The following is a 115,565-nucleotide window of genomic DNA, read 5'->3' as shown; positions in this document are numbered from 1 at the left end:
TACAACGGTTTTTTGACCCTACGACAATGGATAATATCCGTTGTCGTTTGCAGTTTTTGTTGTAGTGCTCTCTTTTAAAATCATGGCTTCCACATAAGAAAATATTTTTAAAAAATAAAATTCCTTTTATTTTATTGTGGCTGGCCACCAACTTGGGCTCCAAGTTAGGGCCGACCACCTACTTGCTCCATCAAGGCTTGATCTTGGCCGGCCCCTAGCTTGGGCTCCAAGCTTGGCTTGGCCGGTTACCTTAAGATGGGTAAGAAGGTGGGTATGAGTGAGTATAACACTTTATAAATAAGAGGCTACGATAGGGACCGAGAGGAGGAATTTGTTTTGGTCTCCCGATGAACTTGAGCTTCCCATGTTCGCCCCAAACATCCAACTCAAGTTCATCAATAATATCTCATTCCACTAAAGAGTTATTATTGAATTACCGCACCAATCCCATATTACTATATGTGCTTCTTCTTATCATGAGTGTGTTAGTCTCCCTGTGTTTAAGATATAGAATGTCCACTAATTAAATGAGTTACTAACAACTCACTTAATTAATATCTAGCTCTAAGAGTAGTACCACTCAACCTTGTCGTCATGTCGGACTAAGTCCACCTGCAGGGTTTACATGACAATCCTTATGAGCTCCTCTTGGGGACATCATCAACCTAGATTCATAGGACACAGTTTCCTTCTATAACCAACAATACACCATATAAATAATATTATTTCCCAACTTATCGGGCCTCTTGATTTATCGAGCTAAATCTCACCCTTTGATAAGTCAAAGAAATAAATATTAAGTATACGTGCTTATTGCTATATTGGGATTAAGAGCACACACTTCCATAATAACAAAAGTCTTGTTCTTTTATGCAGTCAGTATAAAAAGAATTTACCTTAAATGGTCATGTTCAATACACTCAGAGTGTACTAGTGTAATTTATTAGTCAAGATAAACTAATACCTAATTACACTACAATCATTCCAATGATTTGTTCCATTCCATCTTGGTTGTGAGCAACTGTTTATAATTTATAAGGATTTGATAACATGATATTTTGTGTGTGACACCACACACCATGTTATCTACAATATAAATTAATTGAACAACTACACTTAGCATATAAATGTAGACATTTGACCAATGTAATTCTTATTTCTAAATAAATATTTATACAAAAAGCTAGGATTTTAGTATACATTCCAACACTTTCGACGCCCCTGAAGACTTTCTGGACCATCGTCTGATCCTCAAAGAGATGTCTGACGATGTCTTTTCCGAATTTAAATAATCCTTTCCGTTTTATATGTACCGTATACCCAATTTACTTATAAAAGTTACTTCTACTATCATTGCTCCTACTTCCTACCTAGGCCTTATGAACTTGAGTTGTTTAGCATTAGCGCTAGGACCTGCTCGGGTCTTTAAATTAAAAGCATACATATTTGGGCCTAATTACCCCAACCGGGCATTTTGTGTCTGGTCCAGCCATGCTATCCCGATCTCAAATCTTACAAAGGAGTAACCTACTCAAGTACAGGAAGGCTGGAGGTATTTCACACTTCATAGGCGATCCAGATTCCTACCCCAAGTGTCTTGCAGATAATATGCACCTGACATCAACTTTTTAATGACTTTATACGGTCCATCCCACTGAGGTGCTAACTTAGTTACCTCTCCCACAGGCTTCGTCCTTTTTCACACTAGGTCCCCCTCTCTAAAGAACCAGAGAATCACCCTCATATCGTAATTTTGACGCATCCGTTGCCAATATGTAGTTAGCCGGGCAGCTGTTTGTTCTCGGGTTTCACTGATAAAGTCCAATTCTGAAAGTCACCACTCGACATTTTCCGTGTCATATAGCAGCCTTCTGGCGGATGGAACCCCGACTTCTATAGATACGACTGCCTCACTACCATAGACCAAGGGAAATGGTGTGAGCCCAGTGCTCTCTCGTGGAGTCATGCAGTATGCCCAGAGAATGCTAGGCAACTCCTCCACCCAATCACCGCTTATATGATCCAGCTTGACCTTCAAACCCTGGACTATTTCTCTGTTGGTGACCTCCATCTGCCCATTACTCTGAGAATAAGTCACGAACGTGAAGGCATGAGTGATGCCAAATCCTCAGCACCATTCATGAATCTTGCGTCCTTAGAACTGTCGACCGTTATTTGAGACCAATTTATGAGGGATTCCAAATCGGCACAGGAAATTTTTCCATAGGAACTGAATGACTGCTCCTTCTATTATCCTGGCTAGGGTTTCTGCCTCCATCCATTTAGAGAAATAATCCACCGCTACAAGTAGAAAGCGCTTCTACCAGGGAGCCATAGGGAAAGGCCCCACAATGTTCATATCCCTTGGTCGAAGGGGCAAGAGACTATTGAGGTTCTCAAGGTCTCGGTTGGCCGAAGGGTCAAGTTCTGATGTTTTTGACGAGAGAGGCAGGTGGTTACTAGCTGTCGAGCATCCCTTTGCAGGGTGGGCCAAAAATACCCAGTTAGGAGTACTTTGCGAGCTAAAGTCCTTCCTCCTACGTGATTACCATAGCATCCTTGGTGAACTTCTTGCAAGACATATTCTGCTTCCTCTAGCCCTAGGCATTTGAGCAATGGTCGTGAAAATGTATGCTTGTACAGTTGATCCCCAATCAGGGTATATGCATGAACTCTTCTCTTGATTAATCTGGCTTCTTCAGGATTGGCAGGTAACATGCCCTGCTAAAGATAAATGATCATTGGAGCTCTTCAATTGATCAATTCTTCTGTATTGTTCTATAGGCCTATCCGAACTGTTAGGAAGCTTTGGGCTATCGACCTATCCAACATCCATGTGGTCAGAGAGCTAGCCATTTTAGCTAATTCATCCGCTCTCTGATTGTCCGCTCGAGGAATCTTGGTCACTGTAATTTCCTTGAAGCTCTCATTCATTTTCTCATATGCCTCTTCATATAGCTGCGTCTTCTCATTATTAACTTCAAAGTTACCGACCACTTGCTGAACTACTAGTTGAGAGTCTGAGTAAATGATTACCCGAGCTGCCCCCACATGTCGAACTGCTTGCAACCCGGCCAGTAGTGCTTCATACTCTGCTTCGTTATTGGTGGCTTTGAAGTTTAATCTAATAGTTAGTTGCATGACATCTTCCTGAGGGGATATGAGGAGTACCCTACTCTACTTTCTTGCTGAGTGGACCACCCATCCACATACACTTTCCATGTTTCCTCCGAATAAGGCTGATGGACCTCTGTCAAAAAATTTGCCAAGACTTGCGCTTTAATCACCGTTCAGGGCTGATACTGTATGTCATATTCTCCCAGTTCTATTGCCCACTTGATGAGATGGCCAGCTGTCTCTATGTTGGTAAGCGTCTTCCCCATGTGTTGTTAGTCAAGACCGTGATGGGATGCACTAGAAAATAAGGTCGAAGGCGACGAGCCATAAAAACCAATTCGTAAACTAACTTCTCCAAGGTCGTATATCGAGACTCGACTCCTTTCAATAAATGGATAAAGAAGTATACTGACCGTTGTATATCATCCTGCTCTTTCACCAGAACTGTCCCTACGACCTTAGGGGTTGCTGACAGGTATACCTAGAGTGGTTCACCATCAATATATTTAAACGGCGAGGACAAAGTCTCCAGATGTTGCTTTGGTTCCTCAAAAGCCTTACTATGCTCTTCATCCCATTGAAACTTAGCAATCCTTCTGAGCACTCTGAAGAAAGGGAGCACTCGGTTTGTAGATTGAGAAATGAACCTGGACAACGCAGTTATTCTACTTACCAGCTTCTGGGCTTCTTTCAGATTTCGGGGTGCCTGCATGTCCCGGAGTGCTTGAACTTTTTCCGGGTTGGTCTCAATTCTCCGCTTGGTAACAAGGTACCCTAAGAATTTTCCCCCTTGGGCTCCGACCAAGCACTTCAATGGATTTAATTTCAGTCCATAGTGTTGCAACATACCACATGTCTCTTCTATGTCAACAATCAAATTTATGGCCAAGGTGGATTTAATGAGGATGTCGTCTACGTAGACCTCCACGTTCTGCCAGATCTGTTCCCGAAAGATCTTATCCATCATCCTCTGATAAGTAGCTCCTGCATTGTGTAGACCGAATGACATAACTATATAACAAAAAGTACCATCGATCGTGATGAAATTGACTTTCTCCTGATCCTCTTGGGCGAGAGGGATCTGATGGTATCCTTGATAGGCATCCAACATGCATATCCTTTTGCATCCCAAGGTGGAGTCTACCATCTGGTCAATCCTCAACAGTGGGTAACAGTCCTTAGGGCTGGAACGATTGAGGTCTCAAAAGTCGATGCATACTCTCCACTAGTTATTGGATTTGGATACCAGGACCACGTCAGAGAGCCAATGCGGAAATTGTATTTCTCTAACGTACCCTGCTTTCAAGAGTTGATCTACCTCAGCTTAGATGATCTTATTTTGCTCGGCCGAGAAGTTTTGCTTCTTCTGCTTGACCGACCGAGAATGGGGCAGAAGATGGAGCATGTGTTCAACTACCTCAGGCTTGACTCCTGGTAGCTCCTCGGGAGACCAGGCAAATACATCCCTATTGTGTGTCAGGCATTTAACTAGATCTGTCTTGATCTCGATCGGTAGATCGTCTGATATGCGGGTGATGCTCTCCGGACACTCGACATAGAGCTGGACCTCTTCCCAAGGGATGAGCTCCTCTGTTAGGGGTAGAGGCTCCTCCTGGATGACATGGATTCTCCCATATTAGGTTCTCTGAGCTTTGCGAGCCTCCACTTTCACCATGTCGATGTAACACCTGCGAGAGACCAATTGCTCGCCCCTAACTTCTTCTACCTGGTCACCCACAGGAAATTTCATATTCTAATGGAAAGTGGAGACAATCGCTCGAAACTCCTGCAATGTTGGTTTTCCTAGGATGACGTTATATGAGGATGGAGAATCCACTACTATGAAAGTGCTCCACCGGGTCCTCACTAGGGGCTTGTTATCCAAAGATATGGCTAGCTTGATTTGGCACATTGGTTTTACTTCGTTGTCAGTGAATCCATATAATGAAGTGGCTACGGGCTGGAGATCACTAGCGTCAAACTGCATACCCTCGAAGGTGTTCTTGAACAGAATGTTGACAGAGCTTCCGGTATCCACGAAAATCCTGGCCACGTGACTGTTGGCAATGATGACTTTGATTATTTGGACACCATCATAGGGGAGCTCGACTCCCTCTGAATCCTGTGGCCCGATGCTGACCACGGGTCTGGCAGCTTGCTCCTGGCTGCATCCCACTGCATGTACTTCTAATCGGCGTTTGTGAGACTTCCGAGCCCTGGTGGAGTCTCTATCCGTGGGTCCTCTAGAGATCATACCGATCTCTCGGATGACAGCATTTCCCTTGTTCTCCTCCTCAGGGGATTCTGTTTGCTCCTTGCCTGGCTGCTAGCTTCCCTGACCTGCATTTTTGGGCAAGCGTCTACCTGACTGACCGGTTGCAGTAGGCTAGTTGGCTAGCAGCCTTTGAAGCTTGGGCGCGATCTCGGGTAGAGGTAGGCCAAGTTCAGCTGCGCGCCAAGAGTCACGAGCGAACTGGACGCAATCTCCAATGGAGTAAGTGTGAGACCTGTGGTATGTGCAATAGCGGGGCCCCCACTGATCGGGTTTGGGGGCTTGGACGACTTCTACTCGCTGAGCCGTCCTGGAAACCTGACCGGGCGGGAAGTTTGGTCGGGCATCCTTAGAGCAGGGAAAAGGCTAAGCAGGAGGTTGGGTCGGCCTTTTCTCCAACTTGTTGGTAGGGGCAGGCACCTTGTCTGCTTTCCGCCGAGCCGTCTGGGCTTCTTCTACATTGATGTAGCTTGCTGCCTTTCCTAGCATCTCATCAAAATTCTTCACGAACTCCCGAATGAGAGCTCGGAAGAACTCCCCCTCCACCAGGACATGGGAAAAGACGCTCATAAATATCTCTGAGGTAGCAGACAGAACGTCTTGGGCTACCTGGTTGAAGCGTTTGATATAGCTTTTCAAGGATTCCACTGACCCTTGCTTGAGGGCAAAGAGATAGTGGTTTGTCTTCTGATACTTCTGCTGCGGGTAAAATGGCGCAGGAAAATAGTCTTAAAGTCTTGGAAGCAGGTGATAGACCCGTTCGACAATCCATTGAACCATTTTTGTACTGAGCCGGACAGAGTATTGAGGAACACTCGACACTTAATGGCGTCACTGTATTAGTGCAGCAGCGCAACGGTCCAAAATTTTCAGAGATGATCCTCAGGGTCCTTGCTATCATCATACTCCCCAATAGCTCGGGGCTTATAACCCTTCGGTAGCTTTTCATCGAGTACCCTTGGAGAGAAGGGCACTTGCTCCTTCGACATCCCCCTAGGCTCCTTCCGGAGGACTATTACCTTCCTCTTTTTCGAATCTCTAGGCAGGGAACTCTCGGGGCTTGCGGTTGAAAGCTTGAGAAAAATCCTCGGGTTGTTATCTCTTAGACCCCCGATCGGAAACATGGGTCTGGTCCTTTGAGATGGTGGGCATCTTGTATGGGCATGAGATAGTGGCCTATTTTTCCAAAGATGCTCGCTTCTTGGCCTCCTTGAACATCTCGTACTCTCCTGCAGTCATGGTGACGTTGATCCTCCCGATATCCTCTATCTTCACGCTCCAGAACAAGTGAAGGATGTTTCTACAGACGGCGCCAAATTTGATCCTGTCCAGAATCTGAGTCAGACGAAGGCCGACTGAGATGACGTCGGTGTTGACGGAGAAACGATTAAGACACATCCAACGTACGTGCACTAGGAAAAGGACCCCCCCCCGGTGTGCCCAGTGTGATAGAAGGACAACGGTGACGAAGACCGATGGTCCTCTGGCTCTGCACACACTCAGACAAGCAACCGGAAAGTTAGAAGCCCAAAACCAGAGAAAAAGTTTCCGGCATAGGCCCTCTGACGCTCAAGTCAGATACTTTTTCCCTAGAAGAATAGTGTACAAAGGAAAAAAAAAATGTAGAAGACGAGTGCAAAAGTGTGTGTGTGCATACCTGCTCAAGGAAGAGAACCTCCCTTTGATATGACACTGCATACCTCTGGAGCCTGACCATTGTCAGAGAATGTTGGGTGTCAGGCCTTGTTGGGTAGCACATGGTGCCCTCTCATTGGTGGAAGGAAGGTTCCGTTTGGCGACAATGGCAGACCCTGAGAATATTGCCTGACGCACGACAGTTATTCTTTGACAGGAGATTACGATTCTCTGACCTTGTTTGTCACTTATTGCTTTATTTCTTGCCTGGGTTTAGCTATGGACAGTTTGGGATGATCGTTCATGGTGTTTCTTAACTTGAGTCTTGATAAAGGAGACAAGTTGTGGCGGGAGCCTCCCCTTTCACGCTAAGATCGCTGAAGGACTGACCGGGAGCTATTTGACTACAAGTAACAGACCTATCTATACGGACTAGGCCGAGGAACCCAACCAGTCGGGGCAAGTTAGGTGTTACCTCATGCTACATGTTGTGTTTTAAATCTGGGGACTTGATCTGGAGACACTCGATCGAGAATCATGTGGCCTATGACGTTAGGCGGTCTAACTCCTTTCCCTTCCTAACTGTTGGCTGCCACATCCCCTTGACTTATGACTGCCACACCTTCTTGACTTCTGACTGTCACGTCCGCTTGACTTTTGACTGTCTGGCCTTACCGGACCCCACCTTATGCACCATATCAAGTCCATTGAGCTTTCCATTTTAAGTCTTGATTATTATTTTTCTTTCTTTTCAAGCCACAGGCCAACTCGAGGCCGTCACGGGCTAGCTCGCTTGGACCAACCTCCCGCGCAAGTTGTTCCATTTAAGCTCGTCAAATGATAGATTAATAAAATTTTAACTTAATTAACTTAAATTATTTGACGGGTATATATAAGATATATTCATCAGAAGGTGGGAGAAAAGACAAAGCTTTGTACTGATTAAAAAAAATAGAGTTTTAAACTTATCTAATTAACCTTTTATGGCTAACCCAACAAAAAATGGGATGTTTTATGACAATATGACAAATCTAATTCAATTAACATAAGGTACATTAAAACGGTGCGTAAGTAAAAAGAATCGATTGGCGAGCCGTATGAGGTAAGAAACTCTCTAAGGATGGTAATGGGACGAGTTGAAATCCGGACCTGTAACAAACCTGTCCCTGTTGGACGGGTTTAAACCCATCTAAATGGATCTTAGGCAGGTTTGAGGCGGGTGCTGGGTCTAATCGGATCCACCCCGGACCTATCCCGTATAATATTATTTTATTAATTATTAATTAAATAAAATTAATAATTAATTTTTAATTGAATAATTGATAGATTTTAATTTGTGATAATATTTTTTGGTTACGAAATATTATTAATATAAATATTAAAAATAAATTTACTGACTGTTTAATTAATTTTTTAAATTTTTTATTTTATATTTCAAAAATTAAAAAAAATATATATATGATGGGTCTAGAGGGTCTAAGCCGGATCTGCCCGCAAGGTTCGGGGGCAGGGCAGGTTATGGGTTTGGCCAAACTCGTCCCAACCCGGACCCGTTGTCATTCCTAAAACTCTCAAGTATGATTGAAGAGAAGGAGCTACCTATTCTGACTAGGGAGAACATGTCATTCTACAAGGTGAATATGAAATTGTAGAAGCTTAGTCCAATCAAACTGCTGAGTATTGGGAACAAGATATAGCGTTTAGTCCGAGTAATTATATTGAAGCACAAAATTGGTTGAAAATCATGAGATGTTTTAAATAAAACCACTCCCTTTTTTAATTCATTAAAATTAGTTGTTGGACCCATCAATCAAATAAAATGCATTGTGTTCCTATGAAAAGATATAATCAAGAGTTTCATTATATCCTTCCTTTATAAAATTAGTGTATGATATCTCATAGGGATAAAACGGTATACAATAAAACTAATAAAGCTAGTAAAAGAAAGATATAAAATACGGTGGAATGACTAAATATGGATAAGATATAACAATGAATCTTATTAATCCTAATGAATGATCATGTGATTTTGAGTAAAGGAATAGAATATTTCATAAAAGTTGATTCATATGGGTACTTATACATTCAGACTCCCATTTCGCTTAACACTACTATGGGAATCATTTGTGCTTTCTTTTCCTCTAGCTACTAAGATGTTTCAATTCATCAAGTTGCCTTTTGTTTGCCCATGGATTCAGCAGTAGTTCGAAAGATTGACCTATTTGGGAATCTCCAGATTTATGCTTATTTTCAACTCCCTAAAGCATTTCGTCACTTGCTACGCCCTTGATCGTCTCTGGGTGCTTAGGTATCCACCATAAGTTTTTCCTTTTTTGAACCTCACCATTAATATTAAGGTGACATTTGGTTTAGGGATTTGAGAATGAGAGAATGAATTCATTCCCAAACTTTATATTTGGTTGATGAGAATGAAATTAAAATTTTGAAATGAAATCCAAAAACTTGGGTATTGATGTAACCCACCCCCTATCTTGGGTTTTGATAGAAATGAGAATGAGAATTAAGTTTTGGACGAACATATCCTTAAAATATTTGTTTAATTTCTCTTTCATATCACTTTCTCTCTCCTTGTTCTTTCTTATCATACTTTCTCTCTTCTCATTCTATCATCATACTTTCTCTCAGTATATTTTTTCTCTCCTTATTTTTCTCATTATACTTTCTCTCTTTTCATTCTCTTTCATTACAATTTCTGTCTCATCACACCTTATCTCTCTTCATTCTCTCTCATCATGCTCTCTTTCTCATCACACATTTTTTTTTCTCATTATACTTTCTCTCTCATAATATTTTTTTCTCTTATCATAATTTCTCTGCCCTCAATCTCTCCCATCACTTTCTTTGTTCTCATTTTCTAGGGATGTAAATGAACCAAACGGTTCGCGAGCTATTCGGAGCTCGATTTGGTAAAAAGCTCGTTTGAGTTTGTTCGTTTATCTTATCGAGCCGAGCTCGAGCATAAGGGCATTCCGCTCGTGAGCTCGCGAACATGTTCGTTTATAGGCTCACGAGCTCGAGCTCAAGCTGGTTTGTTTAAAGGGCTCGAGAACATGTTCATTAATAGGCTCGTGAACTTGGGCTCGAACTCGGCTCGATTAAAGGGCCCGTGAGCATGTTCAATGATGTATTAATTGAGTTTGAAAGTTTAATATAGTAGTTTGAGTGTTCAATGATGTGTTGAGTTTATATTATTTTAGTTGTTAGGTTTGTTGAATATTTATTCAAATGAGTTTTCGAACTCGCTTAACAAGCCTACAAAACGAGTTCAAAAATGAGCCTTAAAACAAGCAAAAAAATTATCTCTAAAATGTGCCCGAGCTTGTTTAACAAGTTAGGCTCGTTAACTATGATACTCGAGCTAATAATGAGCCGAGCTCGAACTATTCGTGAGCTTGGTAATTCCAAAATGAGTCAAGCTCGAGCCTTGTGATAAAAGTTTGATTCTAGTTCGAACCCGAATATAACTTAAACGAGCCAAACTCGAGCCTAATACTGTTCGGTTCGACTCGTTTACATCCCTATCATTTTCTCTCATCACACTTTTTCTCTCTTTGTTCTCTCCCATCACACTTTCTCTCTCATCATATTTTTTTCTCTCCTCGTCCTCTTTCATCATGCTCTCTCCCGTCACGTCATCTCGGGATGGTCTAGTGGCTAGCCCATGAACTATTGTCACCATGAAGTATTGCCACCATGAGGTATGAGGTTCAAATCTCGGCAAAACCGAGGTAAATGTCTCCCTTATGTGCTAGTCACTATTCCAAAAGCTAGTAGTCGTCCGTGATTTATCTCCTCTGTGTTGGCCCTAGAACGGGTTGGCAGGGGCACTGGGGGCGAGCGTATTCACCTTTTTACCACCATGCTCTCTCCCGTCATACTCTCTTTTCTCATTTTCTTTCATCAAACTTTCTCCCTCTTCATTCTTTCCCATCATATTTTCTCACTCATCACAATTTTTCTTTCATCATTCTCTCTCATCATATTTTTTTCTCACATCTAATTTTTTCTCTTATTTTCCTTTACGGGTAAAAAAGAAAAGTTTAGTTTATTCCGTTAGAAAATATTCAACTAACCAAATATTATTTTTAAGAGTAATATTCATGCTTATACCCATTCTCATTCCACAATACTATGATTTTCATTCTCATTCCGATTCCTAAGAAAAAATCAAATGCCACCTAAGACTATGTTATTTCCGACAATGACGTCAAAAACTTAATTTATTGCAAGCTGCAAGTCACAATTGTCGTTAAGTAATAAAAATTATTGAAACCACAAGGACTAAAAAATCAAGTATTGATTGAGTTAGTGAAATAAGTTATCTAGAAAATCATAGGATGTATGAGTTTAAGAGAGAGAACGAGAGTCGAGAGAGAGTCTAGAGATTATATCGCATGGAGTAAAGGTGAAATAAGAAATTGGGGGAATAATCCTAGGATTTTGGTTTTGCGATGATGATTGTTGACATCCTAAGTATTGTTATCTTTCATATCTCTATGTTTGTTCATATATAGATGGTTTATCCTAACATATTGATATAAACTTTTGAAATTATACTGACATGTATATCTAAATACGATATCTACTTTTAAGACAACATTACTAGTACTACCATTTTCTTAGGGAGACCTTTATCATGAGAGCCTTACACTTCCCTAATTGCCCACCTTTACTTTATGATGCTAACATGGGCTTAGCTATTGGGAGAAGAGGGGATGTACAGTCACCCTCTCTGACATTTTGTTAAAAAAATTATATTATATATTTGAAAGCTCTTACTAACACTTTGATCGATCGATTCATCATTGTTTATTGTTGAAAATTGAAATTAGTCATATATTTGGAAAGTCCACGACCTAAACTATTCATTGGTACTATTTTTATTAGAAAATATCATGACTTAAAATATTAGGTATTGAGTTTTAAAAATAAAATATATAATAATAAATAAATAAAATTATAGGACACAGTGAGGTTGAATCAAGTTCATATTAAACCTAATAATAATAAGAATAAATAATAAATATGTTATATATATATATATATATATATATATATATATATAAATTTATTTAGGAAAATAATAATAATATAAATAATAGTTAATAAGAAAATAAATTTATACGATTCTATTGAATTTTTTTTATATTTTAAAAAAAATTAAAATGAAGTTTTATTATATTTAATTATATTATATATTAAAATGATTATATTTTTAGAAATGAATTTTATTTATCAAAATCTAAGTTCTAAATTTTCATTACCAACTTGCGTCTTCTCTTCTCACTCACGTCGCACGAGCAGAAACCCTAAACCGGCGCGGTTGCCGCCTTCTTCTTCTACAGTGCGCCCTGTGAGCTGCCCGATCAGCCCACGCCGGAGCGCCTCCGACGTCGTCGTTGTCCGATTCTTCCGGAGGTAATCATTTCCGATCCGTTCCGGCCGTTCCGATCCGTTCTTTTACCGTTATAACGTCCGAGAAGGCGTTTCAGAGCAAGCCACGTTATCCGTGCCGGAACACCCGTTCCGGCCGTTCCACGTCCGTTCCGACGAACCATGCTTCTCCTTCTCCCGCTCTAGTGTCCGGCCAATAGCTGCAGAGGTGGAGTAATGAGAGAGGATAAGAACGTGGTCGCATCCTCACCGCCCAACGGAGTCGTCGCTGATGGTCCTCCAGTCGACACTGCAGTGCCGCTGTCGTCGCATGGCAAAGTACGTATTTTATTATTTCGTAATCTCTTCGATCGTTTGTAGCAGAATTATGCCCACCAGTGTTTGTGCATCCTGTTTCTAGTTAACTGCGGAACCAAGATCAACTCTGTTGAGGGCAAAAGAATTGAATAAAAAAACGTTTTTTTTATCATTGTCTGTAAAAAAATTGTGACACATGAGCTTGGAGATGTATATGCTTGCTGATCTAGGTTATCTGTTTTTTTTCTTCTTTGAATTCAACTTGTTTCTTGGTTTAAAACATAGACCCATTGTTCAGGTAAAGCCAGGAACAGTTAGTTGGGTTACAGCAACAATTGTTGGAGTATTTGCAGGGTTGCTATATGGTGGAAGCAAAGAGGCTTCTGCATCTGTAGTAAGCTTCCTATTCCTAAAATACTGTTGTCATTATTTATTCCTTGTTACTAAATTTTAATTGTATTGTATGCATGTTAAACTTTCTGTTTTTGACTTTTTAAGTTGGAGCATAGAGCAATCCACGAATCATATGGGCTAATCTGAAACTTTGTTGCTTTATCTCCTTTTGTTGGAGCTCAGATCAATGCATTAAACCTCATTCTTTTATTTTGGGACTTTGTTGGAGTCCTAATTCTTGATTTCTTGCCAACTTAGACATGATACAACTTCTAAGTCACTAACACTTTTGTCCTTTTTGTAAATGTGTCATGGTTTATTCTTTTGAATTATTATTAGGTGTTGAGTTCATATTACCTATTGTCCATCATGCGTCTCCACTTGGCATTAAAATCAAAGGCTCTCAGTTGTTACTATTTGTCAAGCAAGGCCAAATTAAAACAAAAAGGCAAACGACAAAGTTAGAACTTGCAGACAATGCTTGTTGTTAAGGGTGTATATATGTCGTGCTCCGCCTATCTATTGAAGGATAATGACATTCTAATATCTACAGAGCAAGGATGCAGAAGTTACATTAAAGCTAGGGAGTACACGTGACAAGCGTGAACAGTATAGAATAATGAGAGATGCAATGGAGAAAAGGTTTATTCGTGTTGCTCGTGGTTCACTTGTTGGTGGTGTCCGCCTTGGCATGTTCACTGCAGCATTTTATGGCTTGCAAGACTTACTGGCTGAAAAACGAGGTGTTCATGATGTGTATAATGTGGTCACCGCTGGTTCTGCTACCGCTGCTACGTTCGGTCTTATATGTGAGAAAAATTACTCTTTTCTTCTGAACTTTATCTTTGTTCTGCACTAACATAATGATTTTCCTTACAAAGTAGCATGTCTCTAAGAGAATAATTTCACTACAGCTTTGGGTTATGATTGCTTATGAAAATACTGCAATAATTACATATGGTACAGTACATTGAATCATGTTTTGTATTGATCTTTATGTTTTTGCTCTGTCATGGATTAATCTGTAATTGAACTAACATTAAAATGAGTCAAGTGATAAGCAGCTAGCAAAGAAAGTACCTTATTTTGTTGTTTGTTTCAGTGCCAGGGTCCCCAATGTGGCGTGCAAGGAATGTATTGCTTGGTTCTGTTTTGGGAGCTGGAATCTGTTTCCCTCTGGGTAATGAAATTGTAGTATAATTCTTTTAGATTGTCATATCAATGTAATTCTTTAAAAACTTAATCTCATCAGGTTTACATATACCAATGATCATTTCTCTTACCATGCTGCACTTCGCATCCTCCATTTTCTCATACGTGTTCTAATTGTTTGATAATTTCAATTTATCGGTTTGCTATGCCAGGATGGGTTCATCTGAAGCTGGTGGAAATGGCAAACAAAGAGCTATCAAATTCTAAGTCTGCTGACACAGAAGGGCAGAACGATACAAATAAAACTGGTGTTGGTGCAGCCATAGAGAAGCTTGAAGAACGCCTACGTCGATAGCTAATAGTTTCTGCGATCTTGGTCGTTGGATGGACAAAATGTTACAAGGTTTTGTGATGTTCCTAGCGGTATAAGAGTGCATGGTGGATCCAATGCCGCCTCTGAGAGGAATAACTGCATGAAGTTTCAGCAAAGAATTTCATAAAATATTAATGGCATAGTTCAACTTCTCTTTGCCAATATCTGGAAAGTGATGAGAACTAATTGTTTTAGGTACTCATTCATTGGAAGGTTATATAATTTTCAAAGTCTATGGATTTTTTTTAAATTTAAAACAATGGCAATAATTCTTGGAGATTTGTTATAGTTATTGGTTTTCTATCACTAATATTATTTCATGTACTATAATACTACACCATCAATTTAAGAAATATTTAAAATGTGCATTATAATTTGGATATTTATTAAAGAGTAATGTTATGTTTTCCCACCCCTCGCGTGGGACTCTGTCCGCAATTTATTCAGACTTTTGGGCGTTCAGAATTATTTTCGAGAGCTATGTAGATAACAAATCTGTTTACTAAAAAATTACACTTGGTATTATGAGCATGTTTACTAGAGTTTTTTATGCTGTTAATAAATTTTGTCAAAAAAAAAAAAAAACTGATTGATGTTTTTAAAAAACTTAAATTTTTATTTTATTTTTTCTATAGAAAATAAAAAATGTATATCATATTTCGATTATTTCAAAGTCATAATGTAACTCCTAAGAAATATAAAATATACCTAGATTATTTAGGTAAATGTTGGACAAACTGACTAGTATTTTTAAAAAATATTACTACTCAACTAAACTTAAATTTAACACGAACTTAATAAAAAATAAAAAATATATTTAAATAATAAAAAAATAAATTCAAACATAACCGTTCGATATTTAGACAGGTATTTAACCAAAAGACACATTCAAATTTTTTTTAAAAGGTATATCTTATTTTAGTTTTTACTAAAAGGCATACCTAATTTCCAAAATATACTTTTCGTCAATTCAGCTTTAAATTAATATAAATAATTAAAATTTCTTATTTAAATTAAATAAGTTGAACCGAATTAATCAGATAAGAAAAAAAACTTAATTATTTTATTAATAAAAAAAATATATGACGATCTCTTAATTTTATTTCACTTTCACTTATTTTTATTAGATATTATATAATAAAAACAAAAAAAATAGAGTTTTCCAATTTTTTATTAATATTATTTTGTATTTTTAAATTTTTAATAAAACTCTAAAATAAAAAAATACTGATACATTTAAGAATTGAATATTTTTATATATAAAATGAGCTTTTTAATATATATGAAACTTTTTAATGAAATAATTAATATTTTTTTCCGTTTGATTCAGTTTAATTAGGTTTAAATAAAATAATTTAATTTTTTATTTAATTTAAGATTGAACTAGATAAAAGAAAATATTTTAGAAATTAAATCGGAATAAAATTCAAAAAATTCAACGGGTTCAAAAGCACCCAAAGAAGGGTAAGAATCCAGAATGTTCCCTCTGCTTCTAGTTCTACGCTTATAAGCCCTAAACGAACCCTCTCTCTCCGAATCGATCCGATCCCCCAATCATTCATTGTTCATGGCTTCTTCAGCTGCCGCCACTTTGTTCTCCCTCTCTTGGCCTAATCCCGCCGCCGCTGCCTCCGCCTCGCCGCCGTTGATGCCCACTCGTCGTCTTCTTTCCACCGTCTGCCACTTCCCGGAGTCGTACTCTCTTCGCTGGTCTGAGCGGTCCCAAGCCCTCGCCTCCGCCTACAGAAGAAGAGACGATCTCAAGGGTGTGTTCTATATTTTAAGTACATCTCGATTTTAGCCTCCCATAGATTTGCCGCTTAATGTTTGTATCATTTCTTTTGCCCTTTTTGCTTGTCCTACCCAACGGCGGAGCTAAAGGGCTAAGTTTCTCGTTGGTTCCAAGTATCCTGGGCTGAAATTGGAGGATTCTGGTGTTTGAGGGTTAAGAAATTTGCAAATTTTTATGCTGAAATTTTCTTGTTTTGGAATCCTAATTCGAATGGACACATCTTGGGTTTTTAACAAGGGCAATGAAATTAATCGCATTTTTTATTTCACATTTTTTGCTTTTTTTTTCTTAATGATGCGAAGAGGAGCTTTACGCCCAGAAGAACCAATGAGCCCATCGTGTGAACGAGAATGGAGGAACCAGGCAATATAATGAAAGAAAATATACATTTGCAGCACTGTTGATAAATATAGGGAGAGTTTTTGATCCATGTCTTAGAAGGTTGACTTTTATGACAGTCTTTGTAATGGATGAAGCTTTGGTACATTATAGAACATCCAGGGAAAGTTCTAATCCATGGCTTGGTAGGTTGACTATTAAGGCAGTGTTTTTATGATCTAGCTTTAGTACATTAGACACCTGCAGAGAGTTTAGACGTAAATCTCGCACAGTATGATTTGTTGTTGATTTTTATTCCTAATTTCCTTTGGGTTGATATCATCATCTAATGCACAGATTAATGTCATGCCAACTTCTGTGCTGAAATCACTATGCTATGTCCATCACTTGAGTTTTCCAGTGTAGTCTAGCACATTTCTGGGGAAAATAAGATTTACCTTTGCCAATATTGATCTTACATGGGCAAATCCATTTTAGTACTGGCTGTATTGACAATCATTTTATGAATATAGTATTTGCATGGATTCATAATGGATGCAGCCAACATATAATGCTACCTTAAATGACATTCATATGAAGTATATGTTGGTTGCTACTCGGAAAACCTATAGGTTCCACTGTACATTTTGTACAAAGGTTTGAACCTTTTCTTAGCTACCATGTGTTCTTTTAAATTAAATTTTGGATCGTCTGCGGAACTTAACACGTTTGATCCAAAACTTAATCTATTTGTTCTTTTAGGTTTTGACTTGGATCTCCTGCGGAACTTAACACGTTCGACCCAAGTCTCCTTAAGTTATTAATTCCATTAAATATTAATTTCCATAAAAAGTTCCCAGTACTGACGTGGCGAGGCACATGGCCTTCTTGGATATGGGAGCAACCACCACCGACTAGACAAAACCTTTAATAGAAAGCTAATATTTAATTTCCTAAAATAACTTTAGGTTAACCAAAGAGAACAATCAAATCACAAGGAAAAGAAAGAAACAAAAGAACACAATTTCGAAAAAACATATTCGAAATACTAGAACGTAAGCCTCTTGTATTTGGTATTATTTCCATAAATAACTAGCATGATGCGGAAATAGAAATTACTAGTTATACCTTGTAGAAAAAACCTCTTGATCTTCTACCGTATTCCTCTTCTAACCTCGGACGTTGTGTGGGCAACGATCTTCCAAGATGAGAAACCACCAACCACCTTCTTCTCCTTCAAGCAAGGTTCGGCCACAAAAGAAAAGCTTTACCAAGGAGAAAAACCAAAATACTAACCAAGCTCCAAGAGATGCTAGCTTTCTCTCCTTCTTCTTCTTCTTCTCCAGGTAGTATCCGGCCACCACAAGAACTCCAAGGGAGAGGGAGAGGTTCGGCCACCACAAGAGGAAGAGAAGGAGATGATGGCCGGCCACACCAAGGAACAAAAGAGGGAGAGGAATAATAGATGTTGTATCTTGTGAAGGCACCCTCACCCCTTCTTTTATATTCCTTGGCCTAGGTAAATTAGGAAATTTAATTACAATAAATTTTCCTTAATTTCCTTGACATGATTTAATTGAGAAAAATAAAATAATATTTCCCCAATTAAACAATGATGGCCGGCCAAATCGAAGCAAATTGGACAAGTTTCAATCAACAATTAAAACTTTCCTTATTTGTTTCCGGAAATTTTAAAAAAATAAAATTTCTCTTTAAAATCTCTTCATGGTTAATAAAAGGAAATATCTATAATTTTAATTTTATTAACATGTGAATAATTTTAAAGAGAAAATAAAACATCTCTCCAATCTACAAATAAGGAAAGAGATCTAATCTCTTTCTTTAATCTTTTGTAAATCTTTTACAAGAGAGATATTTTAATTTTAATTCTCTTTTAAATTAAATCTTCTACATAATAATAAACATTAAAATTAAATTTTCTTTTTAATTAATTATGGCCTGCCCTACTAGCTTGGGTTCAAGCTAGGGCCGGCCACCTTAAACCCAAGCTTAGGCCGGCCCTTAGGTGGGTATAGAAGGTGGGTATATGTGGGTATAGTACTTTATAAATAAGAGGCTACGATAGGGACCGAGAGGAGGAATTGGTTTTGGTCTCCCGATAAAATTAAGCATCCCATGTTCGCCCGAACACACAACTTAATTTTATCAATGATAATTCATTCCATTATATCATTGAACTACCGCACAAATCCCAAATTACATTTTGGGCTCCTTATTATGAGTGTGTTAATCTCCCTGTGTTTAAGATGTCGAATGTTCACTAATTAAATGAGTTACTGACAACTCACTTTAATTAATATCTTAGTCCAAAAGTAGTACCACTCAACCTTATTATCGTGTCGGACTAAGTCCACCTGCTGGGTTTAACAGGACAATCCTTATGAGTTCCTCTTGGGGTCATTCTCAACCTAGATTACTAAGACACAGTTTCATTCTATAATCAACAACACACTATATAAATAATACAATTTCCCAACTTATCGGGTCTATTGATTCAACGAACTAAATCTCACCCATTGATAAATTAAAGAAATAAATATCAAATATGTGTGCTTGTTATTATATTAGGATTAAGAGCACACACTTCCATAATAACTAAGGTCTTGTTCTTTTATAAAGTCAGTATAAAAGGACGACCTCAAATGGTCCTGCTCAATATACTCAGAGTGTACTAGTGTAATTTATCAGTCAAGATAAACTAATACCTAATTACACTATGACTATTCCAATGGTTTGTTCCTTTCCATCCCAGTCGTGAGCTACTGTTTATAATTTATAAGGAATTGATAACATTATCTTCTGTGTGTGACACCACACACTATGTTATCTACAATATAAATTAATTGAACAACTACAAACAAATGTAGATAATTAGACCAAATGTGATTCTTTATTCATAATGAATGTTTACAAAGCTTAGACTTTCAGTATACACTCCAACAATCTCCCACTTATACTAATGACTAAGCTGTTCTACCATACATCCGATTCTCATTCCCTCCACATGCCGATCGAACTCGCGGGAAGGGCCTTAGTGAAAGGATCGCCAGGTTATCGATGCAATCTTTGCGATGACAACTTCTCCTCGCTTGCCGATATCTCGTATCGGTGGTACTTGCGCTCTATATGTTTACTCGCCTTATGAGCTCGTGGTTCCTTGGAGTTTGATAGCTCCATTATTATCACAATAAATTGTGATGATCTTGGCAAACCAGAATCACATCTAAGTCCATTAGAAAGTTCTGAGCCATACCGCTTCTTTAGCCGCCTGAGGTTGCTACATACTCGACTTCCATGGTTGAGTCCAAACGCATTTATGCTTAACACTCCTCCATGAAATGGCTCCACCTCTAAAGTAAACACATAGCGATGTAGACTTCATTATCCCTATCGATTGAAATCGAATCAACTGTAACCCAGGGAGCGGATCGTCGCTTGGTAAACTAGCGTATAATCTCTAGTCTTTCTCGGTACTTGATATATGCTTCTGATCCAATGTCCTTGTCGAGGTTACTCGATGTCTGCGACCATGCCCAGCGGATATCGGTCTCGTCATAGCATTGCATACATTAGGCTTCCTACAAGCGGAACCGCTTTCATGTCCTCTATCTCTTTTGATGTCTTTGGAGACATCTCTTTAGATAGAGCTACTCCGTGTCTTAAAAGGTAAGAAACCTTTCTTGGAATCCTGCATGCTAAAACGAGCAAGGATTGTATCTATATATAAGCTTGGGATAGACACAACATTCTTTTCTTACGATCCCTTATAACTTTGATCCCAAGAATGTGTGCACATTCTCCTAAGTCCTTCATATCAAATTGTTTGGACAACCATACCCTTACGTCTGATAATACCTTGACATTGTTGCCAATTAACAAAATATCATCTACGTATAGTACAAGAAATACCACCACGTTTCCGTTACACTTCTTATATACACAAGACTCATCCGGACTTTGAATAAATCCATATGATTGGATTACTTCATTAAACCGGATGTTCCAAGACCTTGAAGCTTGCTTCAGTCCATAAATGGACCGATTGAGCTTGCACACTAGATGCTCTTTGCCTTTTTCAATGAACCCTTCTGGTTGCTTCATATGGATGTTCTCTTCAAGACTTCCATTAAGGAAAGTTGTCTTGACATCCATTTGTCAAATCTCATAATCCATATGAGCAGCAATGGATAAGAGTATCCGGATAGACTTAAGCATGGCTACCGGTGAAAAGGCCTCCTCATAATCGAGGAGCTTGGTTAAAACTGCTGTAAATTATGTTTAGACCTTTAACAATAGTTTATGATTTCATACTATTTGTTACTACACACTCTATTGTTTCTTGCAGCTTATCACTCTAGTAGCATGACATTGGAACCGTGGAAATTTGTGATTTAGCCATGGCATAAAATTTCATCCAGGGTTATGTACATTTCTTGTGTTTTTCTTTTGCACATTATTGTGAATCTGTTTGCTGAACAATATATTAATTGTCTACCGCTTCCTATACATTTTGTTAATTATCTACAGAAATCATGTATTCTGTCAAACATTATCAGTGAGTTTTATTAATTTGACAATTCTGAAGCTGCATAAGAATCTAGTAGTATAGTTATTTGTTTATGTAAAGCTTGAAGTAGTTAGACTCTGATAGATTTTGCTACGAGCTAAATAGTTTCATTATATCGTTTCAGCAAGGGCACAGATGAATGAATCTCAAGGTTTGTCACCAGTAGATGCATTGGCAAATGTGAAGCATTTACTTCTTCCCATCACAGATCGAAATCCTTACCTATCAGAGGGAACAAGACTGGTTCATTCTATCTCTTTCCTTCTCTTTCCTTCTTGGTTCCTTTTAATGCTGGCATCTAAACTTGTTCTTGATTGCAGGGTAGCTATGGAATGGTTATGAAGTAAAGTAATACAACATTAATTCTCAACTCGTCATTCACCTATCCTCTAAAATGCACTCCAATTCCTCTTACACCCAGAGGAGCTACATGTTAGGTTAAGAATCTTGATTATCATTGCATGCAAATAGGTAGTAAACAATCCATACATTGAAAACCAATTTGATATCAATTTAAATAAATATTTAATATTAAGAACATTTTAAAATTTATTCAAAATGACTAGCAAACTAACTAAGTATTACTGTGCTAAAATATTTATCATTTTTTGATCTTTATCTCACAACTAGTGGTGTTCCAAAGAGTCTAGATGCATCTCTATACGCCTTCAAATTCATAGTTATCATATATCTTGGGTGGTAGGATCTGATTCTGGATGGAAATTCTATACATATTGCATATATGAGTATAGCATCCATGATAACACTATCGAACTCCATAACACTATCGAACTCTATCTCCGTAGAGACCCTCTAATAGTATAAAAAAACTAAAGTAATAAGTAGCAACATGTAGAGACTATCTAATTTACTCTTCACATATTTTTTTAATATACTTCAATTCACACTTAAAAAAGGCCATTATGTCGCTCTTAGCACCTTTTATGCCACCGTACACACATTTCATTGTCAGGCTAATAAATAATATTTGTAAAATTCTAAATTTATTCAAAACTACAAAAAGCAAACTTAATTTACCAAGTGTAAATATTACCTAGGCTAAAATCTTTATCTGATCCACGACTAAGCTAGTGGTCTTCCAAAAAATCTGGATGCATCTTTATGCACCATAAATTTCATGCTTAGCATAGTATCTTGGGTGGTGAATTTAGCCTAGGAGGACTATGCACATGCGAGTTTGTCATTTGTGCTAGCACTATTAGACTCTATCTCTATAGAGCCTATATTAGCCAAAAAAAAAGAAGAGAGAATTAAGTTAATAAGTAGCTACTTCCATCACATTATCTAATTGCACTTTCACATATTTCTTAATGGGATTCACATTTCACATTTTTTAAAAAAGACCATTATCTCTCTTAGGATCCTATGCCACTCACCGTACACAATTCTTATTCTTCTCTTTTTATTTACATAAACAATCCTTAACAATTTCACTAAAAGCAAAAACAATTATAGTCTAAAATTTACACTTGGCTAGAACCGTGTGTTCATCACTAACATTTGCTCTCTTACCTTTAATGCTTCTAGACCATTTGCATTGCACCCACTTATCCGAAGAAAATGTCATTCTTAACTTTTCCCTCACTTCCATAACAGCGAAAGCAAACAAGTTGCAAATCTTGTGATTCCAGCTTACACAGAATCCTTTTGAGTGAATTGGTGCATCATGCTTAAGTCTAATAGTGAATTGAATATGAAAACAGAGAAACCTCTTGCCTTTTCAACTGTCCTTAATCTTTTTTCTTACCAATTTTCTTAAGTATCAAACTAATCGTGTGGACCACACAAAGGGACTAGAATGTGTGGGCATTCCTCTTTCATCAACCTCCCAACATCTAAACTTGTAACATCTTTTGTCTCTATTTGTAGCATATTCTCTTTCCCAACCTCCTTAATGCATTCATCAACATATTCTTTGAGAGTTCTCTTATTGTGCTCACCCAGTCACCCCCCATCGGCCCTCGCCATTCGTGACAGAGAGGGAGGGCTGACATGGCAGTAGGGGATGGGCCCCCCACATGGTCACCTCCCTCTCTGTCGCGCAAAGTGGTGCGCATATGCGTGTGGACACACATACACACAAAAATGTTACCTTGGATACCCTTAAGTGAGCGACCAGGGGTGACATCCGATGTGGGGATGTGGGCGATCTGACGTTGCTAAAACTCTTGTTTTTTTAATCCTTCTTTCATTTGCATGCAACAATTTTCCTCTCTTTCCTCTTAAATTAAAATAAAATTCTCTCCTCTCTCCTTTGATTGCATTCTGCCAGTGCGGGTTAAAAACCATCACTACAGCTTAAAACAGCAACACGGTCGATTTGACGTGGCTAAAACTTATTTTTTTTAATCCCTTTCATCTACATGTAACAACTTTTCTCTCTTTTCTCTTAAATTAAAATAAAATTTTCTTTTTTCTCTCTTTTGATTGTATGTAACAATCACTGTGGTGCTGGTTTTTATCCAGCACCACAGCTTAAAACAACAAAACCTTGGTGACCAATACCACCTTAATGGTGCTGGTCTTGGTTGGTGCCAACACTAATGTGGTGTTGGTCTTTAAAGACTAGCACCAAGATTGGTGAGGTGCTGGTCTTAAAGACCAGCACCAAGGTGTTTCTGTTTTTATCAGTAGCATCTTGGTGCTGGTCTTTAAAAACCAACACCACATACCTCCGCAGTGGTGATTGGTGTTAGTCTTGGTTGGTGCTGCTCCTTAAAGACCAATACTAAAGTGGTGCTGGAGACCATCACAAAGGCGTTGTTGGTGTTGATCTTTAAAGGCTAACACCACTAACACCTTGGTGGTGTACCAACGTGTTATTGTTTTATCAATAGCATCTTGGTGTTGGTCTTTACCAGCACTATCCACCGCTGTGGAGATTCTGTGGTGTTAGTTTTTAAAAATTAGCATTGCTTGTTGCATGCAATCAAGAGAGAGAGAGAATAGAGAATTTTATTTTAATTTAAGAGAAAAGAGAGAAAAGTTGTTGCATGCAATTGAGAGAGGGATTAAAAAAATTGAGTTTTGGCTGCATCAGGTGCACACGTTGAATGTCACCCACGCTCGCTCACATAAGGGTGTGCAGACTATCATTTCTCATATATATATATATATAATATCCTCATTCACTTCAAGCTCTTCATACATAAGTTCTTTACCCAACCACAGGCATCACACTACATTGCTAATTAGATCAACCTACCATTTTGTAGAATCGATGCGCGGGGGGGGGGAGGTGAATAATGTTCGTGACTTTTTCACTATTTCGTTTAAAACTCGGAGTAAAATGTAGCGGAATAAATAAAGAACGGAAGTAAAAACAACACTAAGAAGTTTGCTTTTACTTGATTCGAAGTTTGTGACGACTCCTACTCCAAGGCTCACACTCGTTGAATATTTACTTTGGGCAATTCACTAATAATTCGGAGATTTACAAGTATAATAATTTAAATGTTGTAACTAAAATTATACCAACAACCAAGGATTAGAAGTTTCGGGCTTTCGGTCATCGGAGTCGCGTCGCAGAATCATAGTGTCGTCTTTGGAGTAGTGCACAAGAGGGGAGTCATCAATTGAAGTTCTGTGTAAGGAGCTACTCGAAGACTTCTTTTATAGGCTGTTGAAGATGCCGTCGACTGCATGCAAGGTGCCTCTAGCTGTAGAAATTATCCCCTGCACTTTAGTTGCGATAATCACTACATTTTGCGAAGTTTATCCCACTGAAGGCGCTTTTAAGGCACTCCAAGGTGCCTTCCATGCACTCCAAGGCGCCTTCCCGTAGCGAAAATCTTATCCCCAAGGTTTATCCGCATGAGGGTGCCTTCGCTCCATCCAGGGTGCCTTCAAGTAGGTTCAAGGAGCCTCTAGCCAGCTCCGAGGCGTCTTCAGTACTGTTCACTTGAGACCAACTTGTGTGTTTCAGCTCTTGGGAAACACGTTAGTCCAAATACAAAAGGATGCCTTGCAAAAAAGAGTTTGCACAATAAATAATATGGAAATAAATTATTTGACAGTCTCTGATTGTCCGATTTTGATTTTCGAATTTCTCGAAAATCCTAGGTCGAACTGACATCTACTGTTCCTTTTACGGGGAACGTGTCCTCACCTACTCCTCTCATGAGAGATTATCTTTTGTCAAACTGATCCTCCAGATCGTTTGGACTTCTGCTCAGCATCCGAGATTTTGGAACTTTCATCTAGTATCTTCGACTCTAGGATTTCCTGCCTGGTGTCCGCAATCTCCAGGACTTTCACCTAGTGTCCTCGACACTAGGATTTCACTCGACATTCTCGACCTGCCAAGTTTTTGTCCAATCCCACGGACTAGGATTTTGTTGCGTAACCACAGCTAGGACTTTGCTTAGTCCCACGGACCAAGACTTCATTGCCAAACCGCAGCTAGGACTTTCCACATGGCTAGTGCTCACTAGGACTTCTTTGCGTAACCTCAATTAGGATTTTCATTTTGCGTAAGATCACTTAGAACTTTCCTACATACTCAGGTAGACCTGTTAAATCACAACACGGTTTAACTTTGAACCTTTGCCAATATCAAAACACATGTTTGATTAGCTGGTGCTTCCAGCACCAACACATTTTAATCCTCGCTTGTTCTCATGCTTCATTCATTAACAATGATAAGTTATGATTCATTTCTGATGCCAATGTTGACATATACCCATACCATCAATTTTCCCTGCTGTATTGTTCTTACTAAGTAGTCGCTAACATTCTGTGAATTTTTTCTGGTACCCAACTTCAATAATACTAAATTCTGTGCTCGATTAATTCTGGAGGTACACGCGTGATGATAATATCTCAAAGATATCTTTTGGTACCCCAAAGATATGTTGGATACCCTCTTTAGTAGCGTCATTACTGCAATATCTTTATAGGATTGTGCTCCACTGTGCTACTTAAAATTCACTCAACATGTTTATAGCATAGTATATTCCAATTATGACTCCAATATATTTAGTGACAATTTGGAGTTTAACAACTAATGATGTTCTCCATCTACAATTTGCATTAAGATTTACAGTATTATAATCCGTAAAATTTGATATTTTAAAAAAGAATGAATAGGGGATTATAGAATTTGCGTTATGGCCACACCGTTTATCTTGTGTTTGATGAATTGCAATTTTTTGGCCGACAGGCTGCTTCAACTACCACGTCCCTTGCAAAAAAGTATGGTGCTGACATAACAGTAGTTGGTACGGGCACAATGTCTTGATTTCGAATGTTTTTTGTTTTTTTTTTTACATTTGAAAGTTGGTTGGGTTTATGACCTCGTTTCTATGTAGTTATTGATGACAAGCCAAAAGAATCAATCCCCGAGCATGATGCTCAATTGTCTAGCATCAGATGGCACCTTTCTGAAGGTTTATGTTCTATTGTTCTTCCTGACCTTTCACTCCGCATATTGAGATACTGCCTTTTTTTAATCATTTCAGGTGGATTTAAGGAGTTCGGCTTGATGGAACGACTGGGGGAAGGGAAGAAGCCAACTGCTATAATAGGCGAGGTTGCCGATGACTTGAATTTGGATCTCGTAGTCTTAAGTATGGAGGCCATTCATTCGAAGCATGTCGATGCAAATCTATTGGCAGAGTTCATTCCTTGCCCTGTGTTACTCTTGCCTCTCTAGATGACAAAATATCCTGGTTGCTCGGCGATGTAAATCTTTGCAATTTCGGAGAATTATTGATCTTCTTTGTCATCATCTACACTACCAAGCACATTTTCTGAAAATCGGATGCATTAGCTATAAGCTTGCATCAAGATCAAACACATATATAAGTTTAATAAAGTAGTAGCAGGATGGCCAGCATTTTCAGCAACTATTTGAACTGCAGAGAACTCCCGGTTACTTTGACCCTCCTTCACCGGCATCGCCTGAGTCGAATCAGAGTAGGCAACACTGACATTGGTCAGTTGAAAATGGTTGTGTTGATTCACGGTTAGCTTTCCTATCTTTCTCACATGATTCTTGTGAAGGAAATTAAATCAAGCATGTCCATTATCCAGGCAATTAAGAATACTTGGAAGCACAAAGTAAAAACGAACGAGATCGAGATGACTCATTCAGCAGGCAGAAATCCGTTGCTGTCGCGGACGCTGACATGCTGTTCTTGCACCACCATAGGCGGCACTGCTTGCGTGACGTTCACATTGTACGCCGAGACTGTTCTGCCCAGCTGTGCTAGTGTTGAGAGCAGGTCACTATAACAAGTAAGCTATCCTGTCCTGTGACCATGAAAACAATCTTTTAGGACCAGGACCAGCCTTGCACACTCAATAAATCCTGCAACAATAGCAAATCATCTGGCGACAACAACAATAATAGATTATCATTAGTCAAAATTATTAAGCAGCACGGTCGAGAATGTCAATCATAGATCTAGAGGCATCGCTCAAATATCCATCATTATAGCTCCGAGCCTTCTGGGGAGCAGGTAGCGTGTGGTGATTAAAGGTTGTCCGCATGGAAGATGACTTATAATCCCCTTGGGATTATCATGAGGCAGGGACGTCTAACCGAGCAAAGAGACTCCCATTCAAGAACTTGAAGAACAGCCCTTAGCTCATTAGTCACACAACGTTTAGGAGGTCGGGTCCAAGTCATTTGTCATGATCCGTCAGGGAATAATTCTTCGGCCCGGCTATTTTTTCAGGTGCGCAGCGTTACCTCAGTGTGTCCATCGAATACATCTGGAAGCGTGAGCAATAGTGTCACCAATTTTGTCTAGGAAAGTGCGCATTCCTTGCCTTTCTAAGCGTCCAATAAATTTTTTAAAATAATACAAGGATTCGACTAATCTTCAAAGTTTTATATATATATATATATATATATATATATATATATATATATATATATATATAATAATTTAATTATTGAACTTTTAAATGATTAATTTTAAAAATGGCCAATTGAGAATTCTCAATCGACTCACCGTTCTACAACCAGCATTTCAAAATTATCTTCCAAGTAGAGGAAATCAATTATGCAGTGCCTGATTAACTGCAGAAATACTTAACCGTTGCACAGATGTTTAATAGATCATATCTACCATTTCTTATTCTCAGGAACAACAGACATCTCTAATTTAATAATTCTTGATAAATTTATCTCCTAATTAAAAACATAGAGTACCCGCCAAAATTAAATGATTAACAAAACAACCAATCCCTTGGATTTGTCTAGTGAAAAAGAGTCGATCTTCAAGAACTGATTAATTGCCAATATTACTTTGATTGGAAAGAGATACAGTTACAGTGAGCTAAATATGCTGACTACTGATAAACATCGAGAGGTAATTAATTTGCTTCTCGCACTAAGTCCAGGAAAATAAGGAAATTAATTAATCTACATGGAACAGGCATCTAAGATTCAATCACATAGGAACCTTGTTGTCAGCTTAATCAAGTAGGCAATGAAATTTTAACACAATAAAAATAATGAGAGTTTTGGATCAAGAAAATGATAAATGGGAATAATTTCAACAATTAGCGAAAAACTATTCTTTTTGAGCTCCTCCATTGCTCAGTGCAGTATACAAGGTTGAGTACTCTTTTGCTTAAGAAGTGGTACTATATTTATGGAATCAGATGCATAAATCTGATCCATATTATCATCATTCACAATGGAAAATAACTGGGTGGGTGATTTCAAATAAGAACGAAGAGGGCTCATCTTCGGTCGTATAAATTGACAATAAAGAGGCTATCTGCTTGACTTAGTAAAAACAAATACCACCCATGGCGGAACTTACACGCAGGAAGCTCAGTTGGTGTTGTACAAGGGAGTAAGAGAGTTTGCTCGGACATTAATACCACCCCCTCTAACGGACAAAGAGGGCCCTCTGAGTGAGTCGGCTCTGCTAACAAGATTTGAGTCGAGGAACACAACTATTACAGTTATGTCATCATGAAAATGCCGACGAACTCCACGATCAATCTTCTTAAGATCAGAGTACCTCATCTCCCGTTTTTTTGCAGCTTCTTGTAGTGCAGCTTTGACAAGCCTTCGAGCACTTCCCTGCATGATTGGAAAGATAATTGTTTTTTTCTCTCAATAGTTTAGGAATTTAAAAAACTGCAGCTAAGATTGAAGTCCATATGGTGGGCAGATATTGGATATGACCTCTAACACCGAGCATAAGATCACATGTTCTTATGTTGAAGGCTAACCTTATCAAACTCTTAAGGCTTATTACTAGCAAATGTATCTTTAAAATCTTCAAGTATCAAACTTTATAAAGGAATCCATAAGATTGGCGGCAGAATTACTTCTAAAACTATTTGATGCTTCACATCAACTTCTTTTGACAACCTGATGCTGTACTTCAACATTACAGAACGTGTTTTATAGCCAAGGGATAACTCAAAAAATTGATGTAATTTTTTTAGAACCTATTCACTAAGTACCCAACTTAGCTGATCCCAAATAGCCGAAAGTATGCAATCTTGAGAGAACTATTTACCATCGGAAGCAAACTCCAAGATCTTGGTTTCAGTAAACTTTCTCAAGTGGACCAAGGGTGTGAACTTTTTTGGAGCGACAAGGCAAACCATTTCATTTTTTTGATAAAAAATCTCTTTTGAGACTCTAAATTCCTATGATATTTTACTGGCTAGTAAAGATGCATAATAGAAGCTCAATTTGATACTATAGATATAGGTCAATTAGCTACTTTCTTAAGATAGCTTAAAGTACAATGGGGATCTCTCCCAAAATGAATCATTGCATTTGTTTGAGGAGATTTTCCAGACAAGAATTTTCTTTATCAAAAAAGGAATATGCACTATGGTATTTAGTGACATTCAAATGCATATTATGTTGATGCTTCTTGTGTCTGCCTCTGTTAAACTGACTGAAGAATGCGTTGAACACTCGGAAATTGCCAACCAATGCAACAAATAATTTAAAAAATTTATGTTTGTTCGAGAGTAAACCTATTATTTCCACCCAGTACAAACCTCTTAAGGTTTCTAGCTGGTATAACATCAGCCAAGCCAGTGTTCAATGGTTTGGATTAGGCAATTATTATATCTCACTACCTAATTCCATCCAATGGCACTAGAAATCACAACCTACCTGATACAAACTGAAAATGCATCAAAACAATGATAAATACTCCCTTGTGCACTAATGAAATATAGAGAATTGTATTGCAACTGCAAAGCGAGAAGAATTCCATGATAAACAGAATAAAGTGGGAAAATAATGATACTATTGTGATTTGCAACATCACCTACCAGGGAAAAGAATTAAACTTACAGTGTGACGGTTGTGCTGAACGATATCAACAGCTTCTTGATTACTAAGATGCTCCCAGAGCCCATCAGATGCAAATATAAGGAACTGATCTTGTGGTTGTAGTGGTTCCACAATAATTGTTGGTTCTGCACTCAATATAGGTTTCTTAAACGAATCGCGAAGTCTGAATTTTACATGCAATGGTTCCCGATTAAATTCAGCCCTTTTTAGGTATACATCACCGATTGACCTAGAGATCTGGAATAAACTAAAGTAATTTAATTTTAAGGGAAAATAAAACTAAATAAATTATTCATTGAACATATATTAGCAATATAGAATGGAATTGGTAAGGACATTGCTGTTAGTAAATATGATCAATGTTCCACAGAAATATATAATAGCAAGTATTGGCAACTGCAAGTATGTTAGTGTTAGACTTGTATCAGGCGTAGGTCACATATGGAGGCTACTCACTCCCATAATTACCAGGATTCTAGCCTAGACCTTACAATCCTATGGCCCAACCTTGCTTTGTTAAGAGCGTAATGTCTGAGGAAGAAAAAGAGATATGGTAGATATTTATTTAAGCCAAGGTTTAAAATCCTATGCCATGAAAGAGTTTGTCTCCAACCAGAACAGTAAGGTTTAGATGACATGCCATGTTGACACACGGCAAAGGCATCTAGGAGTTTTGGTCTCCTAAAATGTGACCTCACTATCTATTACTAGACATATATGAAACAACATAGGTCTGAAACAAGCCTTCAAATTAAGTTCTTGGCATAGGAAAACAACTGAAAGGCAGATCTTGCATCTAAAAGAGAAAATTGCATACGGTTATATATACTTGATTAGGTTAGTGGCGGACTTTAAATAAGGGAAAGGGGCTAAATCAATTCTTCATAAATAACATGAAATATTTAAATGATTGACAATATAAAACAAAAGATGATAGAGTGCATATGGTCATGCTATATAGCACATATGATAGAAAAACATCAGACACATGGGTCATCATTCCAACCATTAGAACATGGTCACCTTCAAGTCAGGCATGCTTTTCTTCTTTACGATAAGAATGCATCCAAGAAGAGAAGCATCAATCTACCTGAATTAGGCCCTTCACACGCCATACATTATGCTTCAAAACAACAATTTGTTTATCATCAGGATGCATCAACTGCAACTCCCGTCTCATGGATTCTATTGCTACATTGTGTTCTGCAGACAATTGCACAGCCAAAACTTCTCCAGTTGCTTTCACACCTCTTCCTAGAACAACACGAGAGTCACCAAGATTAGCTATATACAATGTACTACCGCAGATTACTCCAACAAGACAGCATGTGCCAACAGCTGCAATCTGAGGTTTCACAGGCCATTGTTTGGTCACCAAGGAAATGAATCCCTCCTCTGTTGCTTGGTATGCCTTCCTTATTACATCAGTGGACATGGACTCCTGCTCTGTTGCAAATCCTGCCAAAATAATTTCAATGAAAATGGGCAATGAATATCACCATATTATGGAAGAATTATCCTTCTCAATACATAGTGCAGCACATTCCTTTGGATCTTGATTCAGAATCAAGTTCCAACTACAAAGTAGCAAACAGGAAACAGGCATACAAATACACAGCACAATGAAAAAGCATCAGACATCAATTATAAAAGTTGAATAGGAACAAAAAATAGATAGTAACTTCCATGTATATTATTAGTTTTTGACTCATCCATCCATCAACAAAACCTTTACTGTGTTTGAGCCATGCAAGTACAGAGCTTACTCTTCAAGTTCTGAAAGAGATGATCATTGACATAGTGAGAAGTTTCTGGACCACCATGCCCATCATAAACACCAATGAAAGTCCCATATGGCCCCAATTCAAGCGAGCTTAGAGGTCCTGACTCAAGCTGGCTCTGATCCTCAAGCAAGTTATTTGCTTGTACAACCGCCATTGAGAACTCACCATAAACATGCTGCCCAGTGTCCTTGTACCATAGAAGCCCATCCTGTCGACCAACGGCATCAGAACCTGAGCAGGCAAATATGTCCTTTGGCTGCCAGCAGGCCTTAAATAGGTTTATCAATTTTGTTAACATCCCTCATCTCAGTTAAACACACATTTGTATTTTCAGCATCATCCTGACATGATCCAACATCCCAAACTGAATGTGCGCTTCTCCTCTGAAACTGAATCAAAAGAAGCCGCATAAAGCATGTCAGTTGGAATATAAGACAAATGCAATAATAGCAGCTTTTTTTTGGAAGGCTATCAAACACCCAACTTTCCTCCTATAACCACTCTGAAGTAGTCAAAGATTTCAAGAGCAAATTTTCGTTAGCCCTCCCATAATTTCTCATCTAAATTAAGATACTCACTAGCAAACCAACTACCAACAAGCCAAATCACACGATGGATCATAAGAATCCAAATCCAAGAAATAAATTACAATACTTCGGTGGTTACCTCCTCTGCCGATCCAGAATATCCGCAAAAGAAGAATCTCACTACCCTTTAACGCACAACAACACGATCTACTCACCGTTCCTCCGCAGCATCACTATCTCTCCGCTCCATCAGGTATTCAGCCAGATGTTTCCGCGCAAACAACCCCAAAAGGCAACTCCCACACAGACACACACAAATCACCCCTTAATCCTATGCTTCGAGAGAGGAATAGATTAAAGAAAAAAGACCTTCCGGGACGAGATCGCCAAGGAGGCGCCCCAGATCTGGGGGAAGCGGTTGTTTCTTCCAGGGATCGAAGAGAGCGAACGGAGGGTTGCACCTCGTTTTCTATCGCCGGATTGGGGAGGCGATCGCCCTCTTCTCGCTTTCTCGATCTCACGGATGCTCGAAGCTGCCGCAGACAAAAAGGAACCCATTTTATAGCGACCCGAATGATTACCCAAGCGCCAGCAAAGCGCAGCAGCGCTTGACAGAGAGTTGGAAATCTTTGAATATTAATTATTTTTGCGAAATAATTTGGGGCAAAAAAAGAGGGAATTTTAAAATTAAACAAAATAAATAAAATGTGAGTTTATCTTATTAATTACAAACACGTGCGGTGCATGGAAATTAAAGAAAGATTTTAAAAGAGAAAAATATGTATTTATATTATATATTGTATAAAATATCAATTAATTATATAATTAAAAATCCAGTTTTTTTACTAGTGATGGACAGAAAATGAGCAAAAATTAAAATTGGCAACCTCACGGTCCTCACCAAACCATTAAAATATTTTATTTTTGCTGTGAAACTATTTAGTATTTATATTCTACATTATTTACTTTGTTTAAAATCTATAAATTCAAATTGGCAATAATAATACTTGGAGCAAACACTCATTTTTTTATGTTAATTTTACATAGGATATTCAAATTGTGTACAATAATATGTTTTTTTTTAAAATAATAATAAACAACACTTATGTACAAATTCATATACTTTATAAGATTTTGGTCTTGCCCTTCTTTATTAGAATAGTAAAAAGGCGTCTTTTTTATTATTTATTATAAAAATACATTTCATTAGTGTATTTTACTAAATTATCATTATTTTTAATGTTATTATATATTATAGTCATAGCTACTTCAACTATATAATTATAATAGTTATAATTTTATATAAAAAAAATAGTCCGAGAAACTTTCATATAAGATTTTAAAGAAAGATCCATTGTACATAATTTTAACCTACTTTTTATAAAATACTGTTTCCAGAATAATTATAATTTTAATAATATTGATAAGTATTTAGCATAAATTAACTATCTATGTTAGTAGCAACTAATATCTATCATTGTTGATAGTATTAACTAGAGATGAAAGGCCTATATTCCTAGAGTTATAAATTATAATTATTACAATAATATAACGTAATATTTTTCTAATGTAGATTACAACAATTTTTTTTATATTATAACAATTATGAATTAATAATTGCTATAACCACATTAAAAATAAAAATAATTTCAAAAATAATCATTTTGATAATAAATAAATCCTTTTAATAAACAAGAAAATATTTTTAATTTTTATCCAAAGGCATAGAAATATCAAGCAATTTTAGTGAAGTTCATCTAAAATTTACACCTTAATTTTTTAAAAAAGAGAAAATAGTTTTAAAATATATATGATTTAATATTTTTGATCCAAGTGTGAAGTACACATCCCAACCAAACTTACGAACCACATGATAAATTGGAATGAACATATTTCACCCAAAGCAAAAGAACAAAGCAAGCAAGCAAAAAAAAAATCAAACATCTTGTTAAGAATTAATATCGATAATAATTAATCTGTACAAACACCCTTCTTCTACTTTTACAACAGAATGCGGGGGTTCCTTAATTGTTAAAACGCCTGCATCATTGCAGCACTATCTGTAACATGAGTCATGGCCGCTTCTGCTCTCTAACCTCTACCAAATGGAAAATGAACTTATGAAGGTGTACAATCTCAGAGCCCCAATGCTAGGTTTGGGTTTTTCGATTCTAATCGAACGCCTGAAACCGGTGAACCTGGTGACTGGAAGCCTAAATTTAGATCGGGAGAAAAAGAAACTGACTTTGTCATTGATGCCACTCTCCTTGTTCCCTGAGAATCATGGGGACCCTCAGGCAGGTGGATGCCGGAGATCGGTGATGTAGTTGGACCAGTAACTGAATTAGTCGTATCAGCTTGAGTGTTAGTTCTTGACAGCATGTCTGATGATGCGCAAGGATGTGTTAGCATTGCCTGTGAATGAAAGCTGCCGGGTGATGCTGATACCTTGATAACATTACCAGCTTGAGAAGGATGGTTAAACCCCATGGGTCGACTAAAACCGTTCAGTGGCTGCATCGCACCGACTTGCGGAAGTTGATTTCCTGTCTTTTGCCAAATACCATGTGGTTTCAAAGAACTTGCTTGATGTTTAGTAGTAGCTTCTGCAGAATCTATGGATCTGCTTGGGTGAGAAAGTGAAGCAGCTGGCGAAGTCGAGCTTGCATTAACTTCCACCGCAGCATCATCAGATGCGTGTTCAGATGCCGATGCACTTGTGGTCGGCAAGTTTTCCGGTTGGGATGAATTTGGGGATCTAGATAGTAGAGGATGAGACTGTTGTGGTGCATCCTTCTCTCCGACCCACCCACGGCCAAATTTTGTCCCGGGAGGTAGAACACGCTCGATGCGTTTAGCAGCAATTTCCCAGGCAATAGGACCAAGTTTTGCAGCAAATCGAGTCAAGCTCCTTGCATAAGCATGCTCTGTGTAAAGGCCGACCTAATTTAACAGTCAGACCATGAACTTAAGAAACTAAGATATTGGCATATTAAAACATTCACTATGTAAAAATTCGTCCGATGTTATAGAGGAAATTAAAAGGACAGTGATCAGCTGCAAATCTAACGATACTTCCGACACAGAATATAACTATGAATAGGATCATTTCTGAGTAAGATATGAATATTAGACAGGATAGCCATATCGTTAGACCTTTAAACGGTGGACCTTTGAAATTTAATGCCGGAATCTAACTTGATACTTACAGGAATCAGCTGCTTTCTCTCTCCATCAAATGCTGTTAACACCGATGGCTCAGTTAGGGAGCCGGCCACCTCAGGTTGGGTATATGTATTGCGACGGTTTTCATCCATCACAAAGGATTTCTTTAGATATTTCAATGAACCACCTTTATAAATAGAACCTACAAAAAGATCCCAAAGAGAACAATTGTGATTATGCAAATGATGATAATTCTGTCTAATTCATTATAATGTCACAACACACAATTTGAGAAGTAAACCTGAATTGTCTTCATGCCTTTCAAACTTATGCTCATTGGTGAAACCATGAGGTTCGGTATTGCGAAGAGAATAAGTTCTTGTAGACAAGTTGGGCAGGCTGGTTTTATCCAACCCAGTATGTGATAAATTGTGTGAGAAGTTGGTTGATTGATGATTATCTCCAGCATTAGCAAGTGTTGCATTGGAAGAGAGATTGGAACAAGGATTATCAGCAGTAGGGCGACCTAATTTCTTAAATATATTTTTAGTCGGTGGTCTACCTCTCCTTGCTGGCTTTGGTTCTTGATCATTATCATCACTTTCTTGTCTCAGATTGTCAAAGTTCTTTTTTGCAAGCTCTTGAATTGCTCGAGCCTGTACAGACAAAATATGAATCAACAAAAAAGGAATAAAGTACACATATTGCTACCAGAAAAGTAATGGAAATAAACAAGGAAAGAGACAGCTGACACCTGTCTGTAGTAAATTGTGTCTGATCCATTGTATTGCATTGCATTTAAGCTGATTAAAAAAACATCTTGCTGCAAAACACATGAAATAAAAATGTTTTCAGATAAATGGAATGTCACTTCCAATATGATAATGAAGACAGAATAAATCAAGGCCTCCTTTATTGTAATAGATATCATCAAGTGCGGCACACGAAAAATTATTTACAATATGCTAAAACTGCAATGTAGAAACGATCCAAAGATGATTGTCTTGAAAATTTCAGGCGTAAGATCTTATACAGTGGGAAAAATATGACTCCCAAAAGCTTAAGTTAAAATAATTGTGTTTCTTGTTCTATACTTGATTCCTAACAACACATCAATTCCAATTCAAATTCAGAAAACAAGAAGAACATGGAAAAACTGCAGTGCAGCAGTAGATGAAACATGTTCCGAGAGAGATTTTACTCAAATTTTGAAGCATAAGAAAAACAAAGTCACTAAAAGCCTCTTACAATACCCACAAGCTAAACCAATAAGCATGTAACAACTCCTGGAATACCATCTTTACCCTTTTTCATTGTGACAGGTGACTACAGGGCACACATGATCAGTTCTAGATGTAAATCACATTATATGGTAAGATTGTTATCACCAACACACATGTTTCATTTGTGGCTATAATATTTCCTTTCAGAATGATCAAGTCTGAGTTCCACCCAGAGGCTGCGCCAACTAGGGTCTGCTATCTATAGGGCTTCCTAGTAGTGTTAGACAATGCAAGTACCTCATGATCATCAAGCTGTATTCGTCCCAACTATTTTGATCCAGCTACATTAATAGTATCCCTCTGCTAAGTTTTATACACGACTATATCACAAGTAACATTCAAAACCAACCTTGTAATTAAATAGACTAAAATTTTCTAAGGTCCCCCTCTCTCTATTCTCTACACCTTTGATGTAAGAAATTCAACTCAAGATATAAAATCTATTGTCCACTTTTGAAAATGTTTATACCATCTCAACATATTTTCTCTCATTTTATCAACTAAATCTATGCATCCATCTTAATATTGTCAATTTGTCATCACTGTTATATTAAATATTTGTAGGCATTGCTTCATATTTGCAAACTAGTGCATCACTCTTTTACATAAAATATGATGGATTGTGCCTTGTTATATTAACTATTTGTACACATTACTTCATATTTGCAAATTAGGACATCACTATATTACATAAAATATAATGGATTGTACCACAATTTCTAAAAAAAATTCTTTTAGTCAAAGGGGAAAGCCTCTCGTTAATATCTCTTCCTAGTTGAATAATAAATCTAAGCTATTCATAACTTTTATAAAGATTTCATTCTTATTCATCTTAACTATTTCATTGATTCTTTTTTATTACTCAAGCTACATTTCATATATTCCTTGTTTATTTTGTTCTATTGATCATAAAGCCTTCAATTTCTAAATTTTTTCTATATAATTCAAGATTTAAATATAATCCAATTACACTCATCAAATATCCCAATAATGTCTCAGATGGCATACATATGTTGAATATGATGTATTAGCTCATCAAGTACTAACACAAAATAACATAGTTTCTGGTTCACGATAAGAAAATCATTTGTCACACTCCAAGTAGCTATAATGCTAGTAAACATTATCTTATATATCTTTTATCACGTTAATGTAATTACTACATATTCCTTTCCACTTCATAATCCAATTTAATAGTTGTCTAAGTACTCACTTTCTATAAGTCCATAAAAATCATAAGTAAACGCTTCTATTTTTCTTTATATTTTTTCCATCATTCATCTTATTAAAATAAATAGCATCTATAGTTAATCATCTAAATATGAAATCCAATTAATTCTCAGAAATATTTGTAACATCTCTCATTCTTTTTTCAATAACTCTTTTCCAAAGTTTCATAATATGACTCATCAAACTTTATAATTAGAACAACAATATGTATCATTAACCAAATTATACCTTGATCACCTAAATTCTACCAAACTTCAATAGTAACATCAATGGGGCATACACATTCATCTACATTAATTCTTTTTAAAGCTTCTTTACCTTACTTAATCTAATATTATAAACAAATCTATGATTATTATCATAATTTTTTATCACCAAAATCAAATTATCTATAAAATGCTCATTAAAAGCGTGCCTGTACCATGTGAAAAAACAAAGTGGAGAACAACAAAAGCTGGAGGGAAGAATTCTCCCTAGCAGCCTCAAAGGTCACTGAAAGCCTTGCCAATAGGGATGAAATTGGAGCCATCCAACCCATCCAAAACCTTAATCCTGTATACTATTACATAAGGGATGGGCATATCAGTTAAGCCCTCTTCCTCTCCTTGACAGTTTTTTATTGCCTTCCTACTCCCTAGGAATCCATCTCTCAAGTCCATCTTCAGTGTCATATGGCTACCAGAGCAACAAAGCTAACTGAAAGATCAAACAAACATTATAACATTTGGAATGGCATAGGCAATGACCTTGTGCTAAAGAGGTGAGATTGGATCCAAAAAACTTTGAATATCAGGTCAAGCATTACTTTCCACTTCTACTATGCCTTGCTACTACAGAAAAAGATAGCAAGCTTATGAAGCATGAATAATTCAGATTGTTTGTTGAGTTCATTTTGAGTATGATAGAGATGTGATACCTATACAATACTATGTTAGTACATGTCAAATACTTTATCAATGTATATTCTTTTTCCTCCTAGACTAAAGTAAAGGGATAAGGGCTTGGAGTTGAAAAGATAATCATTAATATAAACCAGCACGCACAGAGAAGCATCAGTTACAGTCTAACTAGTTCTAATACTATACTAGTAGCAGTATTGCAATATATACTTCGATCGTATCAATCCAATATCAATAACCACCATTATTATGATGATTGGATATTTCATTCTTTATCAATAACAGTTATATAAGTTTCGCTTGCAAAACAATCTGGGATTCTACATTATCCACTATTCAATTGTATACTAGATCACTAGTAATATTCAAAACTTTTACGTCACTAGAGTTTTACTTGGTATTTCATACACCATTCCTTGAAGTCTAATTAATTCAAGTGTGTAATGTTTAAAAATAACCAAACAATCTAAACTTATTTATCTCATTTAATCATGTAATTGGGGTCACACCAATTGCTGTTTAGTAAAAGTTATTTTTTAAAAATAAAATGATCCACATAACACCACAATGTCACCTCAGCATTTTGACCTATATTACACTGATTTTTAATGAGTTGTTCCTCCCTACTAAACACTTACAGTTGGTTGTATCACACTCCACAAAAAAAAAAGGAAAAAAAAAAGGAAAAAAAAAAAAAACTAAGGAACACATGATGATGACACAAAATTTGAGAACATCCTTTCTATTTCAACTAGATACTTTCCTAATAATGATAATTTCATGGCATCTCCTTAATAAATAATATACCTAAAACTCTAAGTAACAAGAATTTGTAGTCCATCTATTACAACAATCATCTCTTTTCTTTTCTTAAGTTCCAACTAACTTCAAAATGTTTAGGCTTGGTTTACTTGGATGGGGAGATGGGCAAGGGGGAACTGCATCAAAGAAACTACAAAAGCAGCATTGATGGCTACCAGATGGCAAAGGTGGAAGAGGTATTTGGTCCATGTTGGATGAAGCATCATAAACGTAACAAACTAAACTACTAACTCATCCGGAGGAAGACACAAGTAGAAAAACTGTTTGTCACTCAGATTGTAAAATTAGACATATGATTTTAAGTAAAACTAAAACAGAGCATATGATTTTTTTAATTTTGATAATAAGAAAAGAAACAAAGGAATGGATAGCAAGGAATTATTTTAACTAAGAGCTATAGATATTTTGAATATATTATTAGAGAAAATGGAGAAAATAACTAAGAAACCACTAAAATAGTGGGTTGTCCAAATGGATAGGACTTTTTAAAGTCTTATTTGATCATCCAGTGCCTATCAGGTTAGAATAGAATTCTTATAAGGTTGCAATACAGCCAGTTGTAAATATCATGATGTTGGGAAATCAAGAAGCAATAAGTAAAAAAACTAATGTAATAGAGAAGAGAGTGATAAGATGGATGGGGTTACTATAAAAGACAAAAATAAACAAAAATTAGTACATTCTGAGAGAAATTAGGTGCAGCTCCAAACATTATGAGCGGAAATAAAAATGCTATGAGCATGTTCAAAACAATGAATCAGACAATTTGAATCGATTAGAATTGAAGAGTAAGGGGTAGAGGGAAACCATTCTATACTACATAATTAGAAATGATCCAATAATTGAATATTAGATTTGTGCAACAGATCAGAAATAGTTCGGATTAGTATGGCCTAAAGATCATGATGACCTCAGAGTTAAAGAGGAAAATGTCATCATTATAACTTTAAAGTCAGTTGGGGTAAATTGATATTTTAAAAAAATATATATGTGCCTAAATTCAAACAATAAACTTTTGGAATAAATGGAGAAAATTGAAAGAAAAAAAAAAATGTAGCAACCAAAATGAATTTAAACCTGTGTTAAGAAATTTTTGAGAAATAAAGGAACATCCCAACAATAAATTTTGGAAAGGTGCCTCTTCACTCAGCAGCAAGGGAATTTTTGTATCAACTTAGAAGTGCTTATTAGGACATAAATAGTTAAATAAAAAGTCTCTTAAGTGGAGAGTAGAGAGGAAAAAAATAGACAAATAATCTGAACCTCGAATATTAGACTTTTGTTGAAAATCTAGCAAAACATTTTCATCTACCGTGAAGCACCAAATTCTAAAGTCAAAGCATAATCGTACCTAACTGCATGATAGTTCTCAATCATTGGATAAACAAGAAAAGTATAGGCGAATGTACATTAAAAAAAGAAAAATATCTGCTAGTATTTCATGGACAACAACTTTATGCTAGCTTTCTCCAATTGCAGCAGATAAGCTACAAACCCAATTACACTTTTCATGGAATGAATTAAAAAAAACATAATTATATATGTTTATGTAAAAGCATCCTTGGCAGGAGAATTCATGACCTCTTTTGTAGGAAAAATTACAGTAATGTAACTATTAATGACATTCATAAAAACAAAAAAAGGTTAACTATTAATTGATAAGTTATAGAAACAAAAACATTATGCAACTTTTTTGTTTATTTTCAGGATAACAAGGAATGTCTTGACAGAAAAATAAATATACAACCGAAAGCTGCAGACTGACTCAGATGCTACTCAGCAAAATGAAAAAGAAAAAAGAAAAACAAAACGTAAGCTATGTCCAAGTTAACATGGAAGTCGAATAGAAAAGGAGCTAAAGGCTCTGTCGCACACTGCACAACAGACAAAAAGATAAAGAACTTCACATACATTGTCCTTTGATGTTTCTAGAATTCCTGATGATCATACTATTAATTAGTGTACAGTTTCTTTGTTAAAAAGGAATTTCCAAGTAAGAGAGTGAAAGAAAAATATATAAAACACCACAGCTTCTGAGAGCATTTTGGTAGGAAAAAATCACGTAATAAATAGTTTACAGAAAAAGTCAGCATTTGTAGTAACTGACCTCAAACTGCTCTAGGTTGGCATAAGCTCCATCTGAAAGCTTCTTCCTTATCGTAGCAAAATCCATGGGATGTTTGATAATGTCATGATAATCTGGAAGCTGCCACAACAGCCAATATAGGATGCAATCAATGGATGCCTAATGAGGAAGGCAATCATATTCAAAGACAACACACCTCCTCACGGTCAACAGGCTCAGCAAAGACGCCATAAGTATCTTTCCTGATATGGTTATAAGAAAGCAATAAATCTAATGGAAAGACACATATTGAACAGAACATACACATGGGCCAAAATCCAAGAAGGGGAAGAAGCAAACTCAGGTGAGAATCAAACAAAGAAAGCACAGAACTCACTTCTGCAACCTATCCAAGATAAAAACTAACAACTTTTTGTCCGGTAATGGTGTAGTGGGTCCAAAATCTGCAGTTAATGACACAAACATTCTTCACTGAGAAAGGCTTAAATAATGAAAGCCACAAAATTCTTTTTTCTTTGATTTACTATTACCACTAAATAAATGACTGAGTGAAATATCAAACCTTGTGGAAGATCCGTCACTTTCGATGTAGGATTCTGCCTTTCTATCTGAAATAAGGGAAATTAACGCAGGCCATATCAGTAAAAATGGAATCATAAAGCACGATCAGGAGCTCAAAGGGGATTGGTAGCGCAAAAAGATCACCAGGTGAGAGAAAAAACCGAAAAGATAGAAAAGGATATCCCTTTTTTTTCCATACGAGAAACATGTTACCTGGAGGAGGTTGACCAAGTCAAATCCACCACCACATGCTCGCTCTCCCTCTCAAACGAAAACGAAAAGAATAAAAAGGGAAACAGAACGGAAACCAAGGATCCCTCCGTCCGAAGAAATACACCACCCGAGAAGCACGCAAACACTTCCGATCCCAAGCCGTAACAGCACGGAAACCAAATCAGTATCAGATTTGCCCCAAAATCCTCCAAGTAGAAAAATCTAATTGTTTGCGCCTTTCCAGACCATCAAATTCCCAATTTTTCCTAGACAGATCTACAATAGGAGAGAGGTAGAGGGAGGAGAAGAATTGGGATCAAAGTACCTGGGCATCATTCCGGGCGGCCCCGAGCTTTCTGCTTCTGCGGTCATCCGATTCGGAGCCAGATACAGCCGAATCGGTGTTAGGGTTGTTGTGGAGGCGAAGTACGAGGCGAAGCTTCTTCTCCCGCCTCCCCTGGTCGGACTCTTCGTCATCGTCGTCGTCCGCCACCGCCGCTGCTGCGTCGCGGTGTCGGGGATCATCATCGAGGCTAGGATCGCGCTGCTGCTGCTGCTGGAGTCGCAGACTACGGCGCTGGAGGTCCAGGAGAGAGGGCCGCCCCTTCTTCTTCGTCTTCCTTGTCGCTGTGGGCGCCTTCGTGTTGCCCATTCCGGATGCCCCGCTCCTCTCTCTCTCTTTCTCTCTCTCTCTCTGTCTCTCTCTCCGGTCTCTCCGTTGTTTTCCTCTCTTGCCCGGAAGGATATGTCGCACGTGATGGGAGGCCGGGGCAATAAAGGTGGCACGTGATATCTGCGTGAGGAAGTTGCATCCGCGTGCCTGATTGAGAAGGGCTTCCCTCTCAGCTGAGCGTGGGCTTCGAATTGTTCTTCAACTTGGTCTTCGGCTTGAATTTGGCTTCACCACGAGTCAATTTTTTCTTCGTCAATTTTGTTTTATTTTATTCGAGAGAATACACTGTTGTACAAAACAAAACAAAACAAAAAAAACAGGAGATTGGAAAAAAAGAGTCTTTTTTTATTGAAATAGTCAAAAGTATCTTATTTATTTATTTATTATTAAAATAATATCATATCTTTCCTTCGATCTATTTTTTTTTTAAAATTATATAATAACGGCTATTATAACTATACAGTTGATCCTGTAATTAATATAATATAATATTAATTAATATTGATAAAAAATTATATATATTATAATATAATAATATAATACTGATTAGTATAATATTAAATAGTTTGATTAAAAACTAAACTTTCTATATTATAATAGTTCGTATTTGTTATAATATATTATTGTTGACTAAAAATAAAATGTTCATATGACAAAATTACAACGGTTACAATTTAATATTATTAATGTTGAATAGATATTAACAGAGTTAAAGTATGGTTATTATAATTTAGTAGATATGATTTCGTAATTGCTATAATAATATGAAAAAAATCATATTTAAAAAAGCATATGATATTATGATAGTAAATAAGAAACCCTCCGTTTCATGATTCTAATAAAAAGTATAAAAAAACAACTTCCAAATTACTGTGTAATAGTAAGTTCACCTTGGGATATTTTATACATCTAGGATTCAAAATCCAAGGAGCACAAAAAAAATTTACCTTTAAACTAAAATATCACTTGTGCTTTGATTTATCATGATTATCGATAAAAAATTTTAATAGAATCGGACCGATCATCTTCAAAATCAATTAAATCATAAGACCTAAATATTTAGATTATTAAAAACATAAGAAGTAAAAAACGCTCCCCTCACTTGAGCATGGTGCAACAACAAGACATTTAGCAAATTCTTCAAGCATCTACAGTTTAAATCTTAACTAAGGCGTATTACAAAATATGTTTTACTAGTGAGATGAAAAATCTAGAACGTTGGTTATCCAGTGGGTGTACCAAAGGCTCCCCTCACTTGAGCATAGTGCAACCTTTAATGGATTATCTAAGCATCTACGGTTTAAATTTTAATTGCGGTGTAACTGTGTTACAGGATATTTTTTTTTTAATGAGATGAAAAATCTAAAATGTAAAAATAATAATAATAAATAAAAGTAAAAACAAAAAAAGCAACACTTCTTTTCTTGTTCCCAAAAGAGATCTTAATGTTTCAGTCGTGCGTTTCTTGCTGATTTCTGGTGACCATTTCAAATTGATTTGCTTCGTGTAAAATATTGTCTAGAACTTGTGACAAAGTTGCCCTACGTTCACATTCATCCATATTTCTTTATGGAATTCATGTTCATTTTCATTATAAGGTTAATTGATGCCTCACTTTCACTGTATTCGAATTCAATAAAGATTTCAGTGATTGATTTTCATTTATATTTGTCTTGATTAAGATGATGATGTTATATGCAATTTGGTCATCCAAACATTTGAATGAAATCTAAAATGGCACTATGGCATTTCTAACTGTCTTGCTCTGTTAAACCAGACATTTGAATGAAATCTTCAATACAAGCTTTCTTGTTCATCAAATTACAGAATGAAAATAAAGATACTTCATTGTTTCGGCAAGAACATGGTTACTATAACATCAAACTATCACCACAAAGACCAACATACTGGAAGCATTATTTATCACAGATACTGCTAAAGTAAACAATTTATCAGACAAAATGGTCAGGAAAAATCACTTTCCCATTCCTTTCAAAAATGTTGTACAAAACAAAGTTTTTACATGTCAGAGTCAGAAAAATATAGCATAAATCTGAAAAAGCAGTTGAACACATGGAGTGTTGCCGCTGCAAATTAAGTGCCTCAATACGAAATGTATGCAGCTTCGTAAGTTTATTGACCAATTGAGTGACATGGTACACACAAAAGTAGAGGAAAAAATCTGAACATAGACAAGAAAGGAAACAATGAATAGCTAAAAAGCAAAAAGGCAATACATTTTGTGATCCTACAAAATCAGAATAGACAAGCTACATACCAGACAAAATCTTAGGTTTGGTAGTCCTACGTTTAACTGCTGAAAAAGGTTTTTTGGAACTTTTGCCACAAGAATTTGCTGACACGAGAAGTTAAAACCAGCCATGGAATTATGCCAACCTGCATTTAGAACGAAGGAAACAAAATTCCTGCAACTCAATTCCACAAGTCATTGTATTTCCAGACAATTCAAGCAATGAATCTACCATGATTTGGCCTGTGGCAGCATTTCCAGACTTCCAGGACAATACTCTGCCTGCCAACACCAGCAAAATACATCAAACTTTGAGCAGTGGTAAATTGCAAGATGAAGTCATAGTAGAATTAAACAATTTAATGGAGAAACTAGAATTTGAACAGGCATCCACAGGTTTTCCACCACGTTTTTTTTTTAATTTCTTTTATTACACTACAACTAGTGGCAAAACCCTTCACTCATCATCTCTTCAAATTAGTTCAAGTGGATCTGATGCTTGTGTCATTTCAGATTCTTCAAATTTAGTCTGATTGAATGGGAAGATCTCAGTTAGTTCTGTGAAAGCATCCAGTATTAATCAACAAGAGTATCTGAGTGTCCAACACAGTAGGTTTTAAGAAATTTAACTCATGAGTCATGACCCATAGTAGTATTGATATTGAGTGCCCACTTGGGATGTCAATGACTGAATGTTGATATCCGACATGGGCACAAAGTGATTAGCTGAAGAAACCTAGTAGAGGTATTCAGAACTCACTGCATAAAGAACAGACTTTTGCAGATATATAGTTCTCAAGCTCGCCTACCATAAATGAATACAATCTTTCAATATACAATCTCAAAAACTAATCTCTAGTGGTTCGGTCTAGAACTCCAAATGCCAGGCTGATGTAGTTTAATAGCTGCAATCAATTATCAAATATACCTGCATAGCACTTAGTTTCCTACTGCTAATGTGTCAATTTAAATTATTATTTTGAACTCGCTACATAAAGAATGGATTTTTGCAAGTAGCCAAGTACATATTTTCTAGCTTGCCTATCATGTATGATTGAATGAATACATATCTTTCAATATACAGTCTCAAAAATCTCCAAGATCTACAGAGCTATGGTCTAGAAAATAGAAATCCCGTGCCAAGCTCGTGTAGTTGAGTAGTTATAAACAATCACCAATATCCTCATTGTACTTAATTTCCTTCTACTAATATGTATCAATTTAACATTACTAGCTTGAACTGTGAAAATTGCCAAGTCAAAAATTGATTTGCTTTTGGCATACCTCTTGTACCTAGACATTGAAGGGGACATTCTACTGATTTACCAACCTGCCAAAACTGTGTTTCTTGTTTTGCAAATGCCCCGATCTAAAGTCAACAGGAGTGTCTGTAAAACAACCCATCATACTTTTGGCAGCTAGTTTCATAGTTTCTTTGCTAATTAATTTCAAAAAGATCAACAACTTAGCAAATTCATTTCTTTTACATGAGAAACCAGGTTGGTCTGCCAAATCACTAATTACTTCCAGCGGACTACTAGTAATGAAAATTTTCCTGTTCAAATAAAGTAATTTTCCCTTAAAACAATTGAATTCCTTAAAAGCAGGCAATGCTTTAAGCCTTTCTTTTAATAAAGCAAAAGTTTTACACACCAAGCTCAGTATTGCACTCAATACTGAAAATTATCCAACAACAAGAAGCTTCACCATTTTACAGGCTTCTGTTTAGAAGCCTTCCAATAGTTCTTGTATCTCACCAACAAATGTCTCAATTCTTATGAGTGCAACAACACAGAAGGCAAACAAACTAGAAATGAAATAACAACCTATAATATGATCTGCCTCAAATTTGATAAAAAATAAACATGCATAACAAATGTAAAGATGTTACACAAACACACTTCAGGCATCACTATAATGGAACACGAAATGTTTAATATTTCATAAAGAATGAAAATAACCTATAAATATCTTACCAAAAGGTTGCAATAGATGTTGGGGGACTGCTGCAACAGGAACTCCCCAAAACCGAAGTACAAGACCACCATACAACAGTACCTGTACAAAAATAAATGATTGGACCACATTCTTTCAGAAAAATGAATAAATAAAACATCACCTTCAAAGCCAGCAAGGCCCTCCCAGACAGCTCATATAACCAGGTTTTCTCCTTCTTGCGCTCTTCTTGTTCTGCACGCATTATGTGAAGGAAAGAACATGTTTAGAGGATTACTACATGATCGTGCACATTATTGAGGCTAACATGAGAAGTAACTAAGTTGAAAATTATGCAAGATCTGATACCAGAACCAACCAGGGTGCTCTGAACTTCTTGACTTTAATGATAATAAGAAAGATCATATTTCACAAAATTAAAATCCCTTGGGATTTGGGTTTATGTTTCTAACAGGAAAAGTATATATAAATACTTTGATTAAATTTCAGAAAACTTACGTTGATGTTTTGTTTTGAAAATAAATAGCAATACTATGAAGGATTCTCAGAACATAATTAAACATAAGTCGATAACATTTAATCTCAATCTTATTTGATGAGAATAAACATATATAACACTTAATAACTCATCTCCTACTGCCAATTTTAATACTACGGTTCTATTTCCAATACACATCTTCACTTTCGCAACATATCCCTATAGTTTTAACTAGCATAACACACTCCATTTTTATGATTTAACTTTTCCATTATACCAAATATGAGATTTTGTATTTCCGATTTCTTTGGCATTTTATCCCACTCATCTTGTTTTTCATTAGCATGTCCTTTTCATTCTCCTTCTGATATTTAGCAATTCTAATATTTTCTCTTAAAAGTGGATTGTTAGTCCAAGTTGCTTAACTAATTCTATCCTATGACATGGATAAATTTCTTGATCGCACAGGCCCATGGGAAAGGAAAAAAACTACAGTATTTTGCACCATGTTTAGCTCCATTAAGACCCATTCTCTTCTTGACATTGTCATAGTCAACCTCCACATTCTTTGGCATGAAAGTTTGAATCTCACATGTCTACCATTTCACCACCAATGCACCTTGCTTCTCGGCTTCTCTCATGGTACCAAACCTTTCCAGACCATAATTTTTTCTATTCTTTTCCGGTATTTCACCTGAAGATAAAGGTTATAGATCTAGATCCAAACCACTTAATCCTTGCTGAAATTGAAGAGTGCAGATTGTGATTAGCCAAATTATGAAGATCATTCCAAGTGTTCTTAATAAAGACACTAGGTATGTCAAGGAGGCAAGGAACTAAATTGCTCAAGGAATTAGGTGATTACCCATGTGAAACAAGGTGTTATTTATTCTAAAATATTAGTAGACATATAATACATCTAGAGATAAATATAATCAGAAATCACTATCATTTCATATGAAAATGGGTTACAGCAACAGCATGCTGGGTTTGCAAATTGCACAGTATGTGCTGGTGTTAATAAAGGCATACATGGTTGGATGCATGTTCACAGATCACTGTAAAGTCCATAGATCAAGCAACCAAGCAAAACATTATTAGTCAAGAACCATAAAAGGTATTCAGTTCATTACTTGTCAGGTCTTGTTCTTCTCAGAACATAATGCTCCGCACAATATGAAGCCTTTTTTTTATTGAAATTTATATTTGTGCAAGAAAAAACATAATTACCATAATCTAAATTACTACATTAAAACTGTTGCCTTTTTCTTGTAGAACAGACAGTAAAAGAATCAATTCCAATCAGTGTTCTAGAAATCGGCTTAGGCGGCCTCTTAGGCGCTGCCTAGGTGCTAGGCGTCCGCCAGCTGCACCGAAAACATGCTAGTCGGCCAGCTTAGACAGCCATGGCGCCTAAGCAGGATTGCGCAACCCTAGGTGCCGACTAATCGGTTGAATTGTTTAGGCGTCACGGAAATAGTGTAGGGTTTTTATGATTTATTTTAATTTGGGCCTTTAAATTTAAAGCCCAATTAAAAAAAAAACTGAAATGTAACCTTGAGTTTGTGTCTGATAATGATATTGAGTTTGTGTCCGATGAAGAACAAGTTTTTGAAAATTATGGAGAACAAGAAGTAGTAGAATAAATTTATAATATTTTATTAGTTGTGTAATTTTGAACTTATTTTAAATTTGATGTTATTGTGTTGGAGTTATAGAATGTGATTTATTATGTAATTTATGTTAATATCGTGGAATCTACCTAGCGGCTCCTAGTCCCTGCCTAGACGGCCTAAGCGCTGGTCTAGCGCCTAGCGAATTTTAGAACCTTGATTCCAATAGTATAAAAGAAAGACAATAGACTAAAGTTTGTGAATATTGGCCAAAACTATGTCTCACATATGATCCCAAACAAGTGCTAAGTTTGACATTAGTTTTATCAGAATGTACTATGATTTTACATCAGGTAGAGATAGGTCTTATCATTTTATAAACTTCAAAATTTAGGGATGGTTAGTAGCAAAGTGAATTATTCTATTAATAGTGAAGCACCAATATATTGTGGTTATTTAAGCTTGCAAGCAGTCAATGATTAAGTAAGAAATGGCATACTACTAGATCACATAATGCAAACCTAAAACATTATGACTAGTAAAATGAAAATCAAATTAATAGCATGTTATGTACTTCTAAGCAGCTCCTTTTCCTTGGCTGCAGCTAGTCGTTTAAGTTTAGCAGATTGAGCAAAGGTTGAAGGCCTGTAGTACAAACCAACAAAAAAGAATTCATGTTAGGTATGAAATAGAAACAAAAGTAAGCATTGTGAAGCTCTAACTTGAGTATCATAAAGGATTACAGAAAAAGGATTATAACAAAAAAAAGACAGTTTAATGAACACTACAATAACCTCTTCTACTATTGGTTAACACCTACGTTGATAGGGAGCTAGCCTCTTTGTAAAGTTCCTTGATTTCTTTGCGCAGTTGAACTTCTTCCTCACTTGTCATTCCTTTCTATAAAGAACAAAAAGTAAAACAAAAAACTCAAAATATACATGCACAAATATAAATTAAAAAATGAATGTGGTTTATACTTAATAGGAAAATCAATATCATTTATACATGAAGATCAGTATACAACACAACATCATTTAAGTTGAAGCATATGAAGCTGAGGCAGTTGCTAACGAATTTGCTTAGACACAGGTAAGATCAAGTCAAGTTTTCAGAGAAAAATTCAACCCAGTGCAATTAGATTTGAATTACACAAAAAAAAGCCCAAAACTAAAAATACAAAGGAAAAAACTGAGTAGGAAATTTCAGTTCAATTCAAATCAGATTAAGGGTTCTTTCAGATTTTTGGATCCTTTGAATTTTACAAGATATTGTATATATGAGGTATATGACATGAGTATATCAATAGATCATGTTGGTTAAGTTTTTCAAATTTTATCTAACCCGAAAAATCAACCCCAGTAGAAATTTTACAATATTTAAACCTGAACAAGAACCGAAATCTAATAAAACTCAAGTTTCTAGTTCAGTTTTAGGTCGAGTTGAGTATATCAAGTTTCTTGTTCACCTCTACTTAGTTGTCAACCCTAAAGATCAGAGTGTTTGTTGTCATGTAGGTCTACTAGGTCAAACTCATACTAACAAAGGTTTGGGGTGGTGTTGATGTAGGTTACCCGTATATACCTGCATCAGCGTTATACAAGTGTAAGACAATCAAGGGCATTGAGTTAAAAAGACATTGAAATGACTGTTGTCGTTATTGTAATACATGAGCATGGTTATTATTCCTTTTTGCTATTTCCTCTCCATATAGGGTACGATTTTCTCCATTAATTTTTTGTTTTAAAAAAAAAGTTCTCCGCAATTGTGATATGTCACATTTCATAACAAATCGGGTACAGTGAGATGGAACAGGTAAAATTGTCCCTGTATTATCACATTAGATATTGCAATTAATCATCCCTGACTATCGATTGGTGAAGATTGACAAATACCATCACCAATGCCTAATCGAAAAATACAATGGTAAAGAAAAATACCATCTAAAGTTGCACGGAAAAACAATCTTAATACTCATAGATTTCCACCCCTGCCTACCCGAAAATTAGGGTAATACCCCACTAGATCTTCACCAAAAACAACTTTTCGCAACCACCTGAATCTTCAGCAGAAAGATCAAAAAAAAAAAAAACATGATACAGAAGACTCGTAGAGGAAGGGCGATTCCGTAGGGATTTATTCGGACAATTTGGCGACAAGAAAGCTCGAACCGCTAACCTTTTTGACGATATCCAGGAAGCCATCGAGGGACTGAAGAGCGACGACGAGGAGGAAGATGCAGAGAGGGGAGAAGAAGGAATCGCCCCCGCCGGAAGGGACGCCGTCCATGTCTGACACCGGATCTGAAGCCGTCGGATGAGATGAAATGATTAGCTCCGGTCTGAACTTTGAACCTGACAGCAGGGGAATTTATAGGCGATCTGACAATACCGAACCGGTCAACCGCTTGCAACCCATTTACTAAGCAAACCGGTCGGTTCGATAAATTTAGTATATTAAAAAAAACATTTAACACGTAAGATATTTGTGAAAAAAATGCATTAATTGCTTTTATAAGAGTTCATTTAAATTTGTTCAATATAGAAAATAAATAATTTTAAATATGAGTGAGTTTGACTTGTTAATCTATATCAAGTGAAAATAAAATTGTTAATCTGCATTTGCTCAATTGAGTATTTTCCTATTTGATTTCATCTTCTACTATTTCTTCATTTTCAGCCCTCCTCCTCCCTCCTCCTTAGTGTATTATAATTATGTAAGATAGCCATGAGATAACGTTGAGTTGGCTACCATTGGACAGAATTTACTACAATCTTCCCGTAATATTTAACTAATTTATCTCTTTAAAGATAATTTTTCAAATTTATCTGATGATTATGAAATCGATCATGTACTTTTACTATATAATAATTATATAAGGTAAAGGTGAAATATATGAATATAATATAGATGCATTGAGATAATAAAATATAATGATACGATAATGAAGAGAGGGCACCATTAAAAATAAGTCAAAGTAAGGAAAATCGACTGATGTGAAAGTCAAAGTCAAGAAAGGTAAATAGATATTGTCTACAAATCAGGCGAGCTTCGACTGAGTTATGGTCGGACAGACGGTACGTCCGAACGGGTGAGCAAGGCCAAGTGGACAACATAAGGTTACGAAATAAATGGACAGGACATACCTCGGCCACCGTCCCTATCGAACGGGAGGCGTGTCCGTTCTGGGGAGGAGCCCTCCGATTACGAGAAAGCTAAGTGAAGGAAGATTGCTCTGTTCAGCACAATCGAGCAGGACGCGTCTCGACTGAGCGGCCACCAGTCAGCCTACAACGTGACCCACTTACGTATCTCCTCTTACCATTTTGGAGCTTTGTGCCACTGACAACAGAGCTTGTTCCGTATGCAAGTTATACGATAAAAGCTTCTAGCTTGTTATATCAAGAATTTATATGTTCGCTTAAGGAAAGGTGTCAGGGGCATTTTTGGACTGGATGTTTGGAAAAATGTGCATCTACTTTGAGATGCGTGCACAAACACTACAGTGACTATAAAAGGGGGTTCCTATTTACAAATGGAGGTATGCGCAACTTTATCGTTTCGCACACTCTAGCTATAGTTTTCTACTATTCTCCACTTGCTAGAAACTGACTTGAGCATCGGAGGGCCAATACGGGGAGCCCCTTCTCGGTCCGGCACTAATACCTCTTGTGTTGTAGGATCGCATGGAGTCTCCACTTCGTCAACCTTCAAGCCACATCCCTAGCTTGTCATCTTCTCTGCTTTCGCACAAGATCATATTTGGCGTTGTCTGTAGAAACTTCACCTGAATCTGAAATGTGAAGATGGAATATGTTGGATGACTTACTACTGTAACATTAACGCAAGAAGACATGGAGCTGTTGATATAAGCTTGAGCTTCAAATATGGTGGAGCAACAGCAGATAGCAGTTGATTGTCGAGCGAACAACCCAGCGGCATCGATGATAAGACAACAAGCTAATTCCAGAGCTCGAGCAGAGGACGTCGTCATTCACAAGTCAAACAATAGGTCGACTGGCGCCTTCCGGAATGCTCTGAATGCATAATCCCCTACCACCGTGCATTGTTTCGTGCGCCCTCGGAAGAACATGGTCGAGCGGAAAGGACACAAGGGTCCTCTTCAGGTCCTCTTCAGAGGGCGTGCCCGTTTGGGACGGGTGGAAAGGCAAAGCACCCCAGCTCGACAACACTCCCGAACAGATCAATAGGCAGTTCTCTCAAGAGATCTTGGACAACCAACTGCCACCGCACTATAAACTGCTGACGATTGGAGAGTACACGGGGGTGACATACCCGGAAGACTATCTCATCAAATTTGATAATATAGTCACATTCCATCAGTACACTGACAAAGTAGAGTGCCGAGTATTTCTCACTATGCACTCTGGATCGGCGCAATGGTGGTTCGGGTGCTTGCCGATCGGATCCATCGACAACTTCAAAGACTTCTGAAAGATGTCCCTATAGCATTTTGCAAGCAGTCGCCGAAATTAGAAGATGAACGTTAACCTATTCGCGGTCAAACAAGGGCCCAAGGAAGCATTTTAGGCCTACATCAAGAGGTTCAACAAGGTGACCATGTACAAACCCATCGGCCGCCCCGGAGATCTTGGTAAGTTCTTTTTCCCAGGGACTTACGAATGATGGCTTCTTTCGATCCCTCATCCGAAAGCCCTCAAAAGACTTCGACCAACTAATTGGGTGGGCCACCAAGTATATTAATGTTAAAGAGGCGCAAACAGCTCAGAAGAAAGAGGTGATTCTCGAGCCGACGATCACCACGGAGCAGATTGGCTCACACCCACCAACCATTGAAGGGGCCCAGAGCGGGCACCACTCAGTGACATCCAGAGACTCGAGCTCATACGGTTTAGCATGTGAAGGCAGAGCAGCCTAAGTTCACTAAGTCGTGATCGTGGACGCCGCTCTTCTGTTCTTATCATCGATAGGTCATGCACAACACTAGAGATTGCTATCATTTCAAACCAAAGACATGTCGATCGGCTTCTTCGAGATTCCGCCGTCGATCCCCGTCTCCTAATCAACGCCACCATTGCCGATCAGGAGGACGGCAAAAGGGGAGAAGGACAGCAAACAAACTGCACCAACAACAGGTTGAGCGAAGAGATTATGAGAGGCCTACTCGATCTTCTGCCTAGCAGGCACGCCCATCAGCTCAAGAAGAGGAGAATCGTCGCAACACCGCTCATGGCGATATATGCATGATCGTAGGAGGCCCAACCAACGACGATTCCAACTGGGCTCGAAATTCACATGTCCGATGATTGGAAATACATTCTGTCAGATGCAGCAAGGAGAGAGCAGAGGTGCCGAAGATCAGTTTTGGCCTTTGGGACTTAGAGGAAGTGGAAGTCCCTCATGACAATATCTTGATTATCTGAGCGGTAATTGCTAACTATAATATTCACCGAACCTTTGTAGATATATCTAACTCGGTGAATATTATATTCAAGAAGATGTTTGATCAACTATAAATTGATTAAAGTGAGCTAAAGCCCATGACAACGCCCTTATACAGATTCACAGACAATAAAGTGTTGTTGATCGGCCATGCTCGGTTGACCATATCACTTAAAGAGGAACCACTCAAATGGACGAGGATAATTAATTTCATCGCGGTGGACACCCCATCCGCTTACAACGTTATATTGGACCGATCGATGCTTAATGAATTCTGAGCGGTCATCTCCATGTTTTGCTAGAAGATCAAGTTCCTTGTGGAAAACTCGGTCGGGGAAGTAAAGGGCAACCAGCTAACTGCCTGCCAGTGTAACATTGAAATTGTAAAGACTAAGGCGTGTGCCGCTCGGAAAGCCCAACGGTTGGAGGTGAATGTAATTCTAGAAGAGCCTCCCACATTGGTCTATGAAGAAAAGGAAGAAGTTCAGGTGCATCCCACCCAACCGGAGGCCACAACCTTTATAGCGGTCGAACTGAGTATGCAGAAGAAAGCGAAGCTGATTGCTTGTCTAAGGCAAAACCATGATGTATTTGCATGGGCGACTCATGAGCTCCTGGATCTCCCACCATCATAGGGCAACATGAATTACATGTCTGACCAGACATAAGGCTAGTGAAATAAAAAAAAAAGATTTCAATTCAGAGCAAAATTTGATCACCCGAACAAAGGTAGAGAAGTTACTTGTGTTGATACAATTTGTACTAATGATCTAACTCATGTTTTGGTGAATGACAAGGGGTCTAAAGTTAGAGTGTTTTGTTGTCTAACCTTTCTACCAAGTGTGCAGGAGTTGACTGGTCTGAAGGACCTGCCACCAGACTGAAATCCAGCTAGGTCTGCGGGATCCGATAGATGGTGGGAAGTCCATATAGGTTCGCAGGGCCCGATATTTGGCGGGAAGTTCAGTTCGGTCCGTGGGACCTGACAACCGACCGAAGTCCAATTGGATCTGCGTACCTGACAACTGGCGGGAAGATCGGTGGGTTAAAGGGAAGGCAAGTGATTGCAAGCGGTAAGTAAAGATAAGCAACTAAAGGAGAGATTCAGTGAGGACCCGTTCCCCGTTGAGGGAGCTGTAGGCATCAATTCAACTTCGGTTTATTTGGAAAACATAAGTTGAGATCTTGACTAGATCCTGGTCTCGTAAAGACAGGATCTAATTAATACTCACGTTATATTATGTTGTGTTAACTCTGTTTTGCAGGGTAAAATATTTCAATTGTCTGGACTAATCTTTTCTTGTAGGAGGAGAGGCTGAAGACAAGGGGTTCGGGCACCTGGAATCAAAGAATTATCCCCAAGCTGACATGGAGTGCGTCGATTGACCGAGCCACGTGGTCCAAGTGCCCGGAGGGGTTCCAGGCGTCCGGAATAGACCTATTTAAAGGGCTTCGACCCGAAGCTTCAGAACAACAACTACTACAAGTTTCCTTCTTGCTTGGTGCTCTGAAAAGGCTCTTGTAACGCTGCTACGCTCCACCGACAACCGGACTTCAACTTTACTTAGTTTCTTATTGTCGGTAATATAGTTCTTGCACTTAATTTGTAACCTTTCGAACTATTAGTGGATTGTCCAATGAAAGCACTAGATGAGTACGGACCTTAGAGTAGGAGTCTTCGAAGGCTCCGGACCAAGTAAAATCAACTTGTGTTAGCGTTGCTTTCTTTTGCTTCCATTTTTCGTTGCGTAACTTAAAGTTTAAATCGAGTTTTTTGACGATCGCTATTCACCCCCCTCTAGCGAATTTACAATCCAACAAGTGGTATCAGAGCGCGTACCACTCTGAATTGGTGCAACAACCAATCAGGTAAAGGGGGTTCCTTTTTTAATATATATATATATATATATAGCGTTTTTGATTAAAAATTATTTACTCCTTTCATTTTTCCCCACCATTTTTTTTTTGAAAAATTCACTTTCATATTTTCACTATTAGTTAGAATTGGTGAAATAACTCGTTTAACAAAATTTGTCATAATATTTTTTTTATTTTATTATTATTATTTTTTATTAATTTTGAAATTGGTGAAATGCCTTATTTCTTTATCTCCCACACTACTTACCCCAAGATAAAGTCTTGAAAATTACTTCTTGTTTATATTTTTTTGCAAGTATACCAATGTCTCATCAAGAAGGATGGAGCATCCATGAACCACCACTATATGAGATGTACAAGAGGCATGAATTCAATCTGTAGAGGATGCAGATAGAATGCTTCATCCTTATGAACGACAATGATGGCGGCATGACACTGAGACGATCAACCTAAAACACAGAAGAAATAGAGAAGACTGAAATGCCTATGAGTTCTGGACTTGGTTAACCAAGCTTCACGAGAAGTTAATGGAGCTAGAGGATCAAGTCAAAAGTGAATCCAGATTCGAGTCAAATCCAACAGAGAAGTCTACTGAATTAGAGAATGCGCTTAAGGTTAGTATAATTTATCAAAATATCCCTGTCTGTAGTAGTTTAAATAATTTGTATTATAATTTAGATAAATATGAAATTATCCCAAATATGGTCTATGATAATCTATTTACATTATTTAAATTTAGAACTACAAAATAATCTAGATTCTGATAAGTCAATTAAGACATTAATCTTGACTTGGTCAAACAAAACATTGACCAAATCAATTCAAATTAATTAATTAATTTAGAAAAATAAAAATTAAATAAAAATCAAAAATAATTAATTGAAACATTAAGATAAATTTGAATTTAAAACTTAAAAATGAGGAAATATATTTCAATAAAATCAATAAAATACCTTAATAAATTATTTAATAATCTAGATAATATAATTTAGAAAATTATATCTAAATTCAAAATAATTTAATTAACTAAAATTTAAATCTTAAAGATAAGTACATAGATAAAATTAATCTAATAAATTCAGCTAATAATATAAACTTAAATAATAAAAAAAATATAAGGATAAAATCAAAATCAAATTTAACAATTTCGAAATTAAATATTAAAGATATCATCATAAACAAAGATAATCTAGTAAATTTAAAATTAATAATTAATAAAAAATTAAATACTAAAGATAAATCTTTAAGGAAATATAATTCAAACAATTTAACCCATTTATATTAAGAGAAGTAAAGTTTTTTTTCTCCCATATAGGATTGGGAGACTCATTACTTCAACTAGTCCCCTGTGTTCTTCGAATGGATCTCTTAGTTGTTGAGAGGGTTGCCCAAAAGCGGTATATAAGGCGTACCCAGTAAAGCTTACAAGTAAACCAGATATAAAGATGACGATTAGGGTTGCTATTTCCATTTTTAGACAATTTCAAGATCACAATATAATGGATCTATAATAAGATCGTTTATTTAGTGCATGCATATAGTAAATGCAACTCATTATAATAAACGTGATTACACTCAACTTAGGAGTCTCTTACAATCCATCCCAATTTATATAAAAGGAATTAAATTATGGAGTAACTTATAGCGGATCGAAAAATAAAAAAAATGGTTAGGAATTGTTCTCTAATTTTTTATGGAAGAATATTGTCTACTTATGTTTTTTATTTTTTATTTGTTAAATTTCGAATCGAACTCGATAGGGTCATGTGGCCCAAGTTTGTGCCTTGGTATCGCTAGGGATTGGATTATGTGGCAAAAAGGTAAAATCACTCTCCCCAACATCCTCACCACACCCGACCCCAAGCCATCACGAGAGAAGTAAATCACGACAGCCAAGCGAACAAGTGATGGGTAAGGTGAGATACACAGGGTCCGGGGATCTATGTCCTGACAACCCATGATTCGATCTCGTATCCTCATATAACAAACAAACTACCATTTATCAACTCAGATGATCTGTAAGGTCAAACCCTTCAATCTATTTAACACCTCTAATACATATCAACACATTTTGACTTATTTATTAAGATAATTTATTTTTTATAATAATACGTGGATCCGTCACATCTGCAACTCTTATGCCGCTCACTATCATTGAGAGAAAGATAAAATTCAAATGGCAAGTGTTTGGATACGGAGGTCTACAAAGACGTGAATCCATATGAGGATATTAGCTATTTTTTTATATATATAATAATAGCTTCTTTGTTGCATAGTTTAATTGATTATATGAAATTTAGCTAATCTTTTACCTTATACAATTATTTTTAATAGATATATAATGTTTTTTATAGATCTAAATGACATGATTTATTTATGACAACAACCCCCTCTGATCGAGCCTTATCAGGGATCTCCTACTGTTTGCGAGGAGTAAGGGAAGGAGAACCCGTGCTGTTTGAGAGGAGGTGAGGGAAGGAGAACCCGTGAAAAGATTCCTAGTTAATGCAACATTGTTGTTGCATTCTAAATTTGAAGCTGAAATGCTATATCTTGCACCATGCCTTTGGTTTGGAGTGCTTCGAAATGTCACTACAGATCAAAAGCAAGGCAATTTATAGTCATTTATGTCGTCGGATTTCACCAGACTGATATCATTGTTCCAGCCAAATAAACAAGTTGTTCTTTCTCGGTTTCTCCCAAGTAGCACTAGCATTTGCTGCATTTATATTTTGCCTGTTCCTGACAAGAGTGTTAAACTGCAGGCAAACACCTAAGAGAAGTGCGGCCAGAATAATATGAAGGGAAGTTGAAGGAAAATAAGTTTTTCCGTGAAACGGCAACAAAAAGACACAGACAAGACAGACAAATTGACGGGAGCTCACACAAGGCTCCACTTCTTATACATTGTAATTTTATGCCCTCTCTAAGTAAAGAGAAAATTGTGGATGCATGAGCTGTCCTTGCGCAGGTCAATAATAGTAGAGAATGAAGAGGAAAATGAAGTGCTCTAAAAGTGCCCAAATCCTCTTTGGACGTGCAAACTAGGCAAACCAAAATTTCACGGATGTTTATGCTCTCAGATCCTCAGGGCCGTTGATTACCTGGCTCAACGAATGAAAAGCATGATCACTATAAACCTTGGAAATTGGGCATTCAAATGAGCAAAAAGAAATCTTAGTAATTTGGTGGTTGGTTTACCTTGTTCTCAAGGACAGCGCCATCAGGGATCTGCAACTTAACCCCAGACTTTGCAGCGATAGCCACGTTGCCCTTCATCACAGGCGCGAAAGATTAGCAAAACAAAATACTATTAAACAATAAATAGCAGGTATGAGGCAACCATTAGGATGGCAAATTTAATGATGTTATATGGTATTGCTAGAAGAGAACGAGTTTTATAGTAACAGGTCAATGGGTGGGTTAATTTTAAAGCTCACCAACAAATTTCATTCGTTAGCAGTTTCCAAGGGGTGGCACAAAATGTTCCGTTCTAAGAGAATTTGGTCTATACTTTTTTGACGAATCTGAGAATTGAAACGACCAAGCAACCAGGAAATATACATATAGCAATATGGAACTTCAAACCACATACAGGTGGTGTATTGGCATGTTTGCTAATGATGTGTACACGTAACCAAATGACACAATCAGAAATGGTGCCTAATCATCTCTGCCATAACCACAGATTATCACCGGAACCTTCCTGTTTATTGTTCTCTTTTGTCAAACCAAGAATTGCATGTTTCTCTCACGCCTGTCTCCCTCTACACAGTTTCATATAGATCCTTCTTCGTTTTTTTAACTTTTTGGAACAGAGATGAGGCATGTCCCTTCACCCAAGTAGATTATCATAGTAACAGCAAAACTAGTATTTTCTATGGACTAAAAAGCCCTCGTATATTTCAGCAAGGAGGTTTATCCTCTGTGATAAGAGGAACAACTGAACTGAATGTATCTTCGGAATGTACATTATTGTCACAGAGAAACAAATGTCACAAACATCAGGTGCCAGTTCAATTTATCACTTGCATTTGAGCCTGAGGGCTTCAGCTACAGCGAGCATTGTTAGACAAACAGGAAACTCCAGTAAATCTCGCAAGATAATTTTCAAGTTAATTTATTAATGTGGTTTCTTTTGCCCAAATATGATCTAGAACACTTCAAGTTGCAATATCCTATACATCCTTCCAAATGTCCAAGCACCCTAAATACTCGAGAAACCCTCCAACCGGACCATTGGCCATAAATTTTGTTTGATACTGTTAATAGTTGTAAGTTTGCATAAAACTAAATTCTAGTCTTCCTTCAAGGATGAGAGGTTTGTGGAAACCTACCATAGCACTACTCATCACATGCAGAACCATTCACATGGTAGATCATGATCTGGGTTATAATGACTCGGGCAATTTCTAATTTTCTAACAGGAAAAAGAAGAATAGATGTCATTCCCTCGACATTAATATCACTCACATTGATATTAACTATTAAGTATTAAGTAGTAAGATTGCAGATGAAAAGTTTATTTTTGCACAAGATTAAAAAATTAACTAGTAAGATGAATATAATCTCAATTAGGTTATAAAAGAGTGATCATGCTGGTGCTAAGGTATCTGTACCATTACCCAAGTGAACAGCCATGCTTACTTGATCCTAAAGGAAACAATCAACTATCAGTGCACTCTGTAAATAATTCTTGTGTTTTTGTGAAGATGTGACAAAAAAGAAAGAGAAATGAAAGGAAATAAATACACCCATTTAATAGGAAGAAAGCATGGGAAATTTTCATGACAAAAGGAACTCTGAAACCCCAGTAAGAAGAAAGTTGATGTGATCTAACACAAGTAAAAAAAGAGAATAGATAAAGGACTATAGGAAAAAAAAATACCTTTAGTGTTATTCCTGCACCAAACCAAACATCGCCAGAAACCTTAAGGCTATCTAGGTCAACAATGCTAGGTACAGACTTGAAACGGGAAAGGGAGTCAGCAACCTACAAGTGGAGGAACAATTTTAATCAAAGGAATCAAATTACTAACTAAAAACACTCCATTTGTGATCTTACCTTCTTAAATTCAGGTCCAAGTTCAATTGAGGGGTTTGCAGGAATTTTTCGTGCTGTATTGCGAACAACAAAGCCATCAACCAATTTGTACAGATCAGACTGCAAGTGACAAAAGCAAAATAAATAAATAAACATAATAGAAAGTAAGACAAAATTATGAAGATCCATTGTTCCTCATAGCAGAGATGGTCTGGTAATATACCTGTACTAGAAGCAAATCTGATGTTGCCTTCACTGGAAGAAACCGAGATCGTGGAACGTTAATTCCAATAGCATTGTTAAAGAACTGTTAAAGCATAATTTACTCTGTTTAGGACGTAAGTTTTTGAATTATGAGATAAAAAACTAATCAGTATCTTGTCAGCCTGATGATTACTCGAATTGCTGCTCCAGCTGCAGTTTCCAGTTGAAGAACCTTCACACCATCCACTTCCTACATAAATTCACGAAGCTCAATATTCTGTTTATTTGAGATGGATCAAAAAGTACGAGCAGAAGTAGAAATAAATAATTATCAGAACACCTTAGGATTTGGAATAATTTCCATTTTAAGTGCATCTGCTTCTACAAGCCGCTTAATGGCCTTCAAGTTCACCCAGCTGTCATTGCAAACTTTAGAAAAATGCAGCAGAATTCCCACTATAATGCTGTGAAGCCAGAACATATAATGCTTACAGATTGTTAGTGTTGAAGATCTTGAACTTTTCAATTGATTTAAATTCATTCACCTGCATAATAAAAGAAGTGGCATAACAAGTAAGTTATGTTACAATAATGGCCAATGAAAAGAAGCAGTTCATCTTTTTTTCCCTTGATATGGAATGACAAAAACAGACAGCGTCTTGTGATGCAACTTACATGAGCATCAGGTACTTGTGCAATCTCAAGAAGCTGCAAGATATGTACCATAGATGTTTAGATGCAGTAATTAAATCAGCTACTGCTTTAATGAAGCTTTAATGTCATGATAACAAGTAAAATGGCATAATTAATAGCTCTTCTCAAAATAAGAATATCATAAGCTGATTTTACTAAGCATGCAAACATATTACTTTCAGTCAAAGTGATTTCATGTGTGGTAGGTATATTAAGATATCAATTCACGTTAAAAACACAAAATTCAACAGATTAGATTAGGAGCTACTTCTATCAAAGTTCAGCTGGTACATTCATGATATAGGATAAACTCAAAGCACTATCATGATTTTCATGTTATGTTCCTATTATGATACTCATGATATTACCAGTGGCAATTGACAGGTTAATGCTATGAGGGCACTATTGAATGTGTATCGGGCCGGATCATTTCGGGACAAGCGGAGCATTTATCATGAAGAGGATGAGCTTCAAAAGCACGAGGAGGAGTTCTTGCAGAGGGAAACCATGCAGTACTGGACATCAGATAGATTTTCCAAAAAATAAGGCTTTTTTCGAATAAGCCAATTCATTTGGAACCCTGCAGATCCATTCTTTTTCCTATTCAAAGATCAGTCCTTTATCTCTGTTTTCATGTCGAGAATTCTTTGCATATGAAGATAGGCAAGAAAAGTACTGTGAATTGTTGATTCATTGCCAGAAATGACTTACAATTTCTTATTTTTTTATCTTCTTGTAAATTTACAGAATAATTTTTTGGTTTCTCGAACCAAAAGGAATGATGATGGTAAGTTGTACCAAGTCTGAAACCAAGTGGATTTATTTTTTGTCCCATATTTTTCTATTATATTTTTTTCCACCCATATATTATATTTGAATCTAAATCTTAGATTTATCTAATAAAAATTAAGATTTTTCTTTTAATAGAATTGTTATATGACAAGTTGGACTTTTTATACCATAACTACGTCCTTGAGTTCGAGGTCTTAATTTTTTTTATAAAACTACTCTTATTAACTTTAGCTTCACTAATAAATAAATCAATTTCCTTCAAATTCATATTATGACTAGCATTTGCTGTTGCCAAATAAACCAGTTCTAAAATTGGATAACATGCTCGATAAGGCATGAGTTCCAATATCATAAGTGTTTCTTCATATGAACGCCTGCAAATTTGATCAATTACTCTTCGCCCTTTGAAAAACTGTACAAGACTAGTTAATTAGGATTTAGGAGTTTCATAAAATCAGTAACCTTACATGTAGAACTGTATCATGATTTCTTCATCCTATAACGATAATTGTAAGAACAAATAAACAAAAATATTTTTTTTTAAAAAAAAATTAACAAGCCAAAATCATGGTAGATACATAAAGAAACCATGTTTAAATACCAAACTCTTAGATTCTTAAACTAATTTGTTAGCTACATATAATGCCACATAGAAAATGTATATGCATGCATGTGCATGTGTGTATGTGAAATCTTGAAAAATGTTTCTCAACCATTATGAACAATCAGATCAATATATCGGTTTTTAGTATGAGATCAGTATATACTTCTTGTTTTTGTGTTATGATCATTTTGAATATAAATATTTATTTCTCAGGGTCACAGATGTATACCAGCCAGAAACTTGCTTGGAGGTGATATATACACAATAAAAACAGCAGCATATATGATCATAGCAAATACATTGTTCTTATTAAACTACTGATATTATCATTAAAAAAAATGTGCAACACCAATTGTTTTGAGCCACAGAACATGCCAAAAGTCTGAACAAATAGTGTAGCATCAAAGACACCAAATCCAAATTTCTTACCTGAACCCTTCCTTCGTATGAAATCAATGTGCCACCTTTAACATCAGCTAGTGTTTTGGGTGTCACCTGAGGAGGCAGTATACATGTCAATGCCTTAAACTCAGCATACTTTGGAATTGAATGAATAGGAAGATACCTCCATACAATACTCATTCTGGTTGTTGACCAAATGGTTAAGGATTTCTATACAGTAGGGGGAACATTCTTAGGTGACATAGTGAAAGAAATTTTAGATTAAATAATAAAAAAATAACTAAGAGATAGAAAGTATACTTATGTCAACAATGGCACCCAAGTTGTCTGAATTCGCAACAAATACATACTCCTTCCCCTGAGGAAAGTAATGCATAGGATCATTAAACAAATAGAAAAGGTAATAAAATAAAATGGACGAATTGAGTGTCATCAATAAGAAATTATAAAAAAATGCGCAGAATGGATGCCACACAACTAAAAATTTGCTATTTAGTTGATTGCTTCAAACCTGTGATAATAAGGCATCAAGTTTGCCACTATTCTTCAAGGCTGGGAAAACATCACCATGACCAGGAGGATACCTTCAAAAATAAGAACATGCACAATAAATAAACTTCCATGACAGAAATAATTGTCTAAATTAAGCACATATCTACAAGGCATCCAAATTATGAACTTACAAAATGATGTCATGCATGAAATAATTGTCATGCATGAAAGTGAATGAAAACTCAATGAAATACAGACTTATCAGTCAACAAAAACAGACATTCATTTTAGCTCCACAAGTTCCATAATTGGAAAAGGTTGCCTTTTCCACTGATTCAATCATTCAAATTTTCTCAAAATTGATGCTGACTACTGTTACTTGGACTCTTTGCTTACAAGGTAAGTTACAAGTGCTAAGAAACATATGGCATATCTTATGATGTACGGTTTGCAACAATGTTTAAGCAGAACGTACCAGCCATCCTTGCCTGTTTGGCCTTTGCTTGGCAGTGGCAAAAAATCTTCAACAACCAAGCGAGGATACTGGCTCTGCAAATTAAATAATTATAGGTTACTAGATGACCTTTTCAAGATTAAAGTAGAAAAAGAAGATTGATTTGTTGCTACATCTTACAAATATCCAAACTGATAAAAACTAAAAAAGATATTCAAAGTTCAAACCTGATTAAATGTATGAATCTCAATATTTGAGTTGGCATATTTTTCCACAATCTTCACATTCATCAAATTCATAAGCAGTGTCAGCATACCATTTCCAAGGAAAAGTGTAGCACACTTATGATATCAAATACAGCACGCTATTCTCACCTTGAGTGTATCATCATGAGTGTTGAAAGAATTCATCAAAAGAAGAGGAACATTGCATCCATACTTCTTATTTAGAGACTACAAAGTGTTATCCGATGGTTCAATATCTTCTAGTTTATGACAATAGATTGAAAATAAACCCTTTAAATTAACTTACCTCAATTTGGATAACAATCAGATCGAGGAATGTAAAACCATTACGAACTTCAATTACAGACCTGTGGTTAATGGAAATGTAGCTCAGTTTATGTTGAATAGAGTACAAAAGCATATATGCTACACAGCAACCACTGATTTCCACAGGCTTAGAAAAAATTACACAGAGTGATATACGAGAAGAGAATATTTGCACAAGCAGTTTGCACAAGAAAAAAAGGTCATAGTTCAGGTGGATAGGATTCACTATCTAATTATTCAAATTACAGAGGATTGAAATAATGACTTTCAAACTAAGTTAAAATACTTATTGCTTGCATTTAATAGGGCAGGAACAATCAAAAACTAGTTTCATGAGGCTCATCCAATACCAATCTGGTAGTCTTGATTCATGAACTGTATAATTCTTAATGTAGCCAGCCAAATCAGACGGGTTCACAACTATTCTTACTAGCTTTATCAGCACTGGATGAACTTCTGATTTCCACAGGCTTCGTAAAACTATGCAGAGTGATCTACAAGAAGAGAATACTTGCACAAGCAGTTTGCACAAGAATATTTTGAGTGCTCAGATTACTGATAATGCACAATACCAGGCACAAAAAAAAGTCATAGTTCCGGTGGCTAGGATTTGCTATCTAATTATTCAAATTAGAGAGGATTGAAATAATGATTTTCAAACAAAGTTAAAATACTTGTGCTTGCATTTAAAAGGGTGGGACCAATCAAAAACTAGTTTCACAAAGCTCATCCAAAAAAAACCAATCCGGTAGCCTTAATTCATGAATTATATAATTCTTTATGTAGCCAGCTAAATCAGACAGGTTTGCAACTATTCCTACTAGCTTTAGAAGCACTGGATGACTCAAAGAAGAAACAAGATAATTCTTTCCCTCAACATTCTTTGTTAAAATATTGTTCAATGTTCTCCGACTAAATATCCGAGCGCAAAGGCTATTTCAAATGAAACTACTAACTCATATCAACTCATCAACACAATCATCGCTTTAGCAAAAAATTTACAAGCTTTGCATTCGACAGAAAGTTTAAAGATAAACAACCCTTGACGATTTACTTACTTGGGACCCGTGCATCCCATGGTGGTTCCCAGTCCTCCATTGAGCTTTAGCACCGCAAGCTTGTTGAGGAGCTTCTTCGTTGCCTCAAGGTCTGCGACACGATGGTTACAATTAATCCGAAAACCAGCAATGGCATGACACAGATCCGACCAAATAAGGAAAACTGACCTTCCAGAGGTGGCGCCAAGCTGTCGTAAGGTACAACCACCTTATCAGTCGGAGTCTGAATTTTGCTCCATTCAATCTGGTCGGCTTCCCCACTGAGACCCAATTAAAACAACAAAAAGATGGCATTCCAATCACCAGAACCAAAAGAGCTCGCAACGAAGTAAATCCAAAAGCAAACACACCGATCTACGGAATCCTACCTCAGATAACGAGAAACGAGGCTTACGAATCCAGATTTCTCATTTTCACTGTAGAAAAAACAAACAAATAAAAAAACGGCCGTCAGATCTAATCTCTTTCCCCTGACTCCATGGATTACAAAAGATCCCAAGAGATGCGCTTCAGTCTCACCTGATCTGATCAAGAGCAGCAACTGCCGGCTGGAGCTTCTCGATCTTCGCGGCGGCCATTGAGGGATCGAGGTGACCGAATGGAAAGGAAATCGCGAGGCGTCGAAAGATGTCACAGTGAGAGGCGAACAAAGAAGGTGAAAGGGCGATGAGAGACGATCGGAAGCGGACTGGTATTTATAGGCGACGATGAATGCTCTCCGTCCGTCAACCGTAACGGAATATTCGCAGCATACGACGGTCCCGTCACCACGAGTGTCAACACTTGAAACGGCGTTGCAATCAAAATCAACAAAAATCAAAAGGTTCCTTATTTTTTTATCATAATTTAAAATCCAATTTAAAGTAATTTGTTTTTTTCCTTTTAATTGTTGCTTAATTAATTGAATTAATGGATAGTTAGGTTCATTTCGTTGCACCGAAATGCTCCGCGCGTAAAGTGAAATGATATGAGGAATTGGGTGTTGGAATTAGATTCATTGATAGGAAAGGTAAAGGACAAAAGTTCATGGTGATGATGCTTGAGCTTCTTTTGATCTAGAAATGGTGTGATTAGGCTTTGATTCTTTGCAAGGAGAAGAAATATTGGAACGCCAATCTAAAAAACACACCTTCGAAAAGGACTTCGACCTGAAAGCCCAATCCTAATGCCTAAGATTTTGTTTTCTTCGTCACTTTCGTTTCATGTATTTGTGAAATCAACTTTTGTAGATAAACTGAAAATTCTCCCAAAACGAGACGACCAATGCTTGGAAGAATTCTTATTCAACCAAAAACTAGTTTTGTGCTTTTATCTAGTGAAATATCATAAAAACAATATCCTTTTTTCTCCATAAGAAAAGAGGTAGAAATTTCGATATAGGAGAACTGATGGCTGCTTCATTTCAATTCATTACGTAAAGGTAATCTTTCATGGGTGACTCGCCCTCTTGCTAATTCTGCCTGAAAAATAAGATCATGATAAGACATTAGCATCCTCTAGCTTACGATACGAAATACGATATAGTGCATCGTTCAAAGAGTTTCAGATAGAACAATGAAGAACTTACCTGGTGTTCCCAATTTGTGAAGCTTGTTATCAACGCAAGGAGCGTTGATTGAACTGTGGAGCCGCACACAATGCCGACCCAAAGGCCTTTCCCTCTCAAATGCAATGCAAAACCAAGTAAAATAGCGACCGGAATCCCGACCAAATAGAATGCTCCAAGGTTCACATAAGCACCCAAATGCTGCCATCCAGTGCCTCTAGCAATCCCTGATATGGTTTGGGTGTTTATTTACCATACGATATATCTCGAGAAAAGTATAAACATATTAGACGGATTCATAGTACTAGAACATATAGAGAACCTGAGAGAATCCCTTGTATGTTGTCTGTGACTACTGTGAGGCACACCATGGGAACCATCTCGTAGACATAGTTTACGACCTCTTTCTCGTTGCTGTATGCATAACCCAACACACTGCGCAAGGCTAAGAGAGTTGCAACCACAAGAACAGCCTCCAAAACAGCAAGTGACATGGATACAAACACAGCTAGCTTAGCACCTTTGGGATTTGATGCTCCTAATTCATTCGAGACTCGAGTACTAGTTCAAAATGAACATGTTAAGGTGTATCTATGAACAAGCAAATAAGCATTATGGTTTCAGATATACCTTGCTGCACAGCCAAGCCCATACGGTATGCAATATAGCAGTGAAACACTGCTGAGGCTGTTCAAGAATGCCAAGCTGAAGAAGTCAGTGATCAAGTACGGGGAGTAATCATTGTTTACTTTCAACATTTACTTACCAAATTGAGAGGACAGAAGTTTCGAGCTTTGGATTAGGCAGGAGACCAGAGAGCAAGATAAGCAGCTCATAAGACCACCATTCAAGGCTGTGGTAAGGTTGAAACCACATGTAAGAACTGATGAAAAATAGTAGTGCTAAGACATGTCAATTACCATATCATCAATGCTGATGGCACCGCTACACGTAAGAACTCATTAATGCCTTTAAATGCCTCCTTTGTGATCGGGGAACGAGTTAATCTGCAGGAATCTGAGTACCTTATGTACAGAATCAATATCAGTACATTCAACCAATACGATATGCTTAGTGAAACAGCAGCTCCAACATTAGACAAGCTTGACTTGTACACCAAAAGCCAACAAAGAAGAACATGAAGGCACAGTGTTGAAACTGAGCTCAGGAGCATAGGCAAAATTAGGCTTTGAGATTGTAGGAACTTCATTAGGGGTTGAGTGATCGCGTAGGCGAAGAGGCCAGGTATCAGCCATATTGCATATCGCTCGGCTTCTTGAGATATTGCGGGGTCTTGACCTACTAATTGGAGAAGCTTCCCCATTGAGGCCCACACAAGGGAGATAGGGAGGCATGCCATCAGAAGAGAAAATATGGCTCTGTATGTATAGACACCTAATGAATGATACTGTTTTGCTCCATAGGCTTGTCCACAAAGAGTTTCCAGGCCACTCGCCATTCCAATCTGTTGATCAATGGAAAAATTGAAGCACTGCAGAAGTAGCAACCACAACATCCTAGTACTCGAAAGATCGACATAACAAGTTTTCAAACAAGGATATGAAATACTATAAGCAAAGTAGAGCAAGTTTTGTTTCTATCTCTGGAGATGAAATCCAACTGCAGATAAAAAATTTCATCCATGTTCTGAAAGTCACAAGTAGAGTAAGAGAAGTGGCCATCGATTAAAAAACGGTGCACTTTTTTTATGATTCACTCATCAGCCTCATCATCATCACCAACTACAACACCGTGTGTTACAAGAGATATTGTCCACAAAGCTTGATTCGAGCTATTCAATACTAGCCAGTAACTTACAAGTGTTTCTTTGTCTCTTAGTGACTTTAAAATATTGGTTATGTGTAGAAGGAGAAGCCAAATTGAATGCTTCTTCCTCTTACAACATGTTCTATTACTGTACTGAGTGAGTGGGAACTTATTGGCACTGCCGGTGAGACCAACCAAGAGAGGAAGGTCAGCACCGAGGAGCGTGGATTGGGTGGAGTGTTTCCGCTGCTCACATCATCGGAGGGGTGAACTTAAAGGAAGAGGACTTACCATGAGGCTGAAGCCGGAGACGTTGGCGAGGGAGAAGGCGATGGCGGCGGCGGCGAGGTCAAGCTCGCCGAGGTGGCCGACCACCATGGAGGAAGACACCTGGACCAGGAACTGCGACATCATCACCCCCACCATCGGCGCCGCCACGTACCCTAACCGTCGGGCTTCCTGGGCCGCTTCGCCGCCGCACCACCGCCCCCTGCTCGGTCCATCCTTCTCTATCAGCGGCTCCTCCATCTCCCTCTAAGCCGCCGCCACTGCTGACTACTCTTGCTAGGGCGAAATCTGAAGGCGGGACACAATTTATCAACAAAACAAGAATTTATAGAAACCAATTCTAAAATATTTAATTTTTAATACACACATTTATGCTGCAGATCATTTTCGGCCACTGGATGATTCAGGATAGGCGACGACAGAAAAGCATGCACGGCCAGAGTCGGCGAGTCCTATCAAAGCTTTTGTCACTTGCACATGAAAGCTTGAACCGTTAGACAGCAAGAGCAAAAGGCCATGAACTTGGATCACAATCTCGTCGACCAAGTTTGACTAAGTTTGGCTGGAAGGAGGAGGTGTTCTAAAAAAATACCGCTGTTTGGTTTCGGAAACACGTGGTTGACTTTTGGTTTTACGTGAACAAATACAGCACTTGCAAAAAGAAACAAAAGACAAGATCTAAGCACTGACAAGTGAATATGCTGATTTTTTTTTTAAAAAATAGATCTTTAACTAATTTAAAAATAATAATATTATATTTAACTCTGTAAAGATTTTAATATTATAAATGGACGTAGATAATTGATTGTTAAAAGATGTCTACATCAAGTATAATAATAGATGTGCCAAGTGAGTTGAATTGAACAGATCAACTAAACTAAGTTGATTAGTCAGCTAATTTCAAATTATTCAAAAAAAATTCATCATAAAACTATTAAAATTTTATAGTATCATTAAGTATGAATTAAAAAAAAAGTCAATTATTATCACTTTTCATGAAATAACAAGGTTTATATATATATATATATATATACACGATTTTGATATACTGCATGACACGTACAGTGCGTCACTGTGTGCGTCGCGCAGTATATCATGATTTTTTTTATTTTTTTGTTTAATTTTGATTAAAAAAATAACTAAAATATATTAATTTTGATTAAAAAAATAAATAAAATATATTTTTTAAGATTTTATTAGTAGGGTTCAGGCATCCTAATTGGGATATAATTTTTCAGTTATTTTTTTTTAAAGATTTTATCTATAGGGTTTAGATTTTTCAATTGAATTATAATATTTAGTTAAAAAAATTAAAAATGAAATAAATTTAAATATTTATGGAGTATTGTAATATGTTAAGAGGATATCTTAACGTAACTACTCATATAAAGAAATATTATTTTTTTAATTCAAAATGTCTGTGTTTTGTTATTTTTTTATAATTAATTTTTGAATTAAAAAAAATAATTAAAATATTTTTTAAAAATTTTATTTCTAGGGTTCAGGTTTTGAGTTATAGTATCAAAACTATTTTTTTTAAGATTTTACCTCTAGGGTTCAGACTTTGGGTTATATTTGTTGGTGTAACCTTAGGTCAAGGTTGACCTGCGTGACCCGACTCGAGTTGACCTGACTCGAGGTATATTTTGATGTTTGATAAGAATAGTGAAGTTATATTTTGATGTTTGACAAGAATAGGAACTTGGGGGATTGTGGGTGCAACCTTTGGTCAAGGTTGACCTGGTTGACCCGACTTGAGTTGACCTGATTCGGGAAAAGTCCAAGTATGGAGACTTGGCACGGAAAGGTCCAAGCAGATAGCTTGGCACGGGAAAAGTCCAAGTATGAAGACTTGGCACGGAAAAGTCCAAGCAGGGAGCTTGGCACGGGAAAAGTCCAAGTATGGAGACTTGACACGGAAAAGTCCAAGCAGGGAGCTTGGCACGGGAAAAGTCCAAGCAGGGAGCTGGGCACGGGGAAAAGTCCAAGTATAGAAGCTTGGCATGGGAGGTCGGAGAGGGCTCGGTAGCTCGTTCTCTGGACCGGACGTAGAAGTCGGAGAGGGCTCGGTAGCTCGTTCTCTGGACTAGGTCAGAGAGGGCTCAGTAGCTCGTTCTCTGGACCGGACGTGGAAGTCGGAGAGGGCTCGATAGCTCGTTCTCCGGACTAGGTCAGAGAGGGCTCGGTAACTCGTTCTCTAGATCAGGAAGGCTTTAGGTTTAAGGCTGGGAAATTGGATCGGTCTGCTGACCGATCCAGTGATACTATGGGTATCTGGATCGGTCAGCTGACCGATCCAGTGATACACTGGGTCATCTGATCGATCTGGTGACCGATCAGTAATCAAACAGATTGGGAGAAGGAATGGCATGATCGGTCCACAGACCGATCAGGGCTCGCAACCAGCTTTCTGATCGGTCTGGGGACCGATCAGGGCCCTAAACCAACTCTATGTGAGAGTTGGGATCGGTCTGGGGACCGATCAACATAGGGCCTGATCGGTCCCCTGACCGATCAGATCCGTCCTGGATCGATCAGGGTTGAGCCTGATCGGTCCAGGCCTAGCCGTTGAGTCACAATGGCTAGATTTCTGTGTCTTCTTTGTCTTCTTCGCAGGTTCATATAAATCAAGAGATGGAGGGCCTCTACAGGGTGCTGAAAAAAGAGTGGACTTCTTCTTGCTCCTGCGATCTGAGCTTTGCTGAGCTCTCCACTGCTGAAGCTTCGTGTGAGCTTTCCTCGACTGGACTTCAACTGATCAGTTGCTGCTGTTGTTGGCATCCGTGAAGTGATTGCTTCATCACCAGTCGACGAGAATGCAAGAAAACTAGTATTTTTACATTCATATTGTTCTTGGCTTCTTGCTTTATCTTTGTACTCCGATCTTGCTGTTGCAAGAGAGATTGTAGCGAGGTTTCTCCACCCAGAAGGAGTTTTTATTAGCCGGTTTTCCGGGGTCTCATCCACCGACGGATTGATAGGATTCATCCACCTTACGGACACGCCGAGGAGTAGGAGTATCATCTCCGAACCTCGTTATATCGTCGCGTTTGAGGTTTGATATTCTCCTGTTTCGTTTCTATCTTTTATTTCCGCTGCGCTAACTAAAATTGTAGGAAGAAACGTGAATTTGGGGTCGGCTATTCACACCCCCCCTCTCTTGCCGCGTCAGAAGGTCCTAACAAGTGGTATCAGAGCGAGGTCGCTCTTCGTCGGATTAACACCCGGGGGAGCACGAGCTAGAGAATGGATCAACTTGGAGAAGACGTCACGATTCCACCCTTCTACAATCGCAACGACTTCGCGTATTGGAAGGTAAGAATGAAGTATTTTCTTATGACTAACCTAGTAAATTGGAATTGTGTACAAGTAGGTTTTATTCCTCCGGTGGATAAAGAAGGAGAACCTCTCGAGAAGAAGAAGTGGACGAAGGAACAAATCCACCAATCCATAATCAACGACGAGGTAACGAAAATCTTTGAATTTTCATTACCTAATGATATCTTGTGTAAGATAGGTGGATACAACAATGCCAAGGAGTTGTGGAACAACTTGGCTAAGTTCCATGAGGAGAGCTCCAATTCAAGTCATGAAGAGGAGTCAAGTGAGCCAAGTAGCTCACATCATGGAGGTATGGAATTAGAAGTTGAGGGCTACTCAACATCTAAGGAAGAAGAGGAGGAGAGTTCTTCTTCAAGACTGGAGCAAGAAGAAGAAGCCTCTACCTCCGGAAGGGATGAAGGAGAGAGCTTATATCCGTCCTTAACTCTAGGTAACTCAAGCAACTTAATTTCAAGTAAATTACATATAATGTGCTTTGAGTGTAGGGAATATGGGCATTACAAAAGTAAATGTCCAAAGAGGATTAGGAAGACTCCACCGGCACCAAAAGTCAAGGAAGCCGGAGTCTCGATACGCAAGGGCAAGGAGCACGTGGTGTGCTTCCAATGCAAGCAAAGGGGACATTATAGGAGTCAATGTCCAAGGGGGAGGCAACCTCACAAGGACAAGAGACCAAGCACATCTATGGGGGGAGCTAAGGCAAACCCTAAGGTATCCTTTAAGGCACATTATTGCAATTCTAATAAGACACATGCTAGTAGTTTTATTGCAATTGTCAATAATGATAAGCATGATAACCATAGAAACCGATACATGTGCTTAGGTGCCAAACATGTTAGCCTAGATAAGGACAATGCTAGAAATGCCAACCCTAGAGTTAACTCATCTAAGGTTAAGGAAAACCTAGATAGGAATCCCAAAACAACTAGACATATGCCTAGGAATACCTCAAAGAAAAATGGAAAATTAAAGCTTGAGGTATTAAAGAAGGAAAATCAAGTCTTGAGGTCAAGACTTGACACTTTAGAAAAGGCTCTTAAGAATTTGGAGAAGTCGACTCTAGGGTCTAAGGGTCAAAAATCAAAGCCCAAGGACATGAGAGGTTTGGGTCACAAACCTAAGTCTCAAGTGGTCAAGCCCGCTTATCATAATGTTCCATTCGATTATGGAACAAGACCTAGGGCTAGGAAGACCATCACCAAGGTCACAAGGGGAGTCACCCCTAGAGTTGATCTTGATGAGTCCCAAATGACCAAGGCTTTAAAGCCTAGGAGGGTCATTAGGAGAGTTGCTAGGGAAGTCATCCCTAGTGAATATTTAGTGAACCCAATGAGCTTAAATAGGTATTGGGTTCCTAGGAGCGTGATTCCTTCACGCTAGATGGTTTAGGGTATGCCAACCTTAATTGGATAGGTAGTTAACATACTCATGGCAAAAGGTGGCATTTTAGGAATTTTCAAGGTGTAATCAAGCCTTGAAAATGAAATTAAAAATTATTCCTGAGGTGATTAGGATGTGCCAACCACATTTGAGGAGTTTTCTAGGGTCAATCTAATTGGCACATAGTGATCTAAAAATCTTTAGTATATGATTTTAGGTCTATTACACTTAGGAATATAGAATTTATGGTAAAATGATCAAAATTATCAAAAATGGCAACTAAGGCTAGAATTAGGTATTTTCTATACCTTTATATGTTATTTGCCATACATTGTTTGTCATATGTCATGTCATGACATCATATTTATTTAATTATCATTTGAAATGTCATGATAATGCTTAGGTTAGTTATATGTCATGCCTTATTTAAGTTTCATACTTGATGACATGACATCATGACATTGGCACATGTTTCCACTTATGATATTATTTTATGCCATGCCATCATCTCTTGCATTTATGATCAATTAATTTGATTTAAGGATAGAAACACAATTTGATATGGAGATCAAATTGTTGTTTAGAAAATGCATGAGAACTTAGCTTAAGATGACCTAAACTCATATCTCACATCAAAATTGACTTGGATGTGTTTGATACACCTTAGATGTGTGTGAGATATTAGGATCAAGGTGCATAGTTCTTGTACCTAGATGAGCCTAATTCGAATTTGAGGATCATAGGGAAAACTTGTGTACAAGTCATGTACATTTAGCCCTAAGATTATGGTCCTAAATTGAATGGTTTAAGATCATTTCAAAATTGATTTGAAAAACCTTGATGAAGCTTTTCTAATGATAGCATTCATCATTGAGCAAGATGATACAAAGATGGATTAACCTTGAGCTATTTCAAAGTCTTTCGAACTTTGTATCAAGATTAAAAAAATGAGAGTTATTTTCATAGAAAACTATTTTTTCATGATAATATATGTTATGAGGAATGCATCCTCAAAATTTTACAATTTTTGGAATTTTCTGTAATTTTTTAGGGGTTTCTGAATTTCGGGAGAAAAATCGTCCAGGGAAGTCTGGATCGGTCACTGGACCGATCCAGGGCAGTGTGGATCGGTCTGGTAACCGATCCAGTGGAGTCCTGATCGGTCAGACCGATCAGAGCGTGCCAAAATGCTGATTTTCGACTGTTGTCTGAAATTTCAGCTGTGGAAGTTGGTGTTTTAGATTTCTAAAGGGTTGAAACTCTCCAAGACATTGTTGGTGCAATGGTCAAGGAGGAGTTGACCTTTAGGGGGAGTTTTACCTATTAGTCAAGGGGGAGTTGACTTTTAAGGGGAGTTTTTACTCGTCAAGATTTCTGAGGATGAGTGATATGGGATTATCACTAAGTTGATTGTTGACTTTAGTATCAAGGGGGAAATTAAGGGTTTCAATGAAAGGTATGAGACTTTTATTAGGAAGAAACTCTTGACCTTGATTCACTCTTTTTGATGTGTGTCAAAAAGGGGGAGAATGTCCAGAGAATGTTCAAGGAAGAACATTGGAGTTTGGGGAGAATGTTCAGAGAATGTTCAGAGAATGTTCAAGGAAGAACATTGGAGAACTATTGGAAAACCTAAGTTAGGTTATCGGGTTAACCTAACTTGATAGTTAGGTTATCGGGTTAACCTAACTTGATTATAGTTTTTGTCAAACATCAAAAAGGGGGAGATTGTTGGTGTAACCTTAGGTCAAGGTTGACCTGGGTGACCCGACTCGAGTTGACCTGACTCGAGGTATATTTTGATGTTTGATAAGAATAGTGAAGTTATATTTTGATGTTTGACAAGAATAGGAACTTGGGGGATTGTGGGTGCAACCTTTGGTCAAGGTTGACCTGGTTGACCCGACTTGAGTTGACCTGATTTGGGAAAAGTCCAAGTATGGAGATTTGGCACGGAAAGGTCCAAGCAGGGAGCTTGGCACGGGAAAAGTCCAAGTATGGAGACTTGGCACGGGAAAAGTCCAAGTATGGAGACTTGGCACGGAAAAGTCCAAGCAGGGAGCTTGGCACGGGAAAAGTCCAAGCAGGGAGCTGGGCACGGGGAAAAGTCCAAGTATGGAAGCTTGGCATGGGAGGTTGGAGAGGGCTCGGTAGCTCGTTCTCTGGACCGGACGTGGAAGTCGGAGAGGGCTCGGTAGCTCGTTCTCTGGACTAGGTCAGAGAGGGCTCGGTAGCTCATTCTCTGGACCGGACGTGGAAGTCGGAGAGGGCTCGGTAGCTTGTTCTCCGGACTAGGTCAGAGATGGCTCGGTAACTCGTTCTCTAGATCAGGAAGGCTTTAGGTTTAAAGATGGAAAATTGGATCGGTCTGCTGACCGATCCAGTGATACTATGGGTATCTGGATCGGTCTGCTGACCGATCCAGTGATACACTGGGTCATCTGATCGATCTGGTGACCGATCAGTAACCAAACAGATTGGGAGAAGGAATGGCCTGATCGGTCCACAGACCGATCAGGGCTCACAACCAACTCTCTGATCGGTCTGGGGACCAATCAACCTTGGGCCTGATCGGTCCATAGACCGATCAGGGCCCTAAACCAACTCTCTGTGAGAGTTGGGATCGGTCTGGGGACCGATCAGCATAGGGCCTGATCGGTCCCCTGACCGATCAGATCCGTCCTGGATCGATCAGGGTGGAGCCTGATCGGTCCAGGCCTAGCCGTTGAGTCACAACGGCTAGATTTCTGTGTCTTCTTTGTCTTCTTCGCAGGTTCATATAAATCAAGAGGTGGAGGGCCTCCACAGGGTGTTGAAGAAAGAGTGGACTTCTTCTTGCTCCTGCGATCTGAGCTTTGCTGAGCTCTCCACTGCTGAAGCTTCATGTGAGCTTTCCTCGACTGGACTCCAACTGATCAGTTGCTGCTGTTGTTGGCATCCGTGAAGTGATTGCTTCATCACCAGTCGACGAGAAGGCAAGCAAACTAGTGTTTTTACATTCATATTGTTCTTGGCTTCTTGCTTTATCTTTGTACTCCGATCTTGCTGTTGCAAGAGAGATTGTGGCGAGGTTTCTCCACCCAGAAGGAGTTTTTATTAGCCGGTTTTCCGGGGTCTCATCTACCGACGGATTGATAGGATTCGTCCATCTTACGGACACGCCGAGGAGTAGGAGTATCATCTCCGAACCTCGTTATATCGTCGCGTTTGAGGTTTGATATTCTCCTGTTTCGTTTCTATCTTTTATTTCCGCTGCGCTAACTAAAATTGTAGGAAGAAACGTGAATTTGGGGTCGGCTATTCACACCCCTCCTCTCTAGCCGCGTCCGAAGGTCCTAACAATAGTATCGAAGATATTTAGGCTTCAAGCTTTGGGTTATAGTATCAAAGCTATTTTTTTTTAGACTTTACCTCTAGGGTTCAGGCTTTAGGTTATAGTATTAAAGTTATTTTTTTTTTAGATTTTTACCTCTAGGGTACAGGCTTTGGGTTATAGTATCAAAGCTATTTTTTTTTAGATTTTACCTCTGGGGTTTATGTTTCTTAATTAGATTATAGTGTTTAGTTTAAAAAAGAAATTAAAATAAAATAAATTTAAGTATTTATTGAGTATTATAATAGGTTGAGGGGATATATTAATGTATTAGAGATTTATATAAGAAAATCTTTATTTTTTAATTGATTTTTTTAATTTAAAATATTAAAAAAGTCAAAAAAATAAAAAAAAAATCCGATTGATATCGTGCGCGCGCGCACAGTTGCGCACTGTGCGGGCACGCACGATATCAATCCTCTATATATATATCCTGTACATCCATTTATAGGTAAGCCGTGAGTTAATTTTTTTTTAACACTAGATGCTTATAGTTTGCTGGTATGCAGAATACAAATTCTTATATATATAATTGAGTTAATTCCTAATTTAGTTCCTATTTTTTTTTTACACAGTCTTAATTTTGTCCTTTATTTTTCAATTGATCCAGTTTAGTATTAATTTTTGAACGTTTTTCCAAATCGATCCGTTTGATTCAGCTTTCTTTGGTCTAGATTGATGCATTTTGTTTTGCTTTAATTAACTTCTCGAGTAGATTGTGTTAAGGTGAATATGTCTTGTTCTTCATATGGGTTCTTGTTTGCTCTTCACGATAGGTACGGTATGGTATATCTCAATTTTTATATCACTCTAATTGTTTGTATTGCGTGAAATAAACTATGACAAATTTCATCTTGAAATCCTGTAACATAGAAAATGGAAAGTTTTCGACAATGACATTTCCAAACTTCATTTCTTGAGGTTATGTAAAATCTGAACTTCACTAATTCAATACAGAGTTATTTGACATAAAAATGGATTATCATTTTGTATTTGAATGAAATTGAATTTGTAAATGATTCTAGTCATCGTCATTAATATGAAGGATAATTTAGTTTCGTTATTTTCTTTTCCAAACAGAGTGATAAAGAGCTAGTGAAGAACTCAAGCCTTTATACATTGTAGAGCATTTTATTCTATGTGAAGTAGATTTATTGATATCACGCTCGCTCTCCCCTTATTTAATGGCTCAATGTAGTATCTCTTGCTTGGATCACATTCCAAATTATGGTAAGATATACATATGAAGTGTTTACTATTTTGCTCATTTACTATGTCAAAATTTTCATTAATTTATTGAGCTATTAATTATTAATTGTGCATATTTTCTAGGACTTCTTGGTTGACCATATCGTCTTACAATTAAGCTATATTGTAATAGGGAGATGGAATCTAGTCTTCATGACAAAGAATATATCGGTGGTCAATTTAATTATTTTGACTATGTTGATAGGGACATTTTAGGGATGATTGAATTGTGGGGCTATGCGGAGGATGTAGGCTATAAATATTAGTGCAGGAAGTACCAAACGATCAAACCTGTGTTTTGATAATGGCAAAAGATTCAAAAGTTAAGATATCTTGTTGTCTAATAAGGTTGATTGAGCTTGCAAGAAAGTCCTAAGTTGTCTTAGATAAAAGTCTTAGTGGATTCTAGGTAGGTGGAAAACCCTAGGGGTGGTAACCCTAGATGATGAAAAGTCATAGCTACGGTTGACAGGTGGAAAACCCTAGGGGTGGTAACCCTAGGTCCTAGGGGGTGGTAACCGTAGGTGGAAAGTCTTAGCGAATCGAGGGTTTCAGGCAAAATCCTAGAGTCGGGGACTCTAGGTTGAAATCCTGGTTGTCGCGGACTGGGTGGAAGTCTAGGTGGGTCCTAGAGCGGACGTCCAGTATGAAGACCGGAAGTCTCGGGCGCTGAGCAAAAGTTCAGTTAGTCTGGAGGACTGGTCTGACAACAGATAACTTCTCTTGAGAAGAGTAGGTGAGGACGCGTTCCCCTGTCAGGGAACAATGGACGTCGGTTCGACCTAGGATTTCCGAAGAAAATCCGAAGTCAGAACCGGACAGTCCGAAGGCTGTCAAAAGTTGTCTTACTTAATTAATTTGGATCGATTTAGCAGATTGTGATATTATTAATAGATTTGGTTGGATATGTAGACAGCTTTCTCACTATCATAGTGGATCCTCAAAAAAATAGAGTTTGTATCGAATGAAGTATATACTTCGACTTTCATGTGCCAGAACTTTGGACCGTAAACGTAAAAGTGTCAGAACTTTGGCCTGTAAACATAAAAGTTCAGCACGTAGTTTGTTGCAAAAATTAGGTTCGGGATATTAGAAGAATTCTTTATGGAAGAAGAGCAAGTTATTTTTTTCATCTTTCCAAAAATAATTTTTTTATTTATATGGATCATATAGAGAACATATTTGGTATATGGATATTATCTGTATCAATGACCTGGTAAATTGTTTATTAGTCATGACATAATACAATACAATATAAATATAAGATCCATAGAAGATGTACAAATGATCTATATTTATACTATAGATCAAGCGAAAAAATATTCAGAGAATTATCATTCTGAAATGTTCATGTAGTAGTATTGTACTGCTTGAATCAACTGAGTAGTCAAAATTCTTATTTATACTTTACTTTCTTCTCGGGATGTTTTTTATTTATATGTATACATAGGGAAAGTCGTGTGCAATGAAAAATGCAAGCACGTTTTGGGAAGGGATTTGTTATCTATTTTACCAAAAGGAAAAATATATACTCTATCCAACTAGTTCCGGGTTCGAGTCCCTGGCAACCCATAGAAAAAATAAAAATAAATAATTTTTTTATTCAATTCATTTACAAATTGTTTAGTCATAGATATTTTTTGTATTTAGTCATAGATATATAAGATGGATATACGTTTGTTTGGTTGATATTGGTTGACCTGGACATATAAACCATGTTATACTGTTAAATAACAAGCCTTCTATTATCTAGCTCATAACTGTGAATAGTTAATACATATGCTTGGGAGTCCTTAATAAATTAAATAAACCAAGATCTTACCATGACTGCAATTTTAGAGAGACGCGAAAGTACAAGCTTATAGGGTCGCTTCTGCAACTAGATAACCAACATTGAAAAGCGTCTTTACATTGTATGGTTCAGTGTTTTGATGATCCCTACCTTACTGACCGCAACTTTCGTATTTATTATCGCCTTCATTGTTGCCCCTCCAGTAGATATTGATGGTATTCGTGAACTAGTTTCTAGTTTTCTACTTTATGGAAATAATATCATTTTTAGTGCCATTATTCCCACTTCCGCAGCTGTAGTTTGCATTTTTGTCCAATTTGGAAAGCAGCATCCGTTGATGAGTGGTTATATAATGGCGGTCTTTACGAGATAATTGTTCTATATTTTTTACTTGGTGTAGCTTGCTACATGGGTTGCAAGTGGGAACTAAGTTTTTGTTTGGATATGCGTCCTTGGATTGCGGTTGCATATTCGGCTCCTGTTACAACAACTGTTGTTGTTTTCTTGATCTATCCTATTAGTCAAGGAATTTTTTTCTGATGGTATGCCTTTAGGAATATATGATATTTTCAACTTTATGATTGTATTCTAGGCAGAACACAACACTCTTATGCACTCATTTCACATGTTAGATGTAGATGGTGTATTCAGCTGTCCTATTTTTAGTCCTCTGTTCTATTTTTACATAAAAATATATTTGCTCAAGAAGGACTCTAGAAGATATTAATTATAAAAAAGAGGATTGTTTACAAGGAAACACTACTAGAAATTTGTGTATATATATATATATATATATATATATATATATTATATAAGAACCAAAATAATCTTTTATTTTCTTTTGAAAAATACATAAATAGATTTTTTTTTTTTTTTGGAATAATGAGACTATTCCAATTATAATATTCATGGAGAAGGAACTTCAATAAATTTAAAGAGAGAACATCTTGAATCCATGATTGAAGCATTTGGATCAAGATTTCCATATAAACAGGATAGAATATTAGTATACGGATAAATAATTTAAATGTAATATTTTATCCTTTAAAAAAGGAAATATTGAATGACTAGATTGTAAATTGTGAGATTTTGGTATTTCTTGATTGCAAAACCTTTAGATAGAATCTGAGAAAAAAATTATTATGCCCGACAAATATATTTTGGTAAATATCATTAATTGAATAAATCAAATAATTTTTTTGATACATTCGAATAATTGAACGTTTCACAAGTACTGAACTAAATTTATTGTCATAACCAAGGAGTTTTGGGGTTCATTGAACTATTTAACCCCTGATCATAAGCAAATACGTAAATATATTCTTGAAAGAGAATTGGATATAGAAATTGTAGTTGCCGAGATCTATCTTCTTTTAAATATCCTTGTAATTATTCCATTTACATTTCCACGTGAAGTAGAAGTAGAAAGAATTTCTTGAGTTATAAAATAAATGATACATAGTGCAATATGGTCAAAACAGAGCATGTATATTATGTAAAATAAAGAAGACTATGTATATACAATAATAATAATAAACATGTAAATAAAAGAGGAAATCCAAATTTTTTACTCCTCTTTTTCTAGCAAAAATGGTTTATCTTCATTATAATTACAAGACCCTTTATTTTTGCAACCTGATTCTCTTTTGATTTTGGAATTAATTATCTTTATCAATATACTATTTCTTTTACATATTCATCTCTAACCCATAATAATAAATATTTAGGATTCATAAAAATAAAGAATCAATGGTCTCCTCAGGGGAGACCCATCTTTTCCCGTACCAGGCACTTATCCATTTTTAGCATCTAATTAGATTGGGTAATCATTTAATTCAAATTAAGAAAATAAGCTCCTTGCTTTTTGGTTTATCAGAATTGGAATTGGAGCTATGAAGTTGTATCTATTTATTCACTAGATCAAACTATAAATTTGAATTTATTTTGTCCACTTGCCTACCAAAAAAAATTGTAAGAATTGAGTAAGGAGAAATTCTTAATTTCACTTTCATTTTAATTTGAATTTTTTTCAATGAAAATAAAATAATTAATATATAATTTTATTTTCATTATATTAGGTATTACGACATGCTGCTTTTTCCATTCATTACCTTTGAGGATCAATCGTGGTCTTATAAACTCTACCAAAAGTCTGGATGAATTTATTACTTCATCAAAATGTGTAAAAGATCATAGTCGCACTTAAACGCCAAGTACTCTACCATTGAGTTAGCAACCCAACCCTTCAAAATAAAAGTTCGATATGTAGAGCAGAGGATTGAAAATCCTTATGTCACCAATTTAAATCTGTTTTCTAACATGTAAATAATGTATCAGATAGATATTCATACAAATTCATCATAATCAAGATATATCAGGATACATTTTCGTTAATAGTATAGAGCATACAGGTACTAATCTAGATGTATAGATATATATTTCCTAATTCAGTAGGTTTTTCAATACAATCAAATAGATTGTTCCAAGGGCACTATATTCTAGGAGCCCAAACTATGTGATCGAATAAATCCTCCTCCATTTGTTACGGGTCAAAGTCCTCTTCCTCTTCTTCAAACTCTGATCCGTATTTTTTATAGTTTTGAATCATATCTAACTAATTCCTTGGTTCGGACCGAAGAAGTAATGCCACTCGATTATTATCAAACTAAGTGCAATCTTTTTCTTTCTGTGAGGATCCCAACAGAGCGCCTTCTAGTTCTAATAGGCCATGAACTAGATCAGAATCATTCTCAGCACCTCAGTTGGTAGAGCAGAGGATTGAAAATCCTTGTGTCACCAGTTCAAATTAGGTTCCTTACATGTAAATAATGTTTCGGATAGATATTCATACAAATTCATCGTAATCAAGATGGATCGGGATACATTTTCGTTAATAGTATAGAGCATATAATTATTAATCTAGATGTATAGATATATATTTCCTCTCAGTGGGATTAGTAATATATATATATATATATATATATATATATATATATATATATATATATATATATATATATATATATGGTTGTGGTAAAGAACAAAATGAGATTATAGTTCCGTTTCCTTTTTCTTTCTTGTTTCATCATATTGTATTTTTTTTTCATTTCTTAATTTCATATTTTTTTTACATTTATTTCATTTCTTTACTCTTGCTTACATTACTTTGACTTTCCAAGTCCATCTAAATAATTTATGTGCGTGGTACAAAGTTCATGATACAAAACTCTCTTGAGTCAGTCTATTGTTTCTACTCATATGAAATGAATATAACATTTTTCTAATTTTTGTATATAAATAAAGTTTTATTTAGGTTATTCATAATATGAATTAAAGTCTGATTACTTTCTTTCATCTAGAACAGGGCATAAAAGTCTTCCTTTGCTTGAATGAAATGTGGCATTATGTCATAGTCGTATAATTAAATAATAGTTTCTTATTCTTATCATTTAATGAGCAACTTGTATTTAATAGAAATTGGGGATAATATAGTCCTTATGCAAGGGCCAACCTATCCAACTTTCAAGCAACAAAATACGTTTAAGGCGGCGTGGATGATTATAATAAAGGATTCCCAACATATTATAAGATTCACGTTATTAAAAATCAATACTTCTCAAAATCTAGAAAATAGACGGGATTATAGGATTATTTCTTGGGGCAAATACTTTTATGCATACTTCTTCAGGTTTATCTATATCATACTCTATTCATGTAAGATGTGGTGTAATTTAATTTGGTGATATTTCAAACTTTGACTATTACCTGCACAAATATAATAAGAAAATAAAAAAAAATCAAATTTGAATTGAATCGATTAATATAAGTAGTATATAATAAACTACACTTAATAAGTATAATAACTCAAGTAAATGCACTTAAAAAGTATTAAAAATCTATGAATCATTTTTTTATTAGTGCATAAATTTCGTTTGTGATGGTAGTAATTTACTTGCACCGAAAAAATAAAAAATGGGGAAAAAATTTCATACAATTGCTAATAATCTATTTTTCGAATAATATTTGAGTTTATTTCATCCCTAATTTATTATTTATACAGAATAATAAACAACATTTTGAGAAAGAAGAAAAGATCAAAAAAAAATATTTCTAGGCGAGGAAGGTGAAGGATGTCCTCTGAGAGAGATAGAATCACCGACGAGATAACGAGAGAGAAAAAAATACAGAAGATGAGACTTGAGAGAACGAGTGATAATATGAGATGATCGGCTAATCATAAAATGTGATAAAAAAAAATAAAATTCGGTAGATTTAGATAGAATTGGAGGAGAATATAATAATTAGAATTAATTGGAGTTGCCGTTGGAATGAATGAATGAGGAGTGCTGCTTTGTTTTGCTGGAGCAGAAATTGCCATGCATAAAAATCGAAGCGTCAACAGTTATTCTGTCAAAAGATAAATTTTAGGTATTAAATATATTATTTTTTAATAATAATGTACCCCAAATTTTAGTGGGGCTCTAAGCATAGACTTTAATGATCTATACCTTAAGCCGGGTTTAATTGAAACGTTTGAAGCCATTAGAAATTTGTTGATGTGCCAGATTTAATTAAATTGTGAGAAGATTGAAAAATGGAATATAAGAAACTGCCCACGAATAAGAGTATTTTAGCTAAAATTTCTTTCAAGACTGCCAAACTAATTCCTATGAAATAAGATATGCAATTCCAAATTAAGGCAACAAGCAGTCAGGAACAGCACATGGTGGACCTTTCTACAAATTCTTGCAGTTGTAGACAATGGGATTTGACAAGTTTTCCATACAAGTATGTATTATGTGCACTTTGGTGTAAATACGAAGACTCTGAGGCTTTTGTTAGTCACTATATTACATGAATGAAGCTCACGAGAAATGTTATTCAAGATCAATAATGCCGTTGAATGGGCTTGATTTGTGGTTTCATTGTGCATTTCTACCATAACTTCCTCTTGTTTATAATAAGAATAAAGCTAGAAGACCGGTCAAATTGAGAAAAAGAGAACCTGATGAACTTCCAGCAAAAAGTTATATCAAATTGAAAACTCCACATAGACAAAACAAAAACAAAAGATGTGGTCATTTAGGTCATAATCAAAGGACTTGTATGGATGACAGAAATACACAACAAGAGGCAAATTCACAACAAAGTAATATCCAACCAACAAATATTGATTCGGTAATCAACACAAGGGAGAAATTACAAGTTAATTCAAAACATTCTATGAAAATAATTTCTTAAAGTCTTATTAATATTCATAAAATTGAATACAGGTGAAGGACTAAGTACACTTGGGATACAGATTGGAGGGAGTTTGAACACCTTATCTAATGTGAATGTAAATTTACTTAATTACATTTTATGTTTTTTTTTTCTACGTATTAAACTATTAAACATATTGTTGAAATTAATTTAGGTGGATCAATCTACCATCATTCAAACACCCATATTTGTCAAAGGTGGTAGAAACACCACAATCTCGGGACTTCAATCGATCTCAAGTGATTCGAGAAGACAAGTTCAATCAGTACCTCAACCAGTGTCAAAGCCTAGGTCTAGGCCAAATATCTCGAATGAGAGAATAACTTCATCACATTCTTTTGTCAACCATAAATGATCATTGCTTATTTTATGAATTTTGGATTTTTACTTTTGATACTGGTGGTTATTGTGTATTGGTACTAGTGGATGTTTTGGTCCTGATAGTTGTTATGTTTTGGTTAGGTTCAATGTTTTAGTATTGGAGTTTATGTTTTGGAATGATTGACATATGTTTTGGTGAGTACTTTGCACTGCCTTTTGCATGGGGAACTTGCTCATTAGTAGCTTTCTTCCAACCTTATTTTTTGTTGCAGACTATGCTCCTTGATTCAAGCAATAAAATGCTAGCACATTAACTTTATACAAATCCATTTTATTTAAATGCATCAAGAAGCATAATCTCACTTTGCACATGCTATGACAGAGAGAACCTATGGCATAGGCTTCTTGTTCATTTGTTTAAAACACACACAAAAAAAAAAAATCAATTTCTATAGTAATTAAAAGTTTTAAAAAAAATCATATCACTTGCTTATTTTCTAAGATAAAAGGGATCATTAAATATTAAAACCATAACTAATAGATCATTCAGTTTGGTAATGAGTGATACAACACAAATATTAATATCTGAGAACATTAACCAATAACACTATTGAGTAGTAGCAATAACAAGTTCAATCATCATCACAAGTGCAAGGATTCAAATATTTATTCATCTTTTCATATATCTTCGCAACTCTTGCTACGTGATTGTGATTCTCACATTCGAACTCCAATTGAGTATCCCGTAGCTTAGAAATTTTTTCAGATTCATTAGGTGTTGTACTTGAACTGGAATTTGAAGTTTAAGTCAAAGAATTGTTGTCACCGAAAGCAAATGAAGTAACTACGGGCTATTTCGATTGTTTCTTCAAAAATGCATCATAATCTTTCTCTACCTCTTCTCTGTTCCAATTTGATTTGTGTGAAGCGCCAATAAATTTATTTACTTTATTATGTATTTTTCCTCTACTATCATAAATACCAGGTTTACGTCCATTAAACACAATATATGTTATGCCCTACATTAGAAATAAATTTAAAAGAATATTATTTCCAATGAGCAAAAGTATAAATTACGTTAAAAGATTAAACTTTTCAAAAGACTCACAATTTTAACACAGGTCACCTTAACAAGTCCAACTATTTCTGAATAATATAGTTAATATTCCACGGTTAGAATTTTTAAATGTAAACACAAAAGTAAAATACTACAACAAGATAATAGCTAAAATTACTTAAGACCATGCTTAATGAGGTAATAAAACTACCAAGGAGGGAGTATATGGGGTCGTGATCAAATTTCCAACTCCACAAACTTCTAAACCTTCCCTTTTGCACTTTGAAAACACAATAACATAAAAAATCGACATCTTTCTTTTTTTCATTTGCAAAGTGGGACAGAGGAATTGAATCGTGTAGCCTCATGGGAATGTTGGAAAGAGTAAATTGTTTTGAGAAAAGGAGAGAAAGTGAAACTTGATGAGATTAAATACTACCAAGTGCCTATATAGCAATCAATCATTGATAAAACCATTATCAATCCTAAAAATTAATCAAATTCAAATCAAACATTAACCAGAACACAATCTCAGCATATTGCATACTTTTCCAAGTCCATAACACATACATACATACAATAAAAAAAGTTTAACTAACAAAACGAAATGGACCTAACCTTGCAAATCTACCTCGCTCGCTCATCATCAATTACTAACAAAAGATGCTAAAAAACCAGCTTTATTGATATCAAGAAATTGGAACCAATGAAATATCCCAACAGAACACTGCAGCATATACCAAATTCTTAGAAGGTTCGGAGATTTAAATTCGTTTGATTTGTAGGAGTGGAATTTTTTACCAGTGATTCTGAGTGTGAAACTTGATTTACATATGCAAAATCACCAAGAACAAAGTAAAAAATATCATTAAAAAAAAACAAATAAAGAAAAAGAAAACTTACATATTTTGGGAAAAGAGTGGAAAAAATCGATTAAAAGCTTAGGGTTTGTTAATGATTGAGAAAGAGCTTCAAAAAGTCAGCATAGAGATTAAATTTACATAAAATAGAAGATATGATCTAAAAAAAAATTGAGAAGGTGATTATGAGAAGAAGCTAGTCCAGCTAAGTGATCTCTGATTCCTTCCCTTTCCATGCAACCACTTGAAATTTGAGGAGAAAATGTTAGAAATGAAATACAATGAGAAAATTCAGTGAGTTTACTCGAAACTCTAAAGAGATGGAAAATTTGAGCGTGATTGATGGACAATTTAAGCGTGAGACTTCCAAAAGAAGACACTATTTCCTTAGATTGATGAACAATTAGGGAAGAAATGATGACCGCGAATTCAATTGGATCAATTGAAAAATAAGTGACAAAATCGGGGCCGAGTCAAAAAAAAAAAAAAAAAAAAAAGGGACTAAATTGAGAATTAATCCATATATGATAACTCAAATTCCTACATGAAAAAATAAAGTGTAAAGGGTATGTATGAAGCTTCCGCCATGCGGGGTCTCAGGGAAAAATTCATTATACGCAGTCTTACCCTGCTTTTTGTAAGAGGCTGTTTCCAGGATTCGAACCCGTAACTTTTTGATCACATAACAACAATTTTACCGTTGCACCATGGCTCCCCTTCATGAAAAAATAAAGTGTAATTAAGATAATAGTATTTTTACAATTTCTCTATCTAGATAAGCAAATCTAGAAAAGAAAAGAGATTTATTGTGATAATCAACCTTACAAATTAACAAATAAGAAGAAATAATTAATATTTTTAATAAGTGTTTTCTCCATTTAATCAACCAACCATGAATATATTAATACAAGATTTTGTTTTCTTTTTTACTTTTGTTTTAGTAGTTGTGAAGCAACTTTATTTTGGTCTTGATAGAAATAAAATTAAATACAAGATTTTGTTTTCTTTTTACTTTTTGTTTTAGTAGTTGTGAAGCAACTTTATTTTGGTCTTGATAGAAAGAAAATTAACTCTTTTAGATAAACTAAAAACCTAAAATCACAGAATAGCAAGTAACTAATACCAGAAAAAATATATATTCAACCAAACACTAGTTTTATGCATTTATCTTATGATATATCAAAAAAACAATTTCATTTTTCCCAAAAAAAAAAAGAGAGGAAGAAATTTCGATATAGAGAAACTGATGGCTCCTTCATTTCAGTTCATTATGTGAAGGTAATCTTTCATGGAATACTCGCTCCCTTGCTAATTTTGCCTGAAAAATAAGATCATGATAAGACAATAGCATACTCTAGATATATGTGATACAATGTTTCATTCTAAGAGTTTCAGATAGAACAATGAAGAACTTACCTGGTGTTCCCAATTTATGAAGCTTGTTATCAACACAAGGAGTATTGTCTGTGTTGTGGAGCCACACACAATGCCCATCCAAAGGCCTTTCCCTCTCAAATGCAATGCAAAACCAAGTAAAATAGCGACCGGAATCCCGACCAAATAGAATGCTCCAAGGTTCACATAAGCACCCAAATGCTGCCATCCACTGCCTCTAGCAACCCCTGATATGGTCTGGTGTGTTTATTTACGATACAATATCTCGAGTAAAGTATAAACATATGGGATGACTCATAGTACTAGAACAATTAGAGAACCTGAGAGAATCCCTTGTATGCTGTCTGTGACTATTGAGAAGCACACCATGGGAACCATCTCGTAGACATAGTTTACGACCTCTTCCTCGTTGTTGTATGCATAACCCAACACATGACGCAGGGCTAAGAGAGTAGCAACCACAAGAGAAGCCTCCAGAACAGCAATTAACATGGATACACGCACAGCTAGCTTAGCACCTTTAGGATTGGATGCTCCTAATTCATTCGAGACTCGAGTACTAGTTCAAAATGAACAATGTTAAGGTGTATCTATGTGCGAGCAAATAAGCATTATGGTTTCAGAAATACCTTGCTGCACAACCAAGCCCACACGGTATGCAATATAGTAGTACAACACTGTTGAGGCTGTTCAAGAATACCAAACTGAATAAGTTACTGATCAGTTATGCACATCAATCATTGTTTACTTATGGGTTTTACTTACCAAATTGAGAGGACAGAAGTTTCAAGCTTTGGATTAGGCAGGAGACCAGAGAGCAAGATAAGTAGTTCATAAGACCACCATTCAAGGCTGTCGTAAGATTGAAACCACATGTAAGAACTAACAAAAAATAGTAGAACTGAAACATGTCAATTAGTACCATAACATCAGTGCTGATGGCACCGCTACTCGTATGAACTCGTTAATGCCTTTAAATGCCTCCTTTGTGATCGGGGAACGAGTTGATCTGAAGGAATCTGAGTACCTTATGTACAGAATCAATATAAGTACATTCAACCAATACGATATACTTAGTGAAACAGCAGCTCCAACATTATGCAAGCTTGACTTGTACACCAAAAGCCAACAAAGAAGAACATGAAGGCACAGTGTTGAAACTGAGCTCAGGAGCATAGGCAAAATTAGGCTTTGAGATTGAAGGAACTTCATTAGGGGTTGAGTGATCGCGTAGGCGAAGAGGCCAGGTATCAGCCATATAGCATATCGCTCAGCTTCTTGAGATATCGCGGGGTCTTGACCTACTAATTGAAGAAGCTTCCCCATTGAGGCCCACAAAAGGGAGATAGGGAGGCATGCCATTAGAAGAGAAAATATGGCTCTGTATGTATAGACACCTAATGAATGATACTGTTTTGCTCCATAGGCTTGTCCACAAAGAGTTTCCAGGCCATTCGCCATCCCAACCTGTTGGTCAATCGACAAATTAAAACACTGAAGAATTAGCAACCGCTACAATCTACTACTCAAAAGATCAACATACCATGTTTTCAAACAAGGATATGAAATACTACAAGTACAAGCAAAGTAAAGCAAGCTTTGTTTCTATCTCTGGAGATGAAATCAAACTGCAGACAAAAAATCATCATCAAGTCGTTTGCTCCACCTATTATGATTTGATACATGAATCTTATTCCTCCCTGATTCAATCAGTTGAATCATTTTCAACAACATCTATTAAAAGTTTTCTTAGTTCTCCCTCTATGCTTCCATCTATATAAACCTTCCACTATAATCATGCTGGAATTTGATCATGTAATCCTGTAACCAAAACAAACGAAACGAATATACACCAACTACAACACAGTGTATCTCTATATATAGTGGCCATCGATAGGCATGGAATTACAAGGGATACTGTCCACAAAATTTGATTGGAGTTATTCAATACTAGACAGTAACATAAAGTGCTTCTTTGTCTCTTAATGACTTGAGTTTATTGTTTGTGTGAAGAAGGAAAAGCCAAATCGAATGCTTCTTCCTTCTTAAAAACATGTTCTCTTACTGAGTGAGTGAGTGATAACTTATTGACACAGACGGTGAGACCAACCAAGAGCGGAAGGTGAGCACCGAGAAGCGCGGAGGTGAACCTACCCTGCGCAACCAGAACCGGAAGGAAGAGGACTTACGAGGACGCTGAAGCCGGAGACGTTGGCGAGGGAGAAGGCGATGGACGCTGCGGCGAGGTCGAGCTCGCCGAGGTGGCCGACCACCATGGTGGAGGACACCTGGACCAAGAACTGCGACATCAACACGGCTACCATCGGCGCCGCCACGTACCCTATCCGCCAGGCTTCCGCCGCCGCTTCGCCGCCGCACCACCGCCGCTTGCTCGGCCCATCCCTCTGTATCAGCTGCTCTTCCATCTCCCTCTCCGCCGCCGCCGACCGCCGCCGACTTATCTTGCTAGGGCGAAATCTGAAGGCGGAACACAATTTATCAACAAGACAAGATTTTTATAGAAAACACTTCTCCAAAATTCAATTTTTAACACACACAGATTTATGCTGCAGATCATTTATCGGCCACGGGAAAGATTCAGGCCAGGCGACGACGGAAGAACATGCATATAGCGTAGCACATAAAAGCTTGTCCCTTGCACATAAAAACTTGTACAGTCGTAAAGAGCCCAGGGCTTGGACGCATAGTATTCTATTAGCGGGGGTCGATCCAGGGTTTCACCATTTTGTACCGTCGTATAGAAAGTGCAAATCACCATGACTCTTGATGGATTTCTCGTCTTTTGCAAAACGACGACAAAAAAGAAACAAAGTAGAGACAAGATCTATGGATTGATAAGTGAATATGCTAATGAGGCAAGATAATGTCAAATTACTCCCAAAAATCATCACAAAGTTTTAAAGTATCATTAAGAAATTCTTGCAAATACTATAGTATCATCTCTTTCCTTGCTATAATATAATGAAGTTTATACATATCCAATTTAATATACACACAAATTCAGATGATAATATTTTTGCAATGTCTCTATCTAGGGAACGAGACAATTATGCAAATGAATATGAACCATTTTAAACAAGAAAATCTAGAAAATAAAAGAGATTTACGTATTGTGATAATCATTAATCAACCTCACAAATGAACAAAAGGAGAAGAAACAATTGATATTTATGAAAAAGTGTTTTTTACATACTGAATGGAGTCGGTGGAATTCACTCTCGAAGGCTTTGAGGATTGCAGACCTTCAGTCGCAAAAGGGCAATGTGTTCTAATTCTGTGCGGGTGGTTTGATGAAGAAATAAGTTGCGGAAACTGCTAAAATATGGGGTAGTTTTGGCTGGCGCTGCAAACCGCTTGCTATAACGATGATGACATCATTGTAGGAAAATACTCGAATTAAGCCGTCAATTTACCCCGTCAAATAATTTAAGTTTATCCATCCAAATCTAGGTTGGTTCACGAATTTAAAATAAGTTTTATATCAATTTATTATTTTTATTATAATTTTAAAATAAAAATAATAATTTTTTATTTTATATCTATTTATCTTTAAAATATCAATTTCAAAATATTTAGATGAAATTTATCTAAAATAAAATATTGAACATATAAATTTTTTTTATTATTTTTTAAATTTTTAATGAGTTCTTAGATTGATCTATCTAATCTATAATCTATTTTGAATTGAGTTAGATTGAAAATTTTCCAACCCATTAAAATGATGATCAATCCACCCGCTTCACGACTGACTTGTCATTGAACGGACGCGTCCCACCGCGAGCTGATCTCTCTCGCCATAGATGGATTCGTCTGACAGCTTAGATACCGGAAGGAATAGCAATATTTACACTGCGTGATGGAATTAATATAATTTTTAATTTAATTTCTGAGAGAGATTATCTCTCTTTTAAAGATGATTATTTTTGCTTTATTAATTTCGTTTCTGAGTGGTTTACTAGTTAAATTTTAATGTTACATTTATTTTATTTTTAAATGATTAAATTATTTATTATTGTATGACTATACTATAATTAATAAATTAATCCTTTGAACCGGCCTGATTAGACCGGTTCAGCGGAGTCCGAATTAATGGAGGGTATTGTAGTCTAGGGAAAACTACTCTATAAATTAGCACGGCCGCATCTTTTCTCTCAATCGAAGGAGAAGCTTCTTGTTCGCCGGACGCCGTCAGAGTCCTTCCTCGCCCAGCTCAGATCTCTTCTTCAAAGCTTCACCTTTTTTTTTTTCTCTCTTTCTTTTAATCGAAGGAGGGGCTTCCTCTTCTTCAGCCTTCGTTCTAGTCCTCCCTCGCCAGGGTCAGGTTTGTCTTCAAGGCGCTCCCTAGTGTCTGCAATCTTGCGTTTTCCGGCATTAGCGCCTTTGGTTTTTTGTTTTCCTTGGGTGCTCGCTTCGTTCCGAGCAATTCGAGCAAAATCTGATTATATTTTGATTTTGCCGGATATACACTTCCACGTTCGGTGAATTTAGGTTTTCTGTTCGCTTTCGCCCCTGATGAATAAATTCTGACTAAATCGTCCAAATAAGATGTGTATAGCAGTATCCCTCCTAAAATCCCTAACTCCCTTTTCACCACCTACTCGCGCTGCGTAAATTGTGGCTGATTTTCTTTACCCTTGGTTTGTAGTTGTTTGCTATGGAGCACGGTTCTCTGTCAGATTTGAGCGCCTCAACATTCTCCTTGATGGATGAGGACCATACGCTAGCAAACTCCGTCAGATTCACTCTAAATCAAGAGTGAGTTGTTCATAAAGTAAACAACTTTGTTTATATATTGTAAATGGCTGGTTAATTGATTAATAGTGTTTGATCTTAATCATGTATGACTCTGTTTATTTGTTTCAGCTACCTGCTTATCGTGATGTGCCCCTTTTCCAGTCACTTTATCCATGCGTTTAAGTGAAGAATTTCAATATGAACTTGCTGTTTTTTTTTTCGTTAATTATTTTTTCAAATATATTATAGAACATGGATAGTTGAGTAGTTGATTGCATGGGTTGTGTATTGAGACAACTTTTATGCTTATGATATGTTGACAGTGAGGTGAGCTACATGCTATGCCTATCCTATGTTTATTGTCTTATAGAACCATCATATGGCATGACATCCATATCTTTTAGAACCAATTGTTACTGCCTTTATATTGTAATTGTAGTCATGATTATATTTCCAATCAACTAGAGTCTTAGTCTTTCAGGCTAAAGTGCAATCTTCAGTAGTTTTATGATGATAGAGACAACTTTAGTCGTCATTTTAAGCTAATTCTTGCTTTTAATTGTGGTCACAAGACAAATTTTCCACTCACATATTGTCTCTGCAGTCCAAGGGTGGTATTTTGTGGGTACAGTATTCCACATCCTTCTGACAACAAGGTCAATATAAGAGTTCAAACCACAGGTACTATTAGTTCATCCTTAAATTGCCTTTATGCTTGAAAGCCTTATTCTTTTCACTTAATTTCTAGATTGTTGACAGAATACGCAATCTCTCAGTTGTAAATTGACTGCAAGTTTTTGAATGATTACCTTTTTTGCATTAGTAGTTTTTAATTTTTCCATTGGTTAGTAATTTATCTGCTATATAAAGGAAATATTCCTTTCTTCTTGCCTATTTCCAATGTCAATATGCACATGAACAGATGTCCAACCAGGCTCCATCAATTAGAGCCTATTACTCAATATGTTATATGGTCCAACAAGGGAATATTAATGAAGATATAGAAACAATGGCTTTAAATGGAGAGGAGCTTTTAGAGGTTTTTCTGATTGTGTTGTACCTTTTAAGCTAAAAAAATTTGTAAGAGTGTGGTACAATAGATACTGGATGCCTCGATGGATAAGAGGTTTGTGCTACTTGAGACTATCATGCAAAAGCTAGTGTGGTAGAGATGAAAAAAAATGCTATAATGGATGAATGAGATTATTAGATAAGATTTTTAAAAAAGATGAACTAATGAAACAAAGATTCAGTAAACTATCCGTTTAAAATTGAACATTTCATTGTTCGTGTTTTGTGTTCAGTACACGTGATATTAAGTTGTGATACTCCATCTTTCTTCCAATTGATCGGACTGCAGAATAGAATCATTCATCATTGATTCTTCATCTATACTGTGAATGACTTTTACTCTCCTTCTATTCTTATTTTCTATATGAATCTTTGTTGTAACATACAATTGCCGATACTAATTTGTCTGGGGAATAGGTAATCCAGCAAAAGACGTGCTAAAGGATGCATTGGAGAATTTGACGCAGATGTGCCAACACGTTCGCTCCACATTCGGGAAGACAGTAGATGATTTTAAAGTAAAAAATCAGTGATCATGAAGATTGATGATAAATACATTTCTCTTTCTTTCCTCTTTTTCCTAGTTGTAGTGTTAAATTAATGATTTAAAACATGGAATGCATATTAGAATTCAGATCAATTTTATTTTTGCCTTTGCATCAATTGTTAGTCAATATAAGTCTATGGCAATTATAATATAAAAGGAAATATTTATTTTTCCAAAAATTTCTAATTTGAAATTTCAGATTTGTATATTCCCCAATTGATGCTAACATTTTCCTTTAGTACCTTCACTATATTAATGATAGTTAAGGATTAAAGGGACTGAATTGGAATGTAGTGGTGGAGTTAATTCCACCATGAGACCTTGAGGCTGTGGGTTCAACGACGTAGATTCTATGTTCTGGGCCATCTATCAAACGGTTTTCCAAAAAATGAATGTCCATTGAAATCAGTAATTAAAACTCGGGAAAACATATGGATTGTAATGGAGTTTGATGAACGGCTCCTTATACAAGAGGGTTCAAATGTATATTACATCTTGGAAGTTTAAAAAATTTACGAGGTTGGTCCATTAGGATTTATTTACACTTATCAATTTATTTTGTTGATGGTAGGAATTTTTATTAGATCTATATTACAAAAAAGATAAAATAAAATAATAGAGTCTAATGACATCCTTCTCTCCACTTTAGTCTCTCCTCTCTCTCTTTTTTTTTATTGTAGCTCTGCCTTCCGATCGAGTATGTGATTCTGTGTGTCGACACACGTCAGTGGGTGTCGGTGTGACTCCTCTTATAGTGAAGTTAGCATTAGAATGAGAGTTGGAACTCGTGAGTACACGAGGAAAAAATAAGTGATTTGAGAGAATTCAAGAAAGAAGAAAAACCTATACACATAAAAAGAAAATCATATTTTCACTTATCCTCATTCATCCATATAAGTTGGAGGGGAAGAGGGCTTATGTGGGCTGCCACGTAAACTAGGAGCTGACTAGGTTGACGGAGAAGGGTTGACTACTAAAGGAGACAATGACAAATTCATATACTTGACATGATCTGGTTATTGGCTAGGTGTCATATTTGATGCAAATTGTCTCGTTAGGTGTCATATAATTTGCAACTTAAGATTTTATAACTTTTTTTTCATTGTTATGCTACATGTTTGCTAATATTAATTATTGCCCTTGAAAATTCTACTTCATCTTACAACTTACTTTTAATATTATTATTTTGAATTTGATGACTAAAGGATTACTTTATCCATTATTTTCTAATCTCTCATTTTACCTTCTATCTAATTTTGACCATAAAAACTTTCAATTTTTAATTTTCCCTTGATTTTTAAAATTTGAAGTTTGCCATAATAATTTTTCTTTATTTTCATAATTTTTAACTACATTTTTTTTCTTTATACATTTTCTAATTCTACTTTGCTCATTGTTGTTTTTTATTTCAATTCCAAACATAATTGCATAGAAACAAACTTATAACGAGCAAGTTATTGAAAAGCCCCTATAAGTTCATTTTTTTTTTATTTTAATTTTTTCGATACGGTGACGTTATTAGGAAGAAAGTTTTATTTTACCCTTATAGTTTTTTCAATTGATCATTTCAACTTATAAAATTTGGTAAATTATATATATATTTTTTACTCTAGCTCTATTAATTTAGTCACTTTCCTTTTAAGATTTTCATAAGTTTTTAATTTTTTAAAATATATTTAAAATTTATTTTAGTTGTAATTATCGAATGGATAATCTATTTTAATTTTAAAATTTATCAATTTAAAGTTTGTTAAATTGAAATAATAATTAATAAATCTATCAACTACTATAAAAGATTGAAACAATGCGCAAGTAAACTATCATAATCTTAATCACACTTACTACAAATGATTCGACGCTTGCATGAATAATTTTCAATCTCATTTTCATTTACTATTAGGAATTCACATTACCGTATTGCACAGACGTTCATAAAATAAAATAGTGCATTCTTTATCTCATATATTACACTAAAATACAATCATAATATTATTTTAGTTGTAAAAAATCACAAGCATACAATTCCTAAAAGTACCATGCTTACAATTCACAATTCTAATATGAAAACAACTTATCGATACATTAATCACAAACTTTATGTTTTCTACACAAAACTATCCCATCACTATTCTATTCAATCTTATTTTGATTGTCACATAAACTTTATCATAAATTTTATCGACTTTCTTAAAGTAAGAGTACCTCCATTTTTTCTTGAATAGTAGAAGGATAAATACACTCCACAATCCAATAAAATATCCAAGTGTGCTACTGAGATAGATTGATAACATTGGCGATAACATTGCATGCTTCTCGCTTATCGCATTAGTGTTGTTCCCATGAAAGCAACTCTTGTTTACCAAGTCTCCACAAAGATAAGGATTACCAATATAAATTGATGCATAATCTAATGTTTGAAGTTGATTCCCGGAGGGAATGCTTCCAGATAGGTTGTTATAAGACAAGTTCAAATGGTTCAAAGCATTTAGTTGTGACAAGCTTTGAGGAATAGCCCCTGATAAATTATTAAAGGATAAATCTAGAGTTTCCAATGAACTCATTCTACCAATGCTATCTGGGATCTTGCCTTTGAAATAGTTTCGTGATATATTCAATGTGTGAAGTCCAGCAAGATATCCTAATTCTTCAGGAATCTCATCTGTCAATTCATTGTTTGAAAGGTCTATACTCTTCACAAGATAAAGAATAAATGAAAAAGTAAGTTGCTGTCCTTTTGTGACTAAAGTAATGCTTTCACTTCTGCTATAACTTATGAATTCTTCTAGTATTACCATTTCTATTATCTCAAAGGAAGGAAGTTGTTCATCTGATGTTGAAATCATTGTGCTGAAATTTCCAAAAGAATGTGGTATTGATCCTGATAATTTATTATTTGCAAAGTCAACAATTTGTAGATCCCTCAAATATCCAAGTTGTGGATCAATGTTGCCAATGAACATATTTGAGGATAATCGAAGAATGCGTAGCTGCCTCCAACTTTGCTCAATCCACGAAGGAATATTTCCAGAAAACTTGTTGTCGCCAAGATCAACAACCAATAGACAAGTGCAATTTTGCAGTGATAATGGAAGATTCCCTTTTAGAGTATTATTATTCAAGTGCAAGAACTCCAATGCCATCAGGTTGCCAACAGAGCTTGGAATTTCTCCAAAGAGCCTATTGTTTCCCAAATTAATATATCCAAGAACTGAACCCTCCTTCCAACCGGGGAATTTCTCCAAATATTTGGTTGTTTGATAAGTCGAGGTGCCCAAGTGTACAATTACAAATGTCAGATGGAATGCTTCCATTAATATGATTATGTGAGAGAATCAAATAATTTAATTGTGGTGTGAATAATGTTGGTGGTAGGGGGCCTGAAAATGCATTATCAGATAGATCTAGCAAATTTAGGTTGGGTGGCAAATGAAGAATTGGACCTTCTAGTAAATTCGAACCAAAATTTAAATAATTTAATTGGGTCAAACTCTCTAGGGATACCGGCAAAATACCATTAATTTGATTATGGGAGAGATCTAAATTTTGAATGATGGAAAGAGAGTTCCAAAACCATTCAGGCAAGTTGTCCTCTATACTTGTATTGTGCAAATCAATAACCGTGATGAATTTTTGTGAACGAAGCCATGTAGGAAATCTGGGGCCTAACTTACAGGAACCAAGGCTAATTAAGTCTAATTGAAAAGGAGGGGTCCAATTGTGGTCTATTGCTATGGTGAGAAAGTGGTTTTCAGACAAGGACAAGTCGTATAGTTTGGTCAGGTTGGAAAGATGAAACTCAGTAATATCACCCTCAAAGGAATTAATAGAGAGGTCAAGATACTCTAAGTTGACTAGTTTCCCAATCTCATGTGGTATTAATCCAGAAAGTAAATTGGATTCAAGAGATAATTCGTTTAAAGTAGTTAAATTCCCTAATTCACTGGGTATTGGACCAATTAGTGAACAATTAGTAAGGCATAATATTGATAAGCTTGATAGATTCATCATCCCCATTGGTAAAGAATTTCCAAGTAAATTATAGCTCAGGTCGAGGTATGTTAGATGCTTCAATTTCCATAACGTATCAGGTAGGGGACCAGAGATCAAATTCCAAGGAAGAACAAGATGTGTGAGGCTAATTAAGTCGCCAATTTCAACAGGCAACATTCCTCGAATATTTGAGTAATAAAGTTGAAGATACGAGAGGCTTGTGAGATTCCACAACCAGTTAGGAAAAGAAGAGTTGAAGTTATTCCAACTAAGATCGAGAGTTGTGAGAAGTGTGAGGTTGAGAGGGAAGCTGAGAGAAAGAGGGATATTACTAATTTCACAATCATATAAATATAATTGTTGTAGGGAAGGTAACATGTTGACTGCTGAAAACCAATTATGGGAGACAGCGCTGAGATTCAAACCGGACATGTCCAGATAAATCAAAGAAGAAAGGCCGGAGAGCCAGTCTAGGCTGTGACCGTCTTTAGGAAAATAAAGATTAAAACTTCCACTGAGATCAAGATAACGAAGATTAGTTAAGTTTCCCAGATGAGGGGGAATGGCTCCACCAAACTTGGACCCAGAAAGATCAAGATGACGAAGATTGGTTAAGTTTCCCAGATGAGGGGGAATGGTTCCACCAAGGTAGGACCAAGAAAGATCAAGATGACGAAGATTGGTTAAGTTTCCCAGATGAGGGGGAATGGTTCCACCAAGGTTGGACGAAGAAAGATCAAGATAACTCAGTTTGTGAAGAGAACCAACGAGAGGTGGAATTTGGGTTCTTTCAAAGTCATTGAACCTGAGATTCAAGTTTCGCAAATGAGTTAAAGACAACAATGATGGATGCAGCAGATCACCCCTCAAAGCGTACCCCGTATGGAATTCATTTGGATTTTGAAGGTTGAGCTCGGCCACTCGTACGCTGCCCGTTCTGTTGTAGCAGACTACGCCAGTCCATGCGCAGCAGTCGTCTCCTTGGACCTCCTGCCACGAAGACAAGCGGTCGGAAGGATCTTCGATGGCGGCTTTGTAAAGCAAGAGAGCATCTTTCTCCCTCGGCAAGCATCCCTCGCTGCTCACTCTCCCTTCTACTACTCCAGCTACCTCCACAAGAAAGAAGGCCATCATGATGAGCCAACAAAGCAGGACAAGATCAGCTGGAAGCTGATAGTAGCAGCGGTAGTACTGCAGTGGCCATGCCTCACGGAAACGGAGTCTGCTTCTCCAGGCCGTTGCCATACTCTTTAATTTAATTGGTGGATTCTTATTAATTTTGCAGGAAACCAATGGCAATGGCAATGGCTATTTATATTATATTGAAGAATGAAATGAAGAGTCTATTTCCCTCCGCCATTAATCATTATTGCAAGAATCAGTCATCGTGCTCTAGCTACTTCTGTGGAAATTGGCAATATAATATTCATCTATATATTATTATAGCAAGTGGTCCATAGATCGATCGATCGTTTTCTTGTGTGGAAATTTGGGTTGGGTGATGGAAATTGCGATGCTTTTTCCTGACGCTCATGAGACGCCACATTAATAGAGCTGGTATAATTTTGGAAATAAATCCAATTATACCCTTTTATATGATTAATTGAAAGACCTTTGTTAATAAGTATTCTTGGCCAAATTAAATTAAAGATAATAATTATTCTTTATTTTTATACAAATAATCAAAGAATTTGCTATTCTAAGGACATCTTACATATTTTGTACATGCAAGTGTAATCATATAGTTTTTTTTTTCTATAATGACAAAAAATTTAATTTTCTACTGTATCAAGTTTAAATGAGTTTACAACTGATAAAATAAATTAGTAATTGGAGAAATTGATCTATTAAGGACTACAAGAGAAATATGTTTCTAATCGAAAGACTAATTCTATGTTTTTTAACGCCCAAAGGAAATATGGTAATTGGAGAAATTGCATTAGAAATATGTTTCTAATGCAAGTGTTGAGTTCCTTATCTTTGTGCTGAATTGACAATCTTTATGTTTGTTAACACTCAATAAATGAGAGTGTGAGAGTAGCTTTCGTGGGGAAATTATCAATATGATAAGTAAAGAGCATACAATATTGTTACAAATTCTACTAATTTCTCTTAATACTACTGAGATATTTTGTTAGATTAGGGAGTGCGTCTTTTGCTATTCAAGAGAAATGGAGGTATGAAGTTCATATGCTAATTGAGATAAGATTGTATTAAAAAGTAAACGATAAAAGCTTAGTCATATCGACCTCAGATTATACAAAAAAAAAAAAGGTAAATTATAAAGTCAATTTATAACCGTCTATTAAATTGACTAGGAGGTGGCAAGAAATTTTTTTTTTTTTCAAGAGCATATGCCTATTAATAATTGATCCCTTATTCATTATAGTAATTTTCTCACCAGCAGTGAGTGCAACTTAACAATAATTAATTATTCATGTTAAATTATGAGGCTTGTGATATTTTGCAAATGCATCAGTTAAGCTATGAATGCATTTAAGCTATTTCTATTTAATGTACATGTTGTCGAATTATAAATTACACGAGAATGAAATTGAGATGACTTGCGTGGAAGTTAAATTCTTGTAATCTACGGGTAAAATCACAAATGATTTACTTGCAATCTCATGAATCACTCGCAATAGTTAACTTAAAATTGAAAAAAAATAAAGTAAAATAAAATTTTCTACCTAAAAAAAAAAGGATTTTGAAATGTTATAGTGTTGATTAATATTTGACTACTAAAAATAGGAAGAGCTAAAAAAGTTAGGGTATATTTTAATAGTTTTATAAGTTCATGGGGAATTTTAAAAAGAAGACTAAATTAATGGATCTGACCAAAGTAAAAAAAAAAAATTATTAAAGAAATAAATGTGAATTATAGTTTATAAGCTAACACGATAAATTGAAAAACCATGGAGGCAAAGCAAAACTTTCTGCTTAGCAAATTCACTCATTAATTACAAAAATTAAACGTAAAATTTTAAAAATGAATTTGTAGAGGACTACAATAAAATTAAAATTTATTGGTGATTACTCTAGTGAAGTTTGGGTTTACTTTTTAACGCCCAAAGGTAATATATTCATGACCTTTAAGCAATATGAAAAGATTCTAATTAATTAATTGAGAAACAAATCTAAAAAGATAGATAAAAAGATTCAAAACATATAGTATGCTTGAGTTTTATGGAGAACTAATATTATGCAAGAATGAGGGTGATTTGCAATAAAAATGATATGACAAGCTAATTAATTGAAACAAGACTTGTTGGATTGATTTAGTCAAATTTCCTCCGACAAGGGAAGGGATTGGCTGGTGGAAACCTCCAAGGATGAAGGAAAATATGTATGACAAGGAAGGGAGATGTGAGGGGCAACAATATAATGATTGACCGATCGAGAGGGGCACGGTGAAGGAGGAAGGGATGGAGTGGTGGAGGAGAAATCGACAACTAAGAGTGCTTGTCTTTCACTCTTCTGAGTCCATATACGACTTCAAATTTTTCTACACACTTTACATCCTCGTTAAATCACTCACTATCCGACACTTAATTGGAAAACTAGAGCTCTTGACTAATAAATATTTAGAGTCGTGTCAAGACCGGCACTGCCCAAAGATCACAATTCTTCCAGACATAATGACTTACACGAACCATATCACTTATTCTGCCTCATCCTAATTATGACTCAAGAAGTGGTCAATATATTTGTCGTCTTCTTCTGTGGAAATTAGAGTCATGGAACTTGCGATTGGTGCTTTATCCTGCTGATCATGTGAGACGCCAACAACTTTGACGAGCAGACCAAGTCAATGACGAATAATGCAGCTGAGGTGTGTAACTCACGCCAATGGCAATGAAGTGCACCATAATGAAGACTGCGTCTGTGTCTGGTGGAGAGTATATTTCCCTCGATCGGCCATTATTACAATAATTCAGTTGTTGCACTCTCTAAAATTATCATTCATCTTCGTTGATTCATGTATGAATATTGAAAGTGACTATTGAATCAATTAATTTGTATATGAATATATAGTTTGTTGATTTGAAGGAAAATATATAAAAAAAAGGAAATAATATTGATTCCGTCCGGAAACTGTGTCAGACGGACCGTCAGGTGAGGTGAATGGAATGTTGACTAAATCGCGACGTTCCGAAAGGGGTGTGCTGAGATGGCTTAGCTTCTATGTTGACCAAGTCTTCAGAAGTCCTCTGGTCAACGCTACCTGCAGCCAGCGACCGGGTTGACCCAGCCCCCGGTACCCCGATACTCGAGGCAGATCCAACGAATATATAAGTACAAGACTAAGTCATAAAATAATAAAATATGCATAGAATATGAACGGAGAACGTACCCTGGCCCAGAGGCGTCCTCAGATGGGACGCAGCTCGAGTTGTTGCGACCCTGAAGAGTGGATGACTCCGATCAGGATGGAGAGCTGGATCTGACGACGAGGAGCTTAACGTGGCACAGACCCGGAAGACGAGCTGCAGGCCGAGATAAAACACCGGCGCGTAGCCCGGGAGATATTAACGACATGCAGGCCGGGACACGAAACCAGCACACAGAGCGAGAAACGAGATCGGCACGCAGACCGGGATACTAGGTTGGCACGTAGGCCGGGACATGAGGTCGGCACGCAGACCGGGAAACTAGGTCGGCACGTAGGCCGGGACATGAGATCGGCACGCAGCTCGGGATATTAGGTCGACACGCAGGCCGATACATGAGATCGGCATGCAGGCCGGGAAACTAGGTCGACACGCAAGCCGAGACATGAGATCGACACGCAGGCCGGGAAACTAGGTCGGCACGTAGGCCGAGAACTAATATCGGCTCGCAGGCCGGGCATTAATATCGTCACGCAGGCCGGAAACTAATATCGACATACAGCCCGAGAAATAATAACATTAAGGAGGCTAGACACAAATCACAAACTAAAACACAACCGTGGCTCGCCGGCTGGGATACAACGAGGCACACCCAAATAGGACCACGGTGCGAGGATCGGAATGTAGCCTCAGCTAGAAGGCCAAAACACAACAAAGATGGAGCATAATACGATCGAAGTCCACTAGCGGCGAGGGCCTGGAGGCCCAACCCACATCGAAGGCCGACAACCAAGCGTACGATCCCCTACGATGAGGCGAAAAGGGAGGTAGCACTGCGGCGTCCTGGAGGAGACTGCTGGCAAGACGGCGCTTAGCTATTCGGCGGTCTGAAAGGCAGTGACCGGCAACAGAAGCGCCGGCCGATCGTAGGGGAAGGAGACGAGGGCTGTCGGCACGTGGCAGCGTCCGTGCGGAGAGAAAGGCGCTTGCTGCTCGCCTCGCTGGTAGTATGCCGGAATGGGGGAGAGGAGGCGTCGACTGCTGGCGTGGCCGTCGGCGAGAAGCGTGAGAAGAAGGAAGAAAAGTCCTCCTCCTTGTTACCATGGGCGGCGGAAGCAGCGGCCCGAACTCCCTTTTTTGGTGGCGGAACAGAACCGGGGAAGAGGGAGAGAAGAGAGGAGGTGAAGGCCGGCGGCCGGTGTCGGTGCCGGCGAGGAGTGTAAGAGGTCGAGGAAGAAGATGCCCCTCCCTCTTCTCGGCGGTGGCGGTAGCAAGGAGGAGAGGGGGCGACACAGGGAGGAGAGGGAGAGGGGAAGAAGTGGTGACCGGCGCCGGCTCCGACGACGTCGATGTGAGGAGAAGGAAGAAGACCCGTGGGCTGGCGGTGACACCTCCACGAAGAAAACCCCTGGCCGCTGCTCCCCTCACCCACGAACCAAAAAAACCCCCCTTTGAACCAACCAAGCTCCCCCTCTCTTAATCCCTAAATAGTGGTTTTCCCATCTTGCCCCTCTTTTTCCTCTTATTCTCTTCCCTGCCCCTAAACCCTCTTCGTATCAAATACAAAAGAGAAATTGACGATAGAATTCATATACATATTATTAATGATAGCATATGGTATATATAAATACTATTACAAGTGAAAATAGAAAAATACATAAATTAGGAAAACATTAAATATTTCATAATAATAATTATTCTCTAATAATTAGTAAACAAATAACTGTTTTCTAATAATAATTATTCCCTAATAACTAGGAAACAAATAACTATTTACTTATAATAATTATTTCCTAAAACACCCTCTCAAGATGATGTTCCAGAAATGACACCAATCTTGCTGCAAATAGCAAACAACCGAGGTCGAGAAAGCGACTTTGTAAGTGCATTAGTCAACTGTTCCTCAGCATAAATATGAGTAACTCGTAGTTCGGAGACCTACATTAGATCACGAATAAAGTGATAGTCAATAGCCAGATGTTTCATCCGAGAGTGAAAAACAGGATTAGCTGAAAGATACATGACACCCAAATTATCAGTAAAAAGCACAGCATGCGTGGTAATAGAAAGAAACAGATCTGACAAAAGTGACTTAATCCATTGGATCTCAGTTGCTACAAAGGCAATGGCATGATATTCAATCTCAGTCGAAGAGCGTGCAACTGTACGCTGTTTGGTAGATTTCCAGAAAATCGGATTAGCACCTAGAAAAATAATAAATGCACCCGTAGAACACCGATCATCTGGATCTCTTGCCCAGTCTGCATCGGAGAAACTATGAAGAGTAAAAGGTGTATCCGCAAGAAGACGAATGCCAAGATCCCTAGTACCATTGAGATACCAAATTAGACGCTTCACAACACCCCAATGCGTCTCTGAAAGAGCATGCATAAACTATGACAGCTTGTTGACCGCAAAGAAAAATCAGGACGAGTCATACAGAGATGTTGTAAGCCTCCAACCACTTGTTGGAACTTAGTCGTATCAAAAGATGAAGACTCATCATGCAAAGTAAGACGAGAGCCAGTAGCAATAGGAGTGGAGACCAACTTAGAGTCAAACATGTTGTGTTTGGAGAGAAGATCAGTGACATACTTTTGTTGAGATAAGATAAGGCCATTTGAGGTTGGGCGAACTTCAATACCGCAGAAGAGGGAAAGAGCCCCAAGATTCTTAATCGTAAATTTTGCATGAAGTTTACATACTATGACGTCAACAAAAGAAACATCACTCCCTGTAATGATTAGATCATCAACATATACAGGAAATATATAACAGTATCATCTAGCTCGAGATGTGATAAAGCCAAGAGAGGCCAAGAAAGCGCGAAGCTCCAAATACCAGGCGCGTGGAGCCTACTTCAGGCCATAAAGTGCCTTATGCAAACGACACACATGATTCGAAAACTCAGAACTGCGCATACCCGAAGGTTGCGCCATATAAACCTCCTCTGCAAGATGACCATTAAGAAACACATTGTTTACATCAAGTTGGTGAAGACACCACCTCCGATTTACAGCCAGACTAAAAACAATGTGCATTGTTACTAGATTAATAGTAGGGCTAAATGTATCATAAAAGTCAACACCAGGGCGCTGATGAAAACCCTTGGCAACAAGGCGAGCCTTATACCGATCAATTGAGTCATCAGAATTACGCTTAATGCGAAACACCCACTTATTACCCATAATATTTTGGTCTGGCGAAGGTGGGACAAGAGTCCAAGTCTGATTACGAAGAAGAGCATCATACTCTTCATGCATGGCTTGTACCCAATTCGGATTTTTTAGCGTCTGCGTGACAGAGGAGGGTTCACAAGGTTGTAAAAGACTAGTATGAAGAAGATACTTTGGATTGGGTTTGTAGATGATATTTTTGGAGCGAGTTTGCATGAGATGTTGGTTTAGAGAAGCGAGAGGGGGAGAAAAAGTTGGTGGGCTAGAGGGTCGGTTGCCACCAGGCAGCGTGGACGACCCAACAACAAGAGGTGATGATGGCGGTGATGATGACAGCGATGAAGAAGTCACTTGCGGACGGCTACGGTTAGTGGCAGGTTGCGACATCGGTGCTGGAGGGTCCCACGAGATAACTGGAACAATAGAGAGTTCAGAGTCAATGTCCACTACTGTGAAATTCAAGGAGGAGGTGAAGACAAATGGAAAATCATACTCCACAAACTTAACATGACGAGATACAAAGACTCTTTTGAGAGCTACATCATAGCACAGGAGGGCACTCTGAGTGAGAGAATACCCATGGAAGACACAAGAGGTTAACTTGGGATCAAGCTTGTGGTGAGAGTAGGGGCGCAACCATGGAAAGAATAGACACCCAAAAACTCGAAGCTTAGAAAGATCAAGAACGATGGTGAATAATTTTTCAAACAAGGACAAATGGGAGAGCCTGACCTTAGGCATGTGGTTAATCAAATAGACTGCCGCAGCAAAGGCATAAGGTCAGAAAGTGAGTGGAATAGATGCTCTGTGCAACAAAGTGAGACTAGTTTCGACTATATGGCGATGATGACGTTCAGAGTATCCATTGTGTTCAGGAGTGTGTGGAGGACTGGTAAGATGACCAATACCATGAGTAGTAAGAAAGGAGCGAAGGGCTAAGAATTCACCTCCATTGTCAGTGAATAGTATTTTGATAGTCATTGAGAACCGATTTTCAACAAGAGTTTTGAATGCAATAAAGGTAGAGTATACATCCGATTTATTGCGTAAAGGATAAAGTCATATATACTTTGTAAAATGATCAACAAAAATAACATAATATTTGAGTCCATCAAAAGATGATATAGGAGATGTCCAAAAATTAGAAAAGATAATATTCAAAGAGCACGAGATGAAATACTAGATTTATGAAAGGATAATTTATGACTCTTATTAATATTGCACAAAGTGCATGAAAAATTAGACAAAGTATTCGCCGGAAGTGAAAGACCCAAGGATAAAAAAATGTTGCAAAACATCTAATGGCAGATGACCTAAACGACTATGCCATAAGGAAATAGATGACGAGACAGACATAGAAAAGGCGGAAGGTGATGATAGAGTAGACATAAATTTTGGCCAGTAATAGACACAATCTCTGTGGACCCCGCTGACCAGTGTAGTGTCACTCCCGTACGATGATCCAACACCTAAAAATAGGAATCAAAGAAAGAAATGTAACAGGATTAGTAACACAAAGTGCTGCGACAGAAATCAATTTTTTTGACATAGATGGCACAAATAAAATATTGGAGAAAACTAAAGGGAAAGATGGAGTAGAGAAAGAGAAAGAATCAGTGTGTGTTATAGGTAGTCTAGAACCATCACCAATGGCGATGCTATCATTCCCAGAGTAAGGCTCATATAATGAGAGATTAACGAGATCAGCGGTGACATGATGAGAGGTGCCAGAGTCAACCATCCATTCCCGAGAATCAGATGAAGATGTATAATGAATGGTAGTGTGCACAAATGACGTACTATACGTAGGATGCGGAGCACGTGGAGGAGCCGGCGGAAGCATAGCAAGCATCGAGGCAGTCATATGACCACACTGGTGAGCAGAGTGACCTTGAACACCACAAATCTGATAGCACCCAAGATAACAATTGGGACTGGACACAGTTGGATGTGCAAGAGGACGCGTAGACAACCTAGGAGTAGACATGCGTGGTTGAAGGGATATAGGTGAAACCTGCTAGCGACCACCACGATAGTTTGAATACCGATTACGAGAATTCCCTGTTGGAGCCACAAGAGCAGTCATTGGCGTCAAAGATGGAGATGATGGTGAGACTTTTAACTAGGCTTCATAGTTGAGAAGCTGCTCGAATAACTCATCAAAGGTAATAGGGGCGTCACGAACTTGCAAAGCATGTGAGATATTGCAATAATCTTGGCTAAGACCATTCAAGACACGAATAGAGAGCTCATCAAAGTTAACTTTGACATTCATAAGTTCAAGAGCGTCAATATTTCTTTTGATGTCCTACATATAATCAGTGATAGACCTGTTACCCTGTTGAGGGCTGGCAAGATTTTGATGATGAGTCATAATCCTGCCACGTGAGGGAGCAGCGTAGGTTCTCTCCAGTATCTACCATACATCTTTAGATGAAGTTGATGAAGAAATAAATTACACAAGAGTAGGAGACGTCGAACCTATAATAACGTTGAGGAGAAGTTGATCCTGGCGGAGCTAGAGAATATGATCAGGATTCGCCTGAGGGAGTGATGTACGTAGATTATATACACTTTTATGCATGCTTTGACGCACATCTACTTGTACTTCATGCATATGATGTATGTTTATTGCACCCCATTTCATTATAATGTCATACTTCCATTACATTTTGTTTGAAAATCTACTCTTTGCTTGTTTTGATTAATAGAACGCGATTTGGAGTAAAAACGGAGCTTAAATGAAGTCTAGATCTTCTAGAGTGTCTAGGCCATGTGGAACTCACACCGGCATATGAAAACTAAGTTTTTCCATGTTCAGGCCGTGTGGAATCGACATGGCCGTGTGAAGGCCGTGTGAAATTTTCAACACTGTATATTGAAACTAAAATGAACATAACTTTGTACTCGGTTGGAGTTAAAGGCTGTTCTTTATATCGAAATGTAGATAACTTCAAGATCTACAACTCTTACAAAGACTTCAACAAGAGAAAAGAACTTCTTGAAGGCCTAAAATTCGGTTCTATGAGACACGGCCGTGTCAAATCCTTCACTGCACACTAATAGTAAAATGGGTATAACTTTGTGCTTGGTTGGAATTTTGGCTGTTCTTTATGCTAAATTGTAGCTAACTTCAAGATCTACAACTTTGTTGAAGACATTAACTCAAGAATATCAAGATAAGAGGTGCTAAAATGGCCTATAAGGCTAGGTCGTGTGAGCTACACGGTCGTGTCATCCAGATCGTGTGAGCCACACGACCCTGTTAGCCCACCAGCACAACCAGAACATGGTCGTGTGAGCCACATGGTCGTGTCATATTTCCAGAGAAGAAGCAGAATATGACCATGTGAGCCACATGGTTGTGTCACATTTCCATAGAAGAAGCATAACATGGCCGTGTGAGCCACATGGTTGTGTCACATTTCCAGAGAAGAAGCAGAACATGGCCGTGTGAGCCACATAGTTGTGTCACATTTCCAGAGAAGAAGCAGAGCTAGGCCGTGTGAGCCACATGGCCATGTCATCCTGGCAGAGAGCAAGATGTATGAGGTCGTGTGGATCTACACGGCCGCGTCACTAGTCTAGAGAAGAAAGAAGACATGGTCGTGTGGGCCACACGGCCGTGTGACGGGGTCGTGTCGTGGACGCCTATAAAAGGGGGTTTTCTCCCCTTTTCACCAATCTTTGGCTTGGGGCTCACCCCCATTCCATGGAGAAGGGTTCTCCCCCTTGGGGGAACCTAGATCTTCCATCTTCACCAATCCGTCCACCTCTGGAGCAAGGTTTGCAAGTAAGAAGGCTGATGGATCATATATAAGCATTCCTCTCTTCTCTATCTCTTGTTTTAGAGTGTGTAATGCTTAATTTCTTGTCTCTTATTTGTAAATCCTTTGCTATGGAGTAGATCTCTAGATCTAGGATGTAGAAAGTAGTTGTGATGTGATTGTGAATGTATGAATTATGTATTTGGATATTTTCCTATGCAATGAAGTGCTTATATCATCATCTATGTGTGTTGTGCCTTGTGTGCGTTTGACGAAATGTGTAGAGGTCAATCCATGTAGATGTAGGTTTAGATCACCATGTAGAGGAAGAGCCCTGGAATGTAAGATCATGGGACCTTGTGACAAAAAGTATCCCTTACTTTCTACGGTGTTTCCTTGAAACGGGGATCAACTCTCTACTAGGAAAATTAATTAGAGTTTAGAGGGTTCTCCCAAATTAATATTAGGAAGTGATCTGTATAATCTAGGAATGTAGGACCGTGGGCTCTTGTGACAAAAGGATGATCCCTATAATCGGACTTCCTAAATTACCTCTTCTACTTAATTGTATTAATTTACTATTAGGAAGTGATCTGTGCAATTTAGGAACATAGGACTGTGGGCCCTTGTGACAGAAGGATGTTCCCTATAATCGAACTCCTAAATTACCTCTTCTACTTAATGGCGGTAGAACTTAGGTAAACTTTTCTGTGTGATCTTCGCGAGATAGTACCGAACTGTAGTTAGAACTCCTGCACGAGTGTAAGCATGAAGTTAGGGAAATGAACAATGCATAGGGACATTAACTAGCATCACAACAAAACCGAAATCCCAGTATCTATCCATCTCCAAATCCAATTCTTTCTCTTTCTCTACTCTTTACATTCTCTCTTTTCTTCACTCTCTCTTTTCCAACTAACCTTCGATTGTCTAGATAATTCACCGTGTGAAGTTAACTAGTGCTTACTCAACAGTCCTTGTGGAATCGATAATCTTTTATATTACTAACGATGTAACCGTGCATCTGCGGTGACGTAACAGGGAGCGCGACATCTGTAGGCGTTATCTGCGCAGGAGGCAGGGACGTGAGCCATCAACAAAACCAGTAAGTCATATCTGAATAGAAGAGACGTAAACTGCAAGCGCCAGGCAGAATAATTGGAAGTGGTGAGTTTCAATGGTGCCTGAGATTGACGTTGAGAACCACAAGAGCGCCAGGAGAATCAAAAGTATTTGTGAGAGATAGTCGGTAGGTGATGTCGTCGACGGTAGCCATTCTAGAAAGCGACTGATAGGTATTGTGGAGAAAAAAAAAGGAAGAAAGAGAAGAAGAAAAAAAAAGTTGTTGTTAAGTTTAGAAATCTGATACCATATTGACGATAGAATTAACACACATATTATTAATGATAGCATATGGTATATATAAATACTATTACAAGTGAAAATAAGAAAATACATAAATTAGAAAAATAATAAGTATTTCCTAATAATAATTATTCTTTAATAATTAGGAAACAAATAATAATTTTCTAGTAATAATTATTTTCTAATAGGAGGTGACTAAAATAATATTAATCAAAACTCCTCTTATATATCAACTCAAACAAATGTTTATATAAATTTTAAACTTTAAGATTATAAAAATAAAAGAAATCCTAATATATGGATGTCAATTTAAGATAAGAAAGTAAAAAAAAAATTATATATATATATATATATATATATATATTCTCGATTTACTTTTCTATCTATATCATTAAAATTGTTTTTCCAATTTACTTTTATATCTGCATCAATCAACAAGTAGTGGTCAGTCATCTTGTTGCGTGGAAATTTGGGTGATGATGGAAATTGTGATACTCTGTCTTAGCTGCCGGTTATGAAACGCCAACAACACTGACGAGCATACCAAGTCAATGGCGAATAATGCAAATGAGACATGCAATTTGCTAAGTACTCCAATTAACTTAGAGCGCCTACTAGGTCAAGAATGCAACCTCTTTTACCACAAGTATATTTTTGTCTTCTTCTTTTTTCTATCAAGATCAAATTTCTATTTTATTTATCAAGTTTAAACAAATCTATCAAACAGAAATATATATATGACCCATTTGTTTTTTATAAGAAATTAAACAAACATGTTCAGTACGTAGAAACATAGAAATTACATTTGTGTTTCTGATAAGCATTTAAACTGCCTTATTTATGGTACAAACATAGCGTTTTTTTAATAAACAATTTTCGTTATTTATTTATAAATAAATGAATCCATAAGGAATTATACATGTAAGGAGAAATTAAGGCACTGGAGGACGCATATTAAGTTTAAAGGTCGTGCTTAAAACATTTTAACATTTATTGATGACTAGGGATGTAAACGATTGAGCTGAACCGAGCCGAACTGTATTAGGCTCGAGCTCGACTCGTTTAAATTATATTCGGACTCGAGCTCAGCTCGAGCTCGAATCGAGCTTTTATCACAAGACACGAGCTCGGCTCGT

The 115,565-nt window shown here is 37.0% G+C and overlaps 11 protein-coding genes and 1 pseudogene across 14 annotated transcripts; 4 read left to right on the top strand and 8 right to left on the bottom strand.

Annotated features, from left to right (window-relative positions):
• The first annotated feature begins 12,304 nt into the window (after positions 1 to 12,304).
• On the top strand, positions 12,305 to 14,946 carry LOC122002867. Of its 2 annotated transcripts, none has more exons than XM_042558220.1 (6): positions 12,305 to 12,463; positions 12,538 to 12,757; positions 13,035 to 13,130; positions 13,683 to 13,938; positions 14,232 to 14,309; positions 14,494 to 14,946. In XM_042558220.1, the coding sequence occupies exons 2-6, from the start codon at positions 12,656 to 12,658 to the stop codon at positions 14,634 to 14,636; spliced, it is 675 nt and encodes a 224-aa protein (XP_042414154.1). In that variant the 5' UTR covers positions 12,305 to 12,463; positions 12,538 to 12,655; the 3' UTR covers positions 14,637 to 14,946. The 2 variants fall into 2 exon arrangements, with proteins under 2 accessions (XP_042414154.1, XP_042414155.1); XM_042558221.1 differs by having other exon boundaries at positions 12,309 to 12,463; positions 12,529 to 12,757.
• A 1,172-nt stretch (positions 14,947 to 16,118) lies between these two features.
• On the top strand, positions 16,119 to 27,219 carry LOC122002865. The gene is made up of 5 exons (XM_042558219.1): positions 16,119 to 16,420; positions 21,477 to 21,595; positions 26,535 to 26,592; positions 26,683 to 26,760; positions 26,833 to 27,219. Exons 1-5 carry the CDS (start codon positions 16,222 to 16,224, stop codon positions 27,024 to 27,026), a joined length of 648 nt encoding a protein of 215 aa, XP_042414153.1. The 5' UTR covers positions 16,119 to 16,221; the 3' UTR covers positions 27,027 to 27,219.
• Positions 27,220 to 28,860: 1,641 nt separating this feature from the next.
• Positions 28,861 to 33,518, bottom strand: LOC122002864 (probable protein phosphatase 2C 60). The gene is made up of 5 exons (XM_042558218.1): positions 33,340 to 33,518; positions 32,426 to 32,832; positions 31,750 to 32,117; positions 30,660 to 30,896; positions 28,861 to 29,417 (listed from the first exon to the last, which is right to left on the bottom strand). Exons 2-5 carry the CDS (start codon positions 32,739 to 32,741, stop codon positions 29,163 to 29,165), a joined length of 1,176 nt encoding a protein of 391 aa, XP_042414152.1. The 5' UTR covers positions 32,742 to 32,832; positions 33,340 to 33,518; the 3' UTR covers positions 28,861 to 29,162.
• A 1,392-nt stretch (positions 33,519 to 34,910) lies between these two features.
• LOC122002863 (bromodomain-containing protein 9-like) lies at positions 34,911 to 44,114 on the bottom strand. Of its 2 annotated transcripts, none has more exons than XM_042558216.1 (9): positions 43,555 to 44,111; positions 43,018 to 43,063; positions 42,832 to 42,898; positions 42,652 to 42,697; positions 42,477 to 42,575; positions 36,890 to 36,958; positions 36,437 to 36,791; positions 36,180 to 36,337; positions 34,911 to 35,913 (listed from the first exon to the last, which is right to left on the bottom strand). In XM_042558216.1, the coding sequence occupies exons 1-9, from the start codon at positions 43,879 to 43,881 to the stop codon at positions 35,107 to 35,109; spliced, it is 1,974 nt and encodes a 657-aa protein (XP_042414150.1). In that variant the 5' UTR covers positions 43,882 to 44,111; the 3' UTR covers positions 34,911 to 35,106. The 2 variants fall into 2 exon arrangements, with proteins under 2 accessions (XP_042414150.1, XP_042414151.1); XM_042558217.1 differs by having other exon boundaries at positions 35,732 to 35,897; positions 43,555 to 44,114.
• A 1,718-nt stretch (positions 44,115 to 45,832) lies between these two features.
• On the bottom strand, positions 45,833 to 52,539 carry LOC122002862 (protein GET1-like). Of its 2 annotated transcripts, XM_042558215.1 has the most exons (8): positions 52,379 to 52,539; positions 51,021 to 51,100; positions 50,775 to 50,845; positions 48,273 to 48,343; positions 48,130 to 48,211; positions 46,386 to 46,435; positions 46,181 to 46,299; positions 45,833 to 46,084 (listed from the first exon to the last, which is right to left on the bottom strand). In XM_042558215.1, exons 1-7 carry the CDS (start codon positions 52,487 to 52,489, stop codon positions 46,213 to 46,215), a joined length of 552 nt encoding a protein of 183 aa, XP_042414149.1. In that variant the 5' UTR covers positions 52,490 to 52,539; the 3' UTR covers positions 45,833 to 46,084; positions 46,181 to 46,212. The 2 variants fall into 2 exon arrangements, 1 of the variants encoding a protein (XP_042414149.1); XR_006117735.1 differs by having other exon boundaries at positions 46,181 to 46,435.
• Positions 52,540 to 60,296: 7,757 nt separating this feature from the next.
• LOC122002861 (UTP--glucose-1-phosphate uridylyltransferase-like) lies at positions 60,297 to 68,483 on the bottom strand. The gene is made up of 21 exons (XM_042558214.1): positions 68,316 to 68,483; positions 68,165 to 68,212; positions 67,965 to 68,056; positions 67,797 to 67,887; positions 66,719 to 66,779; positions 66,562 to 66,639; positions 66,415 to 66,465; positions 66,209 to 66,282; positions 65,753 to 65,825; positions 65,542 to 65,599; positions 65,405 to 65,451; positions 65,269 to 65,334; positions 63,426 to 63,458; positions 63,243 to 63,295; positions 63,091 to 63,166; positions 62,944 to 63,000; positions 62,770 to 62,853; positions 62,568 to 62,666; positions 62,391 to 62,495; positions 60,704 to 60,775; positions 60,297 to 60,606 (listed from the first exon to the last, which is right to left on the bottom strand). Exons 1-21 carry the CDS (start codon positions 68,372 to 68,374, stop codon positions 60,574 to 60,576), a joined length of 1,410 nt encoding a protein of 469 aa, XP_042414148.1. The 5' UTR covers positions 68,375 to 68,483; the 3' UTR covers positions 60,297 to 60,573.
• A 542-nt stretch (positions 68,484 to 69,025) lies between these two features.
• Positions 69,026 to 71,923, bottom strand: LOC122002860 (protein DETOXIFICATION 10-like). The gene is made up of 8 exons (XM_042558213.1): positions 71,765 to 71,923; positions 71,401 to 71,685; positions 70,263 to 70,807; positions 70,109 to 70,195; positions 69,973 to 70,029; positions 69,665 to 69,903; positions 69,364 to 69,569; positions 69,026 to 69,256 (listed from the first exon to the last, which is right to left on the bottom strand). Exons 2-8 carry the CDS (start codon positions 71,635 to 71,637, stop codon positions 69,194 to 69,196), a joined length of 1,434 nt encoding a protein of 477 aa, XP_042414147.1. The 5' UTR covers positions 71,638 to 71,685; positions 71,765 to 71,923; the 3' UTR covers positions 69,026 to 69,193.
• Positions 71,924 to 82,509: 10,586 nt separating this feature from the next.
• On the top strand, positions 82,510 to 83,259 carry LOC121999781 (annotated as a pseudogene).
• Positions 83,260 to 91,152: 7,893 nt separating this feature from the next.
• On the bottom strand, positions 91,153 to 94,154 carry LOC122002859 (protein DETOXIFICATION 10-like). The gene is made up of 8 exons (XM_042558211.1): positions 93,986 to 94,154; positions 93,617 to 93,905; positions 92,350 to 92,894; positions 92,193 to 92,279; positions 92,057 to 92,113; positions 91,748 to 91,986; positions 91,449 to 91,654; positions 91,153 to 91,350 (listed from the first exon to the last, which is right to left on the bottom strand). Exons 1-8 carry the CDS (start codon positions 94,003 to 94,005, stop codon positions 91,288 to 91,290), a joined length of 1,506 nt encoding a protein of 501 aa, XP_042414145.1. The 5' UTR covers positions 94,006 to 94,154; the 3' UTR covers positions 91,153 to 91,287.
• Positions 94,155 to 95,588: 1,434 nt separating this feature from the next.
• LOC122002858 (DNA-directed RNA polymerases I and III subunit RPAC2-like) lies at positions 95,589 to 97,916 on the top strand. Its single transcript, XM_042558210.1, has 4 exons — positions 95,589 to 95,769; positions 96,094 to 96,203; positions 96,787 to 96,863; positions 97,671 to 97,916. The coding sequence occupies exons 2-4, from the start codon at positions 96,103 to 96,105 to the stop codon at positions 97,784 to 97,786; spliced, it is 294 nt and encodes a 97-aa protein (XP_042414144.1). The 5' UTR covers positions 95,589 to 95,769; positions 96,094 to 96,102; the 3' UTR covers positions 97,787 to 97,916.
• Positions 97,917 to 99,840: 1,924 nt separating this feature from the next.
• Positions 99,841 to 100,940, bottom strand: LOC121999780 (receptor-like protein EIX2). Its single transcript, XM_042554418.1, has 3 exons — positions 100,593 to 100,940; positions 100,161 to 100,490; positions 99,841 to 99,855 (listed from the first exon to the last, which is right to left on the bottom strand). The coding sequence occupies exons 1-3, from the start codon at positions 100,938 to 100,940 to the stop codon at positions 99,841 to 99,843; spliced, it is 693 nt and encodes a 230-aa protein (XP_042410352.1).
• On the bottom strand, positions 100,209 to 103,087 carry LOC122002857 (probable leucine-rich repeat receptor-like protein kinase At1g35710). Its single transcript, XM_042558209.1, has 2 exons — positions 102,668 to 103,087; positions 100,209 to 102,595 (listed from the first exon to the last, which is right to left on the bottom strand). Exons 1-2 carry the CDS (start codon positions 103,033 to 103,035, stop codon positions 100,993 to 100,995), a joined length of 1,971 nt encoding a protein of 656 aa, XP_042414143.1. The 5' UTR covers positions 103,036 to 103,087; the 3' UTR covers positions 100,209 to 100,992.
• Positions 103,088 to 115,565: the final 12,478 nt, after the last annotated feature.

The sequence above is a fragment of the Zingiber officinale genome, chromosome 7A (assembly GCF_018446385.1).
Source record: "Zingiber officinale cultivar Zhangliang chromosome 7A, Zo_v1.1, whole genome shotgun sequence".
Classification (NCBI taxonomy): Eukaryota; Viridiplantae; Streptophyta; class Magnoliopsida; order Zingiberales; family Zingiberaceae; genus Zingiber; species Zingiber officinale.
Note: the sequence above shows the minus strand (reverse complement) of the source record. Positions and strands in the feature narration are given on the sequence as shown.

What these genes read in the sequence shown, in the direction of transcription:
- LOC122002867 (XM_042558220.1), top strand. Translation starts at nt 12,656, where the DNA reads ATGAGAGAGGATAAGAACGTGGTCGCATCCTCACCGCCCAACGGAGTC. An exon ending in CGCTGTCGTCGCATGGCAAA is followed by an intron (nt 12,758 to 13,034) that starts GTACGTATTTTA and finishes CCCATTGTTCAG; the next exon opens with GTAAAGCCAGGAACAGTTAG. An exon ending in AAGAGGCTTCTGCATCTGTA is followed by an intron (nt 13,131 to 13,682) that starts GTAAGCTTCCTA and finishes TAATATCTACAG; the next exon opens with AGCAAGGATGCAGAAGTTAC.
- LOC122002865 (XM_042558219.1), top strand. Translation starts at nt 16,222, where the DNA reads ATGGCTTCTTCAGCTGCCGCCACTTTGTTCTCCCTCTCTTGGCCTAAT. An exon ending in TATCAGAGGGAACAAGACTG is followed by an intron (nt 21,596 to 26,534) that starts GTTCATTCTATC and finishes TTTGGCCGACAG; the next exon opens with GCTGCTTCAACTACCACGTC. An exon ending in CAGATGGCACCTTTCTGAAG is followed by an intron (nt 26,761 to 26,832) that starts GTTTATGTTCTA and finishes TAATCATTTCAG; the next exon opens with GTGGATTTAAGGAGTTCGGC.
- LOC122002864 (XM_042558218.1), bottom strand. Translation starts at nt 32,741, where the DNA reads ATGTTAACAAAATTGATAAACCTATTTAAGGCCTGCTGGCAGCCAAAG. An exon ending in GTGTGAAGGGCCTAATTCAG is followed by an intron (nt 30,897 to 31,749) that starts GTAGATTGATGC and finishes AGTTTATTCCAG; the next exon opens with ATCTCTAGGTCAATCGGTGA. An exon ending in TTCAGCACAACCGTCACACT is followed by an intron (nt 29,418 to 30,659) that starts GTAAGTTTAATT and finishes CCAATCATGCAG; the next exon opens with GGAAGTGCTCGAAGGCTTGT.
- LOC122002863 (XM_042558216.1), bottom strand. Translation starts at nt 43,881, where the DNA reads ATGGGCAACACGAAGGCGCCCACAGCGACAAGGAAGACGAAGAAGAAG. An exon ending in ATCTTGGATAGGTTGCAGAA is followed by an intron (nt 42,698 to 42,831) that starts GTGAGTTCTGTG and finishes TAACCATATCAG; the next exon opens with GAAAGATACTTATGGCGTCT. An exon ending in ACACAATTTACTACAGACAG is followed by an intron (nt 36,792 to 36,889) that starts GTGTCAGCTGTC and finishes TTGTCTGTACAG; the next exon opens with GCTCGAGCAATTCAAGAGCT.
- LOC122002862 (XM_042558215.1), bottom strand. Translation starts at nt 52,489, where the DNA reads ATGGACGGCGTCCCTTCCGGCGGGGGCGATTCCTTCTTCTCCCCTCTC. An exon ending in GAGGCTAGCTCCCTATCAAC is followed by an intron (nt 50,846 to 51,020) that starts GTAGGTGTTAAC and finishes TTTGTACTACAG; the next exon opens with GCCTTCAACCTTTGCTCAAT. An exon ending in GGGCCTTGCTGGCTTTGAAG is followed by an intron (nt 48,212 to 48,272) that starts GTGATGTTTTAT and finishes ATTTTTGTACAG; the next exon opens with GTACTGTTGTATGGTGGTCT.
- LOC122002861 (XM_042558214.1), bottom strand. Translation starts at nt 68,374, where the DNA reads ATGGCCGCCGCGAAGATCGAGAAGCTCCAGCCGGCAGTTGCTGCTCTT. An exon ending in CATACGAAGGAAGGGTTCAG is followed by an intron (nt 63,459 to 65,268) that starts GTAAGAAATTTG and finishes CATATCTTGCAG; the next exon opens with CTTCTTGAGATTGCACAAGT. An exon ending in GCGCTGTCCTTGAGAACAAG is followed by an intron (nt 60,607 to 60,703) that starts GTAAACCAACCA and finishes TCGTTGAGCCAG; the next exon opens with GTAATCAACGGCCCTGAGGA.
- LOC122002860 (XM_042558213.1), bottom strand. Translation starts at nt 71,637, where the DNA reads ATGGAGGAGCCGCTGATAGAGAAGGATGGACCGAGCAGGGGGCGGTGG. An exon ending in ACTTCTGTCCTCTCAATTTG is followed by an intron (nt 70,030 to 70,108) that starts GTAAGTAAATGT and finishes ATTCTTGAACAG; the next exon opens with CCTCAGCAGTGTTTCACTGC. An exon ending in TCACAAATTGGGAACACCAG is followed by an intron (nt 69,257 to 69,363) that starts GTAAGTTCTTCA and finishes CTTATTTTTCAG; the next exon opens with GCAGAATTAGCAAGAGGGCG.
- LOC122002859 (XM_042558211.1), bottom strand. Translation starts at nt 94,005, where the DNA reads ATGATCTGCAGCATAAATCT. An exon ending in ACTTCTGTCCTCTCAATTTG is followed by an intron (nt 92,114 to 92,192) that starts GTAAGTAAAACC and finishes ATTCTTGAACAG; the next exon opens with CCTCAACAGTGTTGTACTAC. An exon ending in GGGCTTGGTTGTGCAGCAAG is followed by an intron (nt 91,987 to 92,056) that starts GTATTTCTGAAA and finishes ATTTTGAACTAG; the next exon opens with TACTCGAGTCTCGAATGAAT.
- LOC122002858 (XM_042558210.1), top strand. Translation starts at nt 96,103, where the DNA reads ATGGAGCACGGTTCTCTGTCAGATTTGAGCGCCTCAACATTCTCCTTG. An exon ending in AGATTCACTCTAAATCAAGA is followed by an intron (nt 96,204 to 96,786) that starts GTGAGTTGTTCA and finishes TTGTCTCTGCAG; the next exon opens with TCCAAGGGTGGTATTTTGTG. An exon ending in TATAAGAGTTCAAACCACAG is followed by an intron (nt 96,864 to 97,670) that starts GTACTATTAGTT and finishes TCTGGGGAATAG; the next exon opens with GTAATCCAGCAAAAGACGTG.
- LOC121999780 (XM_042554418.1), bottom strand. Translation starts at nt 100,940, where the DNA reads ATGGCATTGGAGTTCTTGCACTTGAATAATAATACTCTAAAAGGGAAT. An exon ending in CCTTTGAGATAATAGAAATG is followed by an intron (nt 100,491 to 100,592) that starts GTAATACTAGAA and finishes TATCTTGTGAAG; the next exon opens with AGTATAGACCTTTCAAACAA.
- LOC122002857 (XM_042558209.1), bottom strand. Translation starts at nt 103,035, where the DNA reads ATGGCAACGGCCTGGAGAAGCAGACTCCGTTTCCGTGAGGCATGGCCA. An exon ending in CCAAATGAATTCCATACGGG is followed by an intron (nt 102,596 to 102,667) that starts GTACGCTTTGAG and finishes CTTGAATCTCAG; the next exon opens with GTTCAATGACTTTGAAAGAA.